The 144,179-nt window shown below is 41.9% G+C and overlaps 1 long non-coding RNA gene and 1 other non-coding gene across 3 annotated transcripts; one reads left to right on the top strand and one right to left on the bottom strand.

Moving 5' to 3' along the window:
• Positions 1 to 32,455: 32,455 nt before the first annotated feature.
• LOC122437494 lies at positions 32,456 to 32,605 on the bottom strand. The gene has a single exon (XR_006268309.1). It is a non-coding gene; the product is annotated as a small nucleolar RNA SNORA62/SNORA6 family (small nucleolar RNA).
• Positions 32,606 to 53,715: 21,110 nt separating this feature from the next.
• LOC122427678 lies at positions 53,716 to 122,412 on the top strand. Of its 2 annotated transcripts, XR_006265510.1 has the most exons (5): positions 53,716 to 53,806; positions 66,770 to 66,824; positions 115,589 to 115,640; positions 120,958 to 121,076; positions 121,528 to 122,412. It is a non-coding gene; the product is annotated as an uncharacterized LOC122427678 (long non-coding RNA). The 2 variants fall into 2 exon arrangements; XR_006265511.1 differs by lacking the exons at positions 53,716 to 53,806; positions 66,770 to 66,824 and adding an exon at positions 69,311 to 69,422.
• Positions 122,413 to 144,179: the final 21,767 nt, after the last annotated feature.

The following is a 144,179-nucleotide window of genomic DNA, read 5'->3' as shown; positions in this document are numbered from 1 at the left end:
TGCTGACTCCATTCTATTCACGGGCACGGAAGCTTTATTTCAGGTTGTTTGATTTCGGGGGCTGACGAAATGAAACAGCTCGACCGGCAGGCGGGACAGCCGAAGCCATAAATACCCACCTCCGGACCCGGGCCGGGAGCGCGCTCCCTTCCCATCCTGGCTGCGCGGAGATGCTGACTCAGCGCCGGGGCAGCCACGAGGCGGGGACCCCCAGGAACATAATTAAACCGTTTCCAGGCCTGACTCTCAAATAAAATGCTGTGTGGGAAGGGAAACTTGAGGGGGAAGTTAAACAACAAATGGAGAGGTGTGGAGTGAAACCTCAGGGAAACTGTTGGTTTTGCTTCAAGGGAATTGAATTGTGAAACTTGCAGTTGCGAAATTTCACTCAGTCGATTCTGGTGAGAACCGAAGTTTGTTTTAATTGTCAATTAAAACTCCTGGTGCCTGGGTCCTGGGGATCTAGCTAGGTAGGGAACCAGGGGGCGGCGAGAGTGGGAGCCGGTGTAGGTCCGATGACAGGGCCGGCCACTGGGGGTCAGGATAAGCTTGCAGAGTGTCCCTGCCGCCGGCTGAACTTTCTCCGGAGGAGATCCCCTGCCGGCCCCAAGAAACTCAAGGCCTGCGGAGAAGGTGGGGAGAGACGCACCTGAGGTGTCCCTGGAGCCCGCCACGTCCTCTTTGGAGGTTGGCCTGGCAGCTCATTTGTAAGGTAGATCTAGGCCCCCACACACCTTGTTCCACTGTCAGGCACTATATTGCCTTTATGAGAGTCAAGCAGGCTTGCCGTTGACAACACTCTGATAACAATAGAGGTGTGGCCTTGTTGAAGATGTTATGTAAAAGGAAATGATTCCTTTGAATATTAGAACAAACCAGAAAGATCCAGCCCTAGGTTTTCTGCCTTATGGTTTGTTTTTTTGAACTTAAGAAAAAAAACAAACAAAAAAAAAACCAGAAAGAAAAAACCACCTCAATGTCCAACCAAGCTTTAATTTTTGTTTGTTGCTGCCTTTTTCTTCAAATCAAGGTTGCCTTCTCATTAACCCTAGATGTAGCCACAGAAAATTCGATTCCCCTCCCCGAGGGATTAACCACGGAGAGGAGTGTGGGGCTGGGGAAACCTTGAGAGTCTTGAGATCAATGAGTCTGAAATGTTTGAAAGAAAAAAAACTTCAGTGGTTTAAGGGCTTCACTAAGACATTTTAAAGAAAGAATAAAAATTGCCCTTATTAAAGAGCTTTGGCGATTCAAATACAAGGCCGTTTTCTTTTGCCAATAAGGCATCTGATTCATTCTATGCATCGTAATGCTTAATATAAATGCTAGAGTTCCTATTCAATCCCTGAACAAGAGTCTTATAACCAACTCCATGATTTTTGCAAAGACCAATTTTTTGTTAAATCTTCATTTTCTGTTCCTTTTGGTGATGGTACACTGAAGAAAAACCCAATGCCTTTCTCAGTACCTGAATGAGAGAGGAAAATGGCCCACATCCTTCAACTGGGCCCAGATGTTTGGGTGGCAGGCCTGCTTGAATTGGGAGTGATGTTTAGAGCTGATCTATTTTGAATGTCTGTTAATTCACTCATTGAACCAGCATCTACTAAGCACTCATCATATCTGGTGCAATGTCTTGTATTAGAATCATGGTCTCACCTTCCAGGAGCTCGCTGTCTGGTCAGGAAGCAGACAATGTGAGGAGAGACTGAAGTTACTCTACTGTATTGGAAAAGGCACTCATCTTGTCCTCTCTTTCTCATCTAGAAGATGAAAAAACCACGTCGGTCAACATGGTTTAATAAACAAGCAGTACCTTGACAGTAACAGCCAAAATCCAGTTTAATCTGCTAATATCCATCCTTCCTGGCTGACTGCTTCCTTTTTCTAGGGGTCCATCTTATTTTCCCAGTGACCCAAAGTGCCCTTTGAAACCACGCCCTCTGCCTTCAAACCAGTGGGATCAAATAGGGATGTGGGCAGAAAGTAAGCTGAGCACTTGCACTCTCTGACTTTGTAACCAGCTGTTGAATGGCTTGACATGGCTTTACTGTGAGAGTGAGGAAACCACTGTTCTTTTCCTTCTGGAATGAAGAGAAGCCAGAAGTTTATTTAATCTTTTCTAGGCAACTTATTTTATTGCATTTTTAATTTCCTCTCTTGCATTAACATGACCCTTTTCACTGGCTTCCCACGCCTGGTGCTTAATTACTTATCATTAGCAATGTACACGGGGGCCTTGCTGCATATTTATAGATGTGATCATTAGTACATGGAAAGACAAAGACTTCTTTAAGACTGTCATTAGTTATTCTGTTTTCATGGAAATGTTCATTAGGAGAAACTACCCACCTGGTTAAATAATTATAATTAAAAATTGGTAGTCTCCTTTGCATTTCGAACTTGCTGTTTGTTCCGTCTGTTTGTACGTAGCTAAACAAGTCATATTTGGCCAGTATTCTATCCTTCATTTTCACAAAAATCGTCAATAAATACAAACTCTTTGTTATTAACTTAAGGTGGTGACTGATTTTAAGTGTGACAAATATAATTTTTGTAATGCAGCAGTTATTTCCAAACCCATTAACCAGCCATGGAATGGTGATTCAGTGAATAGCATTAAGGATCTCTGGTTGATTTCATTTTCTGGTCTTCTGTCAGTGGTGCAAATTGAACTCCAGGTTTCTAGCCGAACTGTGTAAAGGGTCTCCTTTAGCTCCTCAACCATGGAGACACCAGGCTGGGTGGCCACCTTCCCCTTGCATGTGCCAGGCAAGACAAGTGGCAGTTGAATGGCGTGGATGCTTGTATGTCAGTGTTCAACTCTAAGTTCTGGACTAGGGGTAACCACAGCAGTGTTCTAGCTGGGGCCAAGCCAATGCCTAAGGAAAGAGTCCACAAGGAGTCTTCAAATTGCTAGCAAATGGCCATGAGGCCCATACGTGGTTACGTGTCAGCTGAGCTGAAACAAATGAGGTGACAGAAACACAAGAAAGGAAGCCCGGTCATGCTGCTGCCCACGCCCCTCTGCCCAGACTGGTCCTCAGCAAGCCACCACCCCGAACTGATGAGAATATGCCAGTGATAAACCACAACTGTGGGAAACGCTGGGTGGAGGCATAAATATCATCTGTAAACAATTAGGCAGCCACTGCTCATTCAGTGCCGTTTTGAGAAGCTAAGGAAGTCTGCAATCAGTTATATCTCCAATTACCATAAAAATATATTAGCCATTCATTCATTTATTAATGATTCATCAGTTAACCACATATAATGAGCAAATAATTAGCAGTGCTGTACGGTTGCCAAAATTGAAGAAGTGTTGGCATTTTAAAGATGAAAGGTTGCATTTATGCAAAAGTCTGGTGATGATAAAGTTAATATGGAAGATAATTATAAAAGTGGCTGTCCTATATTACAGGCTGAGGTACTACACAAGTTGCCTAATTGAACCGAAATTAATATTCTTCCGAAGTCTGTGTGTTGCCACACACAAACTGCTGAATTTCTCCTGAAGATCTCCCTTCAGTAAGGTGCACTGCACAATACAAGTTAATAAAATGCCAGACAGCTAGACTGTGTTCTTTGTTTGCTGGGTTCAGGGCCTCGTGGAAAACAATAAATTGCATTCATGTCAGCTGAGGCCCATCCCTTTGCTAATTACCGTTTGGTGCTGAAATGACTTCTGTGAAATTGGGAGCATGAGGAAGCATACAGCCATACAAGGGAGGCTTTTCAGAGTTTTGCAGTAAATGTGAGATAGGCCTCAGGCACACAGATGTTAAAACAGTGAATTCCCCCACAGATTACACTAATGGAAACCCTGTCAGGGTAAGTCAAATCCGGGTCTGTGGTCAAAATCTAATTAAGGTTTCTGTACTTAAAAAGAATATGAATGCCTGGGGGTGGCGATGAATGTATAAGAAACTCACTTGTTTGTAAAATTGTTAGCATGAATAGTAAGTATCGTGGGGCTGTTACCTGCCATGTAACACCTGTTTTCTGAGTTGCTCTCGGCTTTTGCTGGATGGATCAGGGAGGGTGGTTTCAGAGGTCAGTGAATCCTGCCCAGGCCAGAGTGACCTCCCATCTTTGGGGCCTGGTGCAAGGCAGGGTTTGAGGTCACGGATGAAAGTGGATCCTTAGAAGTCACCCTGGAATCCCAGAGGATTTTTTGCTTTGCCACATGAAAACCACACCAGATGATCCTGCCCAACTGCCTGGCGCCACTGAGGAAATAGTTCCTGTGAAGGGTGTGGGGCCGGCCAAGTCTCCTCTCTGGGGAAACAAAGGGTGGTCTGCTGCCGGGGTGCACCCTCCAGCCCGGCGGCCCTGCCTCCCGAACAGCTGCAGTGGGCAGGCGCGGCCCTGATTCTAATAGAGGAAATGAATTTATAATGCTGCAGTCTCTTCATTTTCACCATGCACAAATTTCCCCTTAAATACTTAAAAACAACACTCAGAGCTGGATATACCTTAAATTTCGAATAAATGAAACCTTAATCCAGTCTGTTGCTGAGTCTGAGTTGTTATTAAAGAAATAAATTTGAAACAGCAAGTGGTTTGAGAATTTTTGAATTTAATTATTTAAATCTACTTAGGGTAACTCTCACACGCTATTTCAGTTTCCCATTGAGAACATGAATTCTGGGAAAGGTATCCCACGCAGGGCCCTGGAAATATTAACTTTCATGTACAACTGTGGGCTCAGCTGTAGTCTGTGCTACCCTCCTCCCCCAAAATGCAAAAGAAAGAAACTTGGAAATTCTTTTTATGTTTTCCTTCTGTAAATTTTAGCTGAGTGATAGAGGACTTATTTCTCAAAGAATAGAGGAAGCCAGGTCCTCTTTTCAGTTTCTCGGGTCTTCTTCAGTTGCATTGCTTGTGTGTCATCACCTGAGGATCTTCAGTGAGCAGAAGGTTTAGACAGTCATTGGTTGAGCAAAGTTAGGGAGCAAAAGGTAAAGAGAGATGATGAGCTGTACTACTGAAATGGCCAGCAACCTCACTAGGGTTATTTTGGCCAAGTGAGTGTCTGGGGCCTGATATTTGACAGTTGAGAAAACGACAACTCTTCTGATGAGTCCTAAGAGTGATGTCCTAAGGATTCTTGGGGCGGAGCTCCTGGCCCTTTTGGTGTCTCTTGTCTCCTGAGGCTTGGAGAGTCATGATCAGGGCCCCTGGCACCATTGCCTTTGTTAGTGAGGGATACCTCCTGACATTAGCAGTGCAGTTTTTTAAAGCATCCATGTTGGGAAAGGGGACGGGGAGAAGGTGCAACACTCAGGCACAAATGTTTTACTTTATCTTTTTCTCCAGTTTCCCAGGATTTTGGTATGCCACAGGATAGGGTTGCTTGGACCCTGTGAGGAGGGTTAAATGACCATACACCTGTGAAGAATCTCGCTGGAGTGTGGTCTTTCCTCCCTCAGTGAGATCCCAAAGCTCGAGTCAGAAACAAGCCCAGCATCTGATTTATTCCTATTTTCTGCTGGCCACTTGATAGCAGTCTGAACCTTGTTATTAATCGGAACTGCCAAATCCCACACCCAACCCAGACTAACAAGAGGACATTGACTTGGAGGGATTTCTAGATGCAGAATTCTATTTTTCTGGTCAATATAAAAATCTTCAGAGAAGCTAAAACCTTGGAGAAAAAAGCAAATCTTGGTGTGGGGCCCAAACAGCCTTGACATTGTACCCAATAAATGCAAAGGACTATGGAAATTCAGTGTCCAGAGGATGAGTGAATGTTTTACCAACTAAAAGGCAAGACAGAAGAGCACTAGACAGGGGTTTCTACGGGAAGTAAGGGCCAGTGGTTAGGAATGGCTCAGAATCAAGAGTTTCTGGGTTTATGTTTCTAGTAACTGTAGCATAGACTTAAAACTAATTCCAAGTATTTGATTTTTAAGAAATCTACACATATTTATGGAAGAACTCCTCCTTTCCAGGCACAGTGCTGGGCCCTAAGACTTCAGAGAGGAAAAGCCATTGTTTCTGCTCTTGGGGGCTCTCATTTCTGCTGAGGGGGTGGGGTAGGGGTAGGCACTCAAACAGCATGAATCCAACTCCATGTAGCCAAATTTCTGCATCATTACAATGCCTGGCATGTAGGAGCCCAATAAGCATTTGCTGAATGAAAGGATCTGCTAAGAGGGGAGTGTCATGTTTCTTGTTTTTCTATTGTGATTTATAGCATTAGCGTTTATAATTCATTTTATGCCCCTCTATGCATCACCATCTGCAGTGATTTTGGAGCCCCAAAAAAATAAAGTCTGACACTGTTTCCACTGTCTCCCCATCTATTTCCCATGGGAATACCAGACCACCTGACCTGCCTCTTGAGAAACCTGTATGCAGGTCAGGAAGCAAAAGTTAGAACTGGACATGGAACAACAGACTGGTTCCAAATAGGAAAAGGAGTACGTCAAAGCTGTATATTGTCACCCTGCTTATTTAACTTATATGCAGAGTACATCATGAGAAACGCTGGACTGGAAGAAGCACAAGCTGGAATTAAGATTGCCGGGAGAAATATCAATAACCTCAGATATGCAGATGACACCACCCTTATGGCAGAGAGTGAAGAGGAACTAAAAAGCCTCTTGATGAAAGTGAAAGAGGAGAGTGAAAAAGTTGACTTAAAACTCAACATTCAGAAAACTAAGATCATGGCATCTGGTCCCATCATCTCATGGGAAATAGATGGGGAGACAGTGGAAACAGTGTCAGACTTTATTTTTTTGGGCTCCAAAATCACTGCAGATGGTGACTGCAGCCATGAAATTAAAAGATGCTTACTCCTTGGAAGGAAAGTTATGATCAACCTAGATAGCATATTAAAAAGCAGAGACATTACTTTGCCAACAAAGGTCCATCTGGTCAAGGCTATGGTTTTTCCAGTGGTCATGTATGGATGTGAGAGTTGGACTGTGAAGAAAGATGAGTGCTGAAGAATTGATGCTTTTGAACTGTGGTGTTGGAGAAGACTCTTGAGAGTCCCTTGGACAGCAAGGAGATCCAACCAGTCCATCCTGAAGGAGATCAGTCCTGGGTGTTCATTGGAAGGAATGATGTTGAAGCTGAAACTCCATTACTTTGGCCACCTCATGTGAAGAGTTGACTCATTGGAAAAGACCCTGATGCTGGGAGGGATTGGGGGCAGGAGGAGAAGGGGACGACAGAGGATGAGATGGCTGGATGGCATCACTGACTCGATGGGCATGAGTTTGAGTAAACTCCGGGAGTTGGTGATGGACAGGGAGGCCTGGTGTGCTGCGAATCATGGGGTCGCAAAGAGTTGGACACGACTGAGCGACTGAACTGAACTGAACTGACTGATGCTATATAAGTACAAATGATTAAATATCATCATCATAAACTAGGGTCTTAAACACCAGTTATATTTTCCTATGAAGTTAGTGACATTTAGATTCTTTTGTTGGGCAGATGGTGTCATATTGCACCTGTTGGAAAAGTAGGCATTTTGGGAAGGGACATTAATTCAGAGCTATTTATAATATAAGAAAATACTGAGCTTCTTAATAAATAAGTTTTTATTGTTTCCCAAGGAAGTAACACAGATCCTAACCTTGTTAGTTGCTCAGTCGTGTCAGATTCTTTGCGACCCCATGGACTGTAACCCACCAGGCTCCTCTGTCCATGGAATTCTCCAGGCAAGAATGCTGGAGTGGGTTGTCTTCCTTTCTCCAGGGGATTTTCCTGACCCAGTGATTGAACCCACATCTCCTGCATCTCCTGCATTGCTGGCAGATTCTTTACTGTCTGAGCCACCAGGGAAACCTTAAATTATTATTTTCTACAAGACTCTAACTCTTTGAATTGGCGCTTCTGAAATTGAAAGATCATTTTTTCTTGAAGCTCCACTCTACATTTCCTCTTCATTTCTGGTTTTCTCTTGCACTCTCAGGATTGACTTTTAATTCCAATTTGTTTTCAGCCTTCTCCTCCACAAGTCTCTCTCCTTTGTGTCTGTCTCCATCATTCTCCCTTTCCCTCTCCTGCCAAGACATTTCATTCCTCAGGGATGCTCCTTACACCACTATGGAGCCCAACTCTACTATGATCTGTTGGGGAGTATGGAGCAGCTGTTTCAGCCTGGATTTCTGAGCTTTTATAACCCACCTACTCCCAGTCAACCCCGGGCAGAAAGCACTACAAGAGCCAGGCTGCCTTCCTCATCATCCCATGAGTGTCATATTTGTTTCTTGGGCCTCTGCTCTTGTTCATGTCTTATCTGGAGGTTGTCTCTTCCTGTTGCACCTTTCTACATGTCTTGTATCTATTGACCATCTCCTTTTTGAACTTGTTCTTTTTTGTTTCCTTGATCTTTACCTCTTTTAAACTTCTATTGCTCTTTCTGTTCTATCCTGTAGTTTAGTCTTAGCTTCCCATATAAATCCAAAACTTCTTGTGACTATAAGAAGCTACAGTATTTATTAAGTACCAGGCTGTGTATTAAGGGGTGTGTGTGTGTGTTAGTCATTCAGTCAAGTCTGACTCTTTGCGACCCTATGGACTATAACCTGCCAGGCACCTCTGTCCATGGAATTCTCTAGGCAAGGATACTGGAGTGGATAGTCATTCCTTTCTCCAGGGGATTTTTCCCAATCCAGGGATCAAGCCCGGGTCTCTTGCACTGCAGGGGATCCTTTACCATCTGAGCTACCAGGGAATTAAGGTACTTTAAGCCCCCTATATTAAGGTACATTATGTTATTATTTCATTTAATCTTTATGAAAACCCTGTGATGTAGGCATGATTGTTATTTTCATTTTACAAAGGTCCAGAGAGCATGAGTGACGGAGAAAGAATGTAAGAAGCTGAACTTGGTTCATGAATGTGTTGTCCTGATATGTAACTGCAAGCGGATATGGACTGCTGTTGTACTAAAGCCCTACTCAGGAGTGACCTTGAAGTCACCAATCAGTGGAAATTCTCTTTATAAGTGTAGCTTCAAATGGTGTACCTTATCCACTATGTGGGGAAAGAATATAGATAAACTCATGGTGAATGTTGAAAAGTCGCTCAGTCGTGTCTGACTGTTTGCGACCCCATGGACTGTAACCTACCAGGCTCTTCCTCCATGGGATTTTCCAGGCAAGAATACTGGAGTGGGTTGCCCATTCCTTCTCCAGGAGATCTTCCCGACCCAGGGATTGAACCCGGGTCTCCCGCATTGTAGGCTTTACCGCTTTACTATCTGAGCCACCAGGGAAGTCTCAGATAAACTCATATGCAATGGCAAGTGGCTTGGCTGAATAGTCAGGAGTTAGAAGGAAGAAGATTAGAAGACAAGGAAGTCTGGGGAAGAGGCATTCCTGTGGAAATGGGCATGAGGTGTGAAGGTCTTTGTATCACAGGTTAACATTCACCAGAGAGCATTTAACACAGAAGAGGTCTTGTTAAATAAACAAGATAGAATGACTAGATCAGTTGACATCAGCCAGCCACTGCCATCGATCACCCCAGGCCTGGCACAATGGATGCATAAATGAAATGGCCATGGTGGTGGGGCTGGAGGCTACGCCGCATGGCTTCAATTTACCAAATGAATATAGCTATTGCTGCTACCAAAAGTGCAGTCTGTCAGCAATAGAGAATGATTTCCAATATGGCATTATCCTTTGAGGTCAACAATCAGCCACTTGGTGGCAAATTAGCTACATTGCTAGAAGAGGCAGCAATTCACTTTAACTTGAACAGGTGATGTTCTGGGGTTTGCCTTTACTGCCTGCAGAGCCCCAGCTTGCACCACCGTCTGTATCTGAGGGCTTAGAGTATTTGATCCATTGAGTGGATACCACATCTCGTTGGGTCACACTAAATAGCCCACTTTATGGCAAAGGAGATGCACCAGAGGGTACAATGCTGTGGGATCTACTCTTCTTATCTCACATAGCACCAGCAAGAAGAAGCTGGCCTTTTGGAGTGCTGGAGTGGCCTGTTGAAGACAAAGCTGTGGGACCAGCTTGGGGATGGTGTCTGTGAGGATCAGGCACTGTCCTCTAGGAGGCAGTGTACGTTCTCAGTCAATGACCATCATATGGAGCTGTGCCCCAAAAGGGAGAAAATATGCAAACAGGAACCACGGGGTGAAAGTAGGGGTGGCTCTGCTTCCCATTACTCCCAATAAACCAGGTAGGGAATTTACACTTCCCTTCCCCACAGCTCTGGGCTCAGCAGGCCTAGAGATCTTGGTTTCCAAAAAGAAAAACACTTCCATCAGGGAACACAGGACGAGACCCATTGAATTCTAAGCTATGTCTACTGGCTGGGCACTTCTGATTTCATGAGCCAAGGGACCACCATCTCAACACAGGATTTGACCCTGACCAAGAAGAAGTAGGACTGTACTTACACAATAGGGGCAGGGAGATCTATGTTTACCCCCCAGGGGAACCATTTGAGTCTTTGGGTATTCTCTTGCCCAATTTTGATGACAAATGAACAAAATGCAGCAACCATGGCATGAGAAGAGAAGATCCTTTAAGGATGAGGGTGCTATCTGAGGATAAAGGGAATCTAAAATGGTCGTTAAAAGAGGGAGATAATGATATCAGTTGCCATTGTGAATCTGACTGTAGATGTAGCTTGCTTCAGCTACAGTAAGGGCTGGACTGGTGGGGGGTAGATGCTGCTACTCTCAGGGGCTCAGTTTCTTTGTCTTTCAGGCTGCCTGAGTGCTTAGTCACAATTGGTGCTTCCATTTCTAATACACCAGGTTAGGCTGTGAGATGGCATTTACCATCTCTTCATAGACTTTTCATTTTATTTGAAGCCTATTATTCACCCACTGAACATTTATTACACTTCTACTATGTCTTCGGCTTTGTTCTTTGTATAGGGATTGAGAAAATGAATAAGAGAAATAAGACGTAACTCTCGCTCTTAAGAAACTCACAGTCAGGTGGAGGAAAAAGATACTTAACCAAACTATTATAAATACTACAGTAAATGGAGTAGTAGAGATGAGCATAAAGGAAAAATGTCTTATCCAGTTTGGTGGTCAGAGCAGAAGGAGAATGTAATACAAAGTTTCCAGGAGGAGTTGATGCCTGAGCTTAGGGTTATAAAATAAGGAAGATCAGGGTGCAGTGAAAGAATATTCCAGGCAGAGCAAAGGTGAAAAATAACGTGGCTGGATGTTGCTGGGGCACAGAGGACAAGGTCAGGGAAAGCAGTGATCAGGTAGTGGAGGCTCTTCTATTCCATGCTGAGTAACATAAACATATCCTGTGGATGACATGGAGACGTTGACAGGGTCTCAGTGGGGAATGGGGTTCTAATGCCTCCTTCAGTCTTTTCAGTGTCCTGCTTGCAGCTGCCCCTCTTACTTCCCTGAAATGCAGCTGCTTGAGTGTCTTTTGGTCACTGTGCGTGACACCTTACAAAATTATTTTATTCTGCAGCAGATCTTAGTTCTGGCAGATACTAGTGAATTTGACTTTTATTTTTTTAATTTATTTTTCTTTTTATTGAATTATTATTGCTGTACAATATTATATGTCACAGGTGTACAATATAGTGATTCACAATTTTTGAAGATTATACTCTATTTATAGCTATTGTAAAATATTGGCTATATTCCCCATATTGTACAATATATCTCTGTAGCTTATTTTACACCTAATAGTTTGTACCTCTTAATCCCCTATGCTTATATTGTCCCTTCCCCCTTCACTCTCCCCACTGGAAACCATCAATTTATTCTCTACACCTGTGAGTCTCTACATCTGCTTCTTTTATGTTATATTCATGTTTGTTATACTTTTTAGATTCCACATATAAGTGGCATCATATAGTATTTGTCTTTCTCTGTCTAACTTATTTCACCTAGCATAATGCCCTCCAAGTCTATACATGTTGCTGTAAATGGCAAAATTTCTTTCTTTTGTTATATTTAAATACTGTTCCACTATATACATAGTGGAATATATATACACAACAGATGACTGGATATATATATATACATATATATATCACATCTTCTTTATCCAGTCACCTATTGATGGATGCTTAAGTTGCTTCCATATCTTGGCAATCATAAATAATACTGCTATGAAGACTGTGGCATATCTGTTCGGGTGACTTTTTAAAAATATTTTTTCTCTCTTTATTCTGAGTATTTTTTGCATCTATTGAGATGACCATATGGTTTTTATGCTTCAATTTGCTGACATGATGTATCACACTGGTTGATTGATTTTCAGATATTGAAAAATCCTTGTATCCCTGGGATGAATCCCACTTGATGATGGTATGTAATCTTTTAATGTATTGTTGGATACAGATTGCTAGAATTTTGTTGAGGATTTTTGCATCCATGTTCATCAGTGACATTGGGCTGTAATTTTGTGTGTGTGTGTGTGTGTGTGTGTGTGTGTGTGTGTGATCTCTGTCTGGTTTTGGTATCAAGGTGATGGTGGCCTCATAAAATGAATTTGGAAGTTTTCCTTCCTCATGAATATTTAAAAAAATGTTTTTTCAAGTGGCTTTTAAAAAGACATCCTCAAGATCACTTTCTGTTGATAGGGTCTGTAGCAGTGGAGTTGCTGATGCCTTTTCAGCTATTCTAGATTGCTGAAAGTTGCCCCATTTCCTCCAAATTATTTAAAACAAGAAATACCTAAAGGCATGGCAGGGGAAGTCCATGACTGATTACAGACCCAGAGTTCCAGGAGAACATTGTTTGGTACTTTGAGATAACTGTCCAGAAGCTCCTCACATTGTTGGTGCTTGGAAAGGCCTTATTGGTGTGGACTACTTTGCTGAGTTAGTAACATTCTCTGATGATCATTCTAAAGATAGAGAACCCACACGAGAATATGACTCAATCCTAGTCACAAAACCCAAGATTTCAGTATCCCAAGGGAGCTTAAAGAAGGTGATGAACTTTAAATGTCAAGAAAGATCATCATGTATTAGGAAACAAGAAGACAGGTGAACTATTTTGGCAACAAGCTCCAGATCAGATTAAAAGTCAACACTGAATTCCAGGTAGAATCCAACGTTTTATGTAGATGAACTCAAATATGTGGTAGAGGTCACCTTTGGCTTCTTGGTTATTTTATTCACTAATAACCAACCATATAGAACACAAAATCATGAATTGGAATACTCAACAACGAGTTTAAGAAATACAAACTACTGGCATGAAAACCAGTCTACTGGTATGAAAACTTACTTGCTTGCAAAAATGGAGTATTTTTGAAAAATTATGTCATTAGGATGAGCCACTTGGACCAGCTGTTCCAAATTAGGGATCGATAAAGACCTCTATAACCGAACAGTTTGTATCCTGGGTGAGTACTTGATCTTCTCTCATTTCCCATCTAGATCATATCATGTGTGTGCATGCTAAGTTGCTTTATTCATGTCTGACTCTGTGCAAGCCTAGGGACTGTAGACTGCCAGGCTCCTCTGTCCATATGGATTCTCCAGGCAAGAATACTGGAGTGGGTTGCCATGCCCTCCTCCAGGGGATCTTCCAGACCCAGATATCGAACCAGTGTCTCTATGTCTCCTGCATTGGCAGGTGGGTTCTTTATCTATCACTGGCACCACCTGGGAAGCCCAGAACATATAGATCTAACACCAAATGTTTTTCCAACACAGGCCAAGGTGTCAACTTACACATCACACACAGAGACTCAAATTTGATATCAGGCATTGTAACTCAGAATTATGAAGTACCCTTTAGAAATTAGGTAGCACTCTGATATAGCTAAGATTGGAAAAGACAACAGCAAATAGTCAGGGCTGCAGCCAAAATCATTCTCTTGTGAGTAGATTTTTGTCAGCAAAACACCTGGTATGAATTGAATGTGGGAGAAGATTTACAAAGTGGTTTCTTCTTTACCTATTAAATCTCCTGTTAGGTTTAATTCAAATGTTATAGATCTGCATAAAAATGGTTAAATATCCAAATGGCTGGAAGAACTGAGTGGAAAGTCCTCTAGGGGTCTCTAGGTTTCCAACCATGTCTCTGTTCCCTCCTTCACCCAATTGCTACTCTCTCCCCTGTAAAATCCCCTTTCAGTCCCTAGTAAATTGGACTCTCTAATCCCAGTATAATTTCCAGCCTGTTTCTATTAGAAGCTGGGTGTTTCCCACAGTGATTCACTTGGTTGCCCTGCCCAGGAGGGACCAAAGACATTAGCTACCACTGACTGCTGCTGATTGGACTGAAAGATTAACAGAAAGAGGCAATGAGTGCCGCTTGGTTCTCAAGACATTAGACTGAAAGAAGCACGCTTTCCTGGGGGAGGAAAGGACAGTTTAAACATAGTAATAACATTGACCCAGATGGATTTTTTTTTTTAGCCTCAGATCTGACAGGCCAGTTTTATCCATTTTTGAATTATAAAAATAGAGGTAGAGACCTGAAGTTTTCAGACCCAGCTGTGCTACCAACTTTAGGACATGGTTTTCTTTACCTGAAACATTATGCACCGTAGGATGATGCAATGATCTCTGAGTTTTCTTTCACCTTGAAAATTCATGAAAAAGAATCACATATGGCCACCCTGGATGGCAATATTGCTACTGTATGTTTTCTTTAAACAGAGTCTCAAATCCATTCAATATGAAGTAGATTAGTAATAGGAACCAGAGACTCTGAAGAGGCCACCCTCATATACAGGGAATTTACTGTCTTGCCCTGTGTATTTTGTGTTTATTTCTGCTGACTCCTAGGTGGGGGTTGATTCTAGGGAAGTAACATTTATTTGAATCCAAGTGGAGGGAGGAAGTTTCTCCCTCATCTCTCTTTCCCAAACAATTCAGCTTAGTTCATCATCTTGTGTTGACATTACTTATGAATGCTAATGAGCTCATAAATGCTAATTAATAACTCCATGTGCTTCTATTTATTGGCAAATATAGAGATCCAGGTGCAGTGTAGACCTGCCCCAAACACAGTGCCTCTCTCCATCTCTGAGCTGAGAATAGGATAGGATGATTCCTGCAGTACTGCTGAAGTTGGGGGCCTTTACACATCTTTTAATACATGTAGGAACTATGATTAAAGTCTCTCAAAATTATCGGCTTCTGATTTCCCATGGAGGAAAGAAACTGGGGTCAAATCCTGCAGATAGCAAGGCTAGGTTGGACTCTCAATCTGCGGGGAGGGTCAAAGCTCAGTGGTGGACAGGGCACCCTCCCCAGCATGTCCTGGAGGTGCTGCCGCCTTGGCACGAGTGGGCGATGCTGAGAGCGCCACATGGAGGAACAGAGAGAAGGGCAATGGGGCTTTGGGGGCAGCACTCAGCACCTTTGTTCTCATACAAATGCAGCTGCCTTGTCCCCTCAACACCAACTTTTGCTCTAAAATCCTCACAGTGCTATCATGTAGTGACTATTTGTTACTACTCCTATTTGAGCATTTGGTAGACTGAGGCAGCAGGGTGGTGTCACTTGGCCAAGCTCACACAATAAATCAGTAGCCAAGCCAGGATAAGTACATGGCCATCACCTTGAAGGGGGCTTCCTTGGTGGCTCAGATGGTAAAGAATCTGCCTGCAATGTGAGAGACTTGGGCTTACATCTGAGTTGGGAAGATCCCCTGGAGAAGAGAATGGCTACCCACTCCAGTATTCTTGCCTGGAGAATTCCATGGACAGAAGAGCCTGGTGGGCTACAGTCCATGAGGTTGCAAACAGTTGGACATGACTGAGCTACTAACATTTTCACTTTTACTTCATCACCTTGAAGGAAACCTGTTTCTAGATCGCAGCCTGGGTGCAGCTCCCAGGGCTACTGGGGACTCGGATGCTGGGAGTAGTCCACCTCAGGTGGCTCTGGAGTCAGGGCACTGCTCCCTAGAGACCCTGCATCCCTGGCCTGTTCAGGACCAGTTTTCCTTCCAGCCTGAAGGGCTGGGGTTTGGACCCACCTCCTCTTCCCAGACATAATTGCTTTTGACCCCCAGCTCCTCTCCTGACTTGGGAACCACCCTTTCCCCTTCAGTGCTCCCCAGTCCTCTCCCTTCTCAGGGCCTGCTGGAGAGTCACTGTTGAATCGACTCGGGATCTCCGCCTCTTAGGGAGGAGCTGTGCCCACTCCAGGGGAGAGGAGCCGAGGCTGAGCACGCACATCCTGATTGATCCAGGCTGCCCAGCGGTGTAAACTCATAGTGTAAGCTATGAGCTTCTCCAGAATAGAGGAACTGCTCTTTGTGAAGAAAGAGAAGACCTTTATAAACCCCACGCTCTTTTCAAAGAGGCTTTCTGGGTGGCACGGCACAGTCATCCTCGTGAGGATAAAGCTTGAGAGGCAGCAAGCGAGTCACTAACTCTGAGCCAGTGCAACGGGCTTCTGAAGGGTGGGGCGTGGGAGGCAGGAGAGGAGGTTCCCCATAGCCCCTGCCTCCCTGGGGGTGATGAACACGTGGGCAGTTGACACCTGTGCTGCGGGGCTCCTGGGTCCCCACTCTGGTCCCAGCGCGCTGGTGGGAGGGGGCCCCTCCTGCACAGTGCCCACCAGCCCGCAGTGCTTTCTCCAGGGATAATTGCTCATGTCTGTTCCTTCTCTTTCCCAGACCTTGGAGAGTGTTCCAGGAAGGGACCTGTGGCTGTATGATGACCTGCAAAGGCAGCCCTCCCACCTACATTTCAAACTCCAAGTCAGCCGTGTCAGTCTGAAGCAGGGCTGAGGATGGTAATGGGTCAAATGCAATTAGCAGCCGAGAGCAGTGTGCATTGCCATCTGATTTAATTTTTTGCCCATCAGATTCCAAGAATCTTAGTGCTTAAAAGCAATTAAACAATTGCTCTATTGTGCTGAAATAAAGCCCAGTTAATTCAAAAATCAATTGCACCACCAGGTGGGGAACACACTAGCCCCAAACAGATGGGGTCGAAAACTCCCCCAAAATGCAGTCTTTGCTAAATTAAAAACTTGATCCAGGAGTGGAACAAATAGGGAGCCATGAATGGAATGGAGTTAGGTCCACTCAGGCGAATTCTTTCCTCTCCCCCTCTTTTTCCTTCCTTTTAAAAAAGAAAAATGCGCCATTCCATGTCTATCAGTGTCAGCGTCCGCACAGAGCTTAGCAGTTCAGTGTCTTGCTTTAATTAGTCTGAAAATTAAAGGGCAACTCTGGGCCAATGTGAGTGATTATGAAAATAAAATACATGTGCATCCCATGCAATCCTCTCATTTAATTAATAGTCTTGTAAACTGTACAGCTCACTTTAAGGCGGTCTCGCAGTATAACAAGTCCATTTAAATATCCACTTAATACTTAACAAAATGTGAGGGACATACTGTAGCATACGGTCCCTTCTCAAGTTTCACTGTCTGAAATTTTTCAAAGCTGACCCAAGTCAACCTGAAAAATGTTTAACACCCTAGGCTTGAACACAAGAAACTCTGTGATGAACAGACATTCAATTACATTTTTTAAAAGTGAGAAGCATTTTTGTAAAATAGAGACTCTGGAAACTAATTGGCAGCCACGAAACTTGTGAGTGAAGGCCAGATCTTGTGGGGAACTTTTACTACAGTAACACGACTCAAAGAAAATGTGAATAAAAGGCATCTTTGTTTCCCAGTCAAATTAGCTGATTAAGAAATAAAACATCTTAACGTGTTTTTAAATGTAGAATTAATTATTTATATGAAAAAATTAAAGGCAGGTTATGTGAAATTCTACTCTGTATGTGAATTGAATGGGGCAGAAAGAGTAATCCTTGTGGACTTGTCTTAGGTCATGAAGACAAAACCTAAGGGAAGCTGAATATTAAGAACTTTGTCGGAAAAAAAAATTGCATTCAGATCACAAGTTGTGCTTCCCATTTTGATTTTCAAAGTCCAAATTCGTTATGGTACACATGAAAAATGTGATTCAGAACAAGAAAACTGCTTTGTAGAGGCTGTGTCCTGACAATTGAGGGGAAGAAGAAAACACAGCTATACAAAGAACAACGCTTACTCCTGGGAGAATATGGGCCTTTTGCTCTAAGGAACCCAAAGACGGATTCACAGGAAGAATTTGAACAGACCGCTCTTTATTTTGCTAATGGGTGAGTTTGGAACTCAGGAAAACAAGAAAACCTAAGTTACTTGTTAGGCTCAGAAAAGAAGTAGGCAGGTGACCTTTGACATCTTAGGCCTCCTCGTCTCAGTCCAAGTCCTCTGGCCCTGACCTCTTAACATTCCAATATCCTGAAGTCAGGCCCTGCCTGAGCCAAGGTTGCAAATTATCTCTGAGATGTGGATAAACATCCATTGGTCAGTGTTTTTCAAGGTGTGGTCTAGGGACCACCTGCATTAGGGTTACCTGGAGAATTTTCAAAAATATAGGTTCCTGGGCCCCAGGAATTACTGGACCAGAGAGCAACGAGGTTCAGAATTTTGCCTTTTGAACACATTGCCCAGGACTCTATAAGGATACTGAAGTTTGAGAATCACTGTGCCAGAGTCCACTTAGAGACCAGAGGAGTAAACTTCCCGACATTTCTTTAAAGGATTCCCTTTAGTGAAAGACATTAACTAAAATGTGAAAGCCTGTCCACAAATCCTTCACTAAACAAAAAAAGTCCTCCAGCCGTTTTCTCCATTTCTCATGGCATCTCTTCACAGAGGGAGTATAGGAAGGCTTTGTCCTTTAAAATAAGTTCAGTGAGTACTTGAAAAGTCGTTTGGCAGGAGATGAGGGATGAGACAAAGGGGGAAGATTAATGACGAACAGAATCAGAGTCCTTGCTAAAATAAAAATGGATTCACACCCAACTTCTTATGAAGGCTAAGACATATGGCAGCTCATGTGGGAAGCGAGCGTGTTTAGTAGAAAGAGGTCCTGCTGCAGAGCTGTGTGATATAGGGGACAGCTTTCTCAGCCAAAAACAGAACATCACATGCTCTGGGAGATGCACCATCTCTTTGATGTGATGAGAGGCTGACTTTCTAAAACTTGAGCAAACTCTGCCCGAATGGCTTTAATAAGTTTAATGAGCTTCTCAGAGTTGAGATGATCAGGTTTTGGGGTTTAGATCTTGGTTTTGCTCTTATCTTCATGTGAGGCCTGACAGCCCATCATTTTCTGTGACTGTTTATGGAAGCCACTGATAGTTGAAGTTTCCTCATTTGTAAAATGGAAGTCACAATCCTCTGTCATTTCTGAGAACTGGTAGGAGCAAAGTGCCACTAGGAATAGTGTCTGAGTTTCAGCTACAAACCATGGACTTTTGAGAGATTTTAGCAGGAAAATGCCAGGAGATACCTGGAGAATGTTTTTGTTTCCCTTTTTGTTTTTTAAAGGGAGAAAGAGCAATCATTTGTACTTTGTGACCTGTTATGCACCAACCTTAAAGCAGCAAGGGCCGGACTCCATTACCAGGGCTCATTCAGTTATAAATGCACAGATATACAAAGGATATTTACAAATATGGCTTATTATGCTTACAGTAGCAGCAACAGGAGTTCAGTTTTAGTCCGTGGAAAATTGTTGCTTAATAAGAACTTTCCCAAACCCATGTCCCCTTTGAGATAAAAATTTCCACACTAAGTTTCATCGCCCTACTAGAATTTCCTTTGGAATGTTTGTGCTAAATTCCTTTCTCCCTGATTGAAATATACAACACAAAATCTAACTTCAAGACTTAAAAAGTAATGCACCGAAATGCGCAGATATATAGAGACAATGGGCTGAGGGAAGCAGCGGAGAGTTGGGGAAATGAATTAAACTCCCCAATAATTAAGAAATGATTTACTTGACACATTCAGAATTTGGATTGCTTGAACAGTAGGGCAGTGTATAACTTCATTATGTGCCATGGGTAACCCCAGCACCAACTCAGTTTTGCTGCAAGAAGCCTTTTTTATTTTTTCGGTATTTCCTGACTTGGTATGTGCAGTTGTGAACTTAATTAACACACTAGTGATTCTGCACCCTCAGGGAAAAATGGTAAATTTTGTAAAATATAAACACAGAAAAAAAGAGAAAGTTTCTTTCCTTCCTGTTCATAGTTGTTTTTATTCCTTCTCTTATGTTATGCATTAGGAAAACATGAAAGGCACACGCTTTATAGAGACCAGTGCTGGACCCCACTAAGGCACGATATTTAGGAACTCCTCTAAATTACTCTTGTATCTTATAGACCAGTGGTTCCCAATCTTTTTGGCACCAGGGACCAATTTCAGGGAAGACATTTTTCCCATGGACTGGAGGAGAAGGGATGGTTTCAGGATGATTCAAGTGCATTACATTTATCATGCACTTTATTTCTAAGATTGTTACACTAACTCCACCTCAGATCATCAGGCATTAGATCCCAATAGTTGGGAACCCCTGTTATGGACCATCCTGACTGCTTTTGGATGAGAGAAAGCAAGGTTAATAGGTAGCAAAAATTAGCTCTTTCGATGACAGCATTCCATCTTACATGCTTTTTTTTTTTTTTTTTTTTTAAATATTGCTCTCATATGGAAGTAGCTTGAACAGTTCCCTTTTGAATCAGGCCCTATAAATTTGATCAATATCATTATTTTCTTGAGGCAAGTTTAAACCAATAAAGTTGTCCAGCTTTGTCCCTCTTCTCTCCCACTCACCCTCTTAAAAAAAACCAGGGAGAGTCACAACTTTGGCGTGGAGCTTGAGTGTGAAGCTCTGGTACAGAAAAGTCTATGAAAAGATGACATTTATAGATGAGTATATATATTTAATTTCTTGTGTGTGAGTGTGTATGTAGATATATTTCTGCTTCTGTTCATCGAGAATACAACATCATAATTCAGGACATTTTGCTTTATCCAGTGAAGAGTTTTTTTCAGCTCTCTTTAATTGGTAATTTAATTACAGAGCTAATTAGGAACAGAGTGGGTGTTGGGATTACAAAGAGTGTCTTTAACTGGAAATTCTTACCGCTTACAAAGCAAGGAAGTTTTAAAATTAGGGAACACTTAAATAATGGATTAATAAGTCAGTAAATAGAACTGGATGAGGACAGATCGCATACCTGTCAATTGGCAAAATTGACTCTGCCTCTCACTAAGTAATAATGACTCTGCCTTTCCGGCCTCCTGGGGGTTCTATGCTGAGGCCCCAGAGAAGTTGCTTGGGAAACTCCAGGGCTGGAATTCCCCAGACCAGACCTTCAGAAGAAGGTGTTGCAGCTGACACATATTCGGGAGGAAATATGGTTCAATACTTAAGGGGAAGAGGAATTTTATTACTAGCCTCTGCTTCTCACCTGTTCATAGAGGAAAGAAAAGGAAGTTTCTGTCTCTGCCTCAGTTTCCCTACTCCTCTGCCCACTGCAACTGACACCTGTGTTCCAGGGCAGCACGGTAGCATTTGGAGGTAGATGAAGCATGGGCTGGGGCACAGGGGTTTTTAGCACAGACCACGAGGCCCTTTGAGTCTGGACTTGGGTTAATGAGACAGAGAGGGCTGTAGCTGAGTGATTAAACCCAAGCCCTGCCCGTCCCATCCATGAAATGAGGTGCTATGAGGGCTGAGCTTGGTGTGAGTACAGGGTGGGGAATAACTAATAATTGAACCAGAACAGAGACTCTGTATTTCGAAAAGACTTGTTGTTGATCTGTTTAGGGGAAACAATCATTTGTTTCTTCATCAAACATTTAGGAATGATGTGTGGGTGGCTACTACCCTGTAAAAAAGCCTCACACAAAATAAAAACACCAAATGTAAATACACTGTCTCTTTGAATGCAAAATACAGAGAATTCCCTACAGGACAAATTTCACAAATGTCTCAAAAAAAAAAAAAAAAAAAGCCTAGATCAGAATTTCATCTCCTGGGCCTCCTTATTGGGAAGGTTCCATATGGAAAGGTGGGGAGCCAGAAAGGCCACAAGTCTGTGGGGAAAATGCTAAAGGTGATCCGGGTCCAAAGAATAATTTGGATGGGTTATAGATTCACAGCTCTCTGCAATATCTGCAGGGGAAGGTGTGTGTGAGAGGGAGAAAGGAAGAACAAGAGATAATTGGGGCTAAATCCACAGATAATCCTAAACCTGGTTTCAGCCAACAGCCTGACTCAGGTTCATTTTCCCCCAAACTCTGGACCAGAATTACTGTCGTGAACTAAACTGATTTGAGCTTTGCTGGTTTCCTTCTGCTGCCTTTCCAAGAAAGGCCTCAATGGGTCAGGTCAGGGAGAGGCACACACAAAGCTAAGGGTTCTGACTGGTTCACAAACCAGCTGTGACCCCACCCTCCTCCCCCCAGCAAAGAGCAGCTTGAAAATGAAGGCAGGAAAGAACAGTTATCTTCCCCAAAAGGGTTACTTGCTGAAGGAGAACTTAGAAAAAAAAAAGTATTTAACTTTAAATATACCCTTTTTGAACTAATAAAGTCATTAAGAAATGGTCTCAGACACCCTAAGTTTTTTTTTTTTTTTTTTATAAAATTTTAAATTGGAGGATAATTTCTCTACAATATTGTGTTGGTTTCTGTCATATAAGAACATATGTCCCCTCCCTCTTGAATCTCCCTCCCACTCCTCTAGGTTTTCATAGAGCACTGGGTTGAGCTTCCTGTTTACAGCAGCTTTCCATGTGAAGGAGTACTTTTATAAGCCCAAAGTTTTAGAACTACGGTCAGTTTCTCCTCATTCCCCAAAAGAAAGAACTTTCTGATCTTTTTTTTTTTTTTTTTTTACACTCTCACCCTAAATAACTCTTTTTGTGCTAAAGCTTCCACATGTTGGGCTAAGAAGGACAGAGTCCTTATAATTTTATTTGTTTGTTCTCTGCCTTGCTTCAAAAATGATTTAGGCTGAGATGTCTCATGCTATCCAGCCCAAAGGAAAGGAGATTATGACCACCCAAATGGACAGAGGCTCAAAAGAAAGATATCAAAAAAAGGTTCACTCTTAAATATTATCTTTTCATTAAATTATTTAGTTCACAGTTTCATCAGAACATTCTTTCATTTATTTAATAAATCCACCAATATCTATCGAGGACTTATGATGGGTAAGGGTCATATAATTTTAATCCAGACCCAATTCTTTCTGAGTTTCTAGTTAGACTGGAGAGGTGGTGTGTGCACAAATATTATGTTACTTGACAGAGGATAATAAATTCCATGTGTGAATGGCAGAGTCAGGAGAAAGCAAGCTGTCCTGCAGCTGAGCTAATCAAGAAAGTCTTCATGGAAGGGGAGGGTGGGGCTCAGGTTGGGTCATAGGTTAGGGAGGAATCTGATAGACAGGGTTGAGGGCAGGGCATTCCGGACAGGGGCTTACATTTACTGAACACTTACCTTTTGCCAAGAACTATGGTAACTACTTTATATGCATCCAACTCATTTAATTTTCACCAGGACCCAAAGAAGAATGATTATTTTTCCCAATGCAAATTGTAACAATAATTAAGCTTTGTTAGGCATTTAGTATGTGTCAGGCATTTTGGCTAAGTGGTTTACATGGATTAAGTCTTTTAATCATCAAAGCAGCTCTTTGAAGAGGGTACTGTTATTTTTATTATTCTCATTTTGCAGATGAGGACGTCAAGGCACAGAGAGGTGTGTAACTTGCCCAAGTTTGCCCAGCAGGTGAGGGGCAGAGCTGTAGTTCCAGGTCCCTCCTTCTCTTTTAATTCTGTCCTCCTATTTCCCATGGGAAAAGCCACAGAAGCAGGACGACCTAATGAAAATGTCTAAGAATTCACTATTGACATTTGTTGGGAACGTATTTGCAAAACTCACACAAATTGAGACATTTTAATAGTGACCAACCTAGGAAAACATTTAAATTTTATGTTTAACAACCCATGTTGAAACAGAGGTAAATGATAATTTTCAGCTCATGACTTCTTGTCTCTGCTGAGTTCTAGAGCTGTGGTGAGTAGTGGAAGCTCTGGGGGTGGGGGTGGAGGAAGTGGGGAGAAGAGGAAGGGTGCGAGTAGGGGGGATGTTCGAGCAGCATGTCTCTAGCAATGGCCCAAGTAATGTCTTTCCCCAGAGCACCAACCTCGTTCAGATTATTTGAGGAAGTCCTTTTGCTGAGTGTGTTGATGCAGAAGGGGTGGAATTGGATGGTCAGAGGAGTGTGTCTGGCCATGTTACCTCCAGAATGGAGCTTACTGTAATGTCTACAGCCTCCTGGGTATGTGGTCACTCCTCAGATTTCAATCCTGTAAGAATGATCTTGATAGCTCATTTGTTCTAAGAGTTACTTGAGAGGTGAAGGATTCAAATAGCACCCTTAAAGGGTAAATGTTATTTTTAATTTTGTCTAAAGGTCCTTACCTAGCGTTCTATAGCTTTCAAAGTAGTTTCCCGTGGGCTCTATCACTGGATCCCACAGACCTAGCAGAGGGAGCAGGGCAATTGATAGATAAGGAAATGAGGCTGAGAAACTTAAGTCAGTGGACTAAGGACACAGGTCTCAGGATTGGGCCCGGCGCTCTGCCTCTAGTACAGACTCTTTCTGGGATGGTCACTATGTTCAGTGAGCCCCCCCCCTCACTTCTGATGAGCAGGACCTGGGTGATCAAGATGGGGACAAGTAGGGAGTTTAAACTTGACAAAAGCTGAAATTCTGGGGGAGAAAAGTGGCCAGCCTCCTTCAGGTGGAGCAGGAGAGGGAGACTAGAACAACAGAAAGAATTCAGAACAGAGAGGTAGTAGCTTCATTTTTTTTTTTTTTTTTTAAGTGGGGAAACATCATATTCAAAGTCTTGGTGAGATAACCCTAAACAGAATCCCTCAATCCAAGATCTTAATCACCTTGGAGGAAAGGAATCTCAGTGGAAAAGGAAACTAGCATCCATGTGTTCATTGGACAAACCTTCTTACAGGCACTGCTTCTGGAGCCAGACACCGAGATGAACGGTCTTATTCTTTTCAGAAGCCATGATGAGAGTGAGGGTGGGTAGAGAGACAAGGAGACAAGGGACAGCACAGGACAGGCTAGAGGAACTCTGTGAGGGAGCCAGGAGAGGACAGAGAGGGGCACCAGCTACTCCAGTGGACCGACCCTGTGCCAGAATTTTCTAGATGCCTTTATGTAGGATACTTCAGAGCAGCCTCACATCCTGTGATGTAGACATCACCACCCAATCTTTAGAAGAGAACATGAGGCTTACTGAGGCTGAGAAACTTGCTTCACGTGACATGATGATAAAGGGGAGAGGAAGATTCAAACACATGTTTGATTGACTCCAAAGCTTACGCTGTTGAAACGTCTACATTCTGAGTGAGCAAAGTGATGGTCATTTTAAACTATTCCACCTGTGAATAGTGTGACCTATTTTCTCCATGTCTGGGGAGAAAAGAAATGGCATAGGAGTGGGCTTTGGGTCAAAGGTGAGCAGATGCATGGCAGAATGGAAGTCTCCTTACATTCCTTCCATTGCATGGACGTTCTGACAGCTAACTAGTAAATTTTGCTGATCTTTGAGCCTAGAGCTCTGAGTGGCAAGCCAAGAGTCCCAGAAAAGAGAACTCACTGCTGTGCTGAACTGTGCTATCTTTCTACCCCTGCTCAGCTTTTTAAATACTCCTTTACGGGGGTCTGTTGACCTGAGTATTTTAAGAAGAAAAATGTTCATTGGCTTGGTGACCTTCACAGACAAGACATGACCAGTTGTGTCCCCGTTGTTTTCCAGGAGGCCTGTGTTGGGCGGGCTGTGTTTCCTGGGCTTACCCTACACCCAGCGCCCGGAGGCCCATGGCTGGGGCGGCAGGATGCAGAGAAACTGCTAACAGACACCTGGCCGCCTGAGCCTGGGCACTGTGGGGGTTAACTTCAAAACTGCTTCCCACCCTTGGATAATTATTTTGTCAGAAATGAAACCTCTGGTGTTCTCTGGCCTCATTTTGATACCTGCCATCCTTCCTTTCCCTCTTTGGAGTCCTATAGTAATGTCATTAAAGTCCCCGGAAAATGTCAGCTGAAACCAAGGTTTCTGTCGGTTATAACCTATGAAAAATGTATTGGATTTAATATGTTTGGTTTGGGAAATCAGTTTTTGTCCACTATAACCAATTGTCCATAATAACCATGTCTGTTGTAAGTGGCATGCACTGTAATAACCCTCATATAAAGGGTAAAATGAAAGACAAACCATTTCAGATGGTAGCTGGAGCCGTATCAATATAGATCACTGCCTACGTATATCAAATGATTGATGGCCATTTTTAAGGCTTTTTCAATTCAATGCCAGTGCTGTCTAACGGCAGTAAAGCACACAGTATTTGCTGATACCCTTCCTGATAAACCGGCTGGTTGCAAGTGAGAACAGCTTAAGGAGTGAAAAGGCTCTGGGAGCCATCTCTTTCAGATGATCCATTCTCAATGTCCTGGCGGGAGGACAGTCCTCACTTCAGGAGATGCAGTAGACTGGAAGTAGGCAGCAGATCGGCAGCAGGGCCTGCGCCCGGGTCCCGGAAAGGGGGCCATCTCCCCAAAGCTGTCCTCACAGCTGGTAAGGAGGTAAGGAGAGGATGAGATGTGACTTTGAGGGAGAGGACCATTTTGGCTTCCTTTGCCTAAGGATGGCAAACACATATGTGTACTGTGCCGAGAATGTTATGTTTGTTCATTCATTTAATCCTCAGATAAATCCAATGACTTCTGAACTCCCATTAGTCCCATTTTTACGGTTGGGGAAATGGAGGGACACAGAAGCTAAGTCCCTTGCCCAGGATTGCAGTTAGTGAGCGACTGAGCTCAGAATCAGACCAGGGCCTCTGGATCTGGAGCCTGAGCATTTTAGCCTCTAGCCTGTTCCATCTTTCAGGTCACAGAAGTGTATATGAGCTCCCTTTTAGGTCGAACGGTGGCTTAGATGGTAAAGCATCTGCCTGCAATGCAGGAGACCTGGGTTCAATTCCTGGGTCAGGAAGATCCCCTGGAGAAGGAAATGGCAACCCACTCCAGTATTCTTGCCTGGAAAATTCCATGGACAGAGGAGCCTGGTAGGCTACAGTCCATGGGGTTGCAAAGAGTCGGATACAACTGAGCGACTTCACTTTCACCTTCACTAAGATAGCCAAACTCATAGAAGCAGAGAGTGGTATGGTGGTTATCAGGGGCTGGGGGGTAGGAGACACAAGGAGGTGATGATCTAAGAGTCTAGAGTTTCAGTTATGCAAGATAAATAAGTTCTGGAGACCTACTATACAGCGTAGCACCCATAGCTCTCAATACTGCATTGTAGACTGAACTCATTGCTAAGAGGGTAGATTATATGGTAAATGTTCTTGCCACCCAAAGACAAAATACTAAGAACAATACAATGACGATGACTACTATTACTACTACTACTACTACTACTAATAGGTGCAGGAGAAAATTCAGGACATAATGGATTAATCTATGACTTGGATAATGGTGATGGTTTTACAGGTCTTCACTTATCTCCAAACCCACTGAGTTGGTATACATTAAATGTGTACAAACGTTTACATGTCAGTCCTACTTTAATAGAGTGGTTATTTTTTAAAAGTGTGTGGATATTTAACTGTGATTCCTTGGCGTAAATGTTGAAATCTCAAGAGGCTGTTTGTTGCTGACATCCATGCACACAAGGACCTGCTAATACCCTCATCTTGGCGGAGATGCCTTCACTTTTTTTCCAAGCCCTTCCTCAGCACCACAGTGCCAGCTGACAACCTCACTCTCCCCCCTTAACATGCACCAAATGTAACTGCTCAGACCAGGCACACATGTGCTCACACACACACACGCCCCCCCACACACACATCCTCTCACCCACATGCCCACAGGAACCTGCCCCACTCCTGCACGATGTATTCACATTTACTGTAAACAATTATTTGCATAATTGCCTTTGAATGTAAGTCTCTCAGAACAGACCATACACTCCTGGAGGCAGAGATCATTTGTCTCATTCATGGCTGCCCCTCCATTATGGCTTGACAATGAGCTTGGCACACAGGAGGGCTCAAGAATTGTTAAAGAATAAGTAACATGAGTGAAATTCTGGAAACTTCTGAATTTCAATAATTCAGAAATTCAATTCAAAATTCTGAAATTCAATACTGGAAGGAAAGAAGATATTTTTCCTTCCTGTCCTTTATCCAGAATGAGAAATGTGATAAATCCTTATCAAAGGGATTAGTTTCCTTAAAATATCCACGCCTTTGTTAAGGAAATGAAACTTCACAAATGCCAGAACTCACCAGAATAAAATAAGTGCAACTTTCAAAAGTATCTGAATTCCAGATACACTTGCACACACACGCATGTTCATGTGCACCCCGTGTGTGCCCCGTTAAACCTACCATGCCCACACAGCTGCTTTCACGTCTTCTGTGAAGCTTCCTTCCTCCTGGGGAGCAGGCATCAAAGGGGTTATCCCCCTGTCTCCAAGGAATCCTCCTGACGTTCACTTGCTTTGGGAACACATGCGGACACACAATTTAGCACATGGGCCCTGTCTTTTCAGCTGTCTTTTAATCTTTGATAAATTGAACAAGCGTGGAGAACTTGCCAGTGACAACCAGCTCGGCTAAGACTGCAGGGATGAAAACCATGTCAGTGGAGTCCCTGAAAGTCCTCCAGTGTGCTTGAAGCATATAAAGAGAACCCTTGATCCCGGCTATCAAAGGGTGCAGAAAGATCAAGAAGAATCAAAGCTGATGGTGTGCCAGAAAACACCTGCAACAGAAGGTCATTACTTCCCCTCGTTAAAACAGCCTCAGTTCTGGGGCCTGATCTGAAGCTTAACTGAAATATTTCAAACAGTGGATTATAACGAAGATGAGGCATCCCCTGTCCATTTCATGACCTTTTCTAAGAAAGGCAGATTGGTAATAAGGCAAAAAAACCCTGAGTGATTGCCTGAAGACAGCCAAGCCTTTTAATGATATGAGCTGCGACACCTTTCTTGGCAAAGAGGACCTGCCCAGGGTGCGGAGCCAAGGAAGGCTCCACGAGAGGGCAAGAGGACATGGGCCTTGGCCTCCCAGCCACTCCCCTGGATCTGCTTCTCCATCACCATTTCTGTGACCTTCCCTTTTCTGAACAAGAACAGAAGGATACCAGATGCAGCACTACCTCTGGGATAATAATTGTCCGTTGTTCCAAACGTTATTCTTGCGGTGTAGAGGGTCTATCACCCCATCACGCTCCTTTTGTAATCTTTCTATCTAACTTGTGTCATCACACATGACCCTGTTGATAGTGGAAGATGAGGAAGGTCCTCCAGGTCCGCAGAGGATGGGACAGTAGCAGGAGGGGACGCTGGCAGGAGATAACTCAACTCAGACGTTATCAATTTTCTGTATCCTGAAAAAAAAAATCACAATGCTGCTGCCACTTATGCTTTTCACATGATAATAAATTGCAAGTCACACTTGCCCAGAGATTTAAATGCTGTCTGGCTCTCTTCCCCTTTTTCGGGTGTGATTATCTGCCCTGGCAATGAAGTCCACGTCTGAAGTCCTGTGATTATCTCAACCTCCAGCTGGCGCATTGTGAAAGTCACTGTTTTGGGGATATTGTTGCAGCTGTAGATAGGAAAGCTTTACAAAAGTTTCTAATCCTATATTCATTTCTGCTTTGGACTCACCTGTCCGAACCTGTTGCAGGGTTTCAGTTTCTTAGGTGATTGCTCAGATGCTTCTCTTTGGGAACCCTCTAAGACCTTGTTCTGCAAAGTCTGGTCCATAGCATCAGCACGTGTTAGAAATGCAGAGTCTCAGGCGCCACCCTAGACCTGCTGATCAGATCTGCGGCTTAACCAGATCCCCAGGTGATTCAGATGCAGATTAAGGTTTGAGAAAGATTTTAGGAAGAACGCTTCCCAGGTGGCGCAGTGGTAAAGAATCTGCCAATGCAGAAGACACAAGAGACAGTTTTAATCCCCGGGTCCAGAATGATCCCTGAGAGAAGGAAATGGCAACCTGCTCCAGTATTCTTGCTTGGAAAATTCTATGGACAGAGAGGCTTGGTGGGCTACTGTCCATGGGGCTGCAAAGAGTCAGACACAACTAGCATACGGAGACTTTGCTTTAGGAACGAGAAACTTTCTTGGTTGGGTGGGTTTGAGAAATCATGCTGAACATTCCTGGGCACAGAACACCTTTCTAAGATGAGACTTAGTTAACCCAGTGCTGAGCGGGCCCAGAGGGATGCTCTGTTTCTCTCATACAGTTCTAATGAGAAAGGGTTAATAAGTTCTTCAACAGCTGGAGCTATTTTGCAATCAAGGACCAACATAAAAAGACAGCAGGCCAGGCACAAAGGCCAGCCTGCCAGAGCTGTTGGATTAGAGCTCCTGAGAGAGCCTCGGAGAAAGTACTAGTCGTGACTTCTGACTTTATTAAACTTTGTGTGGTGGCAAAATTTGTTTGAACTTCACTAAATCCTCCAAATAAAAGACTAGCTTCGACCATCTGGTTCTCTAGGATGAAATAATGTAATTCAGGACAGGCAATTATCAATAATTGTTTTAGGACAGTTAAGAATGGAAACTCTTAGTCCCACCTGCTCTGTTTCCCTCTTGAAAGTATTTTTTCCACTAAACCTTTTGAGTGGAAAGTTGAACCAGGAAAGTTTTTTTTATATCTTGCTTTGGGTGTTGATTCTATCTCATTTAATCCTAGCATAACTTTGCTTTGAGAATGCAAAATTTGCTCCCCCTGAACAAATATACAAACTACTTAGTTTCTTTCTTTTTAACTTTGCTTTGATTATTGTCTACATTTATGTTGTCTTTAAATTGGTCCTTCATTCTTTTCTTCCTAACTTTCAGCCCCATGATATTTTGGGGTTCTCCCAAAACATTTCCCTATTTTTCTTTCCTATTAGCCTTCCAAACCAGATATACTGAAAAAGCATTTACTGAAATGTCCAAAAGGACTCTTCTATTGACATATATTCTAACGTCATTTTATATAATTTTGTAAACAAGAAACCCAGTTTTCAGTCTGTAGCCCTTACTTCCCCAGACTCCAGAGTTTTGGGGTTATTTTCTCAGGTATGTCCTCTCTGGAGGTTTTCTATGACTATGAGTAAGAACTCATAAGTTGAGCTCTAAGTTCAGATTTCCTGGGTGATCTCGGGGGGAGTCCTGTCATCTTCCAAGTGCCTCATTTTTCTTACCTGAAAAGTGAGGCAAATGCCATCTCCTTATTTTCAGAGAATGAGAGGGGGGAAACAAAGTCTTCGAACTTGTTCTCTACAGAGACAAGTGCCCTGAACTTAACATGCTTCGTGTAGATTCCACACTACCCTTTGTGACCCATCTCGCCTATCTCATCAACTGGTCTCCTCACTGAACCAGGCGCCTGAATACCGCAGGCCATTCCAGCCCTGTCTGTGAGTGCTCTTCCTTCTGTGGGATAAGCTTTCCCCCTTGCCTGCGCTACACCTCTTTCAACATTTCCTGTCAACATCCCCTTTTTTGAGCAGCCCTCCCTGATTTCCCCAGGTCAATTCACTCCCCCTTCCTTGGTAACCCCCACTGTTCACTATACATTTCTTCATCACTGAATCTATCACCTACATTGTATGTTTACCTACATGGTGCATTTTTTTCCCCAAAGGTATTCTTCTGCCTTCTCAACTAAACATGAGCTTCTAGAGTCAAGTATTGTGACTAATTCATGGCTGTGTTCATAGGACCTGGTTTGGCAGTTTGGCAAATGATTATGGAATAAATGAATGCATGGCCTTCTAGACCCGGCTGCATTTGTTTACTATAAAGAGAGTTTTGTATAGGACTCTCCATTGCAAGCAACAGAAACAAACTTGAACCTCGTTATGCAAAAGGAGAGAATTTGTTATGAGTTCCAGGATGTCTCATGGAACCCAAGTTTGTAGGAATGCAGCCAGACTCTAGGACAAGAATGGAACTAGATACTTTTTTTTTTTTTAAAAGAAACTATTTTCCAACAACTGAATTTCCATTTTAAGAGTTTGTGAAAAAACAGTTTAAGACCACTTAGCGAGTTTTCCTACCCATTCAGTGGCCTGAGCAGTGCGAGCTGCAGACCAGTCTGCAGTGGCAGGCTGAGCACAACAGTCTGCAGCGAGGAATTCCTGAATAGGTGCAGAAGACACCTGCAAGACTTCAGACCAGTCCACCACCTCAGGCTGAGCAACAGTGAACTCTGGAGCTGAAGTGGGACATTCACCCTGAAGTTCCTCCTTGGTCACAGCCTTCTCAGCTGGCTCCTGCCCTTCCTTTTCAGTCTGCTCAGGATCTCTGTAGAAGCAGAGATCAGGCATGACCTCCCCATGGGTGTTCACAGGAGATGGCGCCACACGTGTGCAGGGCTTCCCAAATGAGCATCCACCACATCAGACCCACTGAGTGAGCTCCCTTCTTAGGATCTTACAACTGGATACATCAAGTTAGTCTGAAAACAGAAAGACTGAGTAATGCCCGAGAAGAGTAAGAAATACTGGGGAAAAGCGGAAGAAAGCACAGGCTATTTTTTAAATGTCTTCATCTCTCCTTAAAGCTCTCATATGTTAAAATTATACTTTTATAGCAAGTATTACTCTCAAACTCCATTCTTTAGGCCAGAGACCCTTGAGGTGCTAGTGAAAAACTTGCTCCTCATTTAGCATACTACCTATACTTGTGAGTTCATCGGCCAGTGGCTTCAACTCTGAGCTCTAACAATATGCAAATGGAGCTAGAAACTTAAAAAGATTGCTTTATTTCTCATTTCTGCTCCTATGTATTCATTTGCCACCTCCTTCTCCTCCTCTTCCTTCTTCTCTTTTTCTTTCCCTCTTTCTCTCTCCCTCTCCCCGAAACTCTCTATGGGTTTCTTGTTTTCTCAGATCACATGAAGAAACTATGTGTTATACATCTAAGCACCTATAGAGTCTAATAAATATTCTTCTGGTTTTAGCTCCAAATACCCAGTAAAATAATCTGGTTGACCCATCTGGGGTCAAATGTGCACCTGTGGACTAGTCACCTATAGCCAAGAACAGCAGAAATTCCCAGAAAATAGGGCAAAAGTAGACACCTCTGAATGTGTCCATGAAAATGATATAATCAGCTAGCAATTTAAATGCCCAACTGGAGATGAGTTTAAATGATTAAACTACATATGTAAAACACCATATTTGATGACTTTTCAGTCTCATGCCGCAATAGATTCTATTAAAACACGTGCCTCTGAAATTAATTTTCATAGACTTTTGGGGTCCTTATAGTTTTTAATGTGGCTCTTCGTGTTGTTCTTTAAGTCCCTGATAATCAACTCCAATATTTCTCTAGAAAAATATGAAGCAATATGCCGCTTAAGGCATATGTTTCTCAGTTATTTAATATGAAGTGTGGCAACTGTAGGTGTCTGGTATTCCTAGAGCTTTTTCAGTTCTGCTCTCATTTAAGATTCATGCAAAACCTTTAATCAAGTCAGGTCACTGGGAGATATTAGTTGTGATGGAAGAAAACGTGGAGGCTTTATTGACACTCTGAATTTCAATGCTTGTTTCTAAAGGGGAAAACATGTCTTTGTCAACAAATTACATTTCATTTTCTTTCCAAGTCTGTTATTCTGTTGGCTTCCACAAAGTTAAATCTGGGTAAAAGTGGGCTGTCTTTATCCTTGTTCTCCATGGGTTGGGGAGCTGAGGATGGATTAACCATTGCAGATAGGATGTCAAAAAGCCTTCTGAGTCTGGGGCACCAGCTCACAGTGTCTTTGAAACTGGGTTGGACAATCTCCCAACAAGTAAAAATTAGTTTCAAAAATAGAAGGGCTATCTTGAAAGGTGAGATGGAGCAACTATGGGGAGGTTTTCCTTTGGAACTTTGCCTCCTTGTAGTGTGCCAGAGGAATAAATGAGGGTTACATACCTTTGATGTCTGTTCTTTTAGATTACTGTCAGTGAATGCCCATTCTTCTTCAGTGATGGCAACTGGATTTTCTAACAAAGAAATATTATCTTACATGTAGCTTCTCAGTTGTGAAATAATTATTATTGACAGCCCACCAGAATTAGGACTGGGAATAGACTTACAGTTTAGTCAGTTGATATTGTGAGCCTATAGTAATAATAATATTAACATTAATAATAGCAACAACACATTTCTAATAGTACTTTATAACTTAGAGACGTCCTAATGATGTAGTGAATGTGAAAGCATTTTGTCTTCAGTGATAAAAATATAAAGTTTTTATATTACAACCAATCGTTTTGAGTCATTTAAGTTCTTATATGTTTCAGGAGGTGATGAGAATTTGGAAGGCAATGAAGACATTCATCGTTGCTTCAAGGAGGTTTAATTTTATCTGAGGAGGCAAGATTATTACTATGAGACAAATAGAAAGAAAGACAACACTAACTTGTATGATATGGTTTCTAAGAGAGAGGGGATCAAAGAGGTCTAGAACAAAAGTTCCATTAGGTCAGGGAATATTTTTTACACACCACTGTATCTCTATCACCTAAAACAATGCCTGGAATATAGTAAGTGTTCAACAAATATTGGATGATTATTAATGAATGAGGACAGACTTAAGCATCGCATTAAGATGGATATAATTTGAACATATATGGAGAACAGAGGGAAATCTAGCTAACAGGAAAAAACCATATATAGAAAATGAGCAATGAGTATTCTTTGGAGGAAAAACCACTGAAAGATGGATTGTTTGTTTTGCAGTGGCACACGGAATGGCCCATAAACTGAAAAGAGCAGATGCAGGAAGAACAATTGGGAACCTGTTAAAGTTATCCTGTATCTAGTCCATCACAGCACTCCGTTGACTTGGTCTACCAATTTCTCTCCATCTCTGCTACCTCTCTAGCTTCCCTCAGCCTTCTCTCACCTCAACACTGCAACAGCTTCCCAAACATCCACTTACATCCACTCTTACGCTGCCCCATACGTCCTGGAGACACCACAACCAGAATGGTCTTCACAAAATTAAAATCTGATCACATTGTTTTTCTGCTTCTCACTGCTCTTAAGATAAAGGTAAATAGCTTGGTTGCTATGACCTTATGTGGCCTTGTCTCGGTCTGCTTGTCCAGCATAATTTTGAACCACTTTGCCACTTACTTTTGTAGTTTTCCCTGCAATATTCTTCTCTGACTCTTTTGAATGTGCCATGCTCGTCTCCCAAATCAGGGCCTTTGCATATGCTGTTCATTCTTTCTGGCAGACTCTTCTTACGACCCTTCTTCCTTTGGGAATAACTCAAGTCATTTTCTTGGGGAATCATTCACAAACTTCTCTGGTATAGGCCAAATCTTGTTATTACATGTTTTCAGACTCTTATATGCATTTCATTATCATGATCTAAGCTAATAATTCTTTCCATGACACTCTTACTCCTCTATTAGACCATAGACTCCATGAGAGAAGGAATATATCTTTTTTGCTCACCATTACATTCTCAATGTCTGTCTCAGTTCCTGGAATTCAACAAATATTGGTTGAGTGAGTAAGTAAACAAATATGTGAATAGGAGTCTGAATAGTGATGGTGGCACTAGAAATGGGAAACATGGGGTCAATGCGGGCAGCTTAGGGGATAGAATTAGCATGGAAAAGAACATGGTTTTAGTGTCAGAAAACCAGGGTTTAAGTCCTGACTTTTCTATCAATTGGCATAAATTATTTTGGACCAATTCCTTAGCTATTTTTAGTCTCTATTTCCTAATCTTTTAATGGGAAACTGTACCACTTGTCCCCAAAGGGTAACAAAGAATGAAGGAGAGGATGTACACAAAAGTGCTTTGTAACCTACAAAGCTCTTCACGAATTTTTCTGTTTTATAGCCAGAAATGACCTTAGAGAGAATCTTATCTGAACTCTGGCTTTATAGATAAGGAAAGAGAGACAAGAGAGGTTAAAGGACTTTTCCAAGATCACTTCTCTGCTTCGTAAAAATACTAATGATGGTAATGATTTTGATATTAACATTACCTGAGCACTTTTTATATGCTAATCACTATACCAACATAATCCTTTCTTACCTAATCACTGCTATAAAACTATCCTGCAGAGATGATTTCTATTTTATATTTAAGGACACCTGTTGAAGGGTCAGGGAAGCATAGATGAGATGGAATGAGAACTCACTAGTCCTGGCTTCTTGTGTGGCCATGGGTTGTTCAATTCTCTTATTGTGGGGAGGAAAGGGGAGAGTCAGACATGTCTCCTAGTTTCTGAGCTTGATTTGACCACGAGAGAAACTCAAGGTGGGAAAAAATGAGTTTTCTTTTTGTGAAGATAAAACTGTGATATTTTAATAGGGCCAATTTTAAATGAAATTACTGAAGTTTCCATAAGAAACAAAACCCTTGGGATTTTTTAACTGGTATTTCAAGTTCCTGTGAGGATTTTACTTCCACTTATGGAAGAGAAGAATGGAAGTGTTTATTATTGTGAAGTTCTTTTACAAGACATGTTAAAATATGAAATTCATAATTTTATTGCTGTATTCAGTATGACATGCAAATACGTTTTGATTATGAGTTAAACAAAGCAAAGTATGTTATTTTTAACCACTCATTTTTATCGCAATACTGCAGTTATTGTTGCCAGCTTCCCCAAGGCAGGAAGGTGTGCTCCGTCCCTCTCCGGTTTTCCTTCCCTCCCTCCTACCCTTCTCTCGTCCCTTGTTCCTCCCTCCTTCTGTCCTTCTTTCCCCTTTCTCCCATTCCTTCTTGTGGGATTTTACCCAGTCAAATTTTATTCACCAGTATATGTACAAGAAGCAGCTATAAGCACGTTTCCCTCATAGGCTGTCTCTCAAGGATATGGTATCTTTGCTGCCCTGCATGTTAGTAGCCTGACAGCTTATTCACCCAACAAATATCTATTGAGTTCACTTACTTTGAACAGTGATTGAAGAGGAAGGCAAAGGGCAAGAAAAATGAAGGAGATGAAGCAGACGACAGGGTCAGACTGGAGAGATGATGACCCGCCCCCCAAACTACTACCATACAGAGCATTGCTAGAACCCTGGACTCTGGTTTTCTAATAGTATCCTCAGTGATAATAGTTAGACCTTATTCTCAGGGCCCAGGCATTGTGCTAAGTACTTTTGAATTCTCAAAATGACTTTAAATCATGAGCCTGTTACAACCGTGCGTGTGTGTGCTCGGTCACTCCAGTCATGTCCGACTCTGTGACCCTATGGACCGTAGCCCACCAGGCTCTTCTGTCCATGGGATTCTCCAGGAAAGAATACTGGAATGAGTTGCCATGCCCTCCTCCAGGGGACATTCCTGACCCAGGAATCGAACCCCCATCTCTTGCGTTGAGGCAAGTTCTTTACCGCTAAGCTACCACAGAAGCCCCTATTACAACTACCACTTGTCAGATGAACACAGTTGGAACAGAGGCACAGAGGAATTAAGCAATTTACTTAAGTGGCCCAGCTAACAAATGTGGGGCAGAAATTTGAACCCTGAACCCATACTTGTGACATTGCTTAATGTGGGTGCAAACCACATTCCTGAGCGTTGAGAGTATACTGGTCCTTTTTCAGAGAGAGAGTCCGAGGAAAGTAGGAGAGATTGGAAGTCCAGACCCTGGCTGAATAAAACCGCTAACCTAGCCCTGGTGTTTAAAGTGACTGTCATTCTAAGTAGCTTCTCTTTCCTAGGCTTTGAGACAGCCTGTCATAAGCCACCTGTACCTTCGACCTGGAAATAGGCATGTTCATTACTCACTCAGCCTGTGATTTGAGTGAGTGATGTGCAGAGGTGGCTACTGGGTGGCTCCCGCCTACCACATTCTGTGGCTACATTTATGGTCATGTTTGTGCATTAGTATTTTCTGCTTAGCTAAATTGTGCACATTGCATTTAAGGCCAGGTTTGGCTTGTTTAAAAACATCCAAATTGGGATTAAGTATTCAAACTGTAATCTCTTTAGTGAGCGTCTGTCCACTGGATTTGTATGACATAAGGGTTATTGAAATACTGTAACTTTAATATTTTTTATCCTCTATGCAGAAATGACTCCTAAATGAATTTAGAAACTAGGAAAGACATTGGACAGATACCAAAGAACAGAGCAGATCTCATTATTTTTCAGGCCAGTTATAGCAGAGCCCACATCTGTGTAGGCTTCTCCATCCAAATTCTTTCCCTTAAGCAATAATACACTGTGCTCCTTGGTACAGGATAGTAAATTCCCTGGGGGTTTCTAATATCTCCCCTTTCTCTGTTTGTAATGGTGTTGTTCTAAGCTGATATGTTTCCCCTTACTCTTTACCCTCGAGCTGCTAGAGAATTTGAATCATCCAAATCTAGAATATTTGCAGGAATGCGGGGGGTAGGTGGAGCGGGCTGGGGGTTAGGATGGGGGATTTGAAATCTACCCATTTGTATCTAATTGAAAAGTGTGCAACTCTAGTTAGTATTCTGCAAATATTGAATATGAATAATCAGATAAGACACTTACTGGTATAAAGAAACCAATAAATTTTATTTTTGTGGTACATTAAAATAAAATTCAGATAAAAATTTTAAATCATAGCATATCCAGAATAACCATTTGATAGCTATATATAAATCTACTTTAGAGATATGCAAGCACAAATTATGGAATGCCAGAGCGCGTTGATTTAGGCTGCTTTTTCTCTAATATAAATAATGCAGAGTGCTGCAAATATTCAAGAACACTTAACTGAACATAATTAAAATATTGGAATATATTTTAAAAATAAATAATTAAGTAGTTAGAAGTATCTGCAATACTAATTCAAAGTGATATTCATATGATGATTATATTATGCAGTTTACCCAGTACTTCTGCTTTAAAGTGCAATAATAAAATTTGCATTTAATAAAAAGTATGATCCTATAATATTTGAGGAAATGGGAAGATTCTATTTCAAGTACAAAACACAACCCTTGCCTCTCCGATCCATCGACAGATGGACTGAGAACAGACATTTTCGGCTAAGCTGAGCAACGTGCCTGCAGAGAGAATGCTTACTCCCATCATCATGGTTTTAAACGCTGTGTCAGGAGTTTTGTTTGCCTGTCTCCTGTTCTAGATTTTCGACTCCTCTGGGGTAAGTGACCTGTGTATCTCTGTACACCCAGTGTCGAGTATAATGCTGGTGAGTAGTAGGTGTTTAATGCATGCATGTGTGCGTGCTCAGTCGCGTCTGAATCTCTGCCACCCCATAGACGAGAGCCCTCCTCTGTCCATGGGATTTCCCAAGCAAGAATACTGGAATGGGTTGCCATTTTCTCCTCCCAGGGATCTTCCTGACTCAGAAATTGACCCAGAAGTCTCCTGCGTTGGCAAGCAGATTCTTTACCACTGAGCCACCTGGGAAACCCTGGGGTTTCATAGATTAATGAATCAAAGAGTGGCTGTTTCTACTCTTGCTCTCTGTACTCAGCACAGTAACAGCCAGGTATGCTTCTGCTCAGGAATTTCCTCTGCCTGGGATGCCCTTCTCCCAGATATAGGCAGAGCTCACTGCCTCTCCTTCTTCACACCTTTGTTCAAATGTCATCTCCTCCAGGAGGCCTCCTTTGACTACTGTTTTAAATAAAATTGCCCACCGCACCTCGATACACACTTTCTAGCTCCCTTTGTATCACTATGAGATGTTGTGTAATTTACTTGTTTATTTGAGTATTCTTATTCACTCTCTCTAAAAAAATGCAAACTTCATGGAGGTCAGGATTTTCTCTTTGGTTCACTGCCTTATTCCCAGCCCACAGAACAGTGTTTCATTCCTAGTAGGTGCTCAGTAATAACTTATTGCATGAATGAATAAGTGAATAAATGAGTTACAGATGGGGAAAAAGCGTTACCCTGAAGGTCTTAGGTCATATAATGAGTATGATTGTATGATATGTTCAATATTTTTAGGCTCAAGACTAGGATCAGACACACTTGAGTATCTTTCTGTCTCACAGGCCATTTGATGGCTCCTCAAGTACGGATGGAAACTGGATGTGTTCATTGACTCAAAATGCTTGCCCAGTGTCCAATGCTCAGTGCTTGTCCATTGATTCTGTGATCTCCTCTGGACATCTGAGTCTGCTCTGAAGCCTTGGCCCAGATGGATAACATTTTAGTCATTTATTTGGGCCAGTATGGATTCTTAGCTTTCGTGGGAACTTTGCTAGGTAGCTCCCTCCCTCAGATGTTCATTGCCCTTGTCCTTGTCTTTTATCGTTCCCCACTCCCAAACTCCTTACGGCCTTGGGTATCATCACCGTATCATTCTCACCCAACACCTCACAGGTCCAGGAGCACCAAGGCCAGTCAAAAATTCTGGACCTGTTGCCTTTGCTTGATGTAGGGCAATATGGTAGATTACAGATGGCTTCAAATTCCTTGCCATCCTCTTTTTCTGAGAGGTGATGTTGCATCTAAGCTGGTTTTGTGACTGGCTTTTATCAACAGAATATGGTGGTCATGATGTTCACTGGCAGCTTCTACCTCTCCTTCAAAGCCCTGAGCAATCATGTAAGAAGTCTGGCTTTCATGCTGGACAGACCATGCAGAGTGGGCCCTAAAACTACACAGGATGAAGCTTGGCCTACCTGCATCCCAGCTGTCTCTAGCCTTCCAGCCGCTCCCAGCTAGGCATCAGTCATGTGAATGAGGTGTCTCGAAAGTTCCAGCCTGTCAGCCATCTAAGAGACCCAAGTGAGACCAGCAGAAGAACTAACTGAGGCCTAGTCAACCCTCAGAATTGTTAGAAATAGTGAATTATTGTTTTAAGCAACTCTATTTTAGGGTAGTTTCTTACACAGTAATAGATAACTGAAGTAGGCAAGTTAAAAACCTCTTTGGGCCTTTATTTTCTTATCTAAAAAATGGAAACAATAATCTCCATTCATGAGGTTGTATATAAAGCACCTAAGACAGTGCCTGGGAGACAGAATTATTCAGTTAATTTCAGTTTCCTTTCTCTCCCCTCCCCTGGGTGAGGTCTTAAGCTCCAGGCATATCTCCAGTTTCATCAGTCATCAAAACTTCCCTCTCTCTGTCTAGCCCATTTCCTTTCACGAGTTATTTTGGATAAGACAACTTTATAAACTCATCCTAGAGAATATGGACAATAGCTTCATTTGTTGGTGCTTCAGGGATATTTGCGTTTCAGAGGAGGCTCTGGTAAAGCACAAATCTCTTCCTCAAGGATTGAAATTTTAGCAGCAAATTTCAGCCCCAGTGATGAAGGACTAGCACTGGAGTGTGAGAGGAGAGTTTGGGGGAAAGTTCTGTTGGAAATCCTCCTGCTTTCTTGTTTTAAAGTCTTTAGCCTTAGGAAAACAGCCCACCTCAAGACTCAGCCATGCTCAAGGCCAGGACAGCTCGTAGTTTCTTGCACTCTGTAACCATGTCAGTTTTACTATCAGGCATCCCTGCTTCTCTTGTTCTTTCCTTAGTTTTAAACCCTCTATAGTCTGTTCATTTTTACAAAGGGTACAGAACTGGGTAGGAAGGCAAACTCCACTGGCATTTACCCCTCAAGTCTTCAGTTGTAAAACCAGCAGTTTTAGAGAAAAGAAGATAGGAATGGCAGAGACTTGGTTCAGAAAATGACCCCCCAAGCCCTGGCTGGTTAGTTTATTTTTTTTTGAGAGCTCTTGTCTGCTCAGTAACCACAGATTTTGTTCAGGGATAGATACAAGTTCTGTTTTAGAGAACACATGTAAAGATTTCCATTCCCACCCTCATTTTTATTATAAAAAATAATATAAGTATAGTAGAGAAAACTTTCTCTACTCCCAAAAGGAAAAAGTTTCCTTGAGAAAGATCAATATTTATTTTCAAGTTAAGTCAATGCTATTCAAATCTAATACGATTGTGTAGAAACAGAATATTTCCAACATTAATTCTTTCTTTTGTTGGTGTAGGACAATGCATAACAGGCAGATGAAATTCTTAGAAAATACCACAGACTTCAGGAACTTTTTTTCAGTCAAAAATTTTAACAGGGCAAATAGTCATGATGATTGAGGAAAGTGGAATGGTGAAAGGGTAGAGGGCAAGATAATAAAATTAAAAATGTTAGATTAAAAAAACAAAGTGTAAAAGGTCTGGATAATGTACCAACTACATGATTGATCAAAGTGTAACTATAAACTGGATATGTCTAAAAGTATGTTTTTATACTTGTGCACAATAGAGAAAGGGGTATAATAGATACATTGTCTAAGTTCACTTCAAATTACAGAAGAATGTTTTGGTTTTGAAATCATTGTTGAGATCAAGCTATTAGGCTAAGGAAGAGAAATATTTTATTGTTCCCTTCCAAACTTTGGTTAATTGAATTTGTAATGGTTTGGGGATATGTACATGGTGAATACTGATGGCTTTCTCTTCAACTTTACTGTCATCTTGCAAATAGGTGCTGTAGCCTTCTGTAGCCTTTTCGTTTCCTTGCCTTGAGCAATGTAAAAATCTTTTCCTCTCATCAGAGAGGTGGTGAGGAAGTGTGATAAAATTAGGGTACCTGGGTTTAAGAGCTGGGATAAGTCAGTTTCTTGAAACACCCACTCGATCATCTATAATGTGGGAATAAAATCTTGTCCAAACCTATCCCAATGAGATAATGCCTGCACCATGAGGATATAATGCTCTTGAATTGGGGAGAGTCTAACCATGAAAACCATCCTGTGACTGGTCACTGGCCCTTTTATTACATTAATTTGGAAGGATGTCAGACGGCAGTTGGCCATGTAAAGTGGTCTGGCCCTTCTAAGAGCTTTCATTCTGCCATACAGCCTAATGAGGGTAGGTTATCCAGTCAGTGATGGGTTCTCCTTACAGCAAAAGTGAGTAATTCCAATTTGGTGGATGAACCAATCTTTGGCAAAAACAGATATTTCAAAAGAGATTTCTTTTGGTTCTGTGGATTGTGAAAAGCACATATCCAAATATTTTAAAATTAATTATTTTAAATTAGAAGATTAATACAAATATAAAGAATTGTAGAAAGGGAGTAATATAGAATAACAAGTGTCCCATAGGAACTATTGAAAGTTTCTCTCTTTAACTCTTATCATAGTTACCATTACAATTTCTGCATATCGATGTTCCAATTTTGAGTAACATCTATTGGTTCCTTATTATGGGATATGAAGTATTAAGTGCAATTGCAAAAATCACTGATTTTCCATCTTAAACTACATTCTCAGTTTTTGTTAGTTGTATTTAGTTATTACAAATGTAATAAGAATAACTTTTTAATTAATACCTCTACTTCTTGATTTATTAAAATTAGACTTCTATTTATTTCCTGCTATGAAAAATTAATAGTTTACTTACACCCTCTGTAGTTCTTACCTTTTCTCCCAATTTGACTATGTCATTTTCACATTGTTAAAGTTTATATTAGCATTTTGTTTTATGATTATAATGTTTTCTGTATTTAACTTGTAATTTGATTAAAAAAATTTAAAACCAATATGAAAGTCCAGTGATTATGCAAATATTATTCACTGCAATCCAAGGAGTCTATGGGTAGACCTAAAGAGAGAGAAACAAATTCTGTCTCACCAGCTTATTTCCCTCAATAGAGAACTTTCTGAGTGTGTTGAGGTCAAATGGATTATTTTTAAATGTCTTTTTAGCTTTATTTATTTCCTTTGGTTCAACTGAACTTCTTTTAACTCTCACATAGTCATTTCTTTGATTCTTTCTTCTTCTTTTGGTTTGTTTTCTTGGAAATTCCTGTGAGTATTTTTCTTGTAGGATACATGTTTGTAGGTGCAAATGTTTCAGCTTTTTTTTTTTAAGCAAAAATCTTGTTCCCTTTCTCTAAATAGTGTGGTTGGATAAATAACTCTAGGTTTAAAATAATTTTTCTTACATAATAATTTCTTCTTTAAATTCATTACCATATTTATCTCTAGCATCAAGTGTTGCTGATAAAAATCTAACATCAATCCAACCTTTATTTTGTTGTGAGTAGGCTATTTTTTTCTCTCTGGAAGTCTGAGATTATTTTTCTTTATTCTTAGATTTCTGACATTTCATTAGGATGTATCTCTAAATAGGTTTCTTTCTCTCTTTTTTTTTCCACTCATACTGCTCATTGTTTAGTTGATCTTTTAAATATAAAGACTCATATCTTTCCTTCTGTTCAGATAATTTTCTTGTATTATGTCTTTGGTTATCTTCTCCTTTTTGCTATCCTGTCTTATGTTTTTAGAATTTCCAATAGCCAGTTCCTGATCCCATAAATCTCTACTTTTTTCGTATTTGCTCACCTATCATTTTGTGCCATATTTTGAGAGATACCCTGGGGTTTTTCAGATCTCCATTTGTCATCTATAACACATTCAATTATGAAGATTGTCCACTAAATTTCTTATTTAGACTTTATGCTTTTCTATTTAAAGAATTCCTTTTTTGCTGTCTGAAGACTTTAAGAAGAACAGCATCTTGTTTTTATTATCAGATACATTGTACACTTGAATCTCTTCTGAAACTAATTGAATTTTTTAAAAAAATACTGTCTTTAATTTTCTGAATAATCTCTGTTCTCAGTGAGGCAAATTGCTTTTCCTTTTTTAAAATAATCACCTTTAATATTTAATAATTCTTAGAAAGAGCCTCCACATATATTCCTAGGAGTCCATTAGTCCTCTAAGAGAATTTTAAAATCTGGTTTTCACTTTAATAATAATCTTTTGAAATATTAATTGCAGATTCTGAAACATCGAGTATGATAAGCAGTGTCAGAACCTGAATTTGCATTTGTGTTTGTACTATGGTATCCGTGTTGTGTGATACCATGAGCCTTGCGCATGCATGATGGTTTGCTCGGGCATAACAGTCTGGGAAGGACTGAATCCTCACATGGTGACTGGGCACTGGTTTGAGAAACATGGCTTCAATGTATTTCACTTATGGATAAGATGGCTATATCATTTCTTATCCAAATTGGGACATTTTCAAGCATGAAAAGAAAAATTAGTGATTGTGTGGGGATTATAACATAAACTGGAATTGTCTGGGCAACTCAGAGTGCTTGGCCATCTTACTCCAAGATGAGCAGTTTTACTTTTTAGAGCTTTCGCTCTGTCAGCTGTTACGGGGGTCCGCGGTTGTCTCTGCCTCTGCTCTGCCTCTGCTGCACTCCCCAGGCCCCATCAAGGGCCCCTCTCTAGGCAGATCCCTCTCCTACTCCCGGGAACTATTCTCCAGGCTGTACCCAGGAGGCAAAGGCACTAATTATTAGCTGATATGCAGGCATGGGGAGGGGGAGGGGGTGCTGCCTCATTGGTTCAGCTGCTCCAAGTGTACTTCTTCTAATTAATTGCTCTTACGATTTCTCACTCCCCACCCTTCCATCTCTGCTTCGCTCCAGCTTTGCATTTGTGACTCTGAGTTTGGAATTTGTCCAGAACTTCTCTGCAGCACTTCGGTTCGGGTTTCACTGTCATTCTGGTCCTGTATGCTTCCTATCTTCCAGGAGTGCCTCCATTTTTAGTCCCTGGATGTTGCTTCCTACTCTTCCAGGACAGTTTTGATTTAGTATTTTAAAGCATCTTATTTTTAAAGTTTCTGTAGGATCTTTGGAGGAAGGGGAGGCAGGTAACTGTGCTTAGGACATCATCACAAACCTTATCTCCTTGTTCTGTGATTTTTGAATTTGAATCTAAATATGGATGTATCTGCTTTCCTGGGTATATACACACCTCACAGTAAACAATGAGGTAACACCAGAAGGAAGGACCCATTTAGGAGACTATCACCTTTTCTATTCTGTCCTTTCCGTCTCTAAATAAACTCCTAGCCCAACACTTTATGAAGGGATCGATTCTCAGGAGAAAACTTTCTCTTTTTTTTTGACTGTTTCATGGGGCATGTGGGATCTTAGTTCCCCAACCAGGGGTTGAACCTATGTCCCCTGCCTTGGAAGTGCAGTGTCTTAACCACTGAACCATCATTGAAGTCCCCCAAGTGAGAACTTTCTTAACTAAAACTCTACTCCAGTTCACTGTGTTCATAGCTCATACCTATCCTGAATTAAAGAGTGAATAGTTAAACTGTATAAAATAGAGGATCATTTTTTCTAACGTTCTTTGGATATGAGAGAGAAGAGACAGAAATTGAAAAAAAAAAAAATGTGTTGAGATACAGCTATAATCTTGGACTCAGTGGTGTAGGGGACAGAAACAAGTACAACAGAAGACTTTCCTCCACAGGCCCACTATCCTGCAGAGCTGAAAATATATGCAGGGAAAGTTAGGGGACTACAGAGACCGTGTCACATGTCAGTATCTAAGGGACATGTCAGGGCCTGGAGGTTCACAGAAGGCAGCTCCTGGCTGGGAGACACAGTCGGACCTTTGAAGGAAGAGTAGGAGTTGGATTAGTGGAGAAGAGAAAGTGAGCCACCGAGGTGAAAAGGACATCACAGCCAAGAGGCAGTATGCTGCTGTGTGCAGTGCTTGGTGGATGATTCCGTGACATGAGCACAGACTGTCTACGTTATACCACGGAGAGAAGGATTCACTTAGTAAGGGAGCTGACTTTGTGGAAGTTCTCAAATGCTAGGTAGGGTATTTGAACTTTAGCTCACCCAGAAGACTTTGAGAAAAACTATATGATTATGTATTGCTGAAGCCTGGCTTGGAGAATTTTGAGCATTCCAGATGTTCAAGCTGGTTTTAGAAAAGGCAGAGGAACCAGAGATCAAATTGCCAACATTCCCTGGATCATCAAAAAAGCAAGAGAGTGCCAGAAAAGCATCTATTTCTGCTTTCTTGACTATGCCAAAACCTTTGACTGTGTGGATCACAATAAATTGTGGAAAATTCTGAAAGAGATGGGAATACCAGACCACCTGATCTGTCTCTTAAGAAACCTATGCAGTTCAGGAAGCAACAGTTAGAACTGGACACGGAACAACAGACTGGTTCCAAATAGGAAAAGGAGTACGTCAAGGCTGTATATTGTCACCCTGCTTATTTAACTTATATGCAGAGTACATCCTGAGAAACACTGGGCTGGAAGAAGCACAAGCTGGAATCAAGATTGCCAGGAGAAATATCAACAACCTCAGATACGCAGATGACACCACCTTTATGGCAGAAAGTGAAGAACTAAAAAGCCTTTTGGTGAAAGCGAAAGAGGAGAGTGAAAAAGTAGGCTTAAAGCTCAACATTCAGAAAACTAAGATCATGGCATCTGGTCCCATCACTTCATGGCAAATAGATGGTGAGACAGTGGAAACAGTGGCTGACTTTATTTTTTTGGGCTCCAAAATCACTGCAGATGGTGACTGCAGCCATGAAATTAAAAGATGCTTACTCCTTGGAAGGAAAGTTATGACCAACCTACACAGCATATTAAAAAGCAGAGACATTACTTTGTCAACAAAGGTCTGTCTAGTCAAGGCTATGGTTTTTCCAGTAGTCATGCATGGAGGTAAGAATTGGACTATTAAGAAAGCTGAGTGCCAAAGAATTGATGCTTTTGAACTATGGTGTTGGAGAAGACTCTTGAGAGTCCCTTGGACTGCAAAGAGATCCAACCAGTTCATCCTAAAGGAAATCAGTCCTGGGTGTTCATTGGAAAGACTGATGTTGAAGCTGAAACTCCAGTACTTTGGCCACCTGAGTCAGCGAAGAGCTGATTCATTGGAAAAGACTCTGATGCTGGGAAAGATTGAAGGCAGGAGGAGAAGAGGATGACAGAGGATGAGATGGTTAGATGGCATTACCGACTCAATGGACATGAGTTTGGGTAAACTCCGGGAGTTGGTGATGGACAGGGAGGCCTGGCGTGCTGCGGTTCGTGGGGTTGCAAAGAGTCGGACACAACTGAGCGATTGAACTGAACTAAATTGATATGATTACGGTTGTGTGTGAGAAGATACAATGTGTTTAAGAAATGTTAATGAGGCAAAGTTGTGAAGGGTAGGGAGAAAATGATGGTGTAAAGATGTGACAGAAAGATTGCTAGTAGTTACTCATATCAATGATATTAATAAAAAGTTAACATTTTAGATGTAATATTAACCGAGGCTTTGCGAAGTAAAACAGATGACAGTATCAGCAATTATTTAGCAGCAAGATATACTTAGTGATAGATTAAAATTTTTAATGAATTTATAAATGAAAATAAATCTTAAAATTTATCTCAAAATTCCTTGTGAATGCCCTGAAGATTTTAAGACTGAGGAATATGGCTTTCTCCTATCGTTTTCAATAGGATTCCAAAGGAACTCATTATTGAAAGATAGCACAGTGTGTTCGTGTGTGTGTGTGTGTGTGTGTGTGTGCGTGTGTATGTTTGGCAAAAATCACATTAATATAATGAAACACCACAGGGTATGATCACTACCTTCATTATGTCATGGTGCCTAATTTATTAGAAAAAGATTACAGACTTTTGGCAGATGACAGGAAAATGAGTAAGTCTCACATTTAAAAATGGATTTTTATTGTAGTCTCCTCTTTGTCTTTGTTGAGTCAATTGCTGTGGGGGTTACATGGAGATAAAGAAAGGGTTTTACTTCTTGAAGAGTTTGCTATCTAGCAGGGGTATAAAAGCCAATATTATTATAAGTGAGTATAGTATAGTGAGTATAAGCATTAGTCTTGCTAAATAGAAGCACTAAAATGCTGACAGCTCTAGTGGAAAAGAGGGAAAGAGAGCAGAGGAAAAGAGAAAGATGGTCTCTGCCTTCAGGGAGGCTGTCATTTCACCAGAGATGTTGGACACAAATATCCACAAAATTAGACTGCATTGTACAGCCACGGTAAGATGATGAGGGCCTGTAAGGGGACAGGAAGTGCATGAGATGCTGAGAGGGGTTATTGAGGATTCCAAACATCAGGAAGCACTGGGGCAGGCCTTGAAGAAAGGGAAGGGTGTGGGTGGATAGACATAAGGTCCAATGCAAGGGTTGGTGAGGAGACCCACTGGGTGGTTTGGAGGTTGAGGTAGAGCAAAGTGGAGAATGGTAGATTAATGCCAGCTGGTGGAAGGTTTGCATGTTCGTTGATTTTAGATTTTACCCTGAAAGCAATGAAGAGCCGTGAATGGCTTTTGAGTGTCAGGAGGGGTGAGATAATGAACCAGTCATATTAGGGCATAATTTGGTGGGGCTTGCAAGAAGATCCAAGCCAACCACAGAACCACAGAAGGCCAGAGACACTTGATCAAGACCTGGGCTAGATTACTTCACTCTGTATGACAGTCTCTAGGTTCATCCACATCACTACAACTGACTCAATTTCATTCCTTTTGATGGCTGAGTAATATTCCATTATATATATGAACCATATCTTCTTTATCCATTCATTTGTTGATGAATATCTAGATTGCTTCCATGTTCTGCCTATTGTAAATAGTGCTGCATGTACATTAGGGTAATGTGTTTTTTTAACTTATGGTTTTCTCAGGGTATATGCCCAGTAGTAGGATTTTGAGTCATAATACATATATATAGAATCTTGAAAAATGGTACTGATGAACCGATTTGCAGGGCAGGAATAGAGATGTAGAGAATGGACTTGTGGACACAGCAAGGGAAGGAGTGGGTGGGATGGATTTAGAGAGTAGCACTGATTTATATACACTGCTGCTGCTGCTGCTGCTAAGTGACTTCAGTTGTTTCCGACTCTGTGCGACCCCATAGATGGCAGCCCACCAGGCTCCTCCGTCCCTGGGATTCTTCAGGCAAGAACACTGGAGTGGGTTGCTATGTCCTTCTTCATTACATATGCACTAGCATGTGTAAAATATTTAATAGATAGCTAGTGGGAAGCTGCTGTTTAGCACAGAGAACTCAGCTTGGTACTCTGTGATGATCTAGAGAGGCGGAATGGGGAGGTGGGAGGGAGGTTTAAGAGGGAGGGAATCAGTCAGTCAGTCAGTTCAGTTGCTCAGTCGTGTCTGACTCTTTGTGACCCCATGGACTGCAGCACGCCAGGCCTCTCTGTCCATCACCAACTCCCAGAATTTACTCAAAATCATGTCCATCGAGTCGGTGATGCCATCCAGCCATCTCATCCCCTGTTATCCCCTTCTTCTCCCACCTTCAATCTTTCCCAGCATCAGGGTCTTTTCCAATGAGTCAATTCTTCACATCAGGTGGCCCAAGTGGAGTTTCAGCTTCAGCATCAGTCCTTCCAGTGAATATACAGGACTGATTTCCTTTAGCATGGACTGGTTGGATCTCCTTGCAGTCTAAGGGACTCTCAAGAGTCTTCTCCAACACCACAGTCCAAAAGCATCAATTCTTTGGCACTCAGCTTTCTTTATAGTCCAAGTCTCATATCCACACATGACCACTGGAAAAAGTATAGCTTTGACTAGACGGACCTTTGTTGGCAAAGTAATGTCTCTGCTTTTTGATATGCTGTCTAGATTGGTCATAACTTTCCTTCCAAGGAGGAAGCGTCTTTTAATTTCATGGCTGCAGTCACCATCTGCAGTGATTTTGGAGCCCAGAAAAATAAAGTCAGCCACTGATACACGTATACATATGGTTTAGTCATGGTGTTGTACAGCAGAAGCTAACACGTTGTAAAGCAATATAGTCCAATAAATACGTTGTTAAATGAAAAAACAAAAGACCTGGGCTAGGGCAGTAGCAGGGATGATCAGAAAGAATGGAAGGAAGACCATTTGTGAAGACAAGATAGAGGAACTTGAATTCCTGGCTGTGAAGAGGGAAGGAGGAGGCTGAGCAGGACTGCCGGTCAGTTAGTCAGAACAGACACTTGTTATCCCAAGAATGGGCTCTCCCACCACAATCCTTGTGCTGGAGGATTCATCCATACTCATCCTCGGGGGAAACATGCCTTTGCTGCCGCAGTGACAACAGGAGCGTTGATGGAGGACAGTGGTGAATGACAAAAGTGATTATGCAGTGATGCATGACAATCGATTCACTCTAAGTTACACCTTCCATCAATATGCAGAACTGGCTTGACGGAATTCAGTGAAAAGAACACCTGAATTCAGGAAGACAACACATTTTCTGGTGTGTCAGCATGACACCAAGGACCCTGTTAAATGCTTCCACTTAAAAAAAAAAGTTGCTCGGGCAAATCAGAATAGTCAGCTGGTAGAATGCTGAGCTAATGAGGCCAGTTTACTCTCGTTACCATGAGAGTCAGTTAGCTCCCCAGACTCTTTCCCCAACGCAGTTTAGATCAACAAGTGTGTGTCCTGGATCTATAAATGCCTGAAAGTGTACCAATGCTCTGTGTTAGTCACTCAGTCGTGTCTGACTCTTTGTGACCCCGCGAACTGTAGCCCACCAGGCTTCTCTGTCCATAGAAATCTCCAGGCAAGCATACTGGAGTAGATTGCCATTCCCTTCCCCAGAAGATCTTCCTGACCCAGCGATTAAACCCTGGTCTCCTGCATTGCAGGCAGATTCTTTACCTGGGGATACTGAAATGGATATAACGATTCCAGTCTTAGAGTGCCAAACCTGTGGGGATGAGCACAGGCTTGGGAGGCAGATGTTCTACTTTCAAATCGCAGCTTTTCCGTTTACTAGTTATAAGATTTTAAAACTAGTTTGGAGATTTAAAACTTGCTGGCCCTCAACTTTCTTACCTGTAAAGTGGAGATAATAGTACTTGGGATGATTGTAAGGATGAAAAGAGATATTATTTTTTGAATGAAAAGAGTTATTATTATTTAAAAAAAATCTTTTGGCCATGCTGCATGGCAAGTGGGATCTTAGTTCCATGATCAGGGATTGAACTAGCACCCCCTGCATTGGCAGTGTGGAGTCTGAACCACTGGACCCCCAGGGAAGTCCCTAGGTGTAAGATATTTAACACAGTGATTGACACATAATAAGTGTTCTATAAACGACGCTTATTTATCATGTAACAGGTGAAGTACAGTCCCTGAGGGATGTACACAATACTGTAGAAACATAAAGACAGGACATTTAGCCCAGCTTCAGTGAATTCACTGAAGGCTGCCTAGAGAAGATGACTCAAGCTGGTGATGGAATGGCAGGAATGAGCAGGGAAAGAGGGGAGAGGAATTCCAGACAGAGGAGCCAGCAGTGCCTCCTACCAAGTGCTCCGCCAGCTCAGGGCCACTGCATTGCCCCGTGGGAAAGACAACTCCAAAAAAGTTTTGCTGGGAGTGAGTCTGACTTTCATCCTGAATTTTTAAAACCCATGGAGCACAGCCTGTGACCCCTGTTAGGTTTTCACACAATTGTTTGTACACAGTAAATCTGGCAGCTCTGTGCTAGATCCCATTTTCTGAAAACCACAAACCAGCCTGTGCCTGTCTTTTCTTACTCATTCTCATTAAGCATGACTCCTGAGGGTCAGAGGAAGCCCGTGACTGTTGTCCTAGGGAATGCCCTCCACTTCCCTGAAGTAGTTTTCGAAACCGGAAATAGGGCAATTAGTAAAAACATCCTGGTGCTTGCAGGGCAAGCCTTTCTCTTGGCCCTGAAAGCATCCTTTCTTTCATGCACTGTTATTGTTGCCCAAGATGGTTTCTTTGAGACTGCCTTGTTAGGCCCGAGTTCCAGATGGGGCAATTAAAGACGGACAGGCCGTTATTATAGCTACCTTTGGAAATAGAATTTACAGCACTCACTTGTCCTTTTTGATTCTCCCCCAGCAGAGCTCCCCCCCTTTCACCTTGGAAGACAGTGAGCTTTGGCAGTTGAGGGAGCAGTGTGCCCGGCCGGCTTCTGCAGGGGCCACGGCGTCCCTCTGGATGAAAGGCTCAGCGGAACTCTAAGTCATTATCGTGATCAAGGACGAAGGAACAGTTTCAGCGTGTAAATGCAGATGCTCTCTTGGTTTCTGTGATAGATGTGTTCCCAGTGCCAATGCAGCACTGTGTTGAATTCTTTTTAAAATCTGAAAGACCTGCAGGCTCTTCTCTCCTTTTCTTAAATCCATTTCCCCGTTGAGATGAAAAATGTAATACTTTTCAGCTTACTTTAGACTTTCTTCAAAAGTATTTCTGGAAAAGGATCCTTCATGTGGAGCATATGAAAACTGTCAGAGGATGGGAGAGAGTGAGGTTTTAAAAACACACTAATGGACAGCCATTATGCCGTGGGGAGTTCCCCCAGAGAGCAGAAAAATGCAGGCTGGGGAGGTCGGGGGAGACAGAGCATAGAAGCCCTGGATTCAAGGAAGAACACAGTCTAGAGACACTAAAAAACCTGGATGCATAATGAGATGGGAAAATAATACCAGCCAAGATAAAGATTGCCAAGGTTCGCCCTGGGAGAGAGCAAAATAGGAGTTTGAAGCCTGACCAATTGAGTTCAAATGCTGCCATTTCCTCTTGCTAGCTATGGTACCAAACACATTGCTTTTCATGTGACTCAGTTTCCTTGCCTATAACATGGCCTTAGAAATAACTTCTGCATAGGGTTGTTGTGATAATTAAGTGGGATGATGTATGTCTAGTGTTCACTTTATTCACTGGTAAGAGTAGTGCTCAATAAATGCTGTTTTTTCTTATTATTGCCATTAGTGTTATTCTCACTGACACAAGGGCACAGACAGCTTCATAGCCTGCTTTTGAGACAATGGCCAGTCCTACTTTCCCTCTGGGAGTTTATGTGTGTGTGTTTTCTCTCTCGATAGCAGTGGACTCACACATTTAATCCCATTACTGGGGTTTCCTTGTTTACATCCCTGTTCCACCTCCTTGAATGTCTGCCATGGCACCGGACTCCGCATGGAGCTTACTCGCAGGCAGAGGGCTGTGTTCTAGTAGCAACTTGGGTCCCAAGAGGAGGTCTGGTGACTCATTTCCATCTCATCATGAGTTGCCTGTCTCCTACGCCAGGGCTGGAAAGCAGTGGACTGGAGGTTTGTGCTATGAGCAAATCTGAATCATGGAGAGAATGTGAAGGAAAATGAGGAGCAGTTGAAAAATACTCCATAGGAAAGAAATGGTAAGCTTCATGGTTTCTTTTGCACTTTCCCAATTCAGCCTCTAGAAAAGGTGTCATAAACCTCTGCAGGAGTGACTAAGGGCTGGGACAAAGGCAGGCCTGTTACAGACGTCCCTGTAACTCCAGAAGCAAATCTCTTTTTTACCCCTCTTAAATAACTCCAGAACATTACATGGCATTAACGAGTTTCCCAGGACAGGAACTTCTAGTTTATTACTTGCTCACATTGTCATCAGAAATTAATTTTGTCCCTGAAAGACAAATTGGCTGGTAGCTTATGAAGTTAAATGGAAAGAACAAGTGCGCATCTGTTTCTTCTGCATTTTGTCTCCTTGGTGTCTTACATATAAATGAATCAGAGTGTTCAAACTTAAATTAAGATCTTTGGCTAGATAAACAGTTAAAACTGGTTCCCATAGCTACCTCTCACACATAGCTGTGATTGCATTATAATCCCCTAGTAATCAGCTCTAAATGAAAGAAAGATGATAAGGGTGCTCTTTTCAGTTTTCAGGACTGATTTTTATTAGCTCTCAATCAGTCCGGGACTGCTCTGTCTTTCATCACATTGTGGTAGTGTTTGTAGAATCATTAGAGTAATAAAGTGTAAATCTTACTGAGGTGCATTATTCTTGAGGTGTTTTATATAAGGAAAACTCTGAAGATTACACTGGCTGGTACAAGAAAGATTTGTTTCTGAGACGAAAGTAAGACTGTAATGTATGCTAGATTCATTTATTCTTTACCGGAGTCAAAACCTGATGAATTATCCAGCCTAGGTAAAACAACCACCACAAAAACCTCTTGGACTTAGGCAGCAGAGTATTACCATAATATAGATTTGCATGCATTTAGCCATTTCCTCATTTGCCTTGTTATCCTGCTCCCACACTCTTCCAGTGTAAAGCCCTCCCATTACAGACGCATTACCCACAAAACCGCAAGCTTTGCTATTCCCAATGTGATTTCTTTTGCAAACCAGTGTAATCCAATAAAACATCGTGTCGCACCAACATTGAAGTATTTATTGCAGAGTACATTGCAGCTTAAAAAAGTGCACTTGCCCCCATCCTTTCTCGTATATCACAGAGTGACCTGCCCCTTCAACCTCATTTGGGTTGGAGATCACAAAGTGGAGAAAAGTGGCCATCGACAAGCCTCCTCTGCACCCACTTTGGATTTTTCTAGGCCTATCCAAGAGATGGTAGCGAGGAAAGGCAATGGCTCTGACTTTCCCCAAGTGTTGGAGGATTTTTCACAGATTTCGCAGGTGTGCTCCACATTTGCAATTAACAGAATACTTAATCCTGACATGCCTTTCCTTTCCCAAAGGCTTTATTATGGCTGGAATATGTTACAATGCATCATACACATAGGTACCCATAAAAATGCCTGCTTGTTTTAAACGTGGGATTTTATTCATTTTATGTTTATATTAGGCCGAAAGTGTCCCTATATTTTAGTGACAGACATTTACACTCATCCATGGGGTGAGAAACAATATCATGCAGCAGTATGTAGCCTCTGCAAGAGCTTATAGAAATGTGGTGGCCTCATATTTAATTTTAAGTTACTGTTTTTTAAGGAAAGGTTTTGCCTGAGATAATTATTACAGTTTCCATGCTCACAGGGCAATTATGTGCATCTCCACAACCAGCAGAGTGTCTGTAAGATTCAGGCAACTAGAGAGTCAGGTAGTGGCATGGTGAAGATTTTCCCCAGGTATCTTTTCGGTTGCTATCATTATATGTAAAAATATGGGTAGGATTAGACCTGCAGATAGAGTTTTTAGAGACCAACAAGAAGAAAGCATTTGATTAGGGTGGTTCTGGGTGATAAAGGAAATCTCATTTTCAGACTTTTTTTTTTAACCCTTAGTCCTGAGTCCATTTTAAATGTAAAATGTACATTTTACATTTTAAAATATTTAAAAAGCCCGAGTTTAAGCGCTGGTTCCCTCTTCTTCTTTTTTAAAAGAAAGCAAATAAAATATTTTGCTGATGATGGCGCTTCTTGTATGTGTTTGCATGTTGGTACTTAAATGCAATATGTCTGGAAGATGTTGCTATTTCACACTACGCGCACAAGAAAGAGTAAATTGTAGGTCCTGATTATCAACAGATAACAAGACATACTGTATATAAATAAATGCTCAGCATCAAAACCCATTATTGGATTAGCTATATAATCATGTCTCAGGCTGTAAGTCTGTGCTGACAAATGAACACTTTTCATTTGGCTCAAGGTCCTCATCAGCAACGGAACTAATTTTACATTCTCACCCATTAAGTGAATAAGATGTGGAAAAAGCTGTCTGCTTTTTGAAGTGTAAATTTGCTGCTACAGGCTGTGCAGACCAAAGCGCTTTTGAAGCAGGCAAATGAGATCATCTCTAGGGACATGTGAACCTCACAAAGTTTAGGTCATTTCTGTTGAAGGGACGAAGTGTGTCTGCATGTGTTCTTGTGGTTTAGGTGCCCATGCACTTTGGGCTGTGTGGGTGTTCTGGATGGTGTGGATGGTGAACACCTGGAATAAACCCGGGAGAGCATAGGGAGCATAGGGAGTGCCGTCTTTATCTTCTCCAGAAACCAAGTACTCCTAGAATCTGTGAAGAGCCTGAGATAGAAAAATCTGGGGTTGGCACTAGACCGTCAGGATCCCCAGCCCTCTGTCACCCTTGAGAAAGGACATCAAAGCCTCTGAGCTTCCAGTTCTGAATGTCTTGTAGGACTGGACTGCTCCGTGGAGGTGCCAAGATAAGATGCTGGTACTGCTGGGGCTGACTGGGGAGCAAGATGAGCCAGGAGGAGGAAACTTCCTACTTCAACCATTCTGAGTGATTTTAAATATGCTATATGCTGATGACTTCACATTTATATCTGTAGCACAGACTTCTTTGTACTCCACATTCTTGTATGCAACTGCCTACTTGGTCTATCTACTTGGATGGTTCGTACATATCTCAAACTTAACATATCCAAAATAAAACTATGGGGCTCTATCCCAAAATGTGTCTCTATTCCCCAATTCCTCCTCATCTCATAAATTTCATCACCATCTTTCTTCTTGCTAAAGCCAGAAACTTAAGAGTTATCCTCGATTCACCCCTTTCCCTCACCAGTGAAATGCAATCTACCAGCAGTCATGCTGGTTTGATCAACAGAATATACCCTAAATCTCCTTGAACTCCTAGGCCAGGTAAAAGTCACCTCTCACCTTGACAACAATGACACTGCCCCTCCAACTGCTTCTCTAACCACCCCTCCAACCCTTACTTTAACCACCGCTTCTCCTCATTAATGCTGAGCAGAGAGTAACTGTAAAATATGTGTGTTAAGGGTTGAATTGTACTTCTCCTTAGTAATTGTATGTTGAAGTCTTTAACCTCAGTACCTCAGAATGTGATCTGATTTGGAAATAGAGTAATTGCAGGTGTAATTAAATAAGATGAGGTCATACTGGGTATGGAGTGGGTGCTTATCCAATATGACTAGCGTCCTCATAGAAAGAATGTCATGAGGAGAGAAAGAGAAACAGACAGAGGGAAGATGATGTGAAGACACAAGGAAAAACCATCCATAAGGAATGCCAGAGATTTCCAGCGAACCACCAGAAGCTTCGAGAGGCATGAAACAGGTTTTCCCTCCCAGCATTAGAAGGAACCGAGCCTATGGACACCTTGATCTTGAACATCTAGCCTCCAGAGCCATGAGACAGTGAATTTCTGTTGTTTAATAAGCTAGTCAGTCTGTGGTGCTTTGTTATGGCATTCCTACCAGATGAATGCAGTGTGCAATCATGTCCCTCTACTACTTAGAGCCCCTGCAAATGGTTTCCCATTTTATTTAGATTCAAATCCCAATTCCTCATCCTGACCTACAGAACTCTACAATCTGGCCCTCTATTCCTCCAGTCTCATTTCCCACCAATTTTCCTTCACCAGCGTCAGCCACACCAGCTGTTGTTCTATTCCTCAGGCATGCCCAGCTCCTTCTATTTTCATGGCCATTGCACAAGCTGTGCCCTTGACTTGAAGTGCTTGCCTCCTTCTCAATTCTGATTGCATGGCTGACACCTGAACCTTTAGGTCCTAACTTATATGTCACCCCTCCTATCTCTGCTGTCATTTTCTGTCTTGGCTCCAATTTTCTTTTATAATTACTTATCATGATGTAAAAGGCTTCGCTTGTGGCTTGGCGGTGAAGAATCCCCCTACCAATGCAGGAGACATGGGTTTGATCCCTGGGTCAGGAAGATCCACTGGAGAAGGAAATGGCAACCCATCCCAGTATGCTTGCCTGGAAAATCCCATGGAAAGAACAGCCTGGCGGGCTATAGTCCATGGGGTCGCAAACAATCAGACATGACTTAGCAACTAAACAACAGCACAATTATGATACGTACACTTACTTTATATTTGTATAGATGCTCTTTTATAAATCTAGACCATAAAGTTCAGGAGGTCACATCAGTCTGGTTCATCAGTGTAAGGCCAGTGCCTAACATAGTGCCTGACACACTGGGTGTTCAATGCATATTTGTTCAGTGAATAAATGTATACAGTTAACTTAGAGAAGCATCTTTTCCTCAAGACTTGTGGCTGATGAAATGTTTCACGTAAGCCTTTATCCGTTGGTTACTGCTTGAAAAAGGGTAATTATTATGTAAGAAACATCCACTGGCATCTCTCCATGCTGGTAATGTTTAGATTACCTCATATCCTCAAGATTATCTGTCTATAAGTAGAGGAACTGATCAAAAATTTAGGTAAAAGGATATGGTAGGAAAAACGGGCTGTGAGTCAGGTCTTTGCCCATTAATTGCATCATGAAGTTTGTGAATCCTCTCCCAGAAAGAGCATTGCCTTGGCAGGCCAAAGAGTACATTGCTTTATAGAAATACTCTGTGATCTCAGCTTTTGCCAAGTTGAAAAATAGGAAGTTGTGTGGGTGAGTGTGGGGGAGATTGCTAGCTATCCACCAAAATCTGTTCTCTTTTCTTGCTGGGCACAAAATTAAATGACATTTCCCAGCCTCCCTTGCAGTTAGGTGTGGTCATGTGACTGAGTTCTCTCCTATGATACATGAGCAGAAATGACAGATGTGATTTCCAGACCCAAGGCTCTGGAAACCTCCTTTGTGCACTGTCCATGATCATTTCTCTCTGGTTTGTGGAACTGTCAATGCCCAGGGCAACTCTAGAAAACATGGTTGAAAATGCAAAATGACCATTATGCTGGGTCTCATTTGACCATGTGGAGAAGTCCTTCCCTGCAGACCTGAACTGAGCAGGTAATCCTAGCAAGTAGTTTGTATGATGTCACTGAAGTTTTGGGGTCTTTCTGTAACTGCAGGCTAGTCAACCCTCACAGTATCATGTCACGTTCTTTAAGAAGCTGACACTTGTGAAAGGGGTGAAACTAGCACTAATGATGTTGGTTAAAGGAGGAGGGACTCGAATGAACTGTTAGACACAAGCAAGAGTCTCTTCTCTCTCATGAGGCAACCAAGCCATGGGAACTAAACGTTTGATCCCTGATGGGGCAACTAAGATCCCGCATGCTGCATGGCCTGGCCAAGACACCAAAACCAAAACCCAAAACTCGTTCTTCAAACACTCTGTGAGCTGAAGGAGATTAAGGAAAAAGATGGAGTCCGTGAATTACCTACAGAGTTGTCCCAACAGCTGTTGCTGTGACACTGTGTTACTCTAGGTTATTCCCATTTCTGGTCATGACCCCTCCTGAGGGCATGGAAAAGACTCTGAAACTAATAACAGAAAGACAAAGTTGAAACTAAGAGCAGGAAGATGAAATTTGTGAGGTAAGCACTCAGGACCTGAAAGGGGAAGAAAAACGCAAATTCTGAAGGGCATTCAGCCACTTGAATAACTTCTCAACTGTCATATCTGCAAGGAAGATGGTGACTAGTCCAGGGCTTGATACATCTTATGTATTCAATGAATGTTTGAGAAATAAATAAATAAGCTATTTCATTTGAACCCCAAAAACGTTATGAGGAGATAAAATTTTACTGTAGACAGTGTTGTTTGCTTATTGGGGTCAAAACCATTCCTGTTCCTTTTTTTTTTTTTTTTTTCTCCTTCTTGGTCTGTGGAAGACTATACTTTCCAGTCCCCATGCAGTTAAGTGGGGTCATTGGCTGGTTCTGGACAAAGAATTGTGCATGAAAGTAACACAGCAGGAAAGACTCCTGCAAATTTTCTCTGCTGCTGCAGCCAGTCCTATGGCCCTATGCTGTGGATCCTCTGGCCCTCACTGACTTGCACTGGGTGTGTAATATGAGCAAGAAATAAGATTTTGTTGGATTAAGCATCATATGTCTTATATTCCAGCAGAACCTGCACTACCTACCTGGACCAACCATCAGCAGCCTCCTCCTTTTCTCTTTATGTAGTGAGAAGCTCAAAATTTGCCAGCTCTTCTCCAGAGGTCATCTGCTGCAGGAGAGCTGGCTCTTCTCCTAGCTTCAGGGGTGAAATGGGTGTGGTCCAAGCTGATCAGGGTCCTCTTAACACGTCGTCAGTGATTACTTAAATTATAGGCTTGTAAACCACATCTGGCCAATGTGGTGTCTGGGGAACTCTGATAGGGGTTTTGGTGGGAAATTTTCCCTCAATTTTAAATCAGGAGACAAGAATGCTTCCTTTTCATGCCTTAAAGCATTATTTTGGGAGGATATAGAGCTGCTGTAACCATCTCGTGGCCAAAGGGGAGATGTCAACACACTGAAGATGAATGCCTGGAGATGAAGAGGGATCCTCCTTAGACTATTTTTGGTTGAATATTCTGTTCCTTGTATCTCAAAGCATCCAACAGATTATCTCCATTTTATTGAAGCTGAAAATGAAGTTCAAAGAGTATAAATGATTCACCTAAAGTCTCTTGGCTTGCTAGCAGAAATCAGGTCTTCTAACTTTAAGTCTTCTCTTTACACTGTTCAGGGAACAATGGCAACTAGGTTTTCTCTCATCAGCCAACCCAGTTAATTGGGGATAGCCACTTAGAGACCCACTCCAATGTTCTTGCCTGGAGAATCCCAGGGACGGGGGAGCTTGGTGGGCTGCCGTCTATGGGGTCACACAGAGTCAGACATGACTGAAGCAACTTAGCAGCAGCAGCAGCTACTTAGAGAGTTGTGCTGAGAAGTTTTTAAGATCATATCCAGTAAGAAAAACGGTTTGGATTGATTAATAATTTTATGAGTAAAAGATAGGAAAGTAGCACACTTTTCTATCATTGTAATAAATCATGTAATTCTGGATTAACTTTATGGGGGGGGGGAGGAGTTGTGTATGAGTTATCAATTGCTGGCTAAAAAATTACCCCCCAATTTAGTAACTTAGAAAAACCAAACCATGGGTGTGAATTAGCTGAGTGCTGCTGTCAAATTTCTCAGTGGTTGCACTCACTCAGGCTCTCTGGTTGCACTGGGGCTGCCATCTAATCTGTAGCCTTGATTAGGAGAGGACCTGCTTTCAAGCTCACTCCTGTGGTTATTGGTAGGATTCTGCTCCTCCTGCACCATAGGACTGAGGGCCTCAGTTTTTTAATGGCTATGCTCAGGTCTCTGTTGCCTGGGTCTAATCATAGAGCAGTTTATCCTAGGGTGGCTGGCTTTCCTGAGTCAACAAGCAAGTGAGAGGGCATCCAAAGAAAGAAGATACAGACTTTTAGTAACCCAATTTTGGGTTTTACATCTCATTGTTTATGTAGATTTTATTCATTCTAAGTGGACCCATAAGTTCAGCCCACACTCAAGGAGAGGGAATTACACAAAGGAGTGAATATTGGGAGGCAGGGATTAGGAGGCAGTTATTTTCAAGGCTGCCTACCTACCACAAGGGATACATTTTTAAAAAGCACATGCAATTACTTTTTCTGTTACCATTTCTGTAATTGTTATGGCTAACTACTTGGCCTCAAGCATTGTGGTTTTTTTCTTCTCAAGGTTCTAGTGTTTCTCTGTGGGTTCAGGCGATACCATGAGGGGCTATCATGTGTCACCTTTCCATGTCAAGGGATAAGCACATAGTAATAATTTAAAATAATATTAATCATAATAATTAATAATATTAGAAAAGTCCCACAGCACAGTGAATGCCATTGATGTTAGCCTTTCTGCTCTTCCTTCTTCTCCCCAGTCCTGGTCACATGACACATTTGCCTGTCTGGAAACTAAACATCACTCTCTCTCTCTGACACTCTTGTCTCCTCCCCATGCATGACCCAGCGCTGCCTTTAAAGCCAGTCTACTCCTGAAAATGTGCCTGTTGGTGGAGGGCACGTGGAAAAAATACAGAAGGGGAGTCATTCTCTGGGCAATGTCTGACACAGACACACATGTTCGTGAGAGAAAGAATATTTTAAGGATTCTGGAAAAAAACAAGATTGGAGGTAGAATGGGTTAATATTTCGAAGGAGATGAACTGTCATGGGGTTGTGACTAGTCTAGCAGGCTGGGAGAGACCAGAGGATAACCGGACTTTTAATAAAGGGAAGCAGATTCAATTAATCATGACAAGAAAATGAGCGAGGAGTGCTTTTCCATTGTTATTTAATAAGAAAACTGTGTAATTAAGTGATAAAAATAGTTTTTGCAAGAAGCAGGCAGTTAAATAGTTTATAAAGCCAGTCAGGCCAAGTCCTCAGCATCCCTGTTAGCAATCAGAATGCTTTTTATATGGTGTCTTTCTTTGGAAACGCACGGCCATCTCTCCACAGACATTACCTCATTTGCTTCCCAGCCTAATGAATGCTTTATGGCTGAGAAATGATGGAGGAGGCAAGTAAGATGGAAGAGAGGGAGAAACTGAGGCATGGGAGGGGAAAGTGGGAAGGGGGGGACCTGCGGTGTTCCCAGGAAGCTTCTGTAAGCAGTACTTAGCTTTAATCATTTCTAACTTCCTGCCTCTTAATTGTGTTTTGGACATTAGCTAATGAATTCAAATGAAACAATTGCTTCTCTCTTCTAAGAGCTGCAGAGAGGAACCTGGGCTGTGTATGTATTATGGCCAATATGATACTATTCTTCTGAATCGGAGGTGGGGGTGGAAAGAGATCCTGGCATTTGCCATCTGGTAAGCCTGTCTTTAATCCTCAGTAAAGTAATGGAATGGAGATGAAGAAAAAAATTGCGAAAGAATCAAGAGCATAATGCCACCATGAGCAAGCAGCTGTCTGGATTTTTAAAGAGCAAATTCCATGAGACAAATTTAATTGCATTTTTTAATAGAATTAAGAAAAAAAAAAAAACCTCCACAACATTAGTGGGTTGAAGGAAATGAAATGGATGTATCCAGAAATCTCACTTCAAAGATGAATTCTACCAGGCTGGTACTGAGGTCTGTCTCATGGATTGAAACCTGGCTGGAAGGCCATGTGAGCAGCCGCTGGGCGACCATGGTCCGGCTGGGAGATGGCGTCCAGTGGCATGCTTCTGGCAGGCTCTGAGATGGGCTGGTATCTACAGAGCATCATTATTAATGACTTGCAGGAGGTGACAAGCAGAACTTTAATTAAACGTGCACATGTGGCCAAGTGGGAACTTGGCGGCGAAAACACCAGAGAGGCAGGCGCATAATACCTAGGTACTTGTTTTTGAGCTTCTGTGATCTGGCCTGCAAGAAGTGTCTTGACTTTAGTTCCCCTCCTCTCTCCCTGCTGTCTTGGGCTTGAACCAGATTTGTGCATGGTGTCACAGGGGAAGTGGCAGGGAGGTGTCTTTGGAGCAGGCTCATGAATCCCCTTGCCAAACACCAGGGTGTGTACTAGCTGCACCTCTAGCTGGATGCTCTGAAAACAGAACCTTACAAAAATTAATATTGATATTAGCAGAGTAATGAAGCAGCTGCAAATCTGGTTCACAAATGTCTCACCCCATTTCATGGCATGTTTACATCTGTAAAGGGGAGAACACGCAGGAGATGCAGGGATGGGTAGCATCTCCTCTGAATCATTTTCAGGGCAGCCCGTTGGTCCGTGAGTTTTTCCTAGGACAAGCCTGGGTGGTTTGATGTCTGAAGACATTCAGGCTTTTGGAATGAGGTGGCTTGCCCCCCATGCTAAAGAAGACCATGCTGATAAGTGAAGTTCAAGCATTACAGAGTTTCACATTCAATCAACATTTATTGTTTTCTTGAAATATCATTCCTAATAATTCCACTGGCTTGGCTGGTAGCTTCGTCACAACTGAATGTTGGCACTGCCTCTGTTGAAACTTACATTTATTTGAAAATGCCCCTGTCGCCAAGGTAGAAAGATGGTTCCAGGAGAATGCACGCTCTCTGCTCAGAGATATCAAGTACTGTGTGTTCTGAGATGGTAGATTATCTTTGTGCTTTATTTAATTTGGGAACCATTATCCAAACTCTCTGTAGACAGGGAGAGTTTTGTAATGGCAAAGGTGATCTACCCTGTGTCCTTCTGAGACTATACTGTGGCCAGTGAATACAGGTGTGCAAGTGCTTAGGAAGAGGGATAAAAATACCACTACCGCCCAACAGCAATAGCATGACCTCCAGTATTCACTGTGCTGGTGGGCACTATCTAATTGAGTTAATATAACAATGCTATGGAGATAAGGATTTTTATTGCCCTTATTTTAAAACAAGAAAAATGGATCAAGATTGAGATGGAAGGTTTGAGAGTACAGAGTAAACTCCAGAGAGCAAAGCCTGTAGAAGGCAGAACTGACCTGAGTCTTAGGCCCATTGCTCCAGCTTTGGAACCATCACCTAATATTGACCTAGGGTTACTTTGGCAGGGGATTTGATGGCTGGATAATAATGGATCTGGAGTCCAAGGTCAAGACAATGGCATATCACCCTTTAATTATCTATTTAATATTTTCTTAGAGGAGTGGCTGAGATTTCCCTGAAGGATGCGCAGAGATGAAGGACCCCTAGTGGCAGGATCTTGCCTCTTTCTCACTCTCAGGAGCCATTCAGTTCTGGCCCCAGACTTGCATAATCCACCCAGGAAAGCAAAAGTTCTGAGCTGGCCAGCCCCATCTTCCTGAGAAGGCAATTCAGTGACCCTCTGGTTACTTAAGCACACCCCTTTTTGAGTATTATATCCCACCTCTGGGAGCTTATTGAATCATTTGTTCCAGATATATAGCATGCTACCTTAGAGGATTTCTGAGAAGTTCAGTGATCATTACATGTCCAGAGATTTTTTTTTCTTAGATCCAAGTGTTAATTTAGAAATTTTATAGATCAATGCCCCAAATTGCTATCCTTCTGGGACAGGCAGAGTCATCTATTTGACCTCTGACTAGGATGGCAGGAAGCAGGCTTTCTAGGGTTGAAGAGAGTGGACAAAAAGCTTAAGATCCGGGCAAGGATATCTCAATGGTGACAAAAGCGCTTTTGACCTTAAAGCTGTAACTGGATATTTTGGGTAACATACTATGGGGAGATCATCAGATTTTTCCCCCAAGTTCTCAGTTATAGATTTTATTTTGCAATGATAGACCCATCCCAGATATCTTTTCTTTTTTTTTTTAATTTTTCCCATTTATTTTTATTAGTTGGAGGCTAATTACTTTACAATATTGTAGTGGTTTTTGCCATACATTGACATGAATCAGCCATGGATTTACATGTGTTCCCCTTCCCAATCCCCCCTCCCGCCTCCCTCCCCATCCCATCCCTCTGGGTCTTCCCAGTGCACCAGCCCTGAGCACTTGTCTCATGCATCCAACCTGGGCTGGTGATCTGTTTCACCCTTGATAGTATATTTGTTTCAATGCTATTCTCTCAAAACATCCCACCCTCACCTTCTCCCACAGAGTCCAAAAGTCTGTTCTGTACATCTGTGTCTCTTTTTCTGTTTTGCATATAAGGTTATCATTACCATCTTTTTAAACTCCATATATATGCGTTAGTATACTGTATTGGTCTTTATCTTTCTGGCTTACTTCACTCTGTATAATGGGCTCCAGTTTCATCCATCTCATTAGAACTGATTCATATGAATTCTTTTTAATGGCTGAGTAATATATTCCATGGTGTATATGTACCACAGCTTCCTTATCCATTCGTCTGCTGATGGGCATCTAGGTTGCTTCCATGTCCTGGCTATTATAAACAGCGCTGCGATGAACACTGGGGTGCACGTGTCTCTTTCAGATCTGGTTTCCTTGGTGTATATGCCCAGGAGTGGGATTGCTGGGTCATATGGCAGTTCTATTTCCAGTTTTTTAAGGAATCTCCACACTGTTCATAGTGGCTGTACTAGTTTGCATTCCCAGCAACAGTGTAAGAGGGTTCCCTTTTCTCCACATCCTCTCCAGCATTTATTGCTGGTAGACATTTGGATACAGCCATTCTGACTGGCGTGTAATGGTACCTCATTGAGGTTTTGATTTGTATTTCTCTGATAATGAGTGATGTTGAGCATCTTTTCATGTGTTTGTTAGCCACCAGATGTCTTTTCAAAGTGAGTTTGCCCTCCAACTTCAAGGATGAATCTAATTTTTCACCTTTGTATCTGGCTGGCCTCATGACTTTCTTGTAACCAATTGGATGCAATGGAAGTGATACCAGGTGATCTTCAAGATTCGGTTGGAGAAAGCCTGAAGCTTCTCTAAGGCCTTCTTCTGAAGCTGCTGACATTGCATAAGGAGGGCTCTTAGAGAGAGCCCTACTTGCTGTTTTCTGGCAGTCTCTGCCTTTCTTATTCTTTGGCTCCTGGCATCTAAGCCATTCTTTTACCATTCCCCAGCTCCTATGTTTTTGCATTCATCCCCTCCTCCTTTTCATCCCCCTGGATTTTCTTACTCTTATGCGCTCCCCTGCCATGTGGGGAACAGGGAAGATGAAAAGAAAGGGGGTCATGTGAAGAGTGGGGGAGGGTATGCTGGAAACTTTACTACATGGGTACATTTTCTCTCCTGACAAGACTTGGAGCTCAGTGGGACTATTTTAATTTTTCAGATGAGGAGACTGAGGCTCAGAAGAGTGAATTAACTTGCTGAAGTTCACCTAGCAGGTAAGTGTTGGACCTGAATATGTTCTTAGAACTGTCTAATTCAAGAAACCGGTCTATCTCCGTTGGTGGAGTGACTTACGGGGGGAAACCTTAACAATTCATGGTCCACAATCATGTTTTAGTTAACTGCCTAGCAAACCATAGCGTGTTCTCTTCCACAGTAAGGCTTTGATCACTTCAGCAAATCCTCTGGTGTCTTTGTAAAGTCCAGAGTTAAATGAAAAAACAACAGAGAACAGAATTCCCAGGTTTTGTTATCAACGTAAATCTGAACCTCATGATATCTTATCTTGGCAGTCAAGTTTCTGGTGATCGCAACAGGCAAGTCTACAAGTGCTTTCTTTCTTTCCATCTGCAGAAGAAAAGAATATCTATCATAAGCTTAAAATATGAGGTATCAAAATGGCAGTGCCCAGTAGATAGATTTAGATGTTCAGTAAATAATTGTTGAAGAAATAAATGATTGGTATTAAAACTTTTACTTTTGTATTTATTTTAGGATATCCAATGTTTTAGTTTCAACAGTACATCCCACCATATGTGTGTGTGTGTGTGTGTGTGTACATGCCGAGGGATGAGGATGTGAAGGTTAGGGGTAGCTGTGATGGTCCAGAATGGTGTAAAAGGTTGTACAACCCCATGTATGAAAATCATGGTATCATTCTAGACCTCACTGTGTTCCTTTGCAAAGTGAAAATGAGGTCCCTTCAGTTCTGTATATGACCATCTTGGTTCTTAGCATTGAGACCTAGGCGTGTTTTTATTAAATGCTCAGCCTGGGAAACTGGCAGCATGAATGCGGAGTTTAATCATACAGTAGGGATTTTTAATCCAAACATTATTTATCCAGGACTAATCAAAAATACAATGAAAGGATTTAAAAAATAAAAAGCAAACTGAGAAACTGCCAGCCTATAAAACAAGCGCTTTTCCTCTTTAGCTCTCACAGACTCATTCTAACATCTGTGGGATTTACAGGTGTTAAAAATGCCCCTGAAAGGAGTCTTTTTATTTCCTGGGGTGATGGGGATATATTGATAATTACAGGGGGAAATTCGTTTTTTTAAAATAAAACAATTAAAAGAGCTTAGTGTTTAAGTGAAGAAGAATGTAATTTTCCTTTATTTTATCTACCATTAAATGGATGGCACAAGCTATTAGATGAGTTTAGTTTAATCAAGCTCGATTTTCAAATAGAATTCATATGTATGTGAATTGTCAAAGAGGGTGGTAAACTTCTGGGCCAGTGCACACACACATATGTGTACTCATACACACCCACACGTGCTCACCTTAGGGGTTTGTTTCTTTAAAAATAAGGAAGACACAAATGGTGACAAGAAGTGACAGCGTGTGGGATCACGGGCATACGGGGAGTAAAAAGCAAGCCCCGCTTCCTGTTAAGAGGCTATCCTAGACTTAGCAGGAATATTATACAATATTTCCTCTTTTTTAAGTTGTAAGTGCATTTGTGAGCATCAATATGTGAGGTCTAGGGGTTTCCCTGGTGGCTCAGTGGTAAAGAATCCACTTGCCAATGCAGGAGACACAGGTTCAATCCCTGATCTAGGAAGATCTCACAAGCTGTGAAGCAACCAAGCCCTTTCGCCACAAGTACTGAGCTCATGCTCTAGAGGCCGGGAGCCGCAACCACTGAAGCCTGTGTGAGCGAAAGCCCGTTCTCCACGACAAGAGAAGCCACTGCAGTGGGAAGCCTGTGCACTGCAACCAGAGAGCATCCCTTGTCTCCCACAACTAGAGAATAGTCCTTGCCTCAACGAAGACTTATCACAGACAAAAAAAAAAAAAAAATGACATCTGAACACGTCTGATGATTGGAGTGTCATAGTCAGGAGATGTGCTGGAGGCCCTCATGTGGCTCCGGATGGACCCCATCTCCCTCCAACCCTGTGCTCAATGACGTCACTGTGGTGGTTTGAAAGAGGCCCTGGTGGGAGTATTGGCACCACGGAAGTCAGCTGGTGCTACAAATCAGACTCCTGCTACCCACCCCCTCCATCTGGTTATAATTTAACTATAATGAGCAGTGTATATTTATCAACACACCATTGGTCATAACATAGTTAAATAAAACCTACAACAAAATTAATGAGACATGCGACTTTTATTATTGTTTGCAATGATAATTAAACATAAATGATTCACATACACTCATATATGTAACCAGCTGCCATATACTGAGCACCACTTTGGGTCAGGCCTGTATCTTCCAGGCTGTCTTTAGCCCCCAGATGATCCCTGTAAGGCAGGTGTTACTATCTTCGTTTGATAGGTGAAGAAACTGAGAATCCCACAATCGCCTTTGGTCACACAGCTAGTTAGCTGCTTAATCAGGATGGAACTCACACTCCCTGCCCACAGTGAGTGAGCTCATGTGTTGCTGAGATCAGCTCGTGAAGCTTCAGGGAACATATGACGCTGAGGGAAATGAGCACTCTGAAGCCTCTTGTAAGACTCCACGGTCCCAAAGTTCAAAGGCTGAGCTGTCAAATGCCTCATTTCTGCAGCAGGGCCTGCCCATGGCTCAGGAGCAATAGATGAGAAGACTCTGGTGGTCCAAGAGGCCCAGATTCCCAGGTACACTGGGGGTGAGTCTTTATGGGTCTCCACAGAGCTGAGAAGTAGTCCTGGGGAAGCCTAGTTTCAGTGAGGGCTTTTCTTGCTGTCCTGGCCTTGATGTCCTTGTCACCAAGGTTTTCCCATAGACGTCCACTAATCTTTCTTCCCCTTGAGCATTCCTCCCTTCTCTTCTTTATTTTGCATCAGTGCAGCTTAAGCCTTCTTCTACCTTTTCAGTCCCTACCTGTCTTCCCTCCCTATGATTTAACTTCATCTTTACTCCCAACAGCATCTCAGCAAAACACAACTTATTTCCATTTTTGGAACAATCCCAGGGTTTCCAAGGGTAACAGGGCAGGTAAAATTTTATTATTTTAATAAACTGGCAATGCAATTTCTTTGAGAGGAGAAGTATCTTCGGCTCAAGAAGTGCCTTAATGGATGCTCAGGAGGTGGTGTGTTTCCCCTGCAGGTGCCAAGGGAGGGGAAGCTGCTTCGTGTGATAAATGGAAAAGAGTTTGGAGCTGGGTGAATGGAATGTGGGAGCTGGGTGAGGATGAGCAGAAGTGGGAGGAGGGAGAGTGAGTGTTATAAACTTGTGAAAGGGTTGGGTGAAGAGTTTTTACATTTTGATTATGGAAAATGAAGAAGGCACTGGATTCCATGCCAGGGTTGATGTGTGTGGCATAGAGGCAGCTAGTTAAGAAGATGGAGCCACAGAATTGTTTAGGTGGGTTGTGGACAGTTTTCTTCATACCTACAAAGCTCTGAGTGGCATGTGGGTTACCCTCATTTCCAATAGCTCACGACTTCTCCAGACCAATCCAGCCTGCACTGGTCTTGAAGGACATCCAGCATTCTATTCTCCCATCTCATCGTTTTTCTCCTTGGGTCATGTGCAGACTAGGGGATCTGGCTGGTATTATGGGAGTGCTGAGTTACTAGGGGCAAGGAGATTAGGAGAGACAAAGAACCAAGAGGCAGAAGGGAGGCAGGGTCCAAAAAAGAGGGCACACATTAAAGACAAAAAGAAACTCTGTTTCATAAACCTCTCTCTACCAAATGGAGTAAAGCAGAACAAATACATATCCCAAGCTAAAGCTTACACAAAAATAGAACCCTTATACCCACCTTCCCACTGAAAGCCACATCACCACAGCAAGAAAATCCCACCTTCTAGATGGCGGTAAAGTGAGGCAGGAACAGGCAACAACAGTACAATCTTGGGGACCTGGTTGCCTGGGGTACAAATGGTAATGTTAGATGGCACACTGGGCCAATAGAAGGTGGCTGTGGGAATAGTTCGTGCCTTTCTTGGTTATTCTCAGGTGCATGCTAGTGACAATCGCTGTCTTAAATTCTGTCCCTGAGTGTGAACCTGAAACTGGAAGGCCCTTTAAAATAGGCCTTTATGAGTGCCGTGGAGGGATGGTAAAGGCATGGGAATCCTGTCCATGGCTGCCATCACAAAGAAAGAATGGGAGATCATCTTTCAAGTCCTGGCTGATGGATTTTGAACTGGGTAGCTGATTTTAAAAATTGATGTTATGAGTGCTTGGGATATAAGCAGAACACCTCAAATTCTTGGTGAACAGAAGCACAATAGTCCTTTTTTTTTTTTTTGACTTGCCTTAGTCACTGAAGGTGATCTCCTAAATTCCAGAAAATTGTTACCAACTGTCAGAATGTGGGTACCACAGCCTGTAGTCAGAAAAATAACCTGATATAGTAGGAAAACATTTCAACCTCAACCAAAGAGAAAAACAAAGACATTCGGCTAAATTACTCAGGCTTTAAAAACACATCACCATTCCTCACTTGGTTTTAGGGTAATAATAGAAATCCTAGCAAAGGTCATTCTCAAGTACACAATTGTATAAACTTGTCTTGTGAATGGAAGGTTTGGAATTTAGGCAGCCAACCCTGGGGATTGTGTTTATGATCAAATCCAAGAGCGTGCTGTATGTTTGCTATGTTCCAAGGGCTTTCACCCTGCCTGGCATCTCTGTCTACTGGGTGTATATGTTTGTGTGTGCTCAGTTGTGTCTGGTTCTTTGTGACTCATGGACTGTAGCCCACCAGGCTCCTCTGCCCATGGAATTTTCCAGGCAAGAATACTGGAGAGGGTTGCCATTTCCAGGGGATTTTACTGATCCAGAGATCGAACCCACATCTCCTGCATTGGCAGACAGCTTCTTTCCACTGCGCCACCTGGGAAAATCTAAATCAATGAAAACAGAGCCAAGTCTTTACCATGTCTGTGAGCTAGAAAGAAGAATATTTCCACTGACTAAGAATAAATTTTAGAGAAATTCAAAGATTTATTGGACTGCCTTTCGCTAGCCATAAAATTGGGATTGTGATAGCCTCTACCTCATGGGGTCATTGGGAGAATCAAAATATGATCAGGTTCGTAAAACTTTAGCCCAGAGCCTGGCAAACCGTATACACTTAGGAAATGGTATCAGAACTTTTGTTAATAAGTGATGGGGAAATTTCCATGGTGTTGGAAATTTACAGATGAATAGAACCCAGTCCTCCCTTTAGGAATTGCACAGAGGAGGCAGTAGAGGAAGACAGGTCAGCAGATAATTATGACATATAGCACACAGTAAGCACTATGTATAATAAATAGTAGGAGGATGTATTGAACACAACTTCAGGGGAAGCTTCAGTGCTTTGAAATGGAGAATCATTAAGGGCCAAAGACCATCTACTTGCCTTAAGCCTGTGAATGTGACAGACCAGGTCCTAGGAAGCCAGCTCTGTCACTCTGCTGTCCTAATGATGGATGGGGATTTGTGAGCAATTGAACTGAACCTCTGCCATTACTATTGATTGTTGGCATAGATGTCTCGATTGGAGCTAGTGGGCCACAGTCTGGGTCGGTGGTCACACTGACACAGGTTTATGACCTTTCCTAAACTTCTCGTGTGCCTTGCCCCATGTCCATCTGCCCGAAACCTAGGATCAAGCTGGCATAAAGAATTTGGGAAAATGAAGATTGAATTAAGTGACCTCAGATCTAAGCCAGCTGTGGCTGGAAGCTCTTCTTTTTGAGGAGGGATTTTTTTTTTTTTTTTCATTTCCAAAGCTTTGGAGGCAGTTAAGACATGGAGGTGGAAATGAGATGCATGGTGATTTAAATGGAAAACCCTACTGCCTCGCTCTTTGACCCTGAGCAAGTTGCTTACCCACCCTGAACCTCAGTTCCCTTGTCCACAAAATGGGGAAAACGAGACTGACCTAATTAGGACTGGGGTGTTTTGTTCTTCTTAATAGCTTTTATTGGGATATAATTTACATACTATAAAATTTACCCTTTTAAATTATGTACTATAAAATTCACCTTTTAAAGTGATTTCCTTGTTTTTTAGTATATGTAACAGTATCCAATTATCAGCACTGTCTAGTTCTAGAATATTTTCATCACTCCCAAAAGACACCCATACATATTAGCACTCACTTCCCACTTCTCCTTTTGCCTAGCTCCTGCAAACACCAATCTACTTTCTATCTCTATGGGTTGGTCTATAAGCAGATTCCTTACTGTCTGAGCTATGGGGAAGATCCATTCTAGACATAGCATATAAATGAAATCATTTATAAATCACAAAATATGATCTTTTGTCCCTGACTTCTTTTACTTAATATAATGTGTTCAAGATTGATCTATTTTGTAGCATCTATTGGTACTTTATTCTTTTTTTTAAATTTCTGCATACTCTCCCATTGTATGAATATACTATATTTCATGTGCCTATTCATCTGATATGTTGGTAGACATTTGGATTGCTTCCACTTTTTTGGCTACTTATAAACAATACTATGGACGTTTGTGTATAGTTTTGTGTGGACATATGTCTTAATTTCTCTTGCCTATATGCCTAGGAGTAGAATTGCTGGATCATATGAAAAATCTATGCTTAACTTTTTGAAGACTTGCCTAATTGTTTTCCAAAGCAGTTGTACCATTTTATAATTGCACTAGCGATAAATGAAGGCTCTAATTTCTTCACATCCTTAACAACACTTGTTATTATGTGCCCTTTTGATTTTAGCGTCTTGGGTGTGAAATGGTATCACATTATAATTTTGATTTGCATTTCTCTAATGACTCATGATGTTGAACATCTTTTCATGTGTTTATTGGTCATCTATATATATATTCCTTAAAGAAAATGCTTTGCTGATTTTTCTTTGGGTTCTTCTTTTATTGTTGCATTTTAAGAGTTCTTTATATGTTCTAGGTAAGAGTCCTTTAGCAGATATGATTTGCAAATATATTTTTCCCAGTCTATAGGTTGTCTTTTCACTTCCTTGACGGTGTGATTTCAAGCACAAAGGCTTTTGGTTTTGGTGAAGTTTATTTTATCTATATTTTCTTTTGTAACTTGCATTTTTGATGTCATATTTAAGAAACCACTGCTTAACCCTAGGTCATCAAGATTTACTTCTATTTTTCTTCTAAGAGTGTTGTAGTTTATTGATTTTTTCTATAGGTGTGAGGTAGGGGTCTTCATTTATTCTTTTGCATATATAAATGGATATCCAGTTGTCTTAACATCATTTGTTGGAAACACCATTCTTTCCCTGTTTAACTATTGACACTCTCTTCAATAGGTTTTGAAGAATAATGACATAATCTAAGTAAAGTTTCTGATATATGGTAAGTTTCAATACATGGTAGCTATGATTATTTTTATTGCTTTTATCAGGCTATTGAGTAAATTCCTAAGCAAAATAAGATAGTTGAAAATTCCTCTTTACTAGAAATTCCAGCAAATAAGATAAAAGAGAGCAAGTAACTGCAATTAGCTTGAAATCTTCTATGTAAGGTTTGCAAATAATACTTCTACTAATAGTAACAATCATTGCAGTGACTCACATTTACTAGTACTTCCATGTACCTGACACTTCATTTCAATTAAGTCAGTAAGTTCTCACAACAATACTATGAGATAGGTACTATTTTAATCTTTTATTCAGATAAGGAAACATGGCCTTAAAATGGTTAAGGTGCTTGTTCAAGGTCACACAAGTAGTGACCACCAAGTGGATATTTGAATTCAGTCTGTGATGGGAATTGGCCTTAGGAGATATGAGTGAGAGACTTGTCAGAATAAGAAAAACATATTGGATTGGGTAAAAAGTTTATTTGGGTTTTTCTGTAGGATGTTATTGAAAAACTCAAATGAACTTTTTGGTCAACCCAGTGGAATAGCATGTACATTGACTAACATGGTAAGAAGGTGGTTAAGAGAGTTAGAGTCTCTGAGTTCAAATCTCAGCTCAGCCACTTACAAAGCTGCATGATCTCAGGGAGCTCAGATTCTTCAAGATAAAATAGGGCTAATTACGCTTCTTATCTCATGGTCCTATTGTGGAGAATAAATGAGTTAATACACATAAAGTATTTAGAAGAGTGCCCAACATATAGGAAGTGCTCAAAAATTGTCAGCTGTGACACTGATAGAAAGCTGTAAACCAGGTCCCAAGCTTTCTTTCCAGAATGACTCCTACTGTCAGGCCAGCTTCATAAGTGTGCAACCTATGTAGCCATATAAGACGCTGCTCTCAGAAAGACCCTGAAATTTGTTCAATGCTCAGTTGTCACCATCTTGAAAATTTTTATTATTTTTGAATTTGGGAAGGGCATGGGGGGAGAGTTGTCTCCCCTCTGCCCCTGCCCCCAGTGATGCCTGACAGTTCATGCAGGGGCATCTCTTTTACACACACACACACACACACATACACACACTTCAGAGCCTCCTTGGCTGCTATGAACTCCATGGATCTCAAAGTGGAAGATAGTATTATTTGGGTTAATTACTGTGTCAGTGAGGCCAACACACACCCACTTGACATTCCTGATTTATTACCTAAAAGTGACTGCAATGCAGAGTGGGCCCCAAATCCTGCCTCTATTATTGGACTGAAAACCTCCATTGACTTAAGCTGGCAGCCTGCACCACTAATTGAGGACAGAGTTTGGCCCCACGGGTTTTATATAGAACATTTTTCTTTATTTCTTGTTTTCATGGGTGTGTATTGTGGGCTGGGGATTATTTTTATGTTTTTCCACTTCCTGATTAGTTTTAGGACTTGTTTATTTGGAGACTACTTTAATAAATGTGCACAGCAGGGTGAGTTAGTAACAAGGTTGGTGTATTTAACCAGGAACCACCTTTTTTTCAGTTTGGTGTTTGGTGTTTAACTTCAGGGCAAAGTCGCTCCATTTCAGCACCAAATCTCTGCCAAAGCCCACCTATCCTTGCTCTGGATGCTGTGATGCTTTAACTTCAGGGCAGGGCTCAGCTCCCATGTGGAACTCTGCTGTCGTGCATCACCAGGGCACTTTTAAAGTGTTACTGAATTTTAATAACATTTGCCTCTCTGTTTCCTCTGCTAAACTGTGGAGCCCAGAGGGCAGGGACTTGCTCATCAGTGTCATTTCAGAGCCTAGCATGACTCCTGTCACCAACACCTTCAATCAAGAAACATTTTCTGAGCATCTATTATGTGCCTGATATAATAATAGATGTGACGAGACTGATGATGTCCCTGCTTCAAGAGGGGCTTACATTCTATGAGTGAGACACAGGGATAGCTAAGCAAATAATTGCAGAGTAAGATTTTTTTAGATTTAGAGTTTTGGTTTTATTTTATTTTTAAAAATTCTTTTCCATTATGACTTATCACAGGATATTGAATATAGTTCCCTGTGCCATACAGTAGGACCTTGTAGTTTATCCATTCTGTATATAATAGCTTGCATCTGCTAGTTCCAAACTCCCAATCCATCCCTTCCCCAAAGATTGTTATTAAAAATAAACTTGGAGGGTGCAGTAGAATGATTGAGTGTGTGTGTGTGGTTGGTGGTCAGGGAAGGGCTCTCAGGGGAGGTGGCTTCTCAACTGAGACCTGAAGGCAAGAAGGAACCAGCTAGGGGTTCCCTGATGACACAATGGTGAAGAGTCTGCCTGCCAATGCAGGAGACAGGCGTTCAATCACTATTGAAAATCCCCATAGGGGAAGATCCCTATGCCGCAGAGCAACTAAGCCTGTGTGCCACAACTATTAAGCCTGTGCTCTAGAGCCTGTGAGCCACAACCGCTGAGCCCACCGGTGGCAACTGCTGAAGCCCATGTGCCCAGGGCCAATGCTCCACAGTAAGGGAAGGCACCGCAATGAGAAGCTGGTGGACTGCAACTAGAGAGTAGCCCCTACTCGTTGCAACTAGAGAAAAACCCATGCAGCAGTGAAGACCCAGCACAGACAAAAATAAATAAATAAATAAATTTATTTATATATACATATGAAGAATGGGCTTCCCTCGTGGCTCAGTTGGTAGAGAATCCTCCTGCAATACAAGAGATTGTCGGCAATGCAGGTTTAATCCCTGGGTCAGGAAGATCCTCTAGAGAAGGAAATGGCAACCCACTCCAGTATTCTTTCCTGGGAAATCCTATGGATGGAGGAGGCTGGTGGGCTACAGTCCATAGGGTCACAAAGAGTCCGACACAACTTAGTGGCTAAACCACATATACAAAGAAGGAACCAGCCACAGTGTTGTATCGCTGCCTGGATGGGAGTGGAGTTTGGGGGAGAATGGATATACATATACATATGTTTAAGTCCCTTCCCTGTTCCCCTGAAACTATCACAATATTGCTAATTAGCTATACTGCAATACAGGATAAAAAGTTAAAAAAAAAAAAGGAAAGAACCAGCCATATGCAGATGATCATTGCAGGAGGAGGCAGCGTCTGAGACAAAGGCCCCAAAGTAGAAGGCAGCTGAGTTTGAGGGGCAGAGCGGGGGCAGGACCACAGTGACCACGAGGACCTTGGTAAGAAATGGCCTGATTAGGTAGGCTTGTCCGCCTAGACAGTGTTACTCTGAGAAGGATCTTATTCTAAGGTCGGTGGACATCAAATTACATTTTCAGGGAGTGCTCCCTGGGTGTTTTGTGTAGAAGAAGGAGGGGGAAGGTGAGTGGAGGGGGCAGGTTTGGAAACAGGAAGACCAGTTAGGGGGCTTTTGTGTTCATTGTCGAACTGACTGGGCTTTTTCCCCAGAAAGACGTTGGTATTGTCCTTGCTGAGGCTGGTAGCGAAAAGTAGCAGTGAGGACCGATCAGGGTTCAACCACCCCTCAGTCTGAGAGCCCATATTGAGGTGACGCTCCTGTTGCTTGGGTCCTCATGTCTCTGTTTCCGGGGGACTTCAGAATCCCCACATTGCGTCTCCGGGAGGATGCTGACGGGATGGGATTTCGTGGGACTGAGGAGCCCGGCTGGGAAGGAAGAGGGAGGAGTCACACCCCCAGGGGATGACTTCACTTTGGAAGAAAATTGAAGAAAGGAAGGCATTTCCAAGCAGAATGACAGTGTGGCGAATGAAAGCTGGAGGCTGGTGGCGTGAAGGGACAGTGTGTTTAATAGACGGTGCATTGCGGTGGGATCAGCAGTGTGGTGCTGGGACGGCGAGGCCCGCACCGTGGAACTCATTTAAAGAGGCTATTGTAAAAGTCTCCCAGCCAGTTAATTAGCAGTTTTTGTTATGTCAGGAACTCCTCAAGTGAAAACAGAAAGAAACCATTCATGAGTAGGTTCCAGTTCTGTAGTTTAATGGGACAAGTTAAAAAAAAAATTAAAAACTGATAAAATGATTTAGTCCATGGCTGGATTGAACCTCTTCACAAGAAAAGCTGAAATCACATACCACACTCCACCTTCTCCTAAAGAAGCCATTGAAATGGCCGCAGACTTCACTGGACCAACGACCCATTCTGTCCGCATATAACTCAGGCAACCACAGAGAACTGACCAGGTGGAGGAAAGAACCTATGAACATGAACCCAGGTGATCCAGGCAACCCAGACAGGCTTTCTGAAGCCCATGTCCAAAGGTGAAAAACAAAGAAGATAAATAACATGTGCACGGAACTGGAAGAGTCCTGTGAGCTGAGCAGGTTCCCTCTGTCTTGTGATCCAAGAGCAAGTTTGTGGGGAAAAAAAATGGAAAAAAAAAAAAACTTGTGTGTTCAACTAAAGACAACCGTGGAAGGGTTAGAAAGCGCAGACACAAGGGCATAAAGGGAAGGGGGAGAATTTCTTTTGTTTTTATGTTATCGAAACCTCAGTTAACAAGTATCATTGTGTACACTGGATACACCTGAGAGAACATGCGGCTGACTGTGAGCATTTAAGACATTCTGGACTAGAAGACATTCATTTGTGTCTAGAGTTTTGCAAAGCTCTTCTCCACCTGTGTTGGCTAATTCAAGTCTGTCTGGGGGAGTCTGGAAGCCCCAGCGTGGATGGCTGGAGTGGTGGCTGGAGAGAACATCCCACGTGGAGGTGGCCTGCAGATTTGATCAATACTTATGGCCAGCCTTGGAATCAAATAGATTTACGTTCTGATCCTGGTTCTGGCACTTATAGGAGTGTGCTATTGGCCATTCACATTATCTTCTAGTCTATCAAATACAGATAATACAAAGGCAATCTGGGCTGCCTGTGGCAGTCTTCATCTATTGAAAATCTTAGGGTTTTTTGCCTACTCCAGACGTTGGCCTAATATTAACAATTGTATTTCATGTAATAGAATACTTAGATGATTCCATTGACCATCCTAAAGTCCCTCTATTATCACATGCCTTGGTCAGTAACTTAGGTGAAGTAGGTTTTCCTTATTTATGGGTTAAACCCAGTTGATGCACAGGAAGGTTTCAAAACAACTATAGTAACTAAAATATCATTTATAAGGTTTTGTTTTCCCTTAGTGTATTTTATAGTTACTAACAATATATTTTCCAACAATCCTATGAAGTTGGTTGCTTATACTTTCATTCTGATTTTCTCAAATAAGCAAGTAGTAAGCCCTTAGGAAAATACCTTTGAGTATTTTGATGAATGGCTGAATTCTTCAGACCATCTATGGCCCAACCAGGACTGTAATGGGCTATCCAGCTTATAGGGTCATGGTCACACCTACATCTGGTACATACCCTCAGGGCCTCTTCACCACATCTTCCTCAAAGGGGCAATATTCCAGTCCAAAAATGATCATGGTTTCACCGTGTCTGAAACAAGCAGGCCCTCATCTAAATTAAGGTTATATAATAGCAACAGAGAGCAACAGAGATAGATGAACGTAGTGAGGGGTGGACATCCCAGGCTTTGTCAGTTGTCTTGATAATTGTACATACTGATGTGTACATACTGGTTTGCATGATTTAAAACTAGGAAGTCAGTTTTGTATCAATATTTTCTCTTTTCACTTTACATTTCCAGGGTAGGATGTATCAGTGGGCTCAGCTTATAGCCAGAGGGGACCAACTGTCAGATATAATCTAGCATCTGGCTGGATTTGCTCCTGAGCATCTTCAAAGAGAATAGAGTCCACACTTGATGCCTCAATTTCTTTCCCTCCTCCTCACTCTTCACTCTGCCAGCTGCTACTAAATTCACCAACAACTCCTTACTGCCCAGTCTTATGGACCATGTTTGGTCCTCACCATATCTGACCTTCCTGAGGAGTCTTAGTCTGCCAGCAAACTTTATCCTCAGTCTGTTTCTCTGTTGGTTTCTCCTGATTGCCCTCCTTCTTGGTCTCCTCTCAGCCTGGTGTTGAACTCCTCAAGTCTCTGAGCTCAGCCCTGTTCTCCTCTCCTTCTGCACTTTCTAGAATACTCAGTATTAACATGACTTCAAGCCCCCAAGAATCATGAATCTGTACTTCTAGCATGGCTCACCCAGATGTGGTTTATCCAACGATCAGATCCCACCTTAGCCACTCACCCCTGTGTCTTCTCATTGCCAACAATTACAGTTCTTCTGTAATCTCAAATTAATGTACTTACCCTGGGCCCCCTTGGCTTCCCAGATGGTGCATGGTAAAGAATCTGCCTGTCAGTGCAGTAGACACAAGAGAGGCCAGTTCCATCCCTGGGTCGGGAAGATCCCCTGGAGTAGTAAATGGCAATCCACTCCAGTATTCTTGCCTGAAGAATCCCATGGACAGAGGAGCCTGATGGGCTACAGTCCATGGGGGTCACAAAGACTCAGATGTGACTGAACAAGGCACAGTTGACAGTTAGCTGTGCCCCCACCTCCTGTCTTTCCAGCTTATTATCTACGGCACCCCAGCCTGAACAATCTCGTGACCACCAGTGGTTTATCCATAATGACCAGATGACCACCACAGTCTATCAGTTCTTCCATGTTTGCACCGTCCCTCACCCCTTTGATGTCCTCATTCTCCTTACTGGCTTAGACTCCATACTCAATCAGGATAATTATATTACCCTGTATACTGTTGATGCCCTTGCCCTTCTCTCATTTGCTCAAACTTCTTTGGTGAAACCACCATCTTGTTTAAATCCAGCTCTCTCCCTCCTCCGCTCATGCAGCTGAATCTGACTAGAGAAAAACACACAGCCACGCAGACTGGTTGCACTTTAAATTCATGACCATGAACCTTTAGTGGGTCCTTAATGCTGCCAGGCAATCACTCCATTAGTTCCTGGTCCTTTTATTCTCTCAGTTAACTGATTTTCTCCCCCCGTACTCACTCTCAGCTAATGACCTTGCCTCCCACTCTACTGAGAAAATTGAAGTCATCAGAGGAGAAAGTCCACAGACTCCCGCCCCACATCCATGCACCTATGACCGTCTGCACCCACAGACTTGGCCTGGAAGGTTGCTGTCTTTGTGAAGCCTTCCTAGGGAGGTTCCCTGGGCTCCCAGAACACCTTGTGTATAGCTTTTTGCAGGGGAAGAGACTGTCTTCATCTTTGCTGTGGCCCTGGTACCTCCTTGGTGCTTGGCACTGTGTGCTGAGGACATGCTTAGTTCTCTAGTAGAGCTGACTAGCGAGAGAGATGGTGGCTACTCTCCAGCAAATATCCCATGCACGGCTCATGTTCATGCTTCTCAGACCTTGTCTGGCTCCTGACTTCTGCAACTTTTCTCTCCTTCTATCTGAGGCCGCTTCAACTTCCACAGACTTATACTTGCACTCCCATCACCAAGCTCCTAAAATCATGTTGACCATGGTAGAAGGGATAAAAAGAGCTCCTTTCCATCATCTTTGAGTCAAAATAACACCACCCCTATCCCTTGGGTCCAAGTTCTGAAGACTGCTTTTTTACATTTTTTCAAAGATCCAGTCCCCACCCTCAGTTCTTTTTTAGCTGCTCAGAAATAACTATTGAATGAATAAAGGAAATGTGTTTCTGCTAACATTCTCATGGCTGGACACATATCACCACATCTGACTATAAAACAGATTGCAACATGTAGTTTAACTGTGGGTCCAGGAGTAAGAGGAGAGCAGGGGTAGTGGGGTGTACCAGAGTCCTTTCTATGTCCTCTCTTGGTAACTATTAATGTTTTTCCAAGGAGTAGTAATTTGTTAATAGCTAAGGTATTGCTTTAATTCCCTGTCTGACTTACTCTCCTGGTAAACTGGGATGGAGCTCATGGACTCACAAGAACTAGTTTGGACCTATGAAGTTAGATCAAGCCATTTCCCCCCATACCCATGGATCCATAGAGTCCTTTAGATACCATGATGTTAATGACTAAAGAAGACATAAAGCATAAGACCTCTTTACTGTGCCTGCTATTTCTTCCAAGGACAGGGCCTCCTTTTGAAAAGAAAAAGATCAAAGCCCATCTGATTGCATCAGTCAAAAAACTGAAAAGAAGAAGAAGAAAAGAAAGTATTAATCAGGAATATTTCAGTTGCAGATAACAGAAGCCTAACTTACACCTTTTTTTTAAGAAAAGGGATATTAATCTGCTTCAATACCTAGGAAGTCCATGAACAACAGCTAGCTTCAGGAATAGTTGGATCCAGCACTTCAGACAATGTTTATCATATCTCTGTCTTCTTTACATGTCTCTGCTTGGCTTAATTTTCAGATAGTCTCCCTCCATGAATAGGCAAGATAGTCGCTGGCAGCCCCAAATAATTATATTTTTCAAGAACTGTGATAAAGTACCGGGAAAGACTTACTGGTCTGACTGAGTTCATATGCTCACCTCTGAAGCTATCACTGTGACAAGTGAACCAGTTGGAAGATTCTATCAGCTAGGCTACGGTTGCCATGAAGTGAAGTGAAGTGAAGTGAAGTCGCTCAGTCATGCCTGACTCTTTGCAACCCCATGGACTATAGCTTATCATGTTCCTCCATCCATGGGATTTTCCAGGCAAGAGTACTGGAGTGGGTTGCCATTTCCTTCTCCAGAAGATCTTCCCAACCCAGGGATCAAACCCAGGTCTCCCGCACTGTAGGCAGACACTTTACCGTCTGAGCCACCAAGACCCTGCTATATGTTGTGGGAGGGCAATTTGCAATTAGTGGTCCTACTGGCCCTACCTGAGATTCAAGGATTGAGCCAATATTATTATAAAATAGGTGAGGAATAAAAGGAAGAAAAAAAAGATTGAACACCCACAACAGAAGTGATTTAAAAAAGCTATGAGACTATTGTGGAATAGAGAGCTTTGGCTGTTTTTGCTCCTCAAATATGCTCAATAGATGGCCATTCTGTCCCTTACTTGAAGCTTCTCGACTGCCTACCCTCCCCGTTTCCTAGACTTCCAATCATTGAACCTAGGCACCATGTGTTCAATAGCCTGATAACACTAATTGTTAGTTTGGTGGGTGACTTTTAAATCGCACATCCTTGTTTTCCCCTATCCACATCCCACTGCTGATTCCTGGGTCAGGTTGCAATTGTCTTGAATGGGACAAGTTTAGCACCTCTGTTTTTGGTGTAATGCTTGGACTAATTTTTGGATATGTTAGTACGTTAAAATAGTATTTAAATTGGTAAGATGATGCATGAGGAATACTGTTTCTTTTTTGTTCTCTTAAACATTCTTTTTTCTTAAAGTAAACTTTCAGTTTAAAAATATTGATATTTTACAAATTCTTTTCTGATAATTCATATGTATTCATTGAGAAAAATCTAGAATATACAAAAGAGTATGAAAAAGAAAAAAAATCTACATTTCCAATTTCCTTATCCTAGTGACAATAAATGTTGAGTTGGATGTGACTGAGCATGCACACACATAGTGAGAATAAATGTTAAAATGATTGCATATTTCTTTCTGAATTTTTAAATAGGCACAAGTATGTATATATGTATGTGTAATTAATTATGAAATTGAAACTATATTGTCTCTCTATATATTGTTTAAATCTATTCATCTGCTTAATATAACAGGTAATATTTCTATGTCACTAAATATTCTTCTAAAAGATGATTTTAGTGACTTTAGAGTTCATACAATATATGGGGCTTCCCTGATGGCTCAGCAGGTAAAGAATCTACCTTCAATGCAGGAGACAGAGGAAATGTGAGTTTGATCCTTGGGTTGGGAAGATCCCCTGGAGGAAGAAACAGCACCCCACTCCAGTATACTTGCCTGAAAAATATATGGATGCTACTAAATGTATTTAATTAATTCTCTATTTTGGATGTTTAGGTTGTTTACAATGTTGTCTGGTAAATAACCTATATGCATCTTTGATTTTTCAAATCTTTGGGTGTGTTTTTAGGTAAATCCCTGGACATTAACCCCCTAATTGTTTTAAGATTTTTATACATATTTAAGCTAGTAGCAGAAAATTTATATTGCTTTGCACTCCTACCTAGTATGTATAAGCATGTATATTTCCCTATACCTTCTCCAAAGCTGAATGGCAACATTTAAAGCTTGTTAATTTGATAGGGGGTAGGGGAAAAAGTTATCTCGCTTTTACTTTGTTTTGCTTTGTTTTTCTATTTTGTGAAATTGAGGTATATTTGATTTATAATATTATATGAGTTTTAGGTATAGAACATAGTGGTTCACAATTTTTAAAGGTAATACTCCAGTTGTAGAATCTGCCTGCAATGAGGCAGACTCCGTTTCGATCCCTGGGTTGGGAAGATTCCCTGGAGGAGAGAATGGCTACCTATTCCTGTGTTCTTGCCTGGAGAATTCCATGGACAGAGGAGCCTGGCAGGCTACAGTCCATGGGGTTGCAAAGAGTTGGACATGACTAAATGACTAGCACACAGTACACCTGGTTATATTTATTATAAAATATTGGCTATATTACCTGTGTTGTACAATATATACTTGTGGCTTATTTATTTTATACATAGTAGTTTGTACCTCTTAATCCCCCACCTCTATCTTGTCCCTCCCCTTTTCCCTCCCTTCACTGTAACTGCTAGTTTGTTCTCTGTGAGTCTGTTTATTTTTCCTTATATCCACTAGTTTGTTTTATTTTATGAAAATCCCATGGACGGCGGAGCCTGGTGGGCTCCAGTCCATGGGGTCGCTAAGAGTTGGACACAACTGAGCGACTTCACTTTCACTTTTCACTTTCATGCATTGGAGAAGGAAATGGCAACCCACTCCAGTATTCTTGTCTGAAGAACCACAGGGACGGGGGAGCCTGGTAGGCTGTCGTCTGTGGGGTCGCACAGAGTCGGACATGACTGAGGTGACTTAGCAGCAGCAGCAACATACAGTATTTGTCTTTGTCTGATTTATTTTACTCATCATAATACCCTCCAAGTCCATCCATTTTGTTGCAAATGGAAAACTTCATTCTAATGGCTGAATAATATTCCATTATGTGTGTATATGTATAAACATATAGATCACATTTTCTTTATCCATTCATCTAGCAATGAAGGATATAGATTGTTTCCATATCTTGGCTACTGTAAAAAATACTGCTATGAACATTGGGGTGCATATATCTTTTTTAATTAATGTTTTCATTTTCTTCAGATATAAACTCAAGAGTGGAATTGTTGGATCGAATGATAATTCTGTTTTTAGCTTTTTGAGGCAATTCCATACTGTTTCCACAGTGGCTGCACCAATTTACATTCCCATCAACAATGCACAGAATTCCATTTTCTGTACATCCTCAGCAACATTTGTTATTTATGGTCTTGTTGATGATAAGCATTCTGGCAGATATGAGGAGGTATCTCATTGTGGTTTTGATTTGCATTTCTCTGATGAGTAATGGTGTTGAGTATCTTTGCATGTTCCTGTTGGCCATCTCTATGTCTCTTTGGAAAAATGTCTATTCAGGTATTCAGCCAATTTTTAAATCAGTATTTTTGATGTTGAGTTGTATGAGCTGTTTATATGTTTTGGATATTGACCCTTATTGGTCATATCATTTGCAAATATTTTCTCCCATTAAGTAGTTTGTCTTCTCCTTTCGTGTGAATGGTTTCATTTGCTGCACAAATCTTTTAAGTTTAATTAGGTCCCATTTGTTTGTTTTTGCTTTTGTTCTATCTCTTTTGTTTTCATTTATATACCTTGATTCCTGGTGAATTTGCCCACTCTTTTGGTGTGTGTTTATTGGCCATTTGTGTTCTTTCTGTGGAATGTCTGCTTATAGTCTTTGCCTATATTTGGCATGTTTGTCTTTTCCATTTTGAACAACAACCCTTTGGTGACAGACCACTTGGTGGAACTAGACACTTGTCGGGGGAAACAGAACTACTGAGTTTTGCAATTTCCCTATCTATGGAATTAGGCTTCCCTGGTGCTTCAGCTGGTGAAGAATCCGTCTGCAATGCAGGAGACCCTGGTTCGATTCCCGGGTCTGGAAGATCCCCTGGAGAAGGGATAGGCTACCCACTCCAGTATTCTTGGACTTCCCTGGTGGCTCAGCTGGTAAAGAATCCGCCTGCAATGTGGGAGACCTGGGTTCAGTCCCTGGGTTGGGAAGATCCCCTGCAGAAGGGAAAGGCTACCCACTCCAGTATTACGGCCTGGAGAATTCTAGGGACTGTACAGTCCATGGGGTCACAAAGAATGGGACACTTTTTGCAACTTTCCCTTTCAAGATGGGATTAATGTTAGGTGGATCCATAATCCATTTTAGTGGATCAAAATAGTCAAGTATTAGCCAGTCAGACAGTTCAACCTGTAGACCTTATCTTACCTCTCTCACAAGGAGTTTAGGAGACTCAAATGAGTTGAGTGTGCAAATACTTTATGAGCAGCAAGTGTCAATCAAAGTAAGGAATTCACTCAGACATCCATAGCTACCTTCTAGGTATAGGCATTTGCCTACAGTATCTGGTTTATTTCTCACCACACACCTGATAAGTAAATATTCTTTCCTCATGTAGCAGATGAGAAAACTACCTCTGCCAGTTTGTTTCATAGCTCACAAGGAGCAGGGCTAGATGTGAGCCTGGGCTGTCTGGCCCCTGGCCCATGATCTTTCTATTGTGTGACCCTGCTTCCCTCCAAGTCCTTTATAAAGGCAGGTCAACTAACATCTGCCCAGGCATAAATTACTTGCATAGCGCACAAAGCAAGGACATTAGCCAAAGCTGTGCAGACACAGCTTGGATCAGCACGGTAACTGACCAATTCTCATTAACAACATAAAGAACAGTACTGAGTTGTGATCATTATCTTTTGAAATGGTTGTATTTTATAGACATGCAATTCTGGGCACCTGTAAGTGTGTTTGGTTTGTAGGGCTAAAGGTTATAGTGATTTGAAATGGCCATCTTGAGTAATTCCTCAGGTCATTCTCATTTACAGTTGCTTGGGTTATGACAAGGCAGATTCACAGCTCTTATAAAGATGCTTCTAGAATTGTCAACTTTCCAAAGATGTATCACATACTTCCTAGTCCCTTACCTCTCCATCTGGGCATGTGAGAATAAACAAAACCCCTGGAAGAATAATATTTCTAGAAATATGAGGAAAAAGTTAATTTCTTCATTTTATATCCAGATGTTTTCCAGCAGGAAGGAAAATCTCCATAGAATGCAAGTTTCCCAAACAAATAAAACTTCCAAAAGACTTTTTCCTTTTAGCAGATCTCATTGTATTACTTGCAAACTAGCTGGTGAATAAAAGATGCTTTGAAGTTTGCATAGTCAATTAAATGTGTTTCTGAGGGATAAGAAAACACATTCATAACCTGTTAATAGGTATTTTTTTCCTTGATCATCTCCTATGCTTAGTTAATCTTTATATGTAAGACTCAGGTAACCAAAGCAGAAATTAAAATTTATAAGAAAAAAAAAAAATCCTGGGCTAGACACTGTGGAGATGCCAAAATGAAGGAGTCTCAGTCATTGACCTAAGTGGTCTTGAAAATCAGGAAAGGGATTAAGTCTATGGTAGAAATTTGTAAGTTGATACAGGAGCAACAAACAAAATGTTTGCTTGAAGCAGGAAGAGGTCTGTCTGGGGAGACCAGAGCAGACTCTGAAGAAGAGGTGGCATGTGGGATGGGAAGGCTGGGAAGAGTGAGGGTGGAGGTAGAGGGTTCCAGGGAAAGGACACAACAGAAGCAAAGTTAAGGGGTCCCAGTTGGCAGAGGAGGTGTCTGGCTAGGGTGGTAGGTGGAGGGGAAAGGGGGAGCTCAAGTTGGAGGAGGGACCCTTTGGAAAATGAGCCCCGTGGGGATGCCTCATTCGCTTTGCTTTTGGCCACATTCCCAGTGCCTGCTATGCGATCTTCACAGAGGTGTGTCAGGATTGGTAAACTCAACGATGGAGCCAAGCGAGGAATGAAAGAGAGAAGACCCCTTTATTAAGGAGGTAAAAGTCTTTCAGGTTTGTGGTGGCACATTCTTTTGTCTGATTCATTCTCTAGGCCATTTGTAAGCTGGTATATTTATCTCCTAGTACAATAGAAGCTCTCTTTTCAGACCAGTAGTTGGTTACCTGAAAAAATCAGTTAGGAGAATTACAGACAAACATACATTTATACCTTGAATGTTTTAATTTTATCTTAACGTGATAAATGTACTTTTAAGTACCTTTTTTTTTTTTAAACAATATATAGGGCCAAGGCTCTTCCTTTGAATAGAAGTCCACTGGCTGGAGTTCCCCCACCATTTTGTATGGGTCACTCCCACAACTCAATAGCTGTGATTTCCAGCTGAGGTTCCTTCAACGTGTGACGCCAATCGAAAGACCCCTGTGAAGCAGTCTGAATCAGAACCGTTGTGGATTTTCACTCTTTTGCCCCAGTCCTTTACAGTTGTCTTGCCCACACCTCGTTAGGTGGTAATTCTTTTTAGTAACTGCCCTTACCACTTCTTTCCAGATAATTCTACTTCATTTTCATAGAAACAACCTTTTTTTTTCTGGGTTCATTTTTCATCAGGTTACATAATAATGACCACAATTACATAATTACATCAACAGGGAATTTGAAGTGAGGAGTCTAAGAAATAGCACAACAGATTCTTGAGATGCACCTGATTCACATTGCAGGAGTAGAAATGCACAGGTGAACTGGAGTGGCCTTTGCCTTAATAGTATTCGAGGGCCCAGGGCCTCCATCAGTGTCCTCCACTGGGACCAGAGAGTGCCTTTGAGTTGGGGAGCTGGTTTCTCTTGAACTGGGTGAACTTTGAGGGTTGTGTTCTCACTTCTCACTACAGAGCACCGAAACCTCAGCCATGCCTGATGCGTGTCCTGCAAACTCGGCAACGAGCTGATCTGCCTTGGAGGTCACCCAGGGTGCCTAATCTGAGAAATGCCAAGGAGAGGCAGATCTCCCACTTTGACTTATCACAGGGTCCCGTGGGGTGAACCTCACAGCTGGCGTTGGAGTGAAGCTCCAGGGTATGTAATTGTTTTAGCATAAATCAGTCCAAAGTGGGGAGGAAGGCTCTTGGGGATCATGGAACAGTGCTTGGCGTGTTGCTAATACGTATTAAATAGCTCCAAATAAAAATGGACATGGCTTTCTGCTACACTAGGCAGATTGCTTGACTCTCTGGGAGTTGAGTTGTTGGAGGAGAAAAATGAAGGCTTCCAAGACTCTGGCTGGTATCCTAGCAAAATGCTCTTTCACTTGTTGAGGGGATGGATTTCCTGCAGGAAGGAAGGTAAGCAGGCCCACCTGCTCATGCCAGGCCAATGCCCCAAACCCTGATGATTCTTGACCCGCTCGGAGCAGACACACAGTGACCTCCTAAGGAGAGGTGTGTGTGGGGGTTCAGGAGCTAGCCATCCTATCCTTTCTTAAGCTGAACTGACCGTATAACCTAAAAAAAAAAAAAAATCCTTTGATCCCTGAATGCCTGCTCACTCCCTCCCCGCCCCCGGTGTAAAATGAAGGTAAACTGAAAGGATTTGTGAAAGTCATACAGTTTATGACACTACAGTCCATGGGTTTCTTGAGGCATCAATCACTCAGTTCCTTCTGGGGCAAGCTTGGTGCACACATCTGCCTTCCCATCCTCTCTTCACTTGAAGGAACTGAGTGTGCGATGGCTGATCCCTGTCTCCCCATTGATTCACCCACCAGCGTTAATTAGTGCCTCTGCCCTTGAAAATAATCCTACCCCTCGAGATCCTACCCTTGGGGCTTGAAGATCACTACTTAGAAGAATATGGTGAGTCAGGGAGCTGGAAGGCTGAGGGTTTTTGTTAGTTTGTTTTTGCACCTTCTGACTACTCCTACTGGTCCCTCACTCTTCTTTAAACACCCAGCACCTCAGTCTGCTCGAGCCTCCCATTGTTGAGCAGAGATGTAGAGCCTCTCATCACAGAGCAGCCACAGTCTTTCTCTGATCACGTTCACGTCTGAAGTCAGGCGGCAGGGCAGGCAAAACAGGAACCCAGCTCAGCCAGTGCCTCCAGGAGCGCAGGCTTTGTGATCCATCCCCTGGAGCTGGGAGAGACCTCAAACAAGCTGCCGAGTGAGTCAGCTGATGCAATGCACTGTTACAGTGTGCGAAATGCCACTGCCTTTGAGATGAGCAAAGCAAAACTTGGGCAAACAAAAAATGATTTCTTTCCAACAAATAGATGGTGTTTAAATCTGATAAGGAACAAGCGAACCTGTAGTTCTTCCTGGTTAGTACTGGCTCAGGCCCAGAAAAGGGTTTAGAATGTGTTTCTGGAAGTTGTATAAAAGAAGGCTTTCTTTAGAGCCACCTTTGAGAGTTGGGGTTGGAATGAGGAAGGGGTGGGAAGCAGAGACACAAGCTCGGGGATGGGGCTCTGAGGACTGGCAGGGCTGGAAGGGCCCGGGGCAGCGAGGACCAGGCGGCATTGCCATCTGGCTTGGGTTTCATGTGCTTTGGAAAGTAAGCTGGTGTTCTGAAGGCAAGGCAAGAAGGTACCCAGTGCCAGGGAACAGAGTAAATGAGAACTTGTCTCTAGGCCACGAATTCTGGAATTTCCCATAATTAACATTCCAGCTGAACATTCAAAAGGCCCAGGCCTCTGGTAGGCCTATAAATTAAAATAGGATAAAGTATTCAGAGTCTAGTTATGAGGGTAATGGTCTGGGAAACCATTGCATTTGTCATCTGTGAATTGTGACTCAGTGTTTGCATCTGTCAAGTGGCAATAGATTTAGAAATTTAAAAAACGTTAATGCTGATGGGGATCTTAGGGTTAATCTACTCTAAGTCCTTTATTTTAGAGAAAAGGATCCTGAAGCCAGAGAGGTGAAGCTTATTACTGTAATAACATTAATATTAATAATATTAATAGTATTGACTGTGCTGAATGCCCTAGTGTAGAAATTCATTTCATCAATACAAATTCTTCCTGAAAAGTAATTGGTACTATCCCTACATTACAGATGAGTAAATTGAGACTTACGGAGGTTAAGCAACTTGTCAGGGTCATATAGCTAGCAGTGGGCTTAAGATCAAGTCTAGTGGATTCTAGATTCTGAGATCTTAGAGAAGTAGTTCATAGCTGCTTATGTAGAAAATGTTTCTTTTTATATCTCAAGGGTCTGGAAAGGGTCAGAAAGGTGAGATGTAAGAGAGATAATGGTGCTTTTTAAAACAACTTATGCTGCTTTGTCTGACAATAATGATAACTGAGGGAAAGTGCTGACTATGTGTTGGATACTATATTAAGTTGTTTACCGGAATTATACCAATCATTGAATCTTACCCCTCTGAGATAAGTGATGTTATTATTGCTATTTTGTGGATTATTAACCCTAGGTGCAGATTTGAGTCAAGGTCACAGAGGTAGTAAATGATAGAGCCAGAATTTGAAGCACAATCCTAACCTCTATGAGTGCATATGTCTGCTGCTGCTGCCGCTACTGCTAAGTCACTTCAGTCATGTCTGACTCTGTGCGACCCCATAGACGGCAGCCCACCAGGCTCCCCCGTCCCTGGGGTTCTCCAAGCAAGAACACTGGAGTGGGTTGCTATTTCCTTCTCCAATGCATGAAAGTGAAAAGTGAAAGTGAAGTCACTCAGTAGTATTCTACTCTTAGTGACCGCATGAACTGCAGCCTACCAGGCTCCTCCGTCCATGGGATTCTCCAGGCAAGAGTACTGGAGTGGGTTGCCAGTGCCTTCTCTGGCATATGTCTGACATGTCTGCTATTGATATTTGCTTCCACAAAAATACCATATATGGCAATTTACATTTATTATGATGACCTTGGTTATTAAAGAGATTAAAATGTAATCACATCTTTGTCGGGAGATGTGGTCTTTGTACTCAAGCGTTTTGGAGATGGGTGGTTCATCTAGCCTCCAGATAACATTTCTGTATTAATATCTCAAATCCTGAGCATTCACCCACAAGGATCTATTTGCTAAGGTTAAAGGATTGACCCAGCTACAGTTCACCCTTGTCCTGCCCCTTTCTTTTCAGAACTGGAAGGAAACCCTGTCCTGCTATTAGTCCCAGACTTCTCCTCAGTTTGAATGGTTGTATTAGAAGACAGACAAGCATGAGGTTTTGTGAAATAGTGGTATCCGTTGGGTTTGAAAGGTATAGAATGAAATTACTTAAAATAGAAGTTCTTTTCCAAATGATTTCATGTCTAAGATCTAAATTATTCATTTGAGAAATTAACCAGTTTAGACTGCAGAAGTTACCGTAGGTTTTTTTTTCCTTTCTCTTTTGCCTCTAATGGATAATTTGAAGGAATTGGCTTTTATATTAAGAAGATAAAACGTGAGTTGACAAAATTGCCATCTGATCTTACCACCCAATGGAAGGGCTGTTAGAAAAAGGGTTGTCTGACAAGTCGTAGATCCCAAGGTACTTGAGGGCAGGAGCTATACACTAACATATATGCTATTCTCTTTTTCTATTTAATGCAGAACCTTGCACAACTGGACACCATACACTTTCCTGTTAAATGATATGTGGGAGCTGGTTTGAAAAGCAAAAGCCCCAGCTAGAGCATTGCCTTCTTCCTGGGCCTTTGCGCTGGCTGTCTGCCTACATCTGGTCCTGGGCTGGATGGTCATCCCCAAAGGGCACGGATATGGGTGGACTGGGTTAGTAAAGCTGGTAACGTGATGATGCGTTAGCTGGCTTCCGAGTGTCATGTGCATTTTATAGCTCCTGTCTGAACCCAGTGCCGTGCTTCTGGGATGAGGCCCTCTGAGTCATGCCAGAGCGCTCAGCTTTTCCTCTTATGCGGTAACACCTGTATCTGAGCATGAAATTGGCCCCAGGTGTGTCTATCCCTGGTCTCTAAGCCCATGAATAACCCCATTCTTTTGTTTATTTACTCATTCAATTTTTCTACCTATCCTCAACTTTGTAAAAAAATAATCACTCCTTAACTCTTTATTAGCAACCTATGTCCCCTTCCTTTTTCTTTACTTTGTTTTTACATTTTTTAAGGGGAAGCATTGTGTTAAAATTGTCATAGCTATGATTTATTGTCTTCTGTGTATGTGGATCTATGCTTGGGACTTTAAATGAAAAATTATTTGTAAGAATTGTCATCACTGAACTTATTATATGCCAGGCCCCGTGCTAAGTGCTTTACAGACTTCATTTAATCTTTATAACAAGCTTATGAGTACTATTATTAAATCTATTTTATAAATGAGAAGATGGAGGATCAGTGAAGTTAACTAACTCACTCAAAGTTACCCAGATAGAGGCAGCACCTAGAATCAGGTAGTCCAATGCTCTACACCATACTCTTAACCACTGCATTATATAGCCTCCCCTTAAATCTGTGATCATTCATATTCCTCACAACCATCCCATCAGGTCAGTATATTACTGTTTATATCTAATAAGGTCCATATTGTGATCTCAGGTCTGTTTGCTTCCAAACTCTTTTCACTCTCCAAAATGCCTTTGAGAAAGATAGACTCTGAATTAACCACCATCACCTACCCATTTGCTTCCTTCTCAGGAACAGAGAGACAGGCAGAATTACTCATGCCACATGTAATGCCCAAGCAAGTCCCATGGTTTAGTACATTGGTTTACCAACTTCTTTAACCTTAGTATTCTTTCTTCAGATTTTATATGGTAACTCAGTTTGTACAAGAGCCCCAGACAGAACTACTGCGTCTGAACTAAGGATGGTGGACAAGTGCCCTTCCTGTACCCTCTGCTCTGCCTCTATGAGCCCTTCTTCAGCTCCTTCATCGAAATTTGAAGGACACTGGAAACCACAGCTGCAATGTCACTGATCTCATCCTAAGTCAGGAACACATGGCACTCATCCCCAAGTGGATAGCTATTTGTCCTATCTCTGCATTTATCAGGCATTACATTATTCCAGAACATCAGTGATTTTGAAAAGTATTGTTGTTATCCCAGCCAAAGACACATTTTCTAAGCTCATTTTTCTATAGATATCATTAAAAGAAATTTCTTGGCAAGATCAAATTAATAAGCACTCATCTTGTGCCTATCAGTTCCCAGAATCCAAAATTCAATATGACATGGTAACTTCAGTTATGATTTAAATATATTTTTCTCAGTTTTCTGAGTGACTTAAATCTAGTCAGTTAGGGCCATTCATTCCAAGACTATAGTAAAACAACCTCCCTCAGGAACTCGAGCACCCAGGCCATATTCACATCATAAACATAGGTTACGCTAGGGTTTTATTAAGCAACTAGAATAAACTACTGCTCACTTTCTTCCTACAGACAACTCAGAGGACATGTCACTCATGGACCTCAGCTTCTGGATTCCTTTATATAAAACCAAAGGAGATCATAGATAACTCACTGCAAAATTCTCATGCAAAATTTAGAGTATCATGAAGATGCACATGAAGTTTCCTGGCTGCATCTACTATCTTTAACATTTTATTATCAAATTAATTTTCTGAATTTGACCTTCAGAGATAAGGATGGGAAAATCTGGCTCTTCTGAAGTGAAGGAGGTGGGAAAGATTTCATGTACATCTTTTAGGTTATGAGTTTATGGGATTGTGGCAAAGTATCCTATGTGTTCACAAATCCCGCATCTTCATCTTTTAGCCGCACACCTATGCATTTCCCAGCCTGCTGTGCAGTTGCGGGTGCGCATGCGTTCTCAGTCACTCAGTCATGTTCAGTTCTTTGCGACCCCACGAACTGCAGCTTGTCAGGCTCCTCTGTCCACAGGATTTCCGCCAAGAATACTGCAGTAGGTTGCCATTTCCTTCTCCAGGGGATCTTCCTGACTCAGGAATCAAACCCAAGTCTCCTGCATTGGCTCTACACAGAGTCACCTGGGAAGCCTGCTGTGCAGTTAGGTGGCATCATATCACTGAGTTCTGGCCTATAGATGTTGGCAGAAGTGATGTGTGCCATTTCTAGGCTGACCCATAAAATCACCCTACACACCCTCAGTGGTTTCTCCTCTTGTATTTTCTGGCTGAATGGAAAGGATGCTGAGAGTTTAGAAGAAGGTGGAACCAGAGGATGGAAAAAGTCTGAGTCTCCCAAAGACTATGCAGAGCAAACCCTCCCTCACCAATCTGCACTGGACTGTGAAATGAGCGAGAACCAAAATTTTATTGCGCAAAGCCTCTGAGATTTGGGGAATGCTTGTTACAGGACTTAGTTTACTCCAACTAACACAGAGGTACAGTGAATAGAGCATAAGAATTAGAGTCAGACAATTCTGGGTTCTACACAAACTTTTCCACTTACCAGCTGTGTGACCTTGCGTAAATTACTTAACCTCTCAGAGTTTCAACTTCATTTGTAAAATGGGAATATAATAACACTTACCTCATAGGATTGTGGGAGAATGCTATGAAAACATGTGTATAGTGTCTGTTACATAGCAGGTGTAGCAAGATTACAAATTTACTCACACGATCCAATTGTACAAAGAAAGTGTAATTTCTTTATTTCTCTATAACTGACTGAATTTTTTTCAAAAACCTTCAGCCCTGGGGTAAGCAGGGAAACAAACGTGAACTTTAAATGAGCCAATTAACAATATGTCAATCTCCTTTGGTTTAAAATGATCTCTTTCAGGTAAATGCTCAGGTTTTCAAAATCTTCCTACTCAAGAAGGGAGATGGGGGAGTTTCCTTTGTTGCTATAGCAATGGGGCATGATCCCAGCGTCTTCATGCAGGCCCTTGGCTGCTCTCTGAGTCTTCACCGGCCTTGTAGGATCTTGTCTTTACCCTGTATTGTTAGCGCTTGCTTAGCTGGCATCTGCTGTTGGAAACCTGAGATTCTTCTCTCTTAGCTTGGTATTGGCCTGAGGGCCTCTCTTTTGACCCAGCTGGTGCTGTGTAGCCCTCCAAGGTCTGGCTGTGATTCCCCCCTTGCTTACTGGCCTGGCTACCCTTGTCCACAGGGCCATTTTGCTCTTCCCTGAGGACCCCTCTGGTGAACTAACTGCCCCATAAGTCAATCACTTTCAGTTCCTTCTCTAGAGCATCCAGTAACTTTTGATCACTTTCTATACAAGAAGGAAGGGAAACTCCAGGAAACATAACTCAGTCCCTCTCAAAGCTTAACCATGATTTTGCTCTGCTATGGCCATCATATGCTGGCGTGGGGTGGGGGCCATACTCTGTAAGACAATCCCTCCTGGGAGATTCAGACAAGGGCCTCTTTGCTTTTGGTATTTGTGGCTGACAGACTCTGGAGTGACCTGCTATGATCCCCACTTCCTGGTTTTCATGCCCTTGTATAACCTCCTCTTCTTGCATGTGGGTGGGCAGCCCTGTGATTGTATTTCATTATATAAAACTTCATCTTGCTGGTAGATCATTCTACAGGCTTTTCTTGCTGACTTGATGAAATGGCCATGGCCATGTTGATAATGGCAGGGAATTATAGATAAACTCTAGGAATTGTGGGTGAATTCTAGAATCTGATGGGCTGGAGGGTCTATAAGGGTCAATAAGAAGCAAGAATCCTGAGTGAATTCCTCCTCAGAAAGTCTCAGAGGAGAACACAGCTTTGAGACATCTTGATTACAGCCTTGTGAGATGCTTAAGGAAAGACCCTGTGGGGATAATAAATGCACGTGATTTAAGCTGCTAAGTTTGTAGTAACTGGTGCAGCAGTGACTGACTGTGAAGAACTTTGGCTCAGAGAAACTGTTCACAGCATGTGTGACTCATCATTTATCCTCTCCCTTTGTCCCCTTATGCTTCCCACAACCCACAGGGGGATAGAAGGACAGATTTTAATTTTCCTTTTCGCTCTGGTGGGAGGACCCCTCCTTCTCCCCCTCCCCCCAACACACAGCATTACTTCCTCCTGCCTGAAGTGACATTCATTTTTCTCTACGTCCTTTGTGATCAAGATATAGAGTGGCTGCTATGAAACATAGTTTAGAAGAAGAGGTAAAATGTATACAGAGGATTGATACCTTAAAAATATTATCCTCATGACATAGATCATTATATATAGTTTCCTCACCCTTAGACTCAGTTGATATGAACCTCATTGTTTTCCAGGTCAGAAAGTTACTCAAACCATTTTTCACCCTAACTTTCTCTTGAGTTTTTCCCTATCTCAAACTTCTCTTGGCATGAAGGAGGCCATCAAAGCTGGGTGACCACCCACTGATATAAATATGGCTTGCTATAAATGCTCAGAGAGTCTGGTTTCCCATGGGAATGCATCTGTTGGAAAGATCATCAGGATAAGCAACTATCTAGTTTGGGTTCATGGGCCACAGTCACAGGGTATTACAGCTGAAAAAGTATAAAGTCCAAATGTTCTCATTTTATAGAAAAAGGAAATTGAGGCCCAGGGAAGTGAAATGACTTGCAAAACCCCATCATGTTGGTTATTCCAAAGCTGGAACCAGAATATGAGCATTCCTATAAGCAGTCGATGCACCAGTTAAGATATCGTGTACAACTACAAATACGTGTGCAGTGGAAAATTCTTTATGAAGCAACTTTTGTCAGAGTGGATTATTTTTTTAGGTCCACTTTCTCAAGACCTCTTCTTTTTGCAAGAATTAAGTTTTTATCCTTTTCTGTTAGTAAAAGAAATCTTCCCAGGAAAAGTCAAAGAATAGCTGCTTTCCTCTGAGCTGCTAAATGGTGATAACAGCTGTGGGAATTCGTCCCCTCACACTCCAGGGAGTGAGCCATGGGGCATTTACAAATTTTGGGTTCCAGTGGGGTTGTCTAGACCTGGGCAGTCTGCTAACCTTGGCCGGAGATAGAATTTTTAAACTGTGCTTTTATGTATAGTCTCTTCTTTCTCTTTTTTCCTCTTAAGAAGGGGAGCTAGACTTTATTTTTTCTTTTTAGCCTTGAGTTTCTGACAAAGCCCTGGAAATATGAATACAGCCTTTGTGAAAATGAGTGAGAATCTTCTTTTAAAACAATTCTTTTATCATTTTTATTCATTTTGCAGAGATTCTTTTCACTCCTAGAACTAGAAAACAGTTTGGGTCATAGAGAATAACCTTTTGAAAGCATGTTGTTATTTTATTCTTAATTCTCCTAAGAGACCACCCTGCAGATGAGTAGCTTGGACATTGCAAAGGCTGCTTTGTTTTATCCTTTCGGGTCCTAACAACAGTGGGTTTATGACATCAGCGTGGTGCCACTTTCTGGTTTTATGTGAGATAGTGTGGTGTTGGTTGTGGAGTCAGACAGACCAGGGTTCAGAGCTCTGTGACTTGAGGTGACTTATTTTGCTACTTTGTCTTAGTTTCCTCCAATGTAAAGTGAGGGAGGAATAATAGAGCTTAGCTCATATGTGTGTGTGCTCAGTTGCTTTAATCATGTCCGACTGTTTTGCAACCCCATGGACTGTAACCCACCAGGCTTCTCTGCCCATGGAATTTTCCAGGCAAGAATACTGGAGTGGGTTGCCATTTCCTCCTCCAGCGGATCTTCCCAACTCGGGGATGGAACCTGAGTCCCCTGCGTCTCCTGCATTGCAGACAGATTGAGTATTCTTGCCTGGAGAATTCCATGGACAGAGGAGCCTGGCGGGCTACATTCTATGGGGTCTCAAAGAGTCAGACACTACGACTGAGTGACTAACACTTTCACTTTTCTTTACCACTGAGCTATGGTGGAAGCCCTAGCTCATAGAAATGTTAGGAACATTAAGTAAAGATAAGAAATACAGCACACCTAGCACAGGGTCAGGCACATGGTCATAAAGTGCAGGACACCTTATTAGAATTCCAGTGTGTATTTGATTGTTCATATTCCCAGCTGGACTAAAGAGTCCAGCAAAGAAGGAACTGTGTCTGTCTTGTTCATCATTATAATCCCAACATCCATCTTAGTGCTTAATACGTAGTAGGCACTCAGAATGGATTTATGTGAATAAATGAATGAGTGAAAACTGATAACTCTTCTTAGTGGTCTCTTGAGCTTGTACCACACCCCAGCAGACCACATAGACCAGCTGAGTCCTCTCAGCAGCACCCTGTCCGCCCCCCACACACACAGATGTGGGTACCAGCTACTTCCAGGCTTCCTACCTGGGACAGATTTAGTTCACGTTCAGGAATCTGAAGAGGCTTTCCTTCAGCATCTGGCATTGACTAGAGCTTGCAGAAAATTATAACAGCTTGAGGTTTAAGAACAATATCTGAAGAAGAGCTAGAAAGAGCAAGTGTTAAAATAATTCTGTTAGAAAAACAAAATTTCTTATAACTTAGTTCTCAAAATTCAAAACCTAATGTGAACCCCTCATGAGTTCAATAATTTCCAAGGAAACTGAGGCTTTTAATGTTCCTGTTCCATTATAGATAATTTCCTTCTCATAGGAGGCCTCTAACAGCACTTGAGATAGAAATAAAAATAGTCCAAGGAGAGAGAGTGGGAGAAATAAAAAAGGAACATAAGATGGAGGCGAGATAGATCCCCAGGAGAAGGAGAGTTTTGTAAACAAGCTCTGAATGGCGATTGGATTCATCCTTGTGTCACTAAGGCCCAGCACAGAGAGTAGACATGTGAGCCGATCAGCACAGATTCTTGAGCCAAAGGGGGCCTGAAGGGTGAAGTGATGTAGGGTGAGACTTAAAGCTAGAGCAGGAAAGACCACATGGGCCAATGTCTACTCCCTGGGCCAAGGAACAGAAGGAGGAAGACAGATGCTTGGAAGGAAAAAAGACAAGACGTTGGAGTGAGAGGCTCTTCTCCCCTTTTTACTTCTTACTCTTTTGGTTTCTTTATTTAAGAAAAGCAACAAGGGAGAACTATCAAGAGCAGAAGATCCTAGAAGGAGTTGAAGGCGGAAGAGGGAGATAAGAATAAATTCCTTGTTCTACTTTCATCTGATGATATTAACACTTGAGTCTAATTCTCCACTGCCTTCTCCTCTTCCTATTTACCTATGTTCACATTTGTCTCTCTCACTAGACTACAAGCAACTTGAGGGCAGAAAATTTTTTTCTTGCTCCTTGTACTCACCTGAGGAGTGCCTGGCTCATTTGTTGCTTGTTGAACTGAGTTGGCAAGAATAGTTGATGATGTCTGTGAGTGGGTGCTTCCATATAAGGAAGCTCCATCATTCAATATAATGGGACAGTCAACCCTTTCCCCTCTCCTGGTTGCATTTGGGATATACACAATAAGGAAAATAAAACTGTAAACTAAAGGGGGAAATTTTTGTACTTCCACAGTGATGAAAGAAACCACTGGAGTAATTTAATCAAAGCAATATACTATAACATGTCATCTCTACTCTTATGGTTGTTAAAGGGAAAACATACCTCTGAGTGAGACAAAGGGCACTCAGGAGTGTGCACTAGTTTTTCTCCATAATCTACTAGTTCTTATCTCAGACTGAGTTCCCCTATGGGTAGAAGGTAATCCAATGTCTTCCAGTTGTAAAATCCTATCTATTATAGCCCATTTAATGTTAGAAAAGGTAATATCATGCCCAGGGATATGGTTAAAATATTTTAAAAACAGAATCACTAGATCAGTGGAAGGATATGGAGAGGGAACAAAAACCAGGGCAAGGGGACAGAAGCAGAGGCATGAAAAAGACCAGGCAGTGGAGAATAATAGAGCCGCATTGCTCTTAACTGTGATGTGTATGACAGATCAAACCTACACTTCTGCATCTGAGGTGGGAAGATGTGGTTTCAGGTAAGTTGTAAGTTGGCCTTTGGAGTGATGGGGTAAGTACCACATATTTCTATGTGAGATCAAGTTCTTAGCCTTTTCCAAAATATAGAGTCCCCTTTAACAATCTGGATCTTGAAAGTTCTCATTAAAAGAAAAAAAGTTGTAACTGTGTATGGTGATGGATGTTAACTTACTGGCGATGGATGGACTTACTGTGGTGAAAGAAAGTGAAGTCGCTCAGTCGTGTCCGACTCTCTGCGACCCCATGGACTGTAGCCCACCAGGCTCCTCCATCCATGGAATTTTCTGGGCAAGAGTACTGGAGTGGGTTGCCATTTCCTTCTCCAGGGGATCTTCCCGACCCAGGGATCGAACCCGGGTCTCCTGCATTGCGGGCAGACGCTTTACTGTCTGAGCCACCAGGGAATCTTATTGTGGTGATCATTTTCAATGTATACAAAAATCATTATGTTATACACTTGGAACTAATATAATGCTATGTCCATTATAGCTCAATTAAAAAACATCTGATGAAATATAGATCTTCTTTCCAGAAGAAAACACAGACATCCAACATTTTACCTGCAGTTTTGGAGGTTCACAGACTCCTGCAGTCCATTCACTAACTCTGTGGCAAGGTCCCTTTTGGCCGAAATAGTCTCAGTGTCCCTTCCATCTTATCCAAGTTTCCAGCTTTCAGTTGCCATTTACCCCAGAGCAAATGAGACCCAAGTGGTCCCCGTCTCTGGGTAGGGGGTTATCTTGTGTCTCTGCTCTGCATTTTTGGAGCAAAACACTTGGCCTTCCAGAAATAGGAACTGCTATTGATAACAGAGGTTTGGCTGAGGCAATTTGAAATGGTTTTTCTCTCAAAGCTCTATGGGCAACGAGTGGAAGAAGCACTCCAAACACTACTGGGTTACAGGAGTCCATCAAGCGGTATGTGGAGATTAGTGGTGAAGGGAGGGGAAGAAGGATACGCACATACATGCTACTGTGTCCTGTCACACATCTGTTCTCGAGCTGTGACGTGCTTCAGACTAGAACAGGTAAGTATAGCAAAGGCTCAGGAATGGCAAACAGAATTCATCTTCCTTTCCAGTTCCTATAGACTGTGTGTTAGCTGGTTACATGGAGTCCCTCAATGAATCACGCCTCCTAGTAGTCACACTATTGTGAAATCTTCCCTCGAATCGAGGCTGCTCCTCTGATATGCTTTAACCAGATACAGAGGAGCCAGGAAGAGAAGAACTGAGGTTTTCCAGCTGACGGCCCAGCTGAACTGCCCCGACAGCCAGCACCAGCTGTCAGCACGCATCATCATAAACAGTCTAGCTAGTTCAGCTTTCAGATAACGCGACCCAAGCATCACAACATAGGGTAGAAGAAACATCTAGCTGGGCCTAGTCAGCCCACAGAACAGTGAGAAACAAAAGAAATAGTTGTTATTTTAAGTCACTTAGCTTTGGGGTGATTTGTTATTCAGCTGGGCTTCCCAGTTGGCTGCCTGCCAATGCAGGAGATGTAAGAAACACGGATTTGATGCCTGGGTTGGGACGATCCCTTGGAGGAGGGCATGGCAACCCACTCCTGTATTCTTGCCTGGAGAATCCCATGAACAGAGGAGCCTGGTGGGCTACGGTTCATGGGTCACAAAGAGCTGGACACAACTGAAGTGACTTAGCACACATGCACACATGCATTATACAGCTAAGGTAAGTCTAACAGGTTGCTATTCTCAGAATACTGTGTTAGGATGGATTTTTAGGTCATATCCAGACTTGGTTGGAAATATTCCATGACTGATTGCCAATCTCTCATTGGCGCAGGAAGAGAGAATGGAATCCTGTGTAAAAAAAGAGACTGGAATTATAAAATTACAACTTATGTTATCTCAGTAGAGCTCAGAAGGAGCAGTTGGCAACTTTTTGTGAGAAAGTTGTGACTTAGAATAAAAATAAATAAAAACTTGGCTTTTCATTAGCTCTGAGGTTTTCTGTGTTCTGAAAATTGGCTTTGTTGATTTCTGAAGAACTTTAAAGCAGGACAACAGACAGGAACTCAGTGAAAGGGTCATGCCTAGTAAGGCCTGAAGAATTGTCACCAGGACTCACTCTTCTCCGATTGCTACCTATTACCTCTCCCTCTAAGGTCAGGGATGTAAATAGCATGGAGGGTCCTTGGAACAGTTAGCATTCTTGCAGATTGTACTGGCCAAAGTCCAGTGTAATATAGAGGTGCTGAAAATGTTTGTACAACCTCACTTGCTCACTCACTAATTCGTTTTAATTTGTCTACAGTTTTATGGTATGTATCTTTTTCTCTATGCCAAATATCTTTGCAGGGACTGCAAAGAAGTAAACAAAATATAAGTTTTAAGTTGTGGCCCCTATCTTCAAGGAGCTCATGCTAAAGCAATTTGGACATTACAGCAGAATAAGAATAATATAGCCACAATAGAGGCTCTTGTTATAAGAGTAAGCACTATGCGCCACTGTATCTCATGTAATCTTCTAAAATTTTTTAAATTAATTTTAATTTTTTATAACAGCTTTATTAAGATTAATTCACATATCATATATCAATTCCTTTAAAGTGCATAACTCAGTGCTTTTAATATACTTACAGAATTATGTAATCATCATCACTATCTAATTCCAGAACATTTTGATCACCCCAAATAGAAACACCTACCTATCAGCAATGACTCCCTATTTCTCTCACCCCTCTCACCCTGGCAGCCACTAATTTACTGTACTTTGTGGATTTGACCATCTGGAACATTTCAAACAAATGATTCAGTATGTGGCCTTTTGTGTCTGTATTATTTCACTTACCATCTTTTCAAGATTCATCCATGTTGTAGCATCTATCAGTACTTTCTTTCTAAGCCAAATGATATTCCATTATACGGATGTGCCATATTGGCTTCTTCATCAGTTGATGGACATGTATGGAGCTCTCACTTGTTGACTATTATGAATAATGCTGCTATGAACATTGGCACAGGTAATTGTGTGGAAATATATTTTTTATTCTAATAGATATTTATATAAAAGTTAAATTGTTGAGTCATGTGGTAACTATGCTTAGTTTTTTAAAGAACTGCCCAACTATAACTGCCTGTCTTTTATTTTAGCCATCCTAGTGGGTGTGGGCTTCCCTGGTGGCTCAGAGGTTAAAGCGTCTGCCTGCAATGCAGGAGAACTGGGTTCGATCCCTGGGTCGGGAAGATTCCCTGGAGAAGAAAATGGCAACCCAGTCCAGTATTCTTGCCTGGAGAATCCCATGGATGGAGGAGCCTGGTGGGCTACAGTCCACAGGGTCACAAAGAGTCGGAAACAACTGAATGACTTCACTTTCAGTGGATGTGAAGGTGCATCTCATTGTGGGTTTTACTTGTATTTCCTTAATAATTAACGATGTTAAGCATCTTGTGCTTATTGGCCATCTGTGTGTTTCTTTGGAGAAAGAAACATATTTAAATCCTCTATTTTTAGATTGGGTTATTTTTTATTGTCCTTTTACTGTTCAGTTTTATGAGTTCTTTATATATTCTTTGCAAATTCCTTATCAGGTATATGATCTGCAAATATTTTCTCCTATTCTGTGGTTGTGTTCTCACTTTCACAGGTCCTTTGAAGCTAGCTGAAAATTCTTTAATTTTGATGTCATCCAATTTATCTATTTCTTCTTTTATCTCATGCTTTTGATGTCATTGAGAAATCATTTCCTAATGCAAGTCCATGAAGATTTATTCCTATGTTTTCTTCTAAGAGTTTTATAGTTTACCTCTTATATTGAGGTCTAAGTTCCATTTTGAGTTGATTTTTATATATGATGTGAGGTAAGGGTTCAACTTCATTCTTTTGCATGTGGATATTCAGTTGTTTCAGGACCATTTGTTGAAAGACTATTTTTTGCTGTTGAATAGTCTTGGCATCCTTGTAGAAAATCAATTGACCATAAAAAATGTAAGGATTTATTTCTGAACTCTCAATTCAATTCCATTGACCTATATGTCTTATGTCAGTCATTTAATCTTTATAATAGCTATATGAGGAAGGTACTACTAAAGGCTCAGACTTTGAGCACTTTACTTTCTTCAATATCTTGTAATTAATATGCAGCAAATCAAAGACAGGCTTTCCCTGGTGGCTCAGTGGTAAAGAATCCACCTGCCAATGCCGGGTTCGATCCCTGGGTTGGGAAGATCCCCTGGAGGAGGAAATGGCAACCCACTAGAGGATTCTTGCCTGGAAACTCCCATGGACAGAGAAGCCTGGCAGGCTACAGTATGTGCGTGCATACTAGTTGCTGAGTTGTGTCTGACTCTTTGTGACCCCGTGGACTGCAACCTGCCAGGCTCCTTTGTCCATGGGATTCTCCAGTCAAGAATACTGGAGCGGTTTGCCGTGCCCTCCTCCAGGGGCTCTTCCCAACCCAGGGATCGAACCCATGTCTCCTGCGTTGCAGGCAGATTCTTTACTGTCTGAGATGATCCCTTGGAAAAGGGATTGGCTATAATACCTGGGGTCACAAAAGAGTTGGACATGACTTAGCAACTAAATAACAACAACAACAACAAAATAGACTGGAAAAGTAAGTTGAGGGTAGATCGTGAAGGGTCTTGGCTGCATTGCCAAGGAGTTTGGGTTTTCTCTTGGAAGCAACTGAGAAATAATGGTAGGTTTTATATAAGGGAATTAGGTATTTATGTAACTGGCTGCTCAGAGCAGGATGGTTTAGAGTAGGAGGAAATAGAGGCAGTAAAACCAGATTTAGAGTTCTTGTGAGTGAGATGATGATAAAAGCAGGGATGGGGAGAAGAGGGAAGTTATCTAGGATGCTTGATGGACAGGACCCGTGACTGATTTTCAGTGGGGGAGAGGGGGGTGGAGGGAGAAGGGAAAGGGAAAGAAGTGATAAAAATGGGAGGAGAGGGAAGAGAAAAAGAAAGAAAAGAAACAAACATTTTTGAAGGTCTAGCATATGAGATCCTCCTTAATCTATTTCCATTTTCAGGTGAGAAAATATATTCAGAGAAATTTGAAAAATTGTTCAGTCCCAGATCTGCTGGTCAGTCGCTGAGATGGGTTTCAAATTCAGTCCTCTTTGACTCCCAAATCCCGTCTTTCCTCCTCACCACATTGTCAAGGATAAAAGTTCAGATTTTTAGTAGAGGTGGGAGGATGAGTACTGATACCATCTATAAAGAATAAGAGAGAAAAGAGATGGCTTTAATAGCAAAAGAGCAGAGATTAATCTGGGGACGCATGATGTTTGAGGTTGCTGTATGACAGCAGTGAGGCACAGGCGAAGATGACCTACATGTGATTAGACATATGAAACCAAAGCTCAGGAGAGGCACAGAGCTTAAGATCCCACCCTAGAACTCACTTCCTACTTCTGAAATTTTGGATGATGCAATGGGAAGCAGCTGAGATTGTCCAAGGAACCAGTAGGAGTGTGACGAGATATGATAAGGGAGGAAATGATCCAGTGTATCAAAGATGAGAGATGGCAGAGCCTGGGCATCTTCCTTGGTGGCATGAGTCCATGGGCACACCTGCCTTGTACCCACAGAAATGTGGCTTCCAGGCCTCAGAGAGGCTTGAAAGACAGCAGTGGGGGGCCCTTTCTTTCCTGCAATGAGCACTCAATAAATGAGCATTATTATTACTGTTGTTGTTATTACTCTGGTTATGATTATGCAGAGGGCAAAACTTAGCAACTATTTTTCAAGAGTATATTTCATAGAGTCCTCTTCAGAGGCAGGACTATGGGATAAAATAATTTCCTGTCCCTTCTGGATCCAGAGCTCCATAATTCTCTCTATTATTGACTAGTGAATAAGAACTATCTTGAAATTTGATGCCTGGCACAGAAGCTATCATTATACTTCCAAATTTTATTGAGGAAATATTTGAATCCAAACAGAGACTTTCATTTTGTTGACTTTAAAGAAAGCTTCATTCATATTCACCCAACAAATATTCGTTTAGCACTTGCTCGTATAAACAGTCCTATGATAAGTGCCATGGTAAAGCCCTGTAAGTACAAAATCTCTGTCCTTGGGCAGTTTGTAATCTGGGTAAGAGAAAGGATGAACATACCTGCAAATGGAGTGGGTAACTAACCAAAGTCAGCAAAGCAATTTATGGTTAAATTGTAGACAATAAAAATTATAGAAGGAGGGCGGGGAAAGATAGAGAAAGAGAGACAGAGACAGAGAGGCAGATAGACAGACACTGCAGAAAAGAAGCATGAAGCTAGGCTTGAGATTGGTTATGATTTGGCTAGTCAGAGTTGAGGCAAGTCCAGGAGGGAGAAAAGGGAGATCTCAGTAGAAAGAAGGAAGAAAAGATGGTTGAATTGTGCGCCTATGAAAGCAAGAGTGAGGTAACCCGAGGGAAGCAGGGCATTGTAGAGGTGCAGCCTTAGGGGCTCAGGTAGAAAGGGGAGGGGAGGGTTCCAAGTCAGAGGCCCACAAATGTGCCCTCAGCTACCCACTTGGACCAGGTTCATTGTTTCATATGGAGGCCATCTTCTCCTCTGTAGAAAGTATTATTTACAGCACCTTGTTCTCATTCCAACCTTTGGAGATGCCTATTTTGGAAGAAATATGGTTACCAGTTTCTCCCAACTATTGAAGAAACCCATTCACTGCCACATACATGGGTCTTTGCAGTTTTGTACATTATCCAGAACTTTTTACCATTATTGGAATGTCTCCCTTTCACTCCCTTTCCTAAAGGCATGAAGCCTGCCCAGGGTGCTGCCATGTTAGGAAGCAGAGGCAAGTGGTTCTGAGGACAATTGATGTTGAGAGGCTGATTTTTTTCTGCCCCCAGCTTCTGACTCTTCTCGCTAGTGTTTTGTGTGTGTTCTGTTTATTGGGGACGTAAACTCCCGTAGAGGGGCCTGGGGCCTACTCTGTGCTTTGTGTAGCTCCTGGATGGCCAAAGACGGGGCTGAGGGAAAGGTTTCTTAAATACCAAGCAACACTTGGAGGATTTATATACAAATGAGTCAGAAATATGGAGATTAAATTTTCGCTGAGATGCACATGAATTAAGGAGAAAAGTGTTTGAGGCAATTGAAAAAGAAATGCCACAAAACTTAAAGCATATGGAAAATAATACAAGATGTTGGAGAAATCTCAAAACGGATGGGGTTTGCCCTAACTAGTCCTTGGAGCCCCTCCTCTTTTCGCAAAAATCTCATCATTTCAAGAAATTAACATGACCTTAGAGATCAGCTGAAAAGGGTCCATCTCTCCAGGTTTGACTGGCTCATCCCCAGTCTAATTGTTCAGATTTTAATTTTTTTTTTTTTACCTTGTTCTGCGGTTCATGTCTAAATACTCGAAGATGTTTATATTGCATACATTCAGCTTTAATTGGCCCTTAAAAGAAGGTGTTGATTAGAATCTGCTCAACATCAACAGCTAGCTCACACAACATTCTGTAATTACTGTTTATTAATTTAGTTCAAGTGGCATAGTTGAAAGCCCTGTTCAGATGGGAGAAGTAAATTGTCACTGGTATTGAATATGTAAATGATGTGCATTGTAAATTTCCATGAAGAAATGTTTAAAGTTAAATGCTGTGCATATAAACCCTTCTGGTTTTATCTAACCTGGCCCTTGGAGTTGAATCAGGTTTTTACTCAGGAAACAGAAGGCTCTAGAACCTGGTGGAGGTCCCCTGGGCAGGCCATTGCCTCAGGGTGGTACATCTCACCTTGAGTTTGTAAAATGAGATTTTGTAATCAAGTTTTGTTGTGTGTGTTCCCTTTTTCATGAAACAAGGCAACGCTAATGCACTCTCTTTATCCTTGTTCATAAAGCCCTTCCATGGAGTCCCCAGCAGATTTTCTAAGGCTGTTTAGCAATCCAGCAAATTCCCCTGCTTCCCCAAGGAAGCTTCTAGATGCTGTCGGGTGGCATGCTGAAAACAACAGCAACTGAAGACAGCTTTTCTTTAGCAAATAGCTGAAATAAATTTCTATGGATGTGTGTGTGTGTGTCTGTGTCTGTGTGTGTGTGTTTGTGTTTTCTTCCCCCAGAATACCAAAAAGATGGTAGAAACTGGGGCAAATTCTCAAGTCAGGATTGTTTCCTTGGGCCTAAACTGCTCTCTGGGAGCTGTATTAAAGGCTCTGCGCAACTCTTCCCAGAACAGAGAGCATTTAATCTGGTTGGAATAAGTTTACGATATCAAAGATAGTCTTAGAGTCTTGCTGTAATAAGGTTGAATTAAGTGAAAATTTCCTTCAAGCATAAAGATGCAACCAAAATACTTTGCTTTCTTTCTGTACTAATGGTGCTTTGGGCAAATTACTTAATCTATCTGTTCCTTGGATTCCTTAACTGTAAAATGCAGAAGATAATAGTACCTACTTCACGGAGTGCATGCAGAGATTAAATGAGATAATGCCCCTTAAGTCCTTAAAACAGGGCCTGTCCATAATGTAGGGACAATAAATGTTAACTATTATTTGTCCCTGTAAAAGTATTTACATGGTTACAACTGGACCCCCAAATGCTTTTATACATTTGGTAAGAGATTCCTTTTCTAGAAATTTCTGATTGTTTTGGAGAGTCTGAAATTTACAACTAATCAGAAAAGATGGTTTTAAAAAATTAGAGAAGAAAATCAAGGGGTTTTGTAATCATGAAAATTCAATTATAATTTTTTTTTTTTCCTAAAGGTTGAAAAGAGTAGTTGAGGCAAAAAGTACATCTGGCTCTTCTGTCACCAAAGCCCACACATGCCCATTTGGGGGGCTTTCTGGCTTTGTACAAGGTTTTCAGCCCAGATGTTGGATGTTTTCAATTTTGTAGAATCTGACTATAAATGAACTAAAAAAAAAAAAAAAAAAAATGGCCCAACTGTTACTGGGGCTAATTATGATTAGCTCCAAAGAGATTGTGCATGCTTTCACTTTTCCTTTATGAAATGTTCCTGAACAAAGCTTTTTGACGGAAATAACCCTTTCAGAGGATAGCTGACATTTTCAGTAATAATAATCCTACCTCAGGTCCATAGAGAGGAAGTAATGGGAAGGCAAAGTGCTTTGGAGATGCCAGCTCGTGTATTTCCATGACCCTCCTCTGTTGTGGGTGGCAGGAATGACCCTCCCTATTTTACAGATGCTGAAACTGAGGCACTGAGACATAAAAGCAGGAGCATAAACATTCTAGAGCAAGTCACTGATAGAACCGGAAAGCCTACAGTCTTAAAATCTGACTGAACTGAATCCAATCCAGTTAGGAGCCATCTGCTTCCCTGATGACTCAGTGGTAAAGAATCTGCCTGCAGTACAGAAGACTCATGAGACATGGGTTCGATCCCTGGGTCAGCAAGATCCCCTGGATGAGGGCATGGCCACCCACTCCAGCGTTCTTGCCTGGAGAATCCCATGGATAGAAGAACCTAGTGGATGCAAAGAGTTGAATGCGACTGAATCAACTTATCACACACACATGTACTGAGGACACAGATGCTAATGAGAGCTCTTGTCAACCAGGTGAACCTACCCTGATAGATTGGATGTGTTTCAGCTAAGCTATCTGTTTATGGCTATAAAGTAAATTTCATTTTCCTATCAATGTTTGTTGAAAAATTAGACCAATGGGCCCTCAGATTGCTCCCCTAAGTAGAGCTGAACATTTTTGACATGGGAGAGCAGAAAGTGGTTGTCCAGGCTCTGGCTGTTTTTAATCATTACAACTTCCACCCTGTTCCCATCTTATTAGTGTTTTGAGAAGTTGGGAAGAAAAATAGTGCAGAGTTGAGAGGGCATTTGTAGTCCTTCCCACCTCTGGTGCTCACTCTGAGCAATCTTTCTTCAAGTCACTGGGAGCTCTGCCCAGCCAGGGGCCCCTAGTGTGGATTCTTAATACGCTTGGAATCTGGCTTTGCATCTCCCTGGGGTGACACCAAGCTGTATTCTCACAGACTGCAAATAAGTGACATATCTTCCATTTGGTTTAGTTTCTTAAAATATTTTGTTTATTAATCTAATTGCCCGTTAATGCCTTCATTGCCTGTCAGGCACAGACAGAGGAGGTGACAAAGGGTGAGTAGAGAGAAGACTGGTGGACTCTCCCCGCAGGAAGATGGAGGCTCATGATGGGTAGGGGATGGGTAGACAGAAGCAAATCAACAACTGTCACACAGGGGATATACTGTCATGAGGCAATGACCGATAGAATGGACATCTAATCTTGTCTTGTGGGGGATCTTAGGAGGAGTTTTGAAGAATGGATATAAATTAGCCAGGAGAAAAGGCAGTGAGATGTTATTTCACACAGAAGGTAAAGCTAGGGTGTGCAAAGGTGTGGGGATTGAGAGAGCTTGGCCTCCAGGGCACAGTGTGGAGCGAGCAGTACTCTGTGGCTCTCATTTAGGCTGCTCACCCTCACCCAAGTTGCCTACTGGCCATGCAGGTGGAGAAGGGTGGAAGCCAGACTCAGAAAGCTCCTTTATGCCAAGGAACATTTCTGTCAAGATCACGGAGCATTACTGAAAGCTCTATATGACAGTGGTTTGAGCATGACCATGTATAAGTCTTCTAGTTTGATAGAACCAATTGGTTTCCTACTTTACTGATGGAGAAAATCTGTGTATATTTATGTGTTTATGGGTCAGAAGAACAGAACCAATAGTGTATGTGTGTGTGATGTGTGTGTGTGTGGTGTGTGTGTGTGTGGTGTGTGTGTATTTTAAGGAACTGGCCTACATGATTTGTTATTATGGAGGCTGGAAAGTTCATATTCTGCAGGGTCAGCCAGCAGGCTGGAGACTAGGGAAGAGTCAATTCAGCAACTTAAAGGCCATCTGTTCATAGAATTCCCTCTTGGTCAGGAGAAATCAGTCTTTGGTTTTCTTCAGGCTTTCAACTGATTGGATAAGGCCTGCGCACATTATAGAGGGCAACCTACTTTGCTCAAAGTCCACTGATTTTAATGTTAATGTCATTCCAAAACATTCTTATGAAAACATGCAAAATAATGTTTGACAATATTTCTGACCACCATGGATCCACCAATTTGACACACATCACAGAGGGAGTGTGTGTATTCACACGGGTATAATATTCCTATACCCCTATCTATTTTTCATAGAACTCCATTCATGTATGCATTCTTTGTGTGTGCTTAGTCACTCAGTTGTGTCTGACTCTTTGCAATCCCATAGACTGTAGCCCAACAGGCTCTTCTGTCTGTGGGATTTCCCAGGCAAGAATACTGGAATGGGTTGCCATTTCCTTTTCCAGGGGATCTTCCTGACCCAGGGATCAAACTCATGTCTCCTGCCTTGCAGGCAGACTCTTTACCATCTGAGCCACCAGGGAAGCCCTAGGCATTCTTTGAAAATTACTGAGTGCTCACTATGTGCCAGGCCCTGAAAATCCCAGTGTGAGCAAGATAGACCAATTGCTGACCTCATGGAGATTTTTAGTGAAGCAGGGATTAGCAAATTATGACCCACGGCCAAATCTGGCCCACAGCCTGTTTGTAAGTGAAGATTTATTGGAAGGCAACCATGTTCACTTATTTATGCTTGCTTATGGCTACATTATGCTACAGTGGCAGAGTTAAGTGGTTAAGACAGTTAAGACAGAGACCATATGGGCTACAGGTTCTAAAATATTTACTGCCTACCTTTCTATAGAAAGTTGGACAATCCCTGTATTGTAGGGTATAGATTACAAGGAAATAGACATCAAATGTGATGTCAGGTAGTCAATGAATGATTTGAAGAAGAATCAAGCAGGACAAAGGGGTAGAGTGATGTAAGTGCTATTTTTGACCTGATGATGAGGGATGGTTTCTCTGTAGGGATGATATCTGAGCAGGGATCTTAGGGAAAGCAGGGACAGCCATGAGGATACTCTGGGGAAGAGAGTCCCAGGCAGAAGGCACAGTAAGTGCCTGGCATTATTGAGGATCTAGAGACTGAGGAATACCAGGGCTGATCACCTGCAAATTTTTCTCTCCTCTGGCACATCCAGGATGGTTTGTGTCTCACTGAAACTGGTTAAGAGATTAGATTCTTGAAAAGCATGGTTTGAGGTTATGGTTCTGAAACATAGGACTCCAAGTGATCATAGCTTCCTTAATAGTTTCCCAGAGCCGGATGGGATCAGATGCTTCCATGTTACTCTCTTTTCCTTGAATTTCTACCATTGCAGAGTCCACATGCAAATGCCTCAGCCAGGCAATCCAAACCCTCAGAGGTCAATCCTTACTCCAGTCTACCTTTCTGACATGGTTTCATAGTGTCTGCCCACTGCAGGACCCCTCTCACACTATCCTCACGTGGCCGCCACACCAGGGTCCTGCATTTCCCCTTCCCTCACCTCACTCCCCATCCTCTGGCTCACGCTGTCCTCCTGCAATGCCTCACCTCCACTTTTCTTGCTCTCTCTCTCTCCACTTCTCTCCCTCTCATCCTCCTTCTTTCCCCATACATCTAAATGTCTCCCTCCCACTCATTGCTTGCTGTTTGAATCTCATGACTGAGCTGAGAGTGCTCTGTCTCTATTCCAGCAGCCTTGGAGGCCCAGAAAGCAGAAGTGCAGTGGGAATAACATAGTTTTTCTTTGCACAAGTGACTTACCAGTGACTTGTTTGTGCTTGGTACTCTGCAAGCACCTGGATAATATGGTTGTGAATAAGATATAGACTTGGCTCATAGGGTAATGGGGGAGAAAAACACAGATACAAATGTGTATAGTACAAGACAGATGTTTGAAGAAAGCGCTCCAGAAACAGAGAGAGTGTGACTGGCTCTGCCTGGAGGAATCAGGGAAGCTTCCTTGAGGAGGTGACATTTTAGGAAGGTCTACCCACTCCAGTGTTCTTGCCTGGAGAATCCCAGGGACAGGGGAGCCTGGTGGGCTGCCGTCTATGGGGTCGCACAGAGTCGGACACAACTGAAGTGACTTAGCAGCAGCAGCAGCAGCAGGCAGAAGGGGCTTCCCAGGTGGTACTAGTGGTAAAGAAACTGTCTGCCAATGGAAGAGATGTAAGAGACATTGATTCAATCCCTGGGTTGGGAAGATCCCATGGAGGAGGGCATGGCAACCCACTCCAGTATTCTTACCTGGAGAATCCCACGGACAGAGGAGGCTGGGGGACTGTGATCCATAGGGTCGCAAAGAGTTGGACATGACTGAAGTGACTCAGAAGAAAGGAAGGGGAATGCGGTTCAGGAGGAACAACTTGTACAAAGGCAGAAACTGAAAAGGAGCTGTGCTTATTGAAGGCTTGAGGAGAAATTCTAAGTGGTGAAGCCAAGAGAGAGTGAGAGTCAATGGGAATGGGAGGAAGGATGTAGGGCTCATAGAGATAAAGTCCTGATGGAGGTGGGCAAGCATGAAAATAAACATTATTTGTATCTTTGTGTCTCCCTCACTAAGTCTGGTACCTTTGATAGAGCTGTGAACACTTGGTAGTTTCCTTAATTTGAACTAAGCAAGTTAAATTTCACTCTGTATCCTGAGACTCATTTGAATGTGGTATGCCAATAATTTTTGTAGTACAATACACATCACATGTCCTGATTGTGTCAGATATACATTACACTGTATCATATATCACCCCATTTTCTTTTTTATTTAAATTAAGTAATTTATTTTAATTGGAGTATAATTACTTTACAATATTGTGGTGGTTTTTGCCATACATTGATGTAAGTCAGCCATATCACCCCATTTTCTTAAGCTCATGACCTCAGCAGGTACCTCTCAATCTCTTGATCCTGGCTGTGGCTTCCTCGATGGGGCCAATGTATTCATAAACAATAAAAACTTATTTTCTGTTAAAGTTATTTTCCGTGCTTGAGTAATGAGAAATGTTAAAGCCAGTGGACCCACCCAACATTTTACTTTTATAGAACACTTGCTGGACAGTAATAAAGACGGAACAAGTGGGTGTGACAAGATTTCCTTCAGGAAGGACTAAAGAAACAATAACCGATGATCAGTTAGTGTCAATATTTAATTCCTAAATGAGATGAACATGATCTAACAGCAACTTCATATCCTGCCCAAATAGCCCCAGCAAGACTTTTTTTTTTTTGATGATGAAGTTGTCCATGAGTTCTTGGCAGGAAGCTCCTGCCATCTTAAAGATAAGTTTGCTCTCTATGAGGAGTGAACTAAGTATTTTCTTCTACTTGGGTCTTCAAATGATAAAAGCTTAACAACTACGAAGTAGCTATTATAAGTGAATGTCTAAAAGAAATGCCCATTTGGAAAGTCTATAATTATGCACTTCTATGATAGCGTGTAAAGGGATCATGGTTCCCATCAAGGGTTATGGTGTAAATAGTGAGTTCTTAAGTCAGTAACTACTTATTTATGTGATGGTCGGTAATGGCAATAAAAGAACCATCACAAGCTGCTGAGCAGAACTTATTCATCCATGTAGTTGGAACTCAAAAGGTGCTGAGGTTTGTTTTCCACTCAGACTCGAAAAGCATAGCAGTAACTTGGAGGGAAGGGGAGGTGCCATCTTGCCATCAAGCCAGGGGACGCTAATGAGTTCCGAAGGCCCCTGCAAGTGATTTAGGTTCAGAGTGCTGGGAATGACACTGCCTGGAGGACATCTGCTTCCACCACCCAGTCTCCACCCTCCTTTCTTCTGATAAAAGGCCCAGCCCCTCGGAATCTTCCCCTCCCACATTCCTTGTGACTCTGGTAGGGCTGTCAATCAAGTGGCCAGGATTCCCCCATCCCCAAGTGACTGAAGCAACACTCTAAAGAGTCCTTTGGGGATTTGACATGATTTCTGAGAAATAGACATGTTTTTTGAGGATGTCTTGGTAAAGGTCAGTATAAACTTAGAGCTGCTTGTGTTTTTCTTACAGGTAGAAAAATCTGGTCAAAAGGAAAGTAAAGCCAACATAGAATAATGTTGAGGTAAGAGATGGTGAAAAAGACATAGATTTCTGATCATCTTGTTTGAACACCTGGTCTCAGGTGAGCCGGGTCTGAAACTAGACCATATCCCGAACTTCCCAGTTACATGAGGGGTGGATTTCTTGTTTTATGCTTATGTGGTTTGAGTTGGGTTTCTTTCTTTCTTTCTTTTTTATTAGTTGGAGGCTAATTACTTTACAATATTGTAGTGGTTTTTGCCATACATTGACATGAATCAGCCATGGATTTACATGAGTTGGGTTTTATATCGCCATCACTGTTGGGCTACTTGGTATGAAGTAGCCTATTTGTGATTTTCTTTTGTTTTCTACTGTTCACCCATGTGTGTGAGAATTCCTTGTGTGTGTATCGGAAGATGTATGTTTGCATATTGGGACACATGACCCTAACTGGTAGACTTCTGCTATCAACAGTCCCAATACCAATTATGGAAGAAGTTGAAACTGAAGATTTGACTTTATTTGGGCAATGACTCCTCCATTAGCAGAAATGAGCAAGAGTTGCCACTCTGCCCCTGGTTGACAATCCCAGGACACGCACCCCTTCCCATATTTTTCCTTTTATTCTTTCTGTCAATCTTTGTCAAATGGTTGAAGTTTCCCCCTTTTTAACTTTAAGCCAGATGATTAGCACAAGGAGATGCTCTATTACAAAACATTTTGCTTAAATATTTAGTATTTTCACACTTGTAAAAAAGATAGGGCAGTTCTGGGGAGCCGTACTCCCATGGCCTTGGTTATGGCTGAGAGAGACCACTCGCCGCATAGTCTGTCCTCTCCGTGAAGCATCCAAGAGGATGACAAAATGTAGTTTTAATTGTCTAAATATTTATAGTTGAAAAGGAGGCTTTATAATAGAGTGAATGAAAATGCAAGATTTTGGCAAAGCCCCCAAAAGGTGTTCAGCAGGGTAAGTTAGGGACCACAAAGTCACTAGGAGTTGAAAGTGCCCCAGTGAGGCTGCAACCTGATGATTCAGTAGCCAGATGCAGAGAATTAAGAATTCAAGAACCAGGGTGGGTTTTTTTGGAAATGTGGCTGCACTGGGTGCCCAGGGGAACCTTGGGGTCAGGGTTCAAGAATCAGGAATTGAATGACACTTGTCCCAAGTATTGGTTCCAGGCTTCTCTTAGATTGTCATGCTTTCATTTTGCGTGATCTCTGTTTAGGAGTTTCTCAGCAACCACCAGCAACGGCTAGCAATGGGCACACATCTCTTAATCTTGCTCCAGATTTGGAAAACCTTAATTGGTGGAGTGAGAAAGGCAGCTGAGAGTAGGGGAGACTGCCTGTTTCTATAATGAGAATCGATATCTTTAGTTGTAGGACTTCTTGAGTGTGTCTGTGGTCTAAAAGAATGAGATAGTTATCATAGGATAATAAAGGAGTTGTGACAGAAATATACAATAGAAAAAATTAAGTTGAATAATGGATGATAAGTCTAGAGGAAAGAATAGATGACACAGGTTAAAAAAAGAAAAAGAAAAGATGCCCAGAGGAAGGGCAGAGGGGGAGGGGAACCAGCAAAGAGTACACAAGGGCAAGTTGAAGAAGCTTGAAGACATTGCTCATGTCTATATGACTCATCTGATTCTCCTGGTATGTACATGTCAATCACTTCAAACATTTTTGAGGACTATTCCATAATCCTTTCATGGTATGCATCCATATTTCTTATTTTTTTCAAAAGACGACTATACAATTTTATGTTCCACGTCTACTTTAAAATGTTCTCTGAATAGGGAACTTGAGCTGAGATTTAGGTGATTGTGATTTTACAAGCAAATCTCAAACACATTTTTTTCACTTGCATTTGGGAATCTTAAATCATTTGGGCAGGAAATCAGATATGTAGTATGTTGGTGAATAGAGGATAAAGGAACAGAGCTGTGTTCTACAGAGCTGATTTTGTTCTTATTGATTTACAAGTTTAATTTCCATCAAAATAGCAAAATGAGAAAACCTGAGACATTTCCAGTGGTTTCTGAGAGGCCCAGGATTTGACTTGGCTAGCAGAAAAATTCAAATTACTTAGGACTCTTCATTTGTGCCTAAAATTTGGAAAATGGTGCTGTCTCCATGGCTTTCCACCCCCTTAGTCTGCTTGATAATGGTTTCATCAGCCCCCTTTATCAACCAATGCCTTCTCTCCCCATCCTTCACCTCCAGTGTTTCCCAGACGAGTACTTCCTTCCTTTTTTCTTTGCTGCCCTTGGTTCCTCTCTGTTTGGGTCACAGTAGCACTGGAAACTGGGGGAATTTCTCCCAAGGGGTATTGTGTGCCGGTTTCAACCTCTGTAAGTGTAATGGCCATGCTGCTTATAAAAATTTGTTTTCTTAGCATGGATTTATAAGGCTAAGATCCAAACCATTCAGAACTTTAAAGATACCATCATAAATATGAGGATTTGATACACACATCTTTTAGAAAAGCAAGGGGAGCAGTGATAAACATAAACTGATTCCTTAATCATTTACTCTTAGACATCCTAAATCCCTTTTACATTTTAGTGAAAAGTTTATTTTCCATTTGGTAGCTTAATAAATGGTATTCTTGTATCCTGCATAGTGATCACCACAATTCAAAAGCTGGGGGAATGAAAGAAATTGTCAGTCTACTTGTTTTGAATATCAGTTTTATTGAGGGTAAAACATAGAAATGCTATCTGTTCAAGTCCTGATGGAGCTGCTCCCCTTCCTCAAGGGGTTATCACATAGTATCAGAGATCTCAATCTTTAAGACTATGGGCTGTAGAGTAATTAGGCTTCAGTGTCTTCAGGAGTGTTTTTTCCTTTTAAAAAATGTCTTTCCAGAGGCAGGGCTGAAGTATCTGTTGCTTCTGATGTAGCTGTCAAAGGCCAATTGGGAAGCAAAGTTTCGAACACAATGGCTCCTTTGAATTCCTTTGCAAGAAGCAGAACATTCCCAGCCTCAAGACTCCGGAAAAAAAAGCAAATCCCCTCCAACTTGAAGAAAGAGTCTTCCTCCTCCCTACCCTATGCCTCGACCTCTGAACCCAGCCGAGTCCTGCAATTTCTTAGGAAATGGTTTGGGTTTGAAACGTGGCATTTGAGGGTGAAAGGGGAGAGAGCTTATAGGAATTTGAGCCTGTTTTCACAATTTCAGTTGGGATGTTGGAGAAAATTTCTGTGACATTGAAACTGCCAATTACTTTATTAGATTTTCATTTCTAAAGCAGAACTAAGTATGTGCAGTCAGTCAATGACTCTGGCCAAAAAAATGTGCATGATTAGGTCATTAAAGAGTGTCGCTTCCCTTAACTGAGGAGTTCTAGACGCTGGCCTTGAATGGAAGTACCGAGGTTCTAGTTTCAGTCTCAAAAGTATTCAAACATTTTTGGTATAATGATCTGAAAAGTCTGAGACTGGAAAAAAAAAAAAAATAATAAAGTGCTGAGTCATTGTCCTTTCCTTGGATTTTGGTTTTTCTAAGAAAAACAAATTAAAGTTGATCAATTTCTGAAGTTTTAGGCCAGTACAGTTTTCAAAACAAGGCTGTTTTTATCAATACCTGACAGCAAAGCCAGATGGAACATAAATAAGAAATGTCTTCTGTGCTTTCTTCTCCTCCTCTCTGACCAGATCCTCTTTAGGATATAATTTAACTTAGAACATGTGTAGATTAGATCAGGGAAAATGTGGATGGGGACAGTAGATTGGAGTTTTTCTTATGGTTTTTTGTTTACTTATTGGTTTTTCTACGAGCTGTTTTAGGGTTGGGGGAAGAGGTTGCGCATTTTGTAGATAGATTTGCATTCTGGGCCTTCTTTTATTATTTTTAAAATTAGATTCTTCTTAGTTATTCAAGACTACATTATCCGATTTGCAGACTATCTGGGCATTTTGTTTCTTCCCTTTCCTCTCTCCTATTGCTTCTGTTTTGACAATTTCCTCACTCTGCTGACATCCACAGAATTGACCATAAAAGGAGAAGGGAAACATCCAGTCAGTTTTGTTTGTTAATTGCTCTGGTACAATTTGTTCAGAAAGAAACTAAAATACAGACCGAACTGGAGTTTGAAGATTATCTGTGCATCGAATCTTTCCATTCTTTCTTTAGGACTCATTTGTACAGATAATCGAGGGTTGGCAGAACTTCAGAGAAGTATCTCTTGAGGGAGATCAAACACTTCTCAAAACCCAACTCCCTCTGAAATGGCAAATTTTTTCATTCTCATGGGAAAGTCATTGCCTAGAGAAGCAAATGGACAGAGGTGCTGAGAGAGAAATTCCTCTGGTCTGATCTACCCTCTGATGAGACAGATGCAATAAAGCCTGACTAGGCTGGTGATTGGTTCTGGCCTAGACCTGTGCATAATGTGTGGGCATATGCGTGCATTCTTGTGTAATATTTGAATCTACCTCGAGGCTAGATGCTAGAACAGAGACATGGAAGTCAATGTCTGTGAGCTGCAGCTTTCTCCTTCAGAGCGAGAGCTGTCTCCAAGTCAGGATCCCTGACTCTCCACTCTTGAGTTCATGGGCTGCTCTTCCAACTGACCACCCAGTGGTGTGAAACTAATGATATTAACTCTTTGGCATCAGTGCTGAAGAGTTTTCTCCACTAATTGGTAATGCAAAACCCATTAGTGATTAGTGTAGGGACACCTCGGAGTCCAGATGTCAGAAGGTTAATGAAAAATTGAGTACAGTAATGACTTAGTACCCTCTGGGGATTGATCCAGGACCTCAGAGGATATGAAAACCCACGATGCTCAAGTTCCTTATATAAAATGTTATAATATTTGCTTATAACCTATGTACATACTCTAGTGTATATTAAATCATCTCTAGATTACTTGTAACATCTAATGCAATGTAAATGCTATGTGAATTGTTGCCTGCAGGAGGCAAATTCAAGTTTTGCTTTTCAGAACTTTCTGAAATTGTTTTTTCAGAATTTTTTTGATCTGAGGTTGGTCGAGTTTGCTGATACGAAATAAGTAGATATAAAGGAATGACTGCACTGTATTTTGCTGGGGGGATTGAAGTTTTTCAGGTGGGTGATATCTTTTTCTCCTTTTTGCCAGCAACTAAGATTGAACATCAAGCTATTGGCCTCCAGGAGCTGGCTGTAGGTCTGGTTGGGTTTAATCTGGAAGATCAGAAAACTTTTGTCACCAAATACAAGCACACACCATCTAGAACTATCCTTCACTGCTTAGAAATGAAGATGGCTCCCATGGGTCACATAAAAAGTAAATTTAATTGCCCAATAATTGCAAGAGTTTTGCCTGCAAATATATTTGTTAATTAAATTTTTTTTCCATATTTAGGATCCCGGAAATGAATAAGAGAAAAATTTATTGGAGAACTTTATTTGGACTGGAGGACCCATTTGTGCAAGTGCATTCCTTACTAATAGGTCTTTGTTCTTGCTGTAACCCTCAGCCAGGTATTTTGAGAGGCATTCTCATTTTCTTCTAAGTCATATCAGCATAGTAATCACTTGGCTGAAAACCAGCTGCCATTTGCATGTTTAATAAAAATATAACACCAATACCATATTCAAAACTATTTTTCCTTTTAGACTAAGACTTCAAGATAACCTAGTTCCCTATAGCTACCATAAATGCTGTTTACCCTGGGTTTGAAGTCTTTAAAATAGGGAGATAATCCTGAAACAGTTTGATTACTCTTTCCTTACCCTATCAGTCACAAACCATCTCTCTTAATTATAGTGTAAGGACATTTACATAACCAGGGGGAGGGTCCTATAACCACATTTCTATTATGCTTGGCACTTGTGTGAAAGGATATTATATTCATGTGCATTAGAGATTGCTTATAAAAGATCAAGACAATAATAGCCGATCAGACGATAAAGGTCTCTTTTCTCCTCCCAGACAGGCTGTCTCTGGCAGAAGAATACACTTCATCAAAAGTGTCTGCAGGTTGTCAAACTCAGGGAGGTTTGGGGACCCTCTGAGGCTGTCATGGTCAACAAGAAGATTTTCTGTCGGGCTTTGCCATCACTCACCCCGAGGAAATAATCACTCACTACATTCTGCATGTTCTCATGATAGAGCTCTCCATTTGAGAGAAAAGAGCCATTTTATCAAAGGACAATATAGCCCTTCTCTGGGTCCACGTAGCTTCCATTATCAGACCATAATAAATCATATTTATGTTCTCAGTTAATAAGACTGATTACAACGCAGGTTTCAGACGTGGGAAAAGCAAAGCAGGTTGAAAAGATGTTTTAATGAAAATATGATAAGAAAACAGCTTCTTGTGAACATTCAGTGCTATTATTTGTAATGATTACAGACAATTTTTGATGCATCTTTAGCAATGGTTTAAGCTGCATAAATTGGCTCACTGGTAGATAAGTAAAAATAATAAGGAAAAAATCATGAAATCATCTTATGTTGTCTAGAATCATTATGTACATAACAAGTGCAAAATGAGCCTAATGTATATGCTGGGGATGGAGGGAAAACAGATTGCTCAGGAAAAGCATGATTTGGGTATTATTCAAAATGATTTAGAAATTTTCTCCTCATCTCACTTATTAAAGGTATGTGTGCTCTGAAATTTGGGGGTGCCAGATATTAATTTCATCTTGTAAATGAATCAACTCTACCTCTTTTATTCAATCTCAATGTTGTTTTTCCCTTTCTTTCTTTTTTTTCCCTCCATGGAGCTCAATACAGAGATATATATTTCCTACCCAGTGTTTGGACACAATTGCCATTAGTGCTAATGGGAGTTAAGTGCCTACTTGGGAGGAAAACAGACCCCAAAGTTTAATATTGAAAGGTACCTTATTAAAAAGGTCTGGACATTTTTAGCTTCAATGAGTTCAATTACACTGAAGTACCAACTTTCTAAATTAGTACAAAAAAGAAAAAAATCAGATAAAATATTGAAATAGATTCAGTCATTAACTGTGTAATACAGAAAAGCATCTGATAGCTGAGGACTTATTTGTTCCTACTAATTTACTGGTTTGGTAGTATAACAAATAACAATTCCAGGTTAGCTCCCAGCACTTAGAGCACTTCTTTCCACAGTTCGTTCACAGCTTTGATGAGAATTTTGTTATCCTTGGCTTTTGGGTTAATAAAAAGACAATGAGGCTTCTTACATCCACTGTTACTCTGAAAAGTGATATTCTGAAACCTCTGATGAGCCAACTAAGCACCAAGGATTTATCAAGTGGTTGGGACATCTTTATTTGTGGGTAGAGGGGATTGGCAGGCCTCATGTTGTACACATTGGTGAGTCTTTTAAAATAGCCATTGTTATGAACCACGAAAGTGAACATCCACCATAATGAAGCTGTCACGGCTAGAACTGCTGGAAAAGGCCTAATATTGATGGCACTGCAGGCTCTTTTTACTAAAAGCAAACTTAACAGAGTCTCTATTTTATACAGAGATGCTTGGATTGTATTTTTTCTAAGCCAGTTCACACAGTTAGACATTGCGAGAGTTGATAATGTCAATGAAGTCTAAGAGATTAATTTCCCAAGGCATGAGAAAAACCCACAGGGAAAAATGTATGATTTTAATTGGTACAGGTGGGCACATACTTGTAGATGTAAATGTGTGCCTAGGCAGGGGTCCATGTTTTCCTGAAATACTGCTCTGTTTCCTGAAATTAAAAACCTATTGAGATTCTGTCCCCTCCCCCTAGATCATGGCTTTCTTTGTTGGCAATTTCTCTTTGTTCTATTCTAACCTGAATGGAGGAGGGGAGAGTCATAGGCCCCATGTCAGTCACATTGTCTGACTTCCACAGAAATAACTGCCAAGACTTCTGCTGCATCTTCCTTTGTTTTCACCCTCACTCCTTTTTTCTTTTCATAGGTTGACCAAAAAATATTGCCTGCAAGAGAATTCCATAATGCCACCATATATCTAGTATCTATGAAGCGTTTTGTTTTAGCGTTACTGGACTTAACCACAAAAGATGCTTGACATTGATAAAGAATCTGTCAAGTTTACCCTGATCAGTGCACTGAAATCGCTTATGACAGGGAAGACACCAAACCCCCAAAGCAGTGGTAGATTAGGAGAAAAATGATTAGAAGCTTCGTGGTTGTGAATCCATTTCATGTTGGACAATACACTGAGCCAAATGTGTTTTACTTGTCACACTCCATTAGCATGTGTGAAACAGTTGGGAAAATGGCCATGTGATTAGACAGAAGGAAACCTGGATTCTTCATACTGGGAGTTGTTACCACTGAATAATGTCTATGCAAGAGGAATTGGTTTAGATTCTGTTAATTTCTTGTATGATAGAAAATAAGGGGCATTTGTGAATAGAATCTACATAAGTTGACCACAAAGAGTTCCTCCCCTAATTTTTAACATTTTTTAAAAGAAGGCTTACAGAAATCCACATTTTTATTGGCAAAAGTTTTCATTGATATTTCACTCTTAAAATTCCATCCTCAGTTTCCCTATTAGAACCTGTAAATTACATTTTTTTTCCAGGGCACAAACAACCTATATGTGGCCAAGGGAAAAAAAACCCAGCAAAACAGGACTCACTTGAGATGATGATTTACATTTGGTGTAGCTCTTATATTTTACAGTAAAAAAAAAAAAACAAAACCAAAAAACTTTTTTTTTCTTTAAAGAGGGAATGTCAGTGAAAAGATGACTTTAAGGATGAAAAGATACAAACGGCTCAGATACAAAGGAAACTCCCAGCAATGCTTAAAACACCACAACCACAGCCCTGTAAGGAAAAGACAGAGTCGGGCGGGATTTCCCCCTTGGGAGCAATCTGTTGAAAACCCACATAGAATGAAAGAAAATCTATTATGGGAAAGAAAGATAGCTTTCTTGAACGTTGCCTGTAAAATCCCACATCTAAGGGTGTTACAGTTCCTTAGGACAAAATCTTGTCCTGAGCGGGACTGGGGAATTATCAAATGTTGACTGTTAGATATTTTCATCTCATACTGTGTCTATTTCTCCAGAATGATGAATATGCAGATTTAAGATTGAATTTCTTTTTTCCCAAGAGAACGATGGAGCCAAGTTCTTGACGATGTCTAGCATTTACAGATGGGCCCTCTGATGGGATGAGTCATTGCAGAGTTAATGGCCAGTTTGTCAAGTACGACCTCATCACCTCCCACACCGCGGAGGAGGACCATTTGGATTGGGGGCTGCTATGACTCTGCTATGGTCCCCGGGCATTGTGTAAAACTTTGACCTGATTTCACTCTTGTGGATAACTTTCCCCAGTCCCTGGTCCAGAAAGCAGATGTTATTTCCAGTAACAGGAAAGGATGAGGATCAAAGGGTAAGCCAAAGAGGTCTATGCCCCTGGACAGATCAGCATGGCAGGCAGTAATTAGTATAAAACGCCCACCTGTGTCTTTTCTTTTTTCTGGTGCTTGTTTAGCTTGTCTGGCCCCTGAAACTTCATAGTTGCTCCAAGAATTCAAGGCAGTCCTCCCTTGTGACCACGCAGAATGTGTTTGCGGTGCTGAAGGCCAGCCCAGGACTAATTTTGAAAAGCAAATCTGGGAAACAGCTTAATTTCAATTCCCTTGAGATTTTTCTGGGACAAAGTTAGAAAGGAAGAGAAGCTGAACAAAATAGCAGTTAGAGGCAGAGGTTACTTTGAGCAAAAGTCTCCTACATTTTCCTTAACCCCCAGATTTTATACCACAAAGGAAGTTTAACGGATATTCAGTAAATGCTAGTTTTTGATACCATACTACAGCCCCTGTGATGCTGGCGTGAACTGTAGGATCTTTATTAAGAGTGCCCTCTTGAACACCCAGAAAGAAAGGCATAACCAAATGTACATACATGACCTATGTTCTCAGTTCCACATGTGTTTACTGAGCACCTACTGTGTGTCGGTGTGGTGACTCACAGACCAGGTCTCCTAGAGCAGTGTTCTTCTTATTCCACCACATACTGCTTCCTTGGTGTGACTGAAAGAGTTGGTGACCTGAAGTCAGGAACTCCTGATTTTGCAGATCTCAAATCAAAAATAGTCATTTTAGCAGAAACTTTAAGATATGAATATAAATGAAAAATGTGCTTGCTTTTTTCTAGAGGCATTGCTATGGAGTCGTGTCTACTGTAGGAACAGGGTCTTTGGAGTTCTGGCATAACCATGGCCCCATTCCATTGCTTTCCAGTTAGTTTGCCCAAAGGCAAGCTACTTCATTTCTCTAAGTCTCATTTTCTTTTTTTTTAAGTTTTGTTTGTTTCTTTCTTTTTTTTTTGATGTAGATCATTTTTGAAGTCTTTATTGAATTTGTTATAATAGTTTGTATATAATTTGTTATAATAGCTTCTTTTTTTGTTGTTTGTTTGGTCTTTTGGCCTCAAGGCATGTGGGAATCTTAGTTCCCTGACCAGCGATCAAACCCACACCCCCCTGCATTAGAAGGTGAAGTCTTAACCACTGGACCACCGTGGAAGCCTCTAGATCTCAATTTCTTCATCTGTAAAAGGGGAGTGATAATATTTCTTAGCATTGTTGTGAGGATTAAATGCACGTGAACAGTTGGCACAGACAAAGCCAGATTAAGAGCTGGGGCATGAAGGCAGCTTCCTAGGGTGGGTGGGGAATCAGTGTTTAAGGGAATGCCAAACACCTGCAGAATAAATGATGAACATGATGCCAGGAACTCTGCTTTCTACCCATGTTCCTGACATACCCACAAGATGGAATTGGTCCTGTCCTACCAGAATAGACAGTCCCCTTCAAAGGAAAAAAAAATATTCCTTTTGGCCAGTTTCCTGTGGCTGGATGTGGGTTTCACACTGCCACCAATCACCCTGGGACCAGCAGTTGTAGCCGCCTGAAAATCTGAAACCAAATATTGCAGGCCTCTGGTTGTATACTGGAAAACTAGGCTATTATCTAAATTAGAATCCTGATACCAGGTTTCTCAAGCAGTTGTTTGATTTAGAGAATTATAAGAGAAAACAAGAACAAAAATATGGGACACATTCTATCAACACGCAAGTCAGAGAAATTAGATTTTAAAGCAAAATTTGAATAAGATTTTACAACTCTATCAATATAAGTTATCTCTATGCTTTGAAAGGAACACTATTCAGTTATGAAAGTAAAATAACTGAAATGGAAGGCAATTCTAATTAAGTTAAAATGTTTCACTGCATGAGATAATTCTCTTGTTTTTAACAGCAAGAGAGATGTGTATGAATTATGTTAGTGGAAAATCAGTTTTTCTCATCCTCAGCAAATGACTCCTGGTCAATAGGACACTGGCTTATAGGGTCACCAAATTGAGTCTACGCAGGCTTCCCATGTTCCATCTGCCCTGAGCACAGCGCCCAGAACATAGAAACTGTCACGTAACATTTGCTATGGCTTTTTTAAAGTATCTGATTATGAATTCCTGAGAAAATGTTGAGTCAGTGCCTTCAGGACTTTAAACTGTGATGCAAGACAAGGGAAGAGGTTGAGCTGTTGGAAGTGACTCTTGGCACTCCTTGGCTGGTCTGGCCTCAGCATCTCCCCTCTCTTCTTTCCTCCATGCCTCTCTGCATCTTTCTTTTGCTTCTCCTTTCACATCTCATGCTTGTGCCCATCTGCACACGTCAAACATCTGGCACCATTTTTGGTGTGTGGTCCTCCCTGAGCTAGCTCTCTGCTCCCTTCCTTTTCCCCCTTCCTCCTTCCTTCCGCAAGGGGTGCTACTCCATCCCCCGTTACTGAACCTCCCAGAGGATGAGCTCCACTCTGCATTTCCACAGGAGGCCTCTTGACTATGGTTTTGTTTGGCCATTTTATACAAGGGAAATGAGGGCTGGGGGCAACCTGGGAAGCAGGAGGAGAGGGTTCCAGATCCATGTTTGCCTTCACCAGCTGGATCTCAGCATAGTTGTGAGGATTAAACACATATAATAAGCAGATTTTCTGGGCATTGGAACCTCAGGGGAGCTGGACTATACCTGGAGTATTCAAACATTCATAAAGAAGTAAGAAACTTTTTACAAATATAATTTTATGTGGAATGCCAGTATGCAGAACAGATAAAGCAGGAGATGCTATAGAAGCTTCGCGGAGACCAGGAGGTCCATGCGTGCCTGCTCAGCCTCTCATGACTCCTCCTGCCCCATTCTCCAGCTCCCTCCCCCAGTCTGCTTGTGGTCTCCTAGGAACTTACTCGAAAGTCTGTGGGTAGATGGTCTCCCAGATCCACCTCCGATCCCAAGTCGCTCCAATAGTAGTAAGCTCCTGAGGGCAGGCAGTGAGTCTTATTTCTTCAAATTTCTACTCTCATGTCTTCCCCTTAATGCTCAGTAAGATGCTAGATATATGTAAGCAGTTTGTGTTTATTTATTTCAGTTTGTATTTATTCATTCCATACTAGAACATAGTTAGAAAGGTATTGCTTTGTGCTCATGGTATCTCAGAGCTGGTCTAGGGTCCTAACTAGGAAATGATAAAAACAGTGGTGCAATTTCTTAGTCAAATTCCACCTTCCAATCCTGGGTATTTGGAGCATTTAAATGGGTCAGAGACGTCTGTTGGGATGGTTCTTGGCTCCCAGCTTTCTCTTCTCCAGGACTGGCACCAACAAGTGTTCCTGTGGCTTTTCTTGGGCAGTATAATCTTATCTCCTTCCCCAGCCCTCACTATAGTTTATTGGCCTAGGTGGACTCTGACCCAACCCAGGCCAATCAGAATCTTCATCTGGGGTTTTCTAAGATGGATTCAAGGGAAGATAGTGTACCTCCATCTGATGGAGGTGACCCTTGGGTGCTGGACTCAGGAGCTTTCTGAGCTGTGCCCTGCGCCATGTGAAGGTGGTTAGTCTGTGAAAGAGAATGAGCCTCCCTGTCAAGGAATCACAAAGTCACATGGCATTCAACCCCAATTTCAAGTTGTTTCTGCATCTCTGCACTTGCATTTGATTATGGTCCAATATCTTTGTTCAACTCAGTTACTTTCGACCAAGAGAATCCTAATACCAACACCTTTCCTTTCATATTAAGTTTATTTTTCATGAAGTTATATGTTAAGGAGATCCCACACCCTCTCCCTCTGTGCCTCTGCTTGACACCCAGAGCCCAGCCTGATCACCCTCCATGCCCAGGCTGCCATCTCTAAAGGAGGTCCTCGTGGTCTTGGCTGTTTCCTGCAGGACTGGTTGAGGCCTTTCCTTTGTGTCAGCATGCTATGATCTAGTAGCTGCTAATGGTTCTTGTGAAACTGTATGGTCAGTCATCCTCTGTCAGTTTCACTTAGGATCTAACCTCCTTGAGGGCAGGCACAGGGTCTGGTCATTTTCTCCATTCCCAATGCCAAGCATACCACCTAGGGGCACTCAATTTCACTTTTCGTTTGTTTACAGCAATATATACGCCTTGTCAATAGTATAGTCAGATTTTATTTTTTCCGCTCGCTTTTCTTCTTTGAAGGATTTGTACTTTTGATCACTGAGGCTAGAATATCTCCTTACCATTGCTGAGAGTAGAATTGCCTTTCCCAAGGGGTGAGGGGATCCCTTGGGAGTCTCCCTTAGACCCCTGAAAAGTTTTTGAAATATCTTTGAGAAGGTTGTTTCTCTCCAAAGGGTGAGTGGAAGGTACCCAACTCAAATTATAAGGAAGAGTGAATAGCTCCAACATCTAGGTGAAGGGGTAGAATATTTTGGGTGTTGAGGGTGTAAGAGAAAAGACAAAGCAACTGAACTCCAGAAGAAGAGCCTTAGCAGGGAAGGAGGAAGGTGACTTGCCCTCTGAGCTTACAGACACTGGAAACAAGACCGGCTCCGGGCCTCTTAGGCTAATGAGCGCTAAGGGACGTGTGGGAAGGGCTGGGCGGGGGTCGCTGCACAGTGGGAGAGAGATGTGGGAGATGCTATGGTCAGCACTGAGGAATGTGCTATCCTCCCTCAGAGAAGCCTGTCAGAGATCTGGATCTGTGAGGCAGTGTTCCCTGGGGATCAATACCATCTGCCAGACTAAACAGGACTGACTCTGTATTTCTGGGAGAAGCCGAGGCATGGTGGCCTGGGCAGGCTTCTGCATCCTTCAGGTTTGGCTACGTGGAAACCCAGGATTGCTGGAGAGCGTGTCAGGGAGTGGGGTGGAGAGACAAAAAGGGAGAGAAAATCTGGAAAGGCCAGCTGATTGAGAACATCCAACAATCAATCAGAAAACATAGCAATGCCCTCACCGGATATTATCTCCCAATTTTGAAAGGCAGACAATACTGCCTACATGCTGAATAAACACACGCGATGTTTGGGTCAACTCTCTTGGCTGTATTGCAAAATTTCAATGTGTCAGAAGGTCCCCGCTGGTCTATTACAACAAAAGGCAAATGTTATGTGAGTTTTACTCCTTGTGACAGTCCTGTGAGGATGAGCAGGGCTGTGAGCACTATCTCTGCTCTAAAGATGAGGAAACTACTGCTCAGAGAGATGGAGTGACTCACCATTGTTTAAAGGACAGTTCTTGGCTGCGTTCTTCCCTCTCCTCTGAGGCATTTCCTTCACCATGTGTAGGTGGAGGAGTGGAGCCAGAGCTGGTCCTTGTCAAGAGACCTGGCTTCAGGTTCCAGATCTTCCACCAGGGAGCTGGTACCGCTGGGCAAACCTCCTTAAGAGTTTCTCTGGACTTTTCTCCCCTCATTTGGGAAGACAAGACTGTTGCCTCAAAGGCCCTTGTAGTGTGACCATCTCTTGGATTTGGGATATAAAGAGTAGAGCCAGCCCCCTGTGTGGGGTTGAGGGGAAGACCTCTGGTATTCTCCAATATCTTGCTCTCCTTTTATTTTTTCTTAATGAACTTTTGAGTTTGTAGTAGTTTTACAGAATTTTGCCAAGATAGTTCCCATATGTCCCATGCCATTTCTTCTATTAACACTCTATTTTAGTATAGTGCATTTGTCACAGTTAATAAACCAATACTGATATATTATTATTAGCTACAGTCCATAATTTTTTCAGATCTTCTCAGTTTTTCCCCAATTCCCCCCACCCCCAACCCCACCGCCCTTTCCTTTTGATTCTATTCAATAGAATCCCATCCAGGATACCACATTACATTTAGTCATTATGTCTCCTTAAACTTTTCTTGTCTTTAATGGTTTCTCAGACTTTCCTTTTTTTGATGACCTTGACAGTTTTTAGGAGTACTGGTCAGGTATTTTGTAGAATGTCTCTCAATTGGGATTTGCCTGATGTTGTCTCGTGATTCAATTGAAGTAATATGTTTTGGGGAAGACCACAGAGGTAAAGTGCTGTTCTTATCACATCACATCAAGGGTACATACTATCAACATGATTTATCACTGTTGATGTTAACCTTGATTACCTGGCTTAAGGTAGGATTTGTCAGGTTTCTCCACTGCAGAGTTACTCTTTCTTTTCTCCTTTTTCATGGTGTACTGTGCAAGAGTAACCCACACTTCAGGAGTAGAGAATTATATTCTACCTCTCAACAACAAAGTATATAAGTGAATTATTTGGAAATATTTGTATGTTTTGTCTACTCTCCCCTATTTATTTATTCAACTATTTACTTATATCATTATAGACTCATGGATATTTGTTTTATATTTTGTGTTACCATCTAACACTACTTCATTATTTTTTTTTCTTCTTTGTTTTATTGTAATAACCCCTACTCCACCCCCAGTTTTTTGCTGGTAAATGGCCATCATGAATAAGACTACATTTCTTATTCATGGGAGGGATAGATTGGGAGTTAGGGATTGACAGGTACATGTTGCTAGATAGACACATGTATCTATCTTTAAAATAGATAACCAACAAGGAGCTACTGTAAATAAATAAATAAGACTATATTTCCCAAAGTCCCTTGCAACTAGTTGTGATCATATAATTAAATTCTAGGAGAAGGAAATGGCAACCCACACTAGTATTCTTGTTTGAGAAATTCCATGGACAGAGGAACTTGGTGAACTATAGTCCATTGGGGTCACATGAATCATACATGGCTTAGTGACTAAAACCAAACCAATTAAATTTTAACTAATGAGATGTAAGCAGGAGTGATAAGTACAACTTTTTCTTTTTTTCTGTATTTGCTGAAATGTGACGTTAAGTCTAGAGCTGGAGTAGCCATTCTGGCCAAGAAGGTGACCTTGGCAATGGAGACCATACATGGTGATGCAATAAGATAGGGGCCTTCGTCCCTGACACTGTGGAGCTCCATAGAAAAATCCACAGTGAATTTCTCACAGTCTGATGTGACTGCTTGAATGTTACCTGGGATAGAAAAGCATTTCTATCTTCTTTAAGCCTCATAATTTTAGGTTTTCTGCTGCTCCCAGAAGAACATAACCCTGACTTACACAGAATACATGAGCATGTGTACTTTATAAATGTGTATATATGTATACACACATATATATATATATATGTAAGGGGTGGCTCAAGGAAATAAAATTGAATTTAAAAAGTGCCAGAATCCTCTATTTAGTTTACTAAAGAGGAGGAATTTTATTATATTATTATTATTAATTTTAGTAAGGATAGAACCATGAGTAGTAGGGTGTCTCTGCTAGCTGTTTGATTCTCTGACTTTCTTTGTTTTAGGAAATTCACTAAGATTGACTCTTGAGTCACAAATAAAGGCAAGTTCCACCCATTATTTTTGGAGTAAACTATGAGGATGTCTGAAATGTCTGCAGAGGATGCAGAAGGTTCTGTGTAGTAATTTAAATTGGACAAGTATTTTGCTAGTTTAAAAAGAAAAAAAAAGGAAAGATTTTCCAAAAAAGATTTATTTAGAGAAATGTGCTGGTGTTTCCTGACATGGGGTTAAGATTGAAAAGTTAAGACTCTGAGAAATTCACTGTGGATTTTTCCTTTTGTCCTGTCTGGCCATGAGTTTTCTCCTTGCTATATGTTGGAGGGTTGAGGGGACAGACAGTGCCCCTGCTTGGGCGGCGCTGCTGGAGGAGGTTGAATGGGCTATGCAGGAGGCTGTGTGGAGTACATAGCTTGGAAGCTGGAGAGGAAGTTGTGTGAGAGTAACTTGAAACTGAGGGCCATTGGTTTTCGGGCAAGGAGAGGGAGGCTGCCATAGCTCAACATCGTTTAGAAAGTGCTTATGTGGTTGTGCAACACAAAGTCAAGAAATGATGATGACAAACATCAGCTGCAAATAAAATGTTCCCCTTATGAACTTGGGTCCATGGGGTTCAGTTAGAGTAGTGTCACAAAGAAATTCAACCCATCAAGAAAAGGAGGAATATCTGATTAGCCCAACTTCTTTACTTGAACCTCAAAAATCATAAGGTTTGATTTTAAATGTCAAATTTTTACTTTTGTGGGTTACAAAATCACTGAGGACAGTGACTGCAGCCACTGAAATTAAAAGATGCTTGCTCCTTGGAAGAAAGGCCATGACAAACCTAGACAGTGTGTTAAAAAGCAGAGGCATCACTTTGCTGACAAAGGTCCGTATGGTCAAAGCTATGGTTTTTCTAGGAGTCTTGTACGGCTGTTAGAGGTGGACCATAAAAAAGCCCAAGAATTGATGCTTTTGAAGTGTGATGCCGGAGAAGACTCTCAAGAGTCCCTTGGACAGCAAGGAGATCAAACCAGTCCATCCTAAAGGAAATCAACCCTGAATATTCATTGGAAGGACTGGTGCTGGAGCTGAAGCTCCAATCCTTTGGCCCCTGATGGGAACAGCCGGTTCATTGGAAAAGACCCTGATACTGGGAAAGACTGAGGGCAAGAGGAGAAGGATGAGATGGTTGGATGGCATCACCGACTCAACAGACATGAGTTTGAGCAAACTCCAGGACATAGGGAAGGACAGGGAAGCCAGTTCATGGGGTCCCATGCTGAGCATGATTGAGCAACTGAACAACAACAAAAATTACCATGAATAAGACTCAAAGAAGAATGTAACATCCCTTGCTCTCCTGTTTATTTCCATTACAGCCCATGGCTATTCCAGAAGCCCTTCTCCATAGGTCCTGCAAAGCTCTCTTCATCTCAGACCCTCATGCAATTTTCTCTTCCTTCCTCCCTCCCCTCATCTCTTCCTATACTATGTTAAGTTGACCTAACCTGTGTAGAGCGAAACTCTTTTCAAGGAGGTGACACAGATGAAAAATTAGGGTGGAAGTCACAGGGCTCTGTTGTTGAAGCTGGATGAGGTGGCAGATTGCTGTCTATCCACCCGATTTTATTAGGGGAAGTGACAATGTGAACACTAGGGTGTAAATTCTTTTCAAATTAAAAGCTCCATGAAGGCAAGGATTTTTGTCTTCTATTCACTGTTCTATACCAAGTGACTAGAATAATATATGACATACACAAGGCACACAGCCAATATTTTTTGAATAAATGTACCCAGACTATGCTTTTCCAGATTTCCTTGTAGCTAGGAGGCCATGCGCCAGTTCTGGCCGATGACATAAGAGAAAGTCTGATGTGAGTTGCTAAGGATATTTTTATTTCCCTGGGTAATGTTCTAATACATTATGAACATTATATATGGCATGGCTCCTTCATTTTTCTTCCTATCTTGAATGAGAGTGTGATGTCTGGATCTACAGCAGCCACCTGTGACCAGGAAATCACAGGCATGACAGAAAATCCATTAGAAGCACAAAGCCATTGATGTTAATATCTACAAATTACAAAGCCAACACCAGAAGCAGCCTATCTCTAGACCTCTTGTTCGATGAGAAAATAAGCCTTTTTTTTTTTTAATTGAAGCTACTGTTAGTCAGGTTTTCTGTAACTTGCAGTCTGACTTCATCATAACTAAGGGAAGAAGCAGAAAAACTATAAATATTCTCATAATGACAATTTCTGTTTCAAATCATCTATAGGCTATTATGGGCTTCCCAGGTGGTGCTAGTGGTAAAGAACCTGCTTGCTAATGCAGAAGACATAAGAGACATGGGTTCAATCCCTGGGTCAGGAAGATCCCCTGGAGGAGGGCATGGCAACCTACTTCAGAATTCTTGCCTGGAGAATCCCATGGACAGAGGAGCCTGGGGGCCTACGGTCCATAAGGTAGCAAAGAGTCACACACGACTGAAATGACGTCACTCAGTTGTGTTTGGCTCTTTGTGATCCCATGAATATATAGTCTATGGAATTCTCCAGGCCAGAATGCTGGAGTGGGTAGCCTTTCCCTTCTCCAGGGGATCTTCTCAACCCAGGGATCAAACCTAGGTCTCCCACATTGCAGGCAGATTTTTTACCAGCTGAGCCACAAGGGAAGCCCTAGAATACTGGAGCAGGTAGCCTATCCCTTCTCCAGTGGATCTTCCCAACCCAAGAATCGAACCGGAATCTCCTGCATTGCAGGCAGATTCTTCACCAACTGAGCTATCAGAGAAGCTGGATGCAAGTTAACAAACACACATATGCTATTGTGGGCCATTTTCTTCTGCCTAATGTGTGATGCTCACAACAGATGTTGACAAGATAAGGAGTCAGATTTTTCCAACTCAGGAAAAGCTTTTGCAGGATTTCTATGGACTGAATTTCTAGGATTGCTATGGGTTGAGTTGTGTCCTTTCCAAAATTCATATGTTGAAGTCCTAACCCCCAATATGCAGAATGTGTTTTTGCAGATTGGATCTTTAAAGAGGTAGTTAAATTAGTGGTTACCAATGGGGAGAGGAAAATGGAGAGGGGCAAGATAGGGGTATGAGATTAAGAGATACAAACTACTATATATAAAATAAATAAGCAGCAAGGATGTATTGTATAGCACAGAGAAATAGAGCCATTATTTTATAATAACTTTAAATTGAATATAATCTATAAAAATATTGAATCACTATGTTGTACACCTGAAACTAATATAATATTGTAAATCAACTATACTTTAATTAAATAAAAAGAGGTAGTTAAATTAAAATGAGATCATCAGGGTAGGCCCTAATTCAATATGTCTGGTATGCTTATATGAAGAGGAAATTAGGTTACAGATATGTGCAGAGAGAAGACCATGTAAGACATAAGGAGAAGATGGCCATTTATAAGTCAAGAAGAAATACCTTAGAAGAAACCAACCTTGCTGACAACTTGATCTCTGACTTCAAGCTTCGAGAATTGCAAACAAAGTGAATTTTTGATGTTTAAGTTACCCAGCCTGTGGTATCTTGTTAGGGTAGCCCTAGCAGACTAATACAGGTGGTTATCCAGACTTAACCTGCTGATAACCGTTGGTTTCAGAGTTTTCTACATGGGATGCTGTTGCCAGACACTCATGGTGATATCTTCTCAGCACCCTCATGCTTTCTTTGTTCCCTGGCCCAGGTTTGTATTTCCTTACACTCTAGGCTGAGCTTTCTCAGGCTTTTGTCACGACACAATCACCTGTGGAGAGTCCTCAAATACAAATACCTAGATCCCACTCCCAAAGATGGCTGTTTAGTAGGTCTCAGCAGGGCCCAACAATCCTTATTTCTAGAAAACTGTCCCAGGTGATGCTGAGGCCCCCTAGAATTGAGAGCCAGTGCACTCATCTTCTATCCTAAAAGGCCTGACTGGCTGTGCCCTGAGATGGATGGCCAACATTCCTCTGCTCTTTATTCTCAAAGAGACTGCAACCCCTCTTTTACGGAAGACTTTTGGGGATGTGTATGACCAATTTTGATAGAGAGGTAGCTTAAAGGTGCTGAGGGCAGATATAGGACATCCCTGGTTTAAGGGCCTCTCCTCCACATGCAGTCCCCTTCTGTGTAGTGACTGACCTTTACAGCCTCTCAGATTTGTCCATGTGCCAGGTGTAGGAGACAAAGTTGATTTTTTTTTTTTTTTTCTGTAGATCAAGAATTGAAGAAAGAAGAGCTGGTGGGAGGAAGAGTGAAGTCAGGCCTCGAGGGATTGCAAGGCTGAGATCAGTGGGGGGTGATCAAATGACCTGTTTAATGGGCGGAATAGGGTAGGAAGGGTTATTGGAAGAGATACTGATAGTGAGCTTTATATCAAGAACTGGATTTTCCCTTGCATCTCTAGTGCCAAGCAAGGAGTTGTGAAAAAGACTAAACGAATGCATGAAAGAATACTTGAGTGAGAAGCAGTATCATGATACCAAGTGCCTGGGAGTTCTTCCAACCCCACCTTCCTGGAGGCATTTATGTTTAGCTCAGGGTTTGCGAATGAAAGGGAAGAAAGGCCATTGAGGTGAAGGAAGAGAATGAGCAAAGGCCCAGCAAAGGCTATGAAATAACCTGATGGAACTCTGTGTTTTTGAACTGTGCCATCCTATAGAGTAGCTACTAACACATGGCTATTTAAAACTAAATTAAATGTAAAATACAGTCCATTAGATATGCTAACCACATTTCAAGTGCCGAGTAGCCACAGATAGTAGCTGGTGGCTACCTTATGGACAGCAGAGGTATAGAACATTCCCTTTACTGTAGGAATTTCTGTGGGACAGTGTCCACAGAGAGGGCAGCACAAGTTGAAGAAATACGTAGGGGCTGAAAGGTCCAAAGAATCTTTTATAGCACACTTAAAAGCTCAGACTTGATCCAGAAAGCAATGGGCAGCTACTGAAAGAGTATTTGTTTCTTAACTGAGATAAAATATATATAAAATTCACCATTTTAATCCTTTATAAGCATACAATTCAGGGGCATTAAGGATAGCACATTGTTGTACAACCATCACCTCTAGCCATCTTCAGAACTTTTTCATGACCCCAAGCTGAAACTCTGTACCAGCAAGGGATACAGGGATCTTGTTTATTGAAGAGAAGAGACACAAGTTCTTTGGAGTCCCCAGTGCTGTAAAGGATCTGTGACTCCGAAGGGTGAGCTGAGAAAAGAAGAGAACTGAGGGCCAGGGCCACAAAACAGAGGCTACTGATACGGACTCCTATCTAAGGTATGGGGCCACTAAGGAAGACAGAACCCTGGCAAGGAACTCAGGGGATTAAAATGAACTGTTCACTCACAGTAAGGAATATTTCCAGGGTAGCTGATTCTCCCAAGCAGGAAGTTTTCCATGCTGCTTCCTATTTTCCCAGGCGTTTAAGCCCCAAAGAAGATGGACTTGGAGAAATTCCTTCACACCTACACGCACACAATCAACCCTACACTGTGAGTAACCTGCCTTATAAACCGGCAGCCTGAACGGGGGGTAATCTCTTCTTACAGCAGTCCCATTGGAAGAAACTTTCTCAGTTCTACCTCACAGAAAGGGCAGAAGCAATACAAAGTTACTCAAATTTTGTTAATAACACTTTTTAGTCACAATAACCTTTTAAATGATTTCCTATAAAAATGTAAATTATTTTCTCTGCTATCCGTTACTTATGAGCAATATTATAACAACAATAAAGTAGCCTTAAAAATGATCTGATTTCACATTTTACTGCAAAATGTGGCCAGGGAGAAAGGTACTCGTGACTGTGATATCTGGAAATGTAGATTTTCAATTTGCAAATATTGATGGTCTCCGAAGGACTGATTCAGTTGGTCAAGCTTAAAGAGAGGGAGACTTATTGCAGAAATTGGGATTATGGATAGGTCTTCTCTTTTTGAGAGTTTGAATTTTAAAAGAAGTTATTCAAAGGTAGTTCCACATATATTTTTGTTCAATGGTTTGTATAAACTAGTTTAGTTAATCGATCCAGCTCATTTATATTAAAAGGATGTTATTTTATTGGTTTCACACCAGCCCCTGGGAGGTCTGAAGAGTGAGGAATTTCACATTTATGCACAGAGCCAGAAACAACTAAGAGCCAGGTGGAAATGGAGACAAAGAAACAAATATTCCAGAGAAGGACTTGAGGGTGGATGCAGATGGAGTCAGAGAGTCAGCCGGAGAGCTCAGTTGTTCCTTTCCCGAATTGCGAGCTTCTTCCCAGTATGGGGATCCAGGAACGCATGGTTCCCAGGCAGGAGGCGTAATCAGTCCCTCCACTGAGAGTGCCCTTTGCCATTTTTCTTCGTGCTCTGTGCCTTTTGAAGATCTGGCTGTGATTCTTTTGTGTACACCTCAGTTAGAGCTCGACTCACGTTGACTCTTAAGAGACCAGAAAGGTTAGTGGTCTCTCCTGTTGCCTTGCCTGTAGCCCCTGGATGAGACTTTCAGAATTAAGCTCAAACGTTGCCTCTCTCATAGGGTTATACCTTGTCTCCCCATCTGGGAAGTATCTGTAGGCAGGGAGTTTTATCCCTCCTTTATTTTTGATAACCTCAGAACTGATGCGGGAGACCTGGGTACGATCCCTGGGTTGGGAAGATCCCCTGGTGAAGGGAACGGCTACCCACTCCAGTATTCTGGCCTGGAGAATTTCAAGGGCTGTATAGTCCATGGGGGCGCAAAGTCGGGCAGGACTTAGCGACTTTCACTTTCAGAACCGATGGCTCGGACAACGGGGCTCTGAGTATGAAGTGTTTAACTGGAAGACCAGCAGATGGCGCCATTTGTCATTTATTGACACCCGCGCATAAAAGCGTGTGGCACGGGCTTCTTGCCTCTTTAATTTGAGTGGTATTATAAGTAAAATGTTTTCAACTGTTTATTATGCATGAGCCAAAATTCTATGAATGTGTAACATTTTCTCCTGTATTTCCCTTTTTTATAACATCATTTAAATTCCTTATTAATAATTTAAAAATGTTCTGGATTTTAATCACTTTTCTCATCACTAAAATATCTGATGAAGAGATTTTTTTCCCCCTGCTGAAGGTGAGCTAGAGGAAACCATCAGCAAGGAAGGAAGAAGAGAATCTCACTCATGACTGGAGCTCAAGGCCCCTCCTGCTCGCTTCATCTTTTCAGTTTAATTGAATAGTATTTATTTAATTAATAAAAATATCTGTTTTGTACAGGTTTCAGAAATCCAAGGCTCAAATAGGCTGCCATTAATAAACTAAGTTTTTTTATATCCAAGTTTAATTATGGTGGTGTTTGTTTGATAGCTTGTTACTGTAAATAAAAGAGATAAAGGCAGCCCTTCACTGGAGTAGCTCGAGAGCTGTGAAATATGTACCTAATTAAAACTATTGGTGTAAGAGGCTAATAAAGTACATGTGCCTACTAGATGTCTTATTCTAATGAATCTCGGCTAATTTGCTTTGACTGATGAATTTCGGTGTTAGTGGTAGGGGCTGAATAATTATGAAATTTATCACAAGATACAAGGACTCATTAAGGATTACTCAGGTTGAGTTAGAGGAATGTTTTCTTTGTCAAGAACACAGGCCTTGACCAACGTAATTACGGCAATGCCAAAGAGTAGCCAGATTCCAATCCAAGCCCCAGTGAATGTTCAAGGCCAGGAGGGGAGCATGTTTTGGGCAGGGGTGGGGGTGGGGGTGGGGAAGTGGGGCCACCAGAGACTGTCAGTTCTGGGAGAAACACCTGTATGGGGTTCGGGCCTGAATTTTAAACAGAAGCTTTCACTGCGCATAGAACTCCTCATGGATGGATCTAAGGACAATGACTCTCCTCTCACTCTTTTCATGTAAACGTTTTTTTCCCCACCCTTGGTGAGGAAAAAGGAGTGCTCGCATTTATTTAGCAAGGACACTGCTTGCTGCAGGAAGCCCATTCAGCTTCAAATTCTTTTTTTTTTTTCTTCTAAGTTGTAGCCTTCTGAGTCTCCTGACTTATTAGTGAATCTGATTTTCTTAAGTCCTGAGTGGGAGACCCCAAAACCGGGGCCATGATTAGAGCCCATTTGGCCAGTCTCACATAACTACTTGCAGACTGGCCAAGAGGTTAAAAAAAAACACACACCATCTGTTTGGATTTGAAGTGGAAGATACTAACTGTTACAACATGTGCTGCTGGCAACACAGAGAAGAGCTATCTTCCCAACCACGACCTGGACATTCTGCTCCTCACCGACCAGGAAGCAGAAGAGAAAAGAGGACACACCTAGATACCTTCCTACAGGAAACAGAGGCAGCAGGATAGCTACCCTCCTGAGGGCAGGCAGGAGCCCAGCTCAGGAGATGAGAGCCGTGGATGAAGGGTCACTGTGAGGGGGCCTGGTTTCAGCCTTTTCTTCTGGGGACCAGAAGGAAGTGGGGAGCAGGAGTGGGGCTTGGGAAGGAGGGATAGCAATGCTCCAGAAAGCGACACCCAAGCTGGAAGCCTTGTCAAACAAATGGAGACATTTACCCTCAGCGTCCCACCCCGCACCACAGTAGAGAAGGCTTTCCCAGGGCTGCACGGGGCCTTCATGTCCTAGCATGCTAAGTTGCTTCAGTTGTGTCCAGCTCTTCGCGACCCCCTGGACTATAGCCTGGCTCTGTCTGTCCATGGGCTTCTCCAAGCAGGAATACTGGAGTGGGTTGCCATGCCTTCCTCCAGGAGATCTTCCCAACCCAGGGATCGAACCCGTGTTTCTTACGTCTCCATTGGCAGGCTGGTTCTTTACCCCTTGCGCCACCTGGGAGGCCCTTTCATGTCCTAGACCTCAAGGCAATTATATTGTGAGGGGTGTTCTCTTGTTCACAAAGGAATAAAGAACTGTAAACTCTATGACATCAAACCAGATATGTACACATATGTAAAATGTAAATACACATACACATATAAATATCTGCTTCTAAATGTGACTTAAAATTAAAACAAACAAAACTTCAACTTGTAGGTGTTTTACAACCAAAGCTTTCAAATAAATTAACCCTTTGTTTGGTTTTTCTTTCCAAAAATAACTTCGGCACCAACTTTTTCCAATTTTCCTTCCCTTTGAAGGGAAATGTCAGGCATGATATTAAGTGGAATTTAAACCTTCCTGCCAAAGAGCAAAACCTATTAGAAAACGTGTTGAATTTTGTAGTTATTCCTTTCTCTAACTCAGGAAGGCATCTCTTTTCAGAAAAAGAAACACCCCTTGATTCAGGATAAGGCAAAATGATACAGGTTTTAATGTTTCCCCTTCTCCATCTCTCCTTCCTCCCAACCCTTTGGCCTAAGTAAAGTGATAATAATAATAAATATTAAGTGCCTACTGTGTTCCAGGCACGGTACTATACAGTGTGAAAAAGGGAAAGTGTTAGTCACTCACTTATATCTGACTTTTTCTGCTTTATTGACTATGCCAAAGCCTTCGACTGTGTGGATCACAATAAACTGTGGAAAATTCTGAAAGAGATAGGAATACCAGCCCACCTGACCTGCCTCTTGACAAACGTGTATGCAGGTCAAGAAGCAACAGTTAGAACTGAACATGGAACAACAGACTGGTTCCAAATAGGAAAAGGAGTACGTCAAGGCTGTATAGTGTCACCCTGCTTATTTAACTTATATGCAGAGTGCATCATGAGAAATGCTGGGCTGGAGGAAGCACAAGCTGGAATCAAGATTGCCAGGAGAAATATCAGTAACCTCAGATATGCAGGTGACACCACCCTTATGGCAGAAAGTGAAGAGGAACTAAAAAGCCTCTTAATGAAAGTGAAAGAGGAGAGTGAAAAAGTTGGCTTAAAGCTCAACATTCAGAAAATATTAAGATCATGGCATCTGGTCCCATCACCTCATGGGAAAATAGATGGGGAAACAGTGGAAACAGTGTCCGACTTTATTTTTGGGGGTCTCCAAAATCACTGCAGATGGTGATTGCAGCCATGAAATTAAAAGACGCTTACTCCTTGGAAGGAAAGTTATGACCAACCTAGATAGCATATTAAAAAGCAGAGACATTACTTTGCCAACAAAGGTCCATCTGGTCAAGGCTATGGTTTTTCCAGTGGTCATGTATGGATGTGAGAGTTGGACTGTGAAGAAAGCTGAGTGCCGAAGAGTTGATGCTTTTGAACTGTGGTGTTGGGGAAGACTCTTGAGAGTCCCTTGGACTGCAAGGGAATCCAACCAGTCCATCCTAAAGGAGATCAGTCCTGGGTGGTCACTGGAAGGACTGATGTTGAAGCTGAAACTCCAATACTTTGGCAACCTCATGCAAAGAGTTGACTCATTGGAAAAGACCCTGATGCTGGGTGGGATTGGGAGCAGGAGGAGAAGGGGACAACAGAGGATGAGATGGCTGGATGGCATCACCGACTCGATGGATATGAGTTTGTGTAAACTCCGGGAGTTGGTGATGGACAGGGAGGCCTGGCGTACTGCAATTCATGGGGTCACAAAGAGTCAGACACGACTGAGCAACTGAACTGAACTGAACTGAACTGAAGACATTGCCTGCCAGGCTCCTCTGTCCCTGGAATTCTCCAGGCAAGATTACTTGAGTAGGTAGCCATTCCTTTCTCCAGGGGATCTTCCCAACCCGGGGATTGAACCCAGGTACCCTGCATTGCAGACAGATTCTTTGCCATCTGAGTCACCAGGGAAGCCCCTTACAGTGTTACATAGTCCTCAAAACAACCCTAAAAGGTGGAGACTATCATTGCTTTCATTTATAAGAGGAAATTTGTGCATGCTAGCTGAGAACATCTGCTCCAGGTCCCAGTGAGTGGTGGGTCAGCCTCCGCTGGGGTCTGCCTGTCCACCTAACCACTAAACAATGCTGTCCTCTGATTGAACTATGCTGTTACCTTGAGAAACTTCCAGAACTTCACCACGGTTTTTCCTTACCACTTAACCTTAAAGGATCATAGCTCTAATGCAAACTCATGGCAGATCTGCAGGTTCAAACGAAAGCATGGAGGGTTGGCTTCCGTTCTGGAAACTTTGCTTAAGTGACTCTCAGTGGGACAGCAGGAGACTGGACAGTGAAAGCTGAGGCCGGGGGTCAACAACAGTGGGGCCTCTGGTCCGTGTGCTTATTTTCTGTTTGGAGCCGGTTAACAGTTCAAGTGTCAAGGACTTGAGAACCTATATTGAGGGGCCTGAAAAAAATCCCCAAATAGATCTACCTGCCTCCTGAAACCTCACCCCCTCCCGTGATTTATATACACTGCTTTGTCTTTTATGGTTTCCTGAGTTAGTCGTCTCAGGCTAAAATTTGTGTGTTATAAGCCTCAGCGTGCATGATTTCTTAGGTTTTTAATTACAAACTGTAGTTTTGACCTATTAAATCATGTGTGAGGTAAATTTACCATAATAAAGCCCTATTAACCCCCTACAATTAAGAATTTACGGTTCTTTTGCTGAACTTTTTTATTGAATTTCCCAGGAGGACACTTGTACAACTGATTGTAATGAAACTTTTTAGCCCATAACCAGCAACAGTAGAGTGAGAATATGACTTAGGAAATAGCTTTGTATGTGGAGCCAGACTTCCTGTTTTGGGAAACAGTGTCTCCTTGAGCGCTGGTGACAACCCTGTAAGACAGGCCCTGTTTGCCCTGTTTTATAGGTGAGTAAACTGAGGCACAGGAAAGTGATGTAAATTGACCAAGGTCACACAGCCACTGAGTGGCAGAGCCGTGGCTTGGACTAGGCCACCTGGCTCCAAAATGCACGCTCTAAAGTCTACGCACTGCTTCTTCCAATAAGAGGGAGGAGCTGGGGAAGAGGAGGAGGAGAAGTGCATAGAGCTTTCATAAGCCCCCAGCACTGTTCAGTGATAATGCATGTGTTAGCTCGTTTATTCTCACAGCAACTCTGTGAGGGGCTGCTCTTATCCCCCTTTAATAAACGATGAAACCAAGG

Source organism: Cervus canadensis, chromosome 2, assembly GCF_019320065.1.
Source record: "Cervus canadensis isolate Bull #8, Minnesota chromosome 2, ASM1932006v1, whole genome shotgun sequence".
In the NCBI taxonomy this organism is placed as follows: domain Eukaryota; kingdom Metazoa; phylum Chordata; class Mammalia; order Artiodactyla; family Cervidae; genus Cervus; species Cervus canadensis.
The sequence above is the reverse complement of the archived record's forward strand: the minus strand, read 5'-3'. Positions and strand labels throughout refer to the sequence as shown.